Source organism: Ictalurus furcatus, chromosome 22 (assembly GCF_023375685.1).
Source record: "Ictalurus furcatus strain D&B chromosome 22, Billie_1.0, whole genome shotgun sequence".
NCBI classification, from domain to species: Eukaryota; Metazoa; Chordata; class Actinopteri; order Siluriformes; family Ictaluridae; genus Ictalurus; species Ictalurus furcatus.
In genome coordinates this window covers 5,899,979-6,022,478 of record NC_071276.1, presented here as the reverse complement: position 1 = coordinate 6,022,478, position 122,500 = coordinate 5,899,979, and the positions used below count along the sequence as shown (strand labels likewise).

Here is a 122,500-nt window from a genome sequence, read left to right as displayed (position 1 = left end):
GGAGTAACGGAATACATGTAACAGCGTTACGTAATCAGGATACAAAAATAACTGGTAACTGTAATCCATTACAGTTTCGTCTAAAAACAAAGTAAGATGAAGCACGCGAAGATGAAGCGTTGTTGTGTACGGAGTCAAACAATTACATGACAACGGCAGCCAATGACAGCTGTCCTGAGTCGAAACAACACCCATGGCCATATAAGATCACTTCTAATTTCATGTTATCACATCGCTTCGTTTTACATGGTCATTCAAATGTGTAAATGATGGTAGCAGGTTCACTCACAGCATCTGATTTTTTCTTTTATTCCATGGACATTTCAAAAGATTGTAGGAATTCATATGATAATAGTGTGTCTCTTTTCAGTGTGTTCATATTAACACTGTTTTGAACGCTATTAAAAAGGCGGGGGGGAAAGTGCTCTCTTTTTGGAAAGCCAGAATATGGTCACCCTAGCTTTTGTGATGTAATGCTCCCCGCATCAGGGATACAGTGATCTTTTATTTATTCATTTATTTATGTATTTTCTTAAAACAAATCCAAAATTGAACACGTTTTTAAGCTCTAAATAAAAGTATTTTCGATTCCTATTGCTTTTCTCTTGACTTTATTTACACATGTGACCTTAAAATAATCCAAAAGTAGTCAGATTACTTTCATATTGTGATACTCTGATTACGTTACTGTTTACATTTTTTTTTTTTTTTTTTTTTTTTTTATGAAGTAATTTGTAATTGTAACGGAATATATTTTTAAAGTAACCCTCCCAACCCTGGCTGCCATATAACTACAGGGTGCCCATGCGCCTACGCGCCTTCAGTGCTAATTAGTTCCAGCATCTCTCTCCTTCAGAAGAAACAGATTGTAGTGTGTTTAGTTTTCTTCGGTGTCTAAGATGAGTCACTGCGGTGGTTTCAGCTGGAAGCCTCACTCTAGACACGGCCGTCACTGTTTATAACTAATGTTTATTTTGCTTGTAGTATTCCTTTAACTACTAAGATTGTTTCAGTTTGCTGGGTTGCTAGCGCGTGGATGTATTGGCGCTAACGTGTGACCCGTGCATTGAGGTTTCCGATTGGTTGTTAAGGTCTTCTACACAGAAACGAACCTGTCTCTGACCCTCGGTCACACATTTCTTCACTCCATCAACGTAATCTTCCTCTCTCGTCTCTCTCCTCCGTCTCTCCTCAGACCAAAGGGAGAAGGAGCGCGATCTGCGTCTGCAGGAACTGCGGCAGCAGAGAGACGACCGGGCTCAGAAGAATCGGCCAGGCGCGGGAGAGATGGTGGTGAAGAAAATGGAGAAGTCAGCTGATGGCTCTACTCTCAGTGAGATCACCAAGACCAACCGCTTCGCAGGTGCGTGATTTCATCAGTGCAGTTCTAGCTGTCTTTAAGTTTCCTAAAATATATTTGAGGGTGTTTTCACGTACAAGTACTCCCGTAGTCCTGAAGTGTGTGTGTGTGTGTGTGTGTGTGTGTGTGTGTGTGTGTGTGTAGATGATGGCAGCAGGATGACCCGCAGCACCATCATGGAAACCTCTTACACACAGAAGTTTGACAGTGAGTCGTTTGTTTCTGTCTCTACTGTGAATTTGAAGAATTTTCAGCTGTCGGTCAGTCTCATCCTCAACATTTCCTCTTTCACATTTCTGCATTTTTTTTGTTTGTTTGTTTCGTTTCAGGGGGGACCATGCAGACCAAGTCCTTCAGCTACTCCTCATCTTCCTCCAGCACAAGCAAGAAGATCGGAAGGTCAGCTAAGACCTCATGCAGATCCGTCTGCACATTTCACTCTGACGTTGCAGTCAGATTTGACTGATGGGGAATGTCATTTTTGTCTCTCAGCGTGTTTGATCGTGAGGACGACGCGGCGCTGGAGCGCAGACAAGCGGATCGTAAAAAGGAACTCATGAGGGCTCAGACGATGCCCAAAACCTCCGCCTCACAGGCCCGGAAAGCCATGATTGAGAAGCTCGAGAAGGAAGGCGGCAGGTGAGCTGCATTTTTCTCTCTCTCTCTCTCTCTCTCTCTCTCTCTCTCTCTCTCTCTCTCTCCCCCCGCCCCCCCCAGAAGTATCTTAAACATGTATAAATAACACGGATGTGTAAATGAATTGATGTCACGGTAAAGATGTGAATTTTGTGTAGCTCACAGTCACTTGTGTACTGAAAATTTGCCATTGACATTTCTACCTACAGTTATTAGTAATTAATTATATATGTATATAAATATTTTTAATTTTGTCACTCTCGGCAGCAACTCGCCAGTCGCGCAGGTGAAGGTCCAGCGCTCCACTAGCTTCGGCGTTCCCAATGCTAACTCCATTAAGCAGATGCTGCTGGACTGGTGCAGAGCAAAGACTCGCGACTATGATGTGAGGAAACGCCATAAACGTTCTCAAACGTTTGTAGTACTTCGGAAAAGCTGTTTTTATATCACAGCGCTGTTGAATAGTATTTTGTACGGTAACTGGTTAGAACCGGCGCAGTTGACTAATATCGTATTGCAGTATATATGTAAAAATCAATACTGAAATACGCTCTCGTTTCTATAGTAACATTAAGATGGTGTCATATCAAGCTGCGTTTCAGAACCAAGAGCTGCTAGAACACAAGTGATGACAGAATAACTGATAACCCCCCTTCCCCTCCCCCCATTTCTTGTCTCAGAACGTAGATATTCAGAACTTCTCCTCCAGCTGGAGTGATGGGATGGCCTTCTGCGCTCTGGTGCACAACTTCTTCCCGGAGGCCTTTGACTACTCCACCCTCAGCCCTAGCAATCGCAGGCAGAACTTTGAGGTGGCCTTTAAAACAGCAGAGTGAGTATAGACATGAACACACACACACACACACACACACACACACACACACACCCTGGCAAACACATTTTTTTGCCTGATAAGCATTCTCACCACTAATGCATAAGGTTGGGAAATCAAAGTAAATATTGATTAATGAATAAGCTGGGAATACAAATACTTTACACGTGTGTGTATGTGTGTGTGTGTGTGTGTGTGTATGGAGGCCTGGGAAAACCCTTCACGTGGTGACATTTTCTAGAATATATAGTTCTGAAATTTATTGACTGCTTGATCTGAGGCTGACATTCCAGGGCTGGACAAATCATACAATTAGTATTAAGTGTGCTGCCCAAAACCTGTCTGACGAGTCGAAAAACGTGGCCATCATAGTGTAATAACATGCAGTGAGCTAGTTAAGCACACACTAGATCTCTCCTCAGCTGACGTGCGTGGTGCAGCAGGTGGTGGGGCTCAGAATGAACAACACGCATAATCAAAAGAACATTGGCTTAGTGGTTAGTGGCTTACCTCACACCTCCAGGGTCGGGGGTTTGATTCCCGCCTCGGCCCTGTGCGCGCGGGGTTTGCGTGTTCTCCCCGTGCTTTGGGGTTTCCGCCTCCAGTCCAAACACATGCATTGTAGGCTGATTGGCAATTTCAGATTGTCCACTGTGTGTGTGTGTGTGTGTGATTGTTCCCCAAGTCCCTTGGGATAGGCCCCCTGCTGCGACCCTATGTAGGATAAAGCAGTACAGAAGATGGACGGTTGTTAAAACCTGCTCGTTCAACTACGAATAAAAGACTAATAGCTCGGACAAGCCTCAGCAGGATAGTCTAGGCGAGGTTGAACAGCAAGTAAAACATTTTCAAGTTGTTTCAGCAAAATATATTTATGGTTTCTTAAAAGTGTAAAGTATGCTAACGGCCGAAAGGTTTTTGCCAGAATTCAGCCACAGCAACCTCTGACGGGTTTTCCCAGACTACCACGCGTAAGTGATGATCAATAAAACGATAGCTAGATTTCCCCTGATCACTCGTAGTCTGCATCCCCATGATCAGAGCGTGGACCAGTGTGCTTCTCGGTGTCTGCGAAGGTTCTAAATGGCACTAACATATATAATATTCCAATGCTATCGAAGCTATCCAGCCCTTGCAGCGATCTAATGGTGATACGTTTTACATACTGTATAAGGACCGAACGAATACTTCCCTCTCCACCATCATAACTCCTCACGCCAGTTCCTCCTGCCGCAGGGACTTGGCCCTCGGTGTTCTCCGAAATAAATGGCAGATTAATCCATTCATTTCTGCTGATTTTTGTTTCCGTTTCTCGCCGCCCCTCCTCTACGCAGAGCGGTAACCAGTTCTACAGCTCGACTCTTTACTAAACCAGACACCTCCAGCTGGACTCTAATGAATAACACAAGATAAGCGTTACTCTGCATTGTTTAGGGAATCTCTTGTGTTGTCGGTTCCCCCTCAAGCTTTCTGCTCTTTTAATTGAACCGGTGTTAATTCTGCTTACAGTCTTCCCTTGCTTCTGTTTTCCGTTGCTCGACTTTTTCTTGCGCCCCAGCAGCTGCAGTTTACGTTCACCAGCCTTTTCTGTTCGTGTCCTAGTGTTGCATGTGTCTGTGCTGTGCTTTCAACCCCAGTTCAAGGATCCGATTTCACCGCCTGTAGATGTGAGCGCGAGTCGAGTTGCTGGTTAGGTGCCTTTCTTCTCACTCTGCATTTTGCTTCCTGAACACGTTGTGATCCACATTTTCTGTGTTGGTAAAACAAAGGCGTGAAAGTCACTGTGTGTACTGAACGATCCACGGCTCAAATAACCAACAAAGTTAAATGGACGTAAACTGATGCGCCATTTGACTTTTTTTGGTGTGTGTGTGTGTGTGTGTGTGTGTGTGAATGATCATGAAGCATGAAAGCACATCAAAATGTAAGTCAACACAGATGTAATGTTTGTTCTATTTTTGTGTTTGTTTTGTTTTGTCTTGTATCTCCTGACTGTCTCCTGTCTCACCCTGAATGTTGGCTGCTCACGATTCCTGTATACCTCTTTTCTGTCTTTCTGTCTTTCTTTTTCCCAAATATGCTTCATGTGCCGTGTCCGGCGACGGGATTTGCGAGCAGGAAGCTTGCCGACTGTCCCCAGCTTTTGGATGTGGACGACATGGTGCGGCTGCGGGAGCCTGACTGGAAGTGTGTGTATACGTACCTGCAGGAGTTCTACAGAGGCCTGGTGCAGAAAGGCTTGGTCAAAACCAAAAACTCCCTCTAAGGTCCAAACTGATTCAAAACGGTGAGAGCGGCAATAAAACCTTTCAGGAACGACCTGACCAGTGGTGACGGAAGGGATTTATTTATTTATATATTTTTGGCTATTCAGCAAGGTTAGATTCTGACCCTAGAACATGTCAGTTCTTAGTGTTTGAGTTCACCAGCCAGTCAGTGAATGAATGTTAGAGTGCAATGTTTTGGGAATAAAGATCTGGAGAGAAAGTTGAGGGTGAGAACGTATTTGGGGAAGACGAGTTTTGATAAGCCAGTCCAAAACCTTGTGAAGGTACACGTGCTTACATGCCGTGCGTCAGTCATCACTCAGTACCCGGAAACCACGTGACGACGACGTGTCGTAACTCTTCTTCTGTGGGTTTTATTACGTGTTTCTGAGTAAGTATGTGTTTGCCCCCAAATAAGTAGAACCAGTGACGCTTGAGATAAGATGAAATATCTTAAAAGTGTAAAGAATAAGATTTTCCCTTTTCGTCTCTCAAGGTGATACCTGCAGTTACAATCAAAATGATTCATGCCCCAGTGCAAATCAGGTTTATTGTCAAAATTTACACACTTTCAGCTGTTTGCCATGAACAAATAAAAAAAAAAAAAAAAAAAAAAAAAAGAAAGCAATTGAAATAGTTCAACACAACGATGCTTCAAGTGGGTTCCCCAAATTCAACTGAAAATGCAACTTATAATGACTTCTCCAGTCTCAAAATTAATCAAACCCCTGAATAGAATCCCTCATTGAAGTATCAGGAAATCCTAGGAGAAAACGTCATGCCATCTGTGAGGAAGCCGTACCTCAAATTCCACCAAGGCTTGGTTGCAGAAGAAGTTCTGGAAGATTCTACAGGGCCATCACAGTCACCTGACTTGAACCCCATAGAAAATCTCTGGTGGGATTTGAAGGCGGCGGTTGCAGCACACAAACCCAAGAATATTACTGAACTGGAGGCCGTTGCTCATGAGGAACGGGATAATATTCCTCAGGAACACTGACAGAAGCCATGCATCTCGTTTGCAGCAGGTCAGAACAGCAGACGGTGCTCTGGAGAAATCATTATAAGTTGCATTTTCAGTTGAATTTGGGGAAAATACTTGAAGCATTCATCGTGTCTAACTATTTCAGTTGCTTTTGTCTGATTTGTTCATCGCAAACAGCTGAAAGTCTGTACATTCCGACAATAAACCCTGATTTGCACTGGGGGTTGAATCATTTTGATTGCATCTGTATAGTAAAATGTCTCCTTGATGATAAAACCCATCATAGAGGGGTTTTTTTGGTCAGGTTTATTTTCCTATGATATGATATAATTGCATTTTGTGTCATATATATATATATAATATAATTTATATATATATATATATATATATATATATATATATATATATATATATATATATATATATATATATATATATATTAATATTATTTATATATATATATATATATATATATTAATATTATATATATATATATAAATATTATTTATATATATTAATCTTATTTATATATATATAAATATATATTAATATTATTTATATATATATATATATTAATATTATTTATATATATATTAATATTATTTTTATATATATATTTTAATATTATTTTTATATATATATATTTTAATATTATTTATATATATATATTAATATTATTTTTATATATTAATATTATTTATATATATATAAATAATATTAATATATATATATATATATTTATATATTAATTATATTTATATATATTAATATTATTTATATATATTAATATTATATATATATATATATATATATATATATATATATATATATATATATATATATATATATATATTAATATATTAATATATATATAAATATTAATATTATGGATATTATGGCTTATGTCAGTCCCTCCAGGATGTCACGGTTTTGCGATCGCAGAAATGAACGCAGAATCAAACAAACTCCGTAGTATTCTGAGGAGCTTGCGATTTTTCAAAATTACCGCCGATTTTCCGCAGATTCGGGCCGAGACGCGTCATGTGACGTCATCACAACTGTCATTCAACCTCTTCGATTCACACATGTCGAACATGAGTACAGCTAAAAGGTCTCGTTTACCAACAAACATCACTGTGAAAGAGCGTGCAAAACAATTTCATCAGCTGAAGTAGTTTTCCACAAAAAAAAACAACCCCCGGTGAAATCCTGTACAGCCTGATGTATGTGAATATGAAGTGCGAGGTTTTTTACCAGCTGTAGCAGTAATGGCTGGTTCAGGAATCAACCAGCCTTTTCTTCTGATGTACTGCCAGTAAACACACACAGTGTAACTGTAGCAACTGAATAAAAAATCTAAAGCGTTGATCAGATTTAGACACTAGTTAAATAGTGCGTCAACGAATAACCCTAGTTTTAATCCTGAGGGTCTGTTACTGTTTCCCTAAAAACACAGTGCCCCATGAGCTTCAAGTCCAAAAACACGTTCCTGATTTGGTTGTGTTTGGAAGCGTTGATGAAACGGGACCTGAAAGGTTTCCCATTAAACCAGGACTAGGGGAACTTAAAAGGCATTGCTGAGCTAATCAGGGCTGTATTGTGTATGCGTTCAGCTTGTACAGACTACTCCGATGATCTTTATCAGAGCTTTTGTTTGTCAGTTTTGGTGCACAACATACACAGCGTCATATCGAGGGGTCTGGCCACGTTCACCCTTCGCATGGTGTTTGTGAAAGCGAGCGCCGCTCCAAGATCCGACGCCCAAACATGGTCTTGGTTTGGGTCGTGTGACACAAAGAGCGAGCGTCTCCCGAGTCAGTGATCCCTGTCCGGCTTTATCTGCCTCAGCTACTGTTTTAGAAACCAAACAAAACAAAAAAATCTAAACATATCTTCACTCGTCAGCTGCAGAAAATGTCAAAGGCAACCATTTTTTAGCGTGGCTTGGCATGGTTTCTCTGAAAAGCTCGTTCATTTCACTTTGTAGTGCTCATTAAAGGATGAAACCACAAGTCTTCACCTGCTTCCTGCCAAGTGTTAACAAATCACTGTACAGTGCAATTAATATGTCTGCTGATTTACAGTTAGTTACAGACTTTGTCATAAATCCAGTAATGTCGCTTTGTATGGAGGAGACGCAGCGCTGTGTATCCTGATGCTCTAGTACACTAAAGTGTACGGAAGCCCTAAGCGGCCATGCGTTATTATTATTATTATTATTATTATTATTATTATTATTATTATTATTATTATTTTTCTGTTGTTTTCTCGTGATCTTGACTTAATTGTCCTGTGTACTGGACATGCATCATCCCGAAGTCATTGGGGTTTTGAATGGGTTTCTTGGTTAAACGCCTGAAATAAGGTCCGTGGTTAACACAAGCTCAAGATATTGTTCATGTTTTATACTACGCCATAAAATACATCAGTAATACCCCACTCAGGACTTTTTAAAAAGACGGTTGCTAACAGGTGGATAAACAGGACAACAGAGGTTGTCAGGGACATTAAACGTCATCACGCCGACCAGGAAGACTCGTCTACTACGGCCTCATTGTGTTTATACTTGCACTCTTGCAACTCAAACTTCCTAACTTGTAGATTCATCAATTTATAGTATTTTCCAATTGTATTGTTTTTTTTTTTTAAATAAAGATTGAAAGAGTTGTCAGAAGTGTAGCGGTGGTGATGTTGAAGTCATGTGACTGTGGTGAAGTTTGTTTATAGCCTAATATTAGCTTTTTATTTCTTTATTTTAGTCTTTATTGGTCACATATACATTAGAGCACAGTGAAATTCTTTTCCTCACATGCCCCAGCCTGTCAGAGTGCAGGGTCAGAGTGTATAGGCTTCAAAATCTTATGAATCTTATCTTTATAATATATTTATAATTCGTTTTATCATCTGATTATTCCTTCTTCCAATCTCTGTCCATCAGGGCGTTTGCTAATTGTATGCCCCTGTTGGAAGTGGAGGACATGATGATAATGGGTAAGAAGCCTGACTCCAAGTGCGTCTTCACCTACGTGCAGTCGCTGGTCAATCACCTGCGCAGATACGAGATGACGTGTCGAGCACGCTCGGATCACTGAGCGCTTACTTCCACCCCGAAGACCGACGCCACCATCTTGTTGTTTTTTTTTGTTGTTTTTTTTTGTTGTTTTTTTTGGTAGAACATTGAACAGTTTTTTTTTTTCTCATCGTATCCCACGTTTCAATTGCAACGAACCAAAGAACAAGATCACCGCATGGCGAGTATCGCTATAGTGCTTTAGAGCATTCAAATGTGTTTAAAAAGAAATGGTTTAAAACTTTTTTTTACATTTTTTATTTAAAAATCAGCTAAAAAAAGGAAAAGACAACGTTTCATTTAGAATCCCAGAAAAGATGCTTATTTTATTTCTATGCCAGTGGCATTTAGCTAACATTTTAACGGCTCGTAACGTTTATTCCGTGGTACTGTAGCCGATCGAGGAACCTGATGTGCATGCTTCACCCTTTTGTTTACTTGAATTTTCTTTAGAGCTGCTTTCGCTGATAGGGCACGAGTGACCTGAAGTCTGCTGTAAGCCGCGCCGATACGATATGATACGATACGACACGATCTCTCACCGCTTTGTATCTGAACAGCGCCTCCCCGTGCCCAAACAGCGACGCTGCTCGGCCCTGATTTAAAGCAGACTCTCCTGTTTAAAAAACAAAATGCTGATCGATCCGAGGACAGGCTTCCACTCCATAGTAGGAGAGGAGGAACTGTTTCAGCACGGGGGGATTACGCAACATACCACACCATTACCACAGCCTCACAGACGCCCGAAACACTCACTCACTCACATGTACAGACGAGCACCGTGTTCCTGTCATTTCTGCTTCACTTCTTACGCTCGTGAATTTTATCGTCTTTACTCTATTAATATTCATAAACTCTGCTCTGATGGAGATTTGAATTTGACAGACGGGCTCATCAATCACACACGTTTCCACCCTGGATACAGAGAGAGATGTTTCAGCCGTGCATATCCTGGCTCTAGCACTTTTTTATTTTATTATTATTTTTAATCCAAGATGAATTATGCTTACCAGGAGAATGCAAAACTGTTTTTTATATATATATTTATATATATTTGAGCAAGTTTGTAACTATGGGCTTGATTACTGATCTGCAAAAAAAAAGATATTTAAAAAAAGAAATGATGGATTTACAGGGCAGAGTTCATTTGATGTAGCTGAGAATTCAGTTAATGTGCCAATAAGCTGTCGTTTTGTTAACTAGCATTTAAAAACAAACAAAAAAACACTATACAAAAATGTTGTAATACCGTAACGTTTTTTTTTTTGTCCGTCTTAGCCGGGTCTTTTGTTTTGGAGTCATTTTCTCAAGTTATTCTACACTAACTCTTCTTCTCAAATAGAAACATTGTGCTGTAAATTCATGCTTGCATGAAGGAGAGCGAGTCTGAGAAGGTGCCCAAGCTCTGCTTTTCCTCTCGTACAGTAGCCGGTGCACTGTTCTACTTAGGGTTAGGGAGGTTAGGGAGGGTTATGGAGCAGAGAGGAGAGAAATCAGGCCGTTTCCCCATTCTCCCCCCTCTGCCCCCCCCCCCCCGCCCTTCAGAAAACAGGACTTCAATTGAAATCTGAAGCCTTGGCATGAGCAGCATCTTTTTACTAAACAGTGTTATTACTGATAAGCTTCTTGAGGAGAATAAGAGCAGGGGATTGTTCTAAGCTAGCGTTTTATTCCACACTATAGATTAACTCAATAACACGGTGTAGATTGGCTACAATCATTTTGTTTTACGTGTTTGCGCCTAGGAATATTGTTCACAGCATTTCTGTACACTGCCAATGAATATGAAGAATGATATTAAAATCTTTTAAGAAACCACTGGTTTGATTATTGACTTGAAATATTCACACACACACACACACACACACATATGCTGTATTCTGGTGAAAAATATTTATTCATGTCTCTCTCTGTGCACTCATTATGCAGCACTCCATGGAGACCAGTTTACACCAGTAAGAACGTAGATCATCAGCCCTAAACCAATCAACAGAATGATTTTTACAGTTTGGGGCATCATTCAGTTCTCATCTGGGCAGAAACGGGACTCCATGACAACTCACTGCGATCAGCTGTGTGTGTATACATATATAATATACTTATATATACACATACACACCAGTACTGTAAAAGCAGAGCACAAATATTCCATTACTGATCCTACTTATTTTTCATATACATGTTTATATATATAAAAAAAAGGCTATAAATCTTTGTGTGGAGACTCGTTCTCAGGCTGGGGCTCCTGTGCTAGGTCGCTGTTTGCGGGTGCTCTTCTAGTGTGGTGCTCTTTGAAGGGGCTGTCTTTAGCTGGCGAGAAGCGAAACTCCTCCGGCACGTCATCTTCGGCTCGTGCTTTTTTATAGAAGCCCAACTCCTCCAGAAGACCGTTGATGTCGGTACGGGTCATGTGGGACAGCGGGATGCGCTACGATGGAAAAGCAAGAGCGTGAAGAAGATCGTCAGGTCAGAATAAAGAACATACCTCCTGCAAATCTTCCCAGTGTATAGATTGGGGGTTTTTTTTGTAAAAAACTGGAAAATAAAAAAAATACATCCGGGTTGTACTAGGGAATTCCTGGAGTAATGGAAAGCCGCATGGTTCAGGATATTTTTTAATCCCGAGCGAGCTGATGTCAGAATAGAAGAGCAAGCGCTACAACACGGTCTAGCTAAAGACTTTACATTTATTTTAGGGAGAATCCTGTAGAACGACTGTTGAAATGGAGATCTGGTAAGGGTGTAAAGATAGACTCCGGTCACGATTCGATTCAGTTCCGTTCTCAGAAAACTGATGACTGAAAAGACTACTTATTAAATCCCTGTACAATAAACACCACTAAAACTGCATGAACTATAATAATAATAATAATAATAATAATAATAATACTATGAAGAAAAGGTTTATTGTTGTAAACCAGCTGTACTGCGAGTTCACCGGATCTTAAAAAAATAAATAAATTGAAACATTCACACACATTTTTTTGACCCCGGGGACTGAAAACAAAATCAACATAAACAATGAGCTGTGTAGCAGAAACAGAGCTCCAACGTCGGCTAAAACGCGCGGTCTCCGCAGCCTCTCTCAGGCACTATGGATCACACAGGCATGGGGATGGCGTTGTTTGAAAGCTGCTGAAGACCTTTATTTTTTACAACATTATACCATGGTCATGCAACCATACAGCATACTATGCACGTTGCTTTGCACTCCGAAGCTATTGGGCTTTCGGTCTTTTCACAAGTGCAGATGATTCCCGCTTCGGTAATGAGAGAATGCAAAAAAAAAAAACAAAAACACACAAGCCAGGTGCTCTCTATGTATTTGAACTCTGTGGTTTGCACAGTTTGGGACATGTGATGTTCTGCATTACATGCATAAACAGATTTCCAATGGGCATCTTCGCATTTTTGCGTCACGATGTATCGATCATTACACCCCTAAGATCTGGCATTCAGGTTTAAAAATCCTGATTTTGGGATTTAAATTATTATTATTTTTTTTTAAATGATGGGCTGGGATGTTAAACCGTTCCCATACGCATTTGATAAAATCCTTTAAAATCAGAACACTGGACACATTGTATTCTGTTACTTCAAACACTACCGTGCAGTAGGGGTTGTACTGGAAGCACCAGCTGTCATATACAAGTCTTGGGAAACGATTCCCTAAAATGAGAAGGGAACTGAAGTACTTTGGCAGGAAGACCCACACAGTGTTCCAGCGTCACTGGAAAAGAACTGAAGATTTTTGGTGTCTGTTGAACGGTGTCCAGCAGGTGGTGCCAATAAAGACCTGCGGTCAAGAAAATGTGTCTCTGCATTCAAATTTTCAACATGACCTTGTCCTCTTCTCACCATTTTCCCTTGATGGGATATCGGTTAACATTTTAAAGAGGGCTCCATTACTTAAATGAGCCACAGTCAAGATAGTTCGTTCAGCCTGGGCGTAGACTCCAGGAAATTGTCTCGAAGACATCTGATCTGGTGCAATTTCCTTTTTAAAAACAGCTGAAAAAGCAATAGAAACCCGATTACTGGCACGCTGAAACTGCTGCAAGTTCAGACCCAACCCCCACCCCTCAAGTGAGACCACGTGTGTCGAGGGTACAGATAATTATTAATGCAAATAATAACCGCTGCACTTGTTGGTCAAATACGAAGGTAAAGCTGAATAAAGACTAACTTACAGACAGACCTTCAGACGGCGTAATTAACGGCTTCACGACCTAAAGGAAGTTTCGAATTCTGCCTAGGACGAAGAAAACATTTCTGCTCATAGCATTCTTTAACACTGCTGTGGTTTGTTAGCTCCTGAGGGACCTTTACACTAAGATTATAGATAAACTTTACACTACAGACTATAGTACATACTTTTCTGCGTTTATAGTTACGGAACTTCTGCGAAACAAGTCATCACTTGTGGACGCTGGAGACTCCTCCCATAAATGTTAAATAGACGTCTCGGAGCTTGATTAGAGCAAGGATCATACATTATTCTTTGGTTATCTGGTTGTTATTATTAGCCTTCGTTCATGTGAATCGTCCGTCGTATACATCCCTGTGAGTTAGATATTACTATAAAAACAATTATGTTTGTACTTACATCCAGCTCCTCATAGTAATGGTTCAGGAGGACGAGCTCAGGGTCTGCACCAGGGATGTGTTTCATCACCAAGTTATGACTGAGAAAAATGTGAAATCAAGGACAATACACCCTGAACAACATGAGCAGGAAATGAATTCAGGAATGGTGGTGGGGGCAGGGGGGGGGGGTGTACTACTGTGTACTGCTACCACCACCACCACCACTTCTACTACTGTTGCTGCTGCTACTGCACTATTGATCTTAAATGATTATGATTCAATCATGGAAAATAAGAAAAATATTTCACACGTCCATGTGGTTTTCCTCTGGATTCCCCAGTTTCCTCCACCTCCCAAAAAAAAAACATGCCAGTAGGCAGACCGGCTACACTGAATAGCCGGCTCTGAATCCACCACTGAAAATGGCTGAATGAATAATAATAATAATAATAATAATAATAATAATAATATAAAACAATAATTCTGAACATAATCAGGATTAAACTTCAATCAATTAATCTCATTATAAACTGGATGAAGGATACTAGAGAGGGATGTCTTGGGTCACGAAGGCCTTGACCTGAGAACAAAGAGGGGGGGGAAAACCCCACAAAACTAATTACAATTATTCACAGTAATCTTCAGTCAATTATTTTTTTTTTGTTGAAGAAATACAAAAATATAATCCTAAACTCTACAGCAACAGATTATTTGTACATCTACAAAGCAACCTAGATGAGAGGCTTTACATCGGCCAATGAGTGTACGTACCAAGTAGGTACGTGTACAGCTCAATTACTGGGGGATCCATCCTTATATTTTAGAATGCAGTAATAAATGTTGAAATGTGAGCTTACCTCCCTCAGTCTATTCAGCTGTCATCCTCCACAGCTCTGGGAAGAAATACAGTACGGAATATGGCCATTAAGATAGAAACATACGTCTTATGATTTCTCTATGAGAGGAGTTGTTCTTAAAACCGTACAAAGCTGCCACCACTGGGCCCTTGAGCAAGGCCCTTAACTCTCAACTGTGCAATTTGTATTTAAAAAAAAAAAAGAAAAAGAAATAGAAATGTAAATCCTTCAGGAAAAGGGCATCCGTCATAAATGCCATAAATGTAAATGAGTGGACGGATGGGTGGACAATGGATGCATGGACACGATCAGCTTTTACACACCCAAATCGATGTGTAATGCTGATTATTATTAATAATAATAATAATAATAATAATAATAATAATAATTAATGTTAAAACAGGGTCCAACACTGTACTGTACAGCGTCTGTTATAAAATCCTAAAGTAATGCGAAACCTAAACATTACACAAAGACTTTTTCAGACTGAACCAGGTCACACATGCAAAGTCAGTTCCTGCAGGTGACACAGATAATGTGACCAACAGTTTTGGCTTTCAAAAAAAAAAAAAAAAAAAGGTTTTGTGTTTCAGAACTAGTGTTGCCAGATTTGCGGAATTTAAGCAATTAGGGTTAATAATACTGGTCTGGAAATATGTTACGTGTATTTGGTTTCCATGAAGGAAACACGATTATAGTTTTTGAGATGAATAATGGCTGGGGTTCTTTTTTGATTATTATTTGTATCCAAGTACCAATTTAATTGTCAAATTAATTCCACCGACACACAGTAAAGATTTAATTAAGGAACATTACAATAATACTTTTAAAGTGATCAGAGTCACGGTGCTTTCATTAACGACCTTCCCACTGACAGAAATCCAAGCTGACATTATTTATAGACTTTTGACTTTATTGTTTTTTTAAAAAGTTATTATGCTTTGTATTAATCCCATTTCATTCAAGTGACCAGTCAAACAGGCTCATAATTACAGTACAAGAACTCAATAATAAATATGATGACTTTCATAACAGTGGGTTGTGATTTCCACCACTGGAGCAATAACAAAAACAACACACAAAAAACAAACAAACAAAAATACTTTGAGACCCTGTAAAATGAGGTGAAATAGGAGGAAAATTCTGACAGTAAAAGAGGGGGGGGAAAAATATCAATCTGGCAACCCTTGACATCAGTTGTTCATCATCTTTAAACACTCTCCAAATGAAAACACCTGCTTATACTTAATTCAGCTTCATCAGATGGGTTATATCTGAATGGAGGACTTGCATATCTGTAAAGATCTGTAACACACTGTGGTTTGGAGGAAAACTATAAACTACATTTTCAGGGGAGGAAAAAACAAAAACAAACACATTTATCTTCCATCAACCCTAACCCCACTCATCCTCATCATGCAGTGTATATGATTAGATAACTAACCTAGTCTCTGTCTCGTATTGTAGTCTTGTTGCCCTGACTGTAGAAAAGACAGACTTCCTCACCTCCACTTTTGCTCTGGCGAGACCATCCAGCTTCTTCCAGTCCACTTCATAAGCCAAGCTGATGCATGGGAGAAACGCAGCCCATAACAGCGGCCACGTGCTGAACATGTCACCTGGGAGCCTCACCTGCTGATTCCGCCGCACACTTTACCAAAAGAGGGAGAGAAGAGTTCAGGTCCTCAGCGGAAGATGTCACGTCCGGACTCGTTGCCACGTAAAGCGTCTTCTCTCCGAGCAAACCCGCGTACTAGCGCACTAAACAGTGTGTCCAGCAGTGCGGTGTGTACTATTCTAATAGGACGCTAGTATGCAGCGCTTTACCCAGGCGAGCGTCATTTCAGCGCTGAAAGCTCATTGGCTGGTTCCACGCATGCGCAGTCTGTCTCTGCGGCAGGCTAGTGATGAGAATTGTTTGCAGCTGTACCGACTCTTTAAACACACTACATATTATCATGAACAAATACAGCAAACATTTATTATTATTATTATTATTATTATTATTATTATTATTATTATTGTTGTTGTTGTTGTTTGGGGACATCAGGTAATCTGGGGCAGGAACTCATTCCAGTTTGAGTCAAAGTCAGAACTTGTGTTATAAAGCCCTGACAGTGGGACTGCTTGACAAGAGTAACTTGTCAATTCAATTCATGTAAGGTTGATGTGTCACTATTTATTTAACATGCTAGCTAGTTTTTACACATTTAATCCCACTCATCAAATAATTCCCTGTTCAACTAACTTGTGGGCAGAATTTGGTGTGTTAGAAGAGGGTAAACATAAATGTCTGTAGGGTTGTGTGGCTCTTGAGGCCTTGATTTAGACACCCCCGGGTTATTCAGAGACTGTATGGAGTGTTAAAGTATAAGAACTGTGGCTAATCCGTCTAATTGCAGTTTAATTTAATGATGAAAACACACCAGGGTCTCAGGGATGCTCTCTAGTTATTAGATTGCCAGCAAGGTAATGTTAGCTAAAGGTTATGGTAATATTACCTAAATAAATATTGCTTTATTAATGCCAAGTATGCTTAAACAAGTTGGTTTATTTTTTTAATTTTTTTTTTACGTCCAGTACACATAATTCAGTCTATGTAAAAATGATTTTTAAAAAGTTCTTCAGATATGCGAGTCGGACTCTTATTCACCTCAGAGAATCGGCTCAAAAACTCGACTCGCTTGCGACGCAACACTTTCTCATTTCTACTAAAAAGCTGCTAAAATTATACGATCTTCGTCAACTTGAAAATATATTCTTGAAGTTTAAACAGCTTTATTGACATACATATTCTTATGACTTACAGTGGCAAGAAAAAGTATGTGAACCTTTTGGAATTTCATGGTTTTCTGAATAAATTTGTCATAAAATGTGAACTGATCTTCATCTAAGTCATCTAATAAATTCTGATTCCTCATGTCTTTATTGAACACACTCATTCAACATTCAAAATGGCAGTGGAAAAAGTAAGTGAACCCTTAGAATTAATAACTGGGTGACCCCACCTTGGCAGCAATAGCCTCAACCAGGCGCTTCCTGTAGCTGTGGATCAGACCTGCACATGGTTCAGGAGGAATTTTAGCCCATTCTTCCTGGCAGAACTGCTTTAGCTCGGTCGTATTCTTTGGATGTCTCATGTGTCTGGCTCTCTTCAAGTCATTCCAGAGCATCTCTATTGGGTTGAGGTCTGGGCTCTGACTTGGCCACTCCAAAAGGTGGATTTTGTTTTTCTGAAGCCGTTCTGTTGTGGACTTGCTCCGGTGTTTCGGGTCGTTGTCCTGTCACATCACCTAACTTCTACACAGTTTCAGCTGACGTACAGACATTCTCACATTATCCTGAAGAATTGTCTGATATACTTGGGAATTCATCTTCAGCTCAATGATTGCAAGCTGGCCAGGCCCTGATGCAGCAAAGCAGGCCCAAATCATGATGTTTCCTCCACCATACTTTACGGTTGGGATGATGTTTTCATGATATGCCGTGCCCTTTCCACGCCAGATGTAGTGCTGTGTGCTTTTTCCACACAGCACTTTTGCTCCTTTGCAAACTTCAGGTGTGCAGCAATGTTCTTTTCAGTAAGCAGTGGCTTCCTTCGTGGTGTCCTGCCGTAGATACCCTGCTCGTTCAGTGTTTTATGTATTGTAGACTCATGAACAGAGATGTTAGCCAGTTCCAATGATACCGTCAAATCTTTGGCTGTCATTCGGGGTTGTTTCTTTACCTCACTGATGAGTCTTCGTTGTACTCTTGGTGTCATTTTGACTGGGCGCCCACTTCTTGGTAGAGTAGCAACAGTCCCAAAGTGTCTCCATTTGTAGAATGTTTGCCTGACTGTAGACTGGTGAATTTCTAAAGTCTTTGAAATCACTTTGTAACCCTTGCCAGCTTTATGTAAATCAACAATTCTTGATCGTAGATCCTCTGAAGACTCTTTTTGGCGAGGCATGGCTCACATAAGCGTGTGCTTCTTGTGCAGAACAAACTCCAAAAATTTGAGGGGTTTTTATCAGTCAAAGTAGCTGTAGTCCACACCTCCAAACTCATTTTCTTAACGAGACTCCAATTAGCGTTTTTGAGGTCATTAACTCAAGGGTTCACATACTTTTTCCACGAGCACTATGAGGTTTTTTTTCGTGGTTCTCAATAAAGACATGAGGGAGCAGAATTTTTTTTTGTGTTATTATTTTAGACACATTATATTTGTCAATACCCTTGACTTAGATGAAGATCAGATCACATTTGATGATCAATTTATTCAGAAAACCATGAAATTACAAAAGGTTAACATACTTTTTCTTGCCACTGCGTATATATAGACGTATATATAAACTGCGTCACAATATTGTCCTCTAGAGGGAGACAGAGTGCTTGAGGAGTGTTGTTAAAGCCCATCTATGGTGGCTTAGTGGTTAAGGCTCTGGGTTAGTGGCCGGAAGGTTGGGGGTTCAAGCTGCCACTGTTGGGCCCTTGAGCAAAGCCCTTAACCCTCTCTGCTCTAGGGGTGCTGTATAATGACTGACCCTGTGCTCTACTGTATATGTGACCAATAAAGACTTGTTATAGTAAAATCATATACTGGATATGTCTAGTGCTGGGGTGTTTATTTATTTTGCTGGTGTGGTTTGAGCACACTTATCCCCTTAGAGTGAAGGGTCACTGTAAATCAATACTGCCGTTCTTCTGACTCATCAGCTTTACCATTGCTATCCTGAAGCTAGTGGTCTCTTCCGCCCCCCTCCACAGGGCACAAAGGCTCGCTGAACGATCTGATGAGGATCTGATGAGGATGAAAATGATGTAAATTGTATGCTTTACGCTTCACACTCACCACATTTCCATAGCTATGTTATTTTATTTAACCACCACCATCATCAGTTGAGGGAATATCTTTTGGAAGACTGGTGTTCATCGAGAATTTGTAAAAAAGTAGTGCTGAAGCTGTTCTGGCAGTGCGTGGTGGCCTAATACCTTAAGAGATTTTCACATTGTCACATAGGACATTTGTGGGGCAAATTCCAGGTAAAGGTTTAAAGGTTTCTTCCTTTAAACTTAAAATTATTTTATTATCCTTTGTGTTTTGTTCTGAACATTTTGGTCAATTTCAGACTACTCGCTGACATGTCTTTTTCAATACAGAAACAGGCAAAAAACAACAACAAACAAACTGGAATATAAACAAACCAAATAGTCTTATCCATATATGCTGACTGAACTTAAAAGAATTCATTTTTCTCTATTTTTGTGTATACGGCTTTACCCGCTGAATCATTTCATAATATTTTTATACACTCTTAGGCTTTCATTTATGGAACTAACCTGAAATTTAAGTCTTTCCTCTTAAATGTCAAATGTTGAAGCTATAACATTTACATTCATATAAAGATAAAATTACGTGCGCATTCTACACATAAATTAAAGTTTTCATAATCTTATGTTAAATTTTTGTAAAAAAAAAAAAAAGAAAAAAAAAGGATGTGTTGAGCTTTAGTTTTTCAGTTGTGACCTAAATTAAATGTCTCTTCTCACCTTCCTACCTTTAAAAAAATAAAATAAATAAAATAATATATATATATTTGTGTGTGTGTGTGGGTGTGTGTTTGTGTGTAAAAGTCTATCTAGACGTGTTATTTTGTTCGGTGAAAGCAACTTGATGATTTGTTCATAGTTAATATAGTTTGTGCAGCAGGGCTTATCCCGGTGCTGTGCCTACAGGTGAGTGAAATTCCTAATATCATTCTGTATCAGCAGTAATTAAGGAAACACAGGGAACACCACTTCCGAGGCACTGCATGACACTTCCTGAATGGCAAAAAGTCTATCAGCCATCCATGGAAAATTAATGAGGTGCACACTGTGATGGTAAGAAGGACGACATTTCTGAACTCCTCCATGAATCAGAATGAATTTCTTGGATCGGACTTGTTTGTCCAGCACGTCCCACAGATGCCTGATCGGATTGAGATCTGGGGAATTTGGAGGCCGAGTCAACACCTTGAACTCTTTGTCATGTTCCTCAAACCGTTCTTGCAGTGTGGCAGGGAGAATGAAGAGGTGTACTTGGTCTGCAACAATGTTTATATAGGTGGTACGTGTCAAAGTAACAACCACATGAATGCCAGGACCCGAGGTTTCCCAGCAGAACATTGCCTAGACTATCACACTGCCTCTGCCGGCTTGCCTTCTTCCCCTAGTGCACCCCAGGTAAGCGACACACACACACACACACACACACACACGCACACAGCCGTCCACATGATGTAAAAGAAAACATGATTCATCAGACCAGGCCATCTTCTCTTTTGCTCCATGGTCTTCTTCACCTTCCCTTTAGTTCCATCTTCCAGTTCTGATGCTCACGTGCCCATTGTAGGTGCATTGGGCAGTGGACTGAGGTCAGCATGTGCACTCTGACCAGTCTGCAGCTACGCAGCCTCATACGCAGCAAGCTAGGATGCATTGTGTCCTGACACCTTTCTATCAGAGCCAGCATTAACTTTTTCAGCAATTTGCGCTACAGTAGCTCTTCTGTGGGATCGGACCAGATTAGCTAGCCTTCGCTCCCCACGTGCACCAGTGAGCCTTGGGAGCCCATGACTCTGTTGTTGGTTCACTGGTTGTTCTTTCTTGGACTTGGTACTAACCACTGCATACCGGGAACACCCCACAAGACCTGCTGTTTTGGAGATGCTCTGACCCAGTCGTCCAGCCATCACAATCTGGCTTTTGTCAAAGTCACTCAGATCATTACGCTTGCCCATTTTTCCTGCTTCCAACACGCCATCTTTGAAAACTGACTGTTCAATTGCTGCCTATGAGATGAGATAATGAGATAATCACTGTTATTCACTTCACCTGTCAGCGGTTTTAAAGTTATGATTGATCTGTGTATATTATGAAAGGAATAATAGGCACAGAACATCAGACACAACTAATAGATGTATGGGTTTCTATCAGATAGGCATGGTGATATTCAACATAACCAGAGCAATAACCAGAGGGGAGTAGAGTAGCCAAAAATGTAAAAGTAAAACTACTTATAAAAAGATTTACTCGAGTAACAGTAAAAGTAATAATGTTAATAGAGTAATAAAGTATCCAGCGAGAAATCTTCTCAAGTAGCAAGTTACCTGGGATCTGATTAAAATGAAGGGAAATTCCTGAATCTCAGACAACATGGAGAACTGTAAGCCACGCCTCTCCTTGGACGTTTCTGTCTGTTCTGTTCCTATGATGTCAAACCTGGGTTCAAGATGAAGCAGCGTATCCCAGTCCTGTGATGCGTACAATAACACACTCGGAACCTGTCCTTTTCAACACAAAATCTCACACACACCAGAAAACAAACATTTTCCCAACATGTTAACAACACAAACTTGTCAGCATCTGCATTTAATAACAAAAGAACAGACTACAGAACAGAAAGTGTGTGTAGAAAGAGAGTGTGTGTTTGTTAGTAGGTGTGTGCGTGTGAGTGTGTGCGTCTATGTCTGTCTCCCTCCTAGATCGACAGGCTTGCTTCCTCCCCCTCTTTTTTTATCTCCTAGCCACACTCTTTCAAAATTTGAGCACGACGAATCTCGGCATTGCCATCCTGGAATATGCCTGTGCTGTCGGAGAAGAAAAAAAAACCCCATCGATGGGATAACCAGGTCATTCGGTACATTCAGGTACTCAGCTGACTTCGTTTTATTGCCGCATAATGTTGCTGAGCCTCGATCTGACCAGTTGAAACAACCATGCATGATGGGTGCATCGTTTCATGTGCTTCCCTTCTAACTCTGACGCACCATCGCTTTGGAATAGGGCAAATCTGGACTCTTCAGATCACATGACCTTTTTCCATTGCTCCACAGTCCAATCTTTATGCTCCCTAGCAAATTGAAGTCATTTTTATCTCTCACACTCACACTGTCAGCTCTCACACTCACACAGTCTCACACTGATTAGGCCACACAGCTGTTTAGTCCCAATCCTGTAAGTTCTCGTCACATTGTGCGTATGGAAACGCGCTTAGTTTCACTATTAAACATAGCCGTGAGTTCTAGCGTTTTAAAGATCTCCGATCACGATCGTTCAAGATTTTGAGCATTTTATTTTTCCGACCACATTTCTTCCTCAAAGTTGATCCATCCAGGATTTATTAACACGCTGGACAGTTCTTAACTCTATTCCAGGGATTTCAGCCTTAATCTCCTTAGTTGTTTTCTTTGCTTGATGCAGGCCAATAATTTGTCCCTTCTGAAACACGGTAACATCTGTTCCACAACCGTCCCACGTCTTCTGACATGGTTGTTTAAGAAATGAGAAGCGTAAAAGAATTGTTGCCAGCTGAAAACATATTAATCACTGCAATAACGATCCAATCATAGGCTCGAAAGTATTTGCTTATTTAAATCCAAACAATCCAAACTTTTTTTTTGGCCAGGAAGTGTATAAGATGTAATGGAATTTAAAAGCATATTTTAACATGACAAGGTTGCATGTTTTAATACCAACGATTCCACGGCCATCCTTGGCTGGGATGTCCAAGATAGATTTTTGCTCCATGAATGGAAACAGATCCTGTAGAAGCCACGCTCACCGATAACCCGTCTGCTAGTTGACTAGCTAGCTAACAATGATTTGTACATTACCATTAATGGTGCTTCCGGTGAAACTGTCTGGCCTTCTGCCTTTTCATCTTCATCGGATGAGCTTTCATATTGCATGTAAGAACTTATATTCATGAAAACATTTATTATTTGCCATGTCTGCTGAGATGTCGCTCGCTATCGCTACTGTAATAACGGTTTCAGTGGGACGGTTTCTAGAATTGGAATTTTACGTGACGAGCAGAGACTAACTGTTATAATAAGGTCTATGGAGTTTCCATTTGCTAGCATATTCAAGCTCTGGATGGCAAGCCAGTTGGTGAGTGGATTACAGCTGATCAAGCCATACACATCAATACCAGTAGCATGCACCCTGAAGTGTCAAGAGCTGAAAGGGAAAACGTATGCATACAGCGTACATACAGCATTAGCAAAGGATTGCTTGTCGGAGCAGGGGAGCTGTGGTGACTGAGGATTGATTGAGGACAGGTGGTTTTTTTCTGTGAATAGTTTTTGAAACACTCCAAATCAATGAGAGCATCCAAGTTACAGGTCACCGTCTCTACAGGTCGGTTCAGTGTCTACATACCTGACGTGCTGATGTTTGGCTCATTCCAGCCATTACCCACAGAGTTCAAAATTCCAGAGTGATTTCCACTGCCATGTGATGTCCCTGTTTGAGGGTCAGTAGGCATTCCCCTGTCACTTTTGACTCAGGAGGGTGGTTAAAAATGTTAAAAACCAGGTCAATGAGGTGATCATGTGACTGCACAATCTTCACCCATATTTAGCCAATGTACCTCCTTGCATGTTATCAACGAAACAAGTCAGATCTGAAATTCTGAGAAAAGAAACACAACCCCAAGTCCTAGAAAGTTGGGACAGTATGGAAAATGCAAAAAAACAAACAAAAGTTTAGCAAGCATAAATTACCCCCAATTCATCCATTATGCATTATGCATCAGCTGCGCGACTGTACGAGGCCTTCGTTGCCTTATTTTGTGCTTCATAATGCACCACACATTCTCAATGGGAGACAGGTCAGGACTGCAGCAGGCCATGCTCGCACCCGCACTCTCTGCTCACACAACCATGCACTTGTAGTTGTAGTGGCAGAATGTGGTTTGGCGTTGTTCTGCTCTGGATGGCAGCATGTGTTGCTCCAAAATGTATACATATCTTTCTGCATTAATGCTGCCCTCTCAGATGTGCAAGTTACCCATGCCATGGGCACTGACACACCCCTGTACCATGACAGACGCTGGCTTTTGGACCTGACGCTGATAACAGCTTGGATGGTCCTTTTCCTCTTTGGCTCGGAGAACACGATGGCTGTTTTATCCAAAAACGATTAGAAATGTTGACTCGTGGGACCACAAAACACGATTCCACTGTGCCACTGTTCATCTCAGATGAGACCGAGACCAGTGAAGTCGGCGGCACTTCAGGACAGTGTTGATGTACGGCTTCTGCTTTGCATAGTAACGCCTTAACTTGCATCTGTGGATGCAGCGGCGAATGGTGCTGAGTGACAAAGGTTAACTAAAGTATTCCCGAGCCCATGTCAGGATCTCCATTACAGACTCGTGACGGATTTTAGTACAGTGATGTCTGAGGGATCTGAGATCACGCGCATTCAGAAGTGGTTTTCAGCCTCGCTCTTTACGCACCGAGATTTAACCGGATTCCTTGAATCTTTTAATGATATTGTGCACTGTAGAAGGTGAAATGCCCAAAATCCTACCGATTTTATCTTTGGGGAATGTTGTTCTCAAAGTGTTGGATTATTCACTGACGCACCTGTTGGCAGATTGCCGAGCCTCAACCCATCCTTGCTCTTGAAGGACTAAGCCTTTTTTGGAGGCTCCTTATATACTATGATTAGACGATTTCCTCACCTGTTTCACATCACCTTCTTATTTTAACTTCTCACATCGCTATTAGTCCTAAATTGCCCCTGTCCCAACTTTTTTGGAATGTGTTGCATGCATCAATTTCAAAATAAACGTTTACCTTAAAAAAAAACTATGCATTTGATTAGATAAAACATCAACGACCTTGTCTGTGCAGTGGTGGCTTGGTGGTTAAGGCTCTGTGTTACCAATCAGGAGGTTGGGGGTTCAAGCCTCAGCCTTGCCAAGCTGCTGCTGCTGGGCCCTCGAGCAAGGCCCTTAACCCTCTCTGCTCCAGGTGCATTGTATCTGTATCATGGCTGGCCCTGTGCTCTGACCCCAGCTTCCTGTATGTGAAGAACAGAATTTCGCTGTAATGTATATGTGACCTATAAATTATTTCTATCATTTATACGTTTTTTGTTTAAAGTCAAAGTACATGTACAAATCACTCCTCTTTGTTTTCATTAGCATTTTCCATACTGTCCCAACTTTTTCAGAATTGGCGCTGTACACCGAACACTGGAATGAACAACCTTGGCACTTGGACATATCTCTGTCATACTTATCAGTTTGAGAGATGAGAAGATGACTGTGTGGAGCGGGAGTGAGTGTTATAGGCCTGGAATCAGTTGGAGCTGTTTAATAAGACATCCTGGCATGGAGAAGATGGCAGTGTTTCTGAGCTGTTATTGCTTGTTGACTTGCAGAGCATAAACTGGGCAAGATGCAATGGGAAACAAACAAAGTAAGTGTCGAACCAGAGAACCAGGGAGGCAAATACAGCTGCAGTCAGGCTCCATGACGGAAGCAATACGCTGCACTGAATCTAAGGATCAACGTGTTATTAAAAGGCCTAGAATTGTCATCTTGAGCATTAAAATGTGGTATTAACAATAAAAATAAACAAGTTAATATGGTCTGAGACTTTTTAAATGATTTTATTGGTGGTCATGTTTTTGATGAAGTTCTCACTACAGTGTGGGTGGGGGTCGGGGTGGCAGTTGGTATCCACCCAAGGCTAATTAAATGCCTGGGCACAGTTGACATTTCAGTGGAGGATAGTGGAACAACAGTAAGAGTCAGTGAGCGAACAGGCCTTCAGAGGCTTTTCACAGATTGAAATAATTTCTGTAATCTTCTTTTTATCTGTACCTCAGAACATTTGTTCTTGTCTGACTAGCTTCTTGAATCCACTTGAACAAGGACAGTGTTTTTTTCATTCATTCATTCATTCATTCATTCATCTTCAGCAGCCACTTGGTGGATCAAACACTGGATGTGAAGCAGGAATATATCCTGGGTGGGCTACACACACATTCACACACTCATTCACACTTAAAGGCCTTTTAGAGTCACTAATCCATTCTTCCAGCATGTTTTTGGAGGTTGAAGGAAACCAGAGGAATGAAGGAGAAACCCAAGCAAGAACAAGCACAGGATTGAACCAGGAAGCCTGGAGCTGTGCAGCAGCAACACTACCTGCTGTGCCATAGTGCCAGTATTGGACTGCTTTGGACTCAACTTTGTCCCATCCTTTTCCTAAAACCAGTGGTTTTGTGAAGTTCATAATATCTTAGAATTAACCAAGAAGCAAGTCATTTTGTCGAAATAATTCTGTATATTTAGTTTTTTTTCCCCCATTAAGACTCATTCTCTATCTTGACATTAAGTTATCGTTATTTATAACTGATCATTTTCATATTTAAGCTCCATTCCAAAGAATAACTGCTTTGTCTGTACGACGTGCTCATGCACTGCAAGCGTCCATGTCGAGATTTCTCTGCAGCTGCAGCTGGAGATGTGCACCAGAGTGTGAAATGCTGCCTGGAGAAATAGTCTTTTCTGACCAGTGTCTGAGTTAGCTTACGTAACAACAACAACAACAAAACAAAGTGTCTCAAATGTGATAATACACAGAGACTATCATGAATAGCCTGCTCACGAACACACACAGCAAGCTTTAGCTGGGCATTCAGATAAATGAACGAATGTAGTAATAAAATTTGTTAATAAATATGTGTAGATTAGGAGTGGAATTGTGTCTATCTGCTTCATATTTATAACGTGGACATTAAATGATGAGCAGAAGTGCAAGTATGGGAAATATTTGATTAGGAATCGTCGAGTTTGTCAAAACAATGTAGAAGTAATGTTGTGGTGGTGGTGTATTGCTTTTCGTTTGTGACATGAGGACGTTTCACTTTCATCAGTGCTTTGCTGTAGTGCCGTCGAGAAATGCAATCACAGTCCACAGAACTAACCAGCACTGAGGAGTGTATACTGGGAGACTGTAAGTAAATGGTAAATGGTCTGCACTTCTATAGCACTTTTTTAACCTTAGCAGTTCTACAAAGCATTCTCATTCACACACTCACACACCAACGGTAGCAGAGCTGCCATGCAAGGCGCTAGCTTTCCATCGGGAGCAACGTGGGCTTCAGCGTCTTGCCCAAGGTCACCCAAGGACACTGGAGTCATGTGGGCTGGGAATCCACCCGGGACAACCCGCTCTACCACCTGAGCCACAGCCGCCCGAAGTGCACCTATATGGAAGGTTGATTAAATAGCCAATGAGTGTACACTCACAGTGCACTTTATTAGGAACACCTCTACCCCGCTTATTCCTGCAGCCGTATCCAGTCAGCCAATCATGTTTCAGCAGCACAATGCATAGCGCAGATACAGATCGAGAGCTTCAGTTAACACCATGTTCACATCAAACATCAGAATCAGAATGTTGAGGGTGGGGGGGGACCCTACAATCTCAATGACTTTGACAGTGGCAATGGCACCAGACTGGCTGGTTTGAATAGTTCAGAAACTGGAAAATCTCCTGGGATTTTCACGCACAACAATCTCTAGAGAAACGCATCCAGTGGGCTGGAGTTCTGTGGGTGGGAACGCCTCGCTGATGAGAGAGGTCAGAGAAGAATGGCCAGTCTGGTTCAGACGGGAGCTAAAATAATCACTCTTTACACCTGCGGTGAGCTGAAAAGCATCTCAGAACACACCACACCTGGAACCTTGAAGGGGATGACCACATGCATGACAGGTTCCACTACTGTTCATTAAAAACTGTCGAGTCTGACACCTCAGTGGGCACAGGTGCATCGAAACTGCACAGCAGAAAACTGCAAAAAACAAAACATTATTTCCCCGCATTTCCCCCATTCTGATGTTTGATGTGAACATTAAATGTAACTGCATCTGATCAACTGAGTGTTGTGTGAGTACACGGATATACACTCCTCTAATAATCTGCCTCGCTGTATTGTACCTTCATTTCTCATTCAGATTAGATCCATCCCAATCAATCCCAAGGCTTGCAACGAATAAGAACAGATGTCTTTTGCTGTATTAACTGTCCCTTTGGGTTTCAGGGAATAAACTGTACAAGGCACCTGCTTTTCATGCCACATCCTTCGGAATGCGCGGTTTGATTATCTGCACCACGTGACCAGACGGTGCGCGTGACGTGGTGCAGCTGATAACATCTCGGAGCGGAAAGCCGAGGCTCGGTGTCTGTAATATGGAAAGACTCCGGTATCTAAACGTGTAGCCGAGTTGTAGCCTCTGTTTGCGTGCTCTCGAGCGTTTCGGGCCCATAGTGAGTGAGTGTGTGTGTGTGTGTGGGTTGGGGGGGGGGAAAGCGGCATCGCGGATGCGCGCGCTGTAAACCGCAGCAGTGAGATGTTCCGCGCGCGCTGCTGAAGGTCTCAGCTTTCACGCGCCTTTTCACACTGCGGACCCTCATGTCTGCATGTGATTGCAGTCGGTTTCGCCCGGGTTTCTTCTTCTGATGATCCGAACACTCGGGTGCATTCATGTATCATAGAAACGGAAGTGGCAGTTTGACCGGAAAGTCTCTTTAATTTCCTTCACAGCGCGCGCGGTCGATCATTTGCAGACTCAATCAGACGGTTTTAATGAGGACTCGTTATTAAAGAGGATTGTCCCCCTGCACCTAGTCTACAAGGAGGAGACATCTTGCACTGTGGACCTGGACGGAAACCGGTAAGAAAACAGGCACTTGTGTCTTCTCGATTACTGTCTTCTCAGCTGCTCGAAAGAAGTGAGCTTTATAAACACACACACACACACCCACCCACACACACACACACACACACGCAAAAAAATGCGAGATGTTAATCTGTTTTGCATTATTATTAGTAGTAATTATTGCACAATTACACCTGCAGCCACAGATCTCTTACCACCATGACTCAATGCTTAAAGCTCTGGGCCCTTGGGCAAGGCCCTTAACCCTCTCTGCTCCAGGAGCTCATTATCACAGCTGACCCTGCACTCTGATATGCGATATTTCACTGTGCTGTAATGTGTAATCCATGTGACACATTCATCTTCTTCACTTTGAATTCTCACTGCATGTGCTGTTTTTTATTTATAATCATTAAAAAAAAAAATGTAGCGAACAGCGAAGGTGCACTGCACTGTGTCTGTACGTCTTTTGCATTTAGGCTGACTAGACATACGGATTTGTAGCCAGTCAACATTTCGTATACAGACAATACGCTTTGAAGGAAAATTCCCTCGATAACTCTATATGTAGAGATATTTGGCAGACGCCCTTATGCAGAGCGGCTTACGTTTATCTCATTCATACCACCGAGCGGTTGAGGGTTAAGGGCCTTGCTCAAGGGCCCAACAGTAGCAGCTCGGCGGTGCTGGGATTTAAAATCACGACCTTCTAGTCAGAAGTCTTAAACAATGTCTTAAACACTGAGCTACCAGCACCATGCTTCGCTCTGTATCGAGGTATCGAGGTTTCTGCTTACAAGTTTGCATTTGTATAGCTGATGACATTAAAAGGCACAGCAAGAGAAATGCAAGTCCGTTTGGATTGTCCTCTAGGAAGATTGTTTATCGTAAACAATATACAAACATGTATATGTTTTTCCATTCTCCATGTTTTTTTGTTATTTTTTAAAAAACTTGATATGTATTCCAAGAACATGATATATATCACATTTGGGAATCATGTTTTTATGCGACATCATTATTACTGCATCACGTAATGATAACTATATGGAAATATTTCAGTTTTTCGCATCGCATTACTTCATCACGTCACCTCTTGTAAGCGCACGGTCGTCTCCTGTCACTGACCTCAGACCTTCACATCAGGGTTTATAATCCAGTCAGTACGTACAGAAGTACAAACCCAACAAAATGAAGTGATTCACTTCCCAGAATTTATCGTATCGCACGTCGTCGCAGTCTGGGGAAAGGCAGCTCGTGTGTCCAGGCAACAAAAGAATGTGACAGTCTGTGCCTTTGAGTCCTGCTCTAAAAATAAGAGACGTGAAAAAGTCCTGAAGGTCATTTTGCTGCTGCTGTGTGTGTGTGTGTGTGTGTGTGGCACAGCATAGCATGAAGACTGTATTCACACCGATTGTCTGGAGGGTTTAAATATACCCGAACCCACACCTCTGATCTAACCATGCCGACCGATCTCATTAAGCATGTCTCATTTTCCAGCCTTGCAATCTCAGCATGTCTGAGATTCAACCAAATAGGCAGTGCACGGCTCAGGACGTAATCAGCATTAGCAATTTTCATTAGCTTTCAAGCTTAGTGCGTACCGGTCCATGAGATTCAATCCACATCTTGCTAGTCGCTCCAGTCTGCGGCTTGCCTTGTCGTCTAATATCCTATATCCTGTATAATGTCATTAAAATCACATTTGCAGTTCATTTTATTTTAACACTGCCTGTCATTACTTAATTCTTAATTAACTAACCCTAACCCTAACCCTTACAAGCTCTCAGGAAAGATGCTCATGGTGAGACGGCCACTTAAAAACATTAGACGGTTATCTAAGCCAAGGCCTGTTTCTAAGCTATGATTTCATTATGATCAGAATACGGGTGAGGAGACATGCGTGCGTTTTTTAAAATCGGTACGTATTTTCCTTTCCCTTGCCCGTTTATGTCATTTAGTGTAATGTTGCCTGTGGTATTTAGAAAGATTAAGAGATGCACTTGAGATGCAAGCAGCTGTGTGCCCGACAGTGACCACCATGTAAGAGACAGCTTAATGTCACCGGCAGCTAGTTGAAGGACCTGTCAGAGACACATTGGACAGCGCACGCCATCAGATAAACAGTGAACCCTAGAAGAAGAAAAAATCTGATAGATTTTGCATTTTGCTGTAGACTTTTTTTTATTTTTTTTATTTTTTAGAATTGTTGTGTTTTACACTCGGGTAATACTGACAGTATGTGAAATTTTTGAAGCGGAATGGGTGTGTGTGTATGGAGTGGAGGGGGGCGATGTTTCTCGCAAAGCTTTAATGATGCGTGACTGTGTCAAAACAATCAAGAGCGGTTATCAGATTCCTGACGACACCAATGACATCCATGGCCGGGAGTGTGCGAGCACATAATAAGCACTGCTCTCTGGGTAAATAGGATGGTACGGGTGTGGTCCCTTGTGGATTAGAGAGAGAGAGAGAGAGAGAGACTAGACATCATGACCAGCTGTGAGATCGTGTATGCAGACGCCGGCAGTTAATACTCTCCTTTAAGCGAGTTCAGCTGTCCTCTGATGTATGTTGGCTGACAGGGGAGACTCAGCTACATGGGAATTGGCTAGACATAATGTACGATTTGTGACGAACGATTCTGAGCAAAGGTCGCTGCTGTGGGTTCTGGCACACTGTAAGTAGAGATCAAAAGTGACCTAGACCACCTCTGATATGTTTTACAAAAGGATTTATTTGAGTAGCTCATAGTGCAGGCTCTCAAGATGACAATTGCTTATATGTTGTTAAGCTTGAAGGACCCCTATGATGAGATGTTTGGTGGATTGGGTGTGGTGATGGAATTTATTGTTTTGTATTGAACCTTCCCGGTGTTCTGAGTGCACGATGCAGCCCTCGTGGTTCATCGGGGATTGCTAACGTATCAACATTTTGCGGTCGGCCACAAACTCGCTAAAAATGGCATAATGAGAAGGCAACTGTAATTTGACTAGTAAGAATGATTAGCACGAGGACGTCGATATCACAAGCGGTTTTTGTCGGTGAGATCCTTAGGAACTCTGCTGCGTTGGTGGTCTGTTTGTTTTGGGTTCAGTATCAGACCCGTTGTAGCAGTCGACTGTTAAGGGCCATGCTCAAGGACAGTTTCTGATCCCCTGGGAACAATAAATGGCTGAAGGCTGAGGATACGGAGGAAAAAGTGTCAGTCCACGCCAGTGGATGAACAGCGGAGGGCATTTTGTGCATGCTTATTCCCTGATCGGTACAGAGATCATTTAATTTGTCTGCACCTGCTGTCACTAAGAAACCCTGGTTAATTCTTTCCACTTCACCTTAAGTTCATTGATGATAACTGGAGGTTAGACTCTGTTCCAGGCTTTAAAAAAATGGGCTGGTTCTACCTAATCCCATTTCATTATATGACAAAATGCGTTGTATGAGCGAATGATAAGGCGCAACAGTAGCAAGGGAAAGCTCTCTTAAATGACACGAGGAAGAATCCAAGATCCAAGACTCCCTCCCCTCTGGTTTCAACCTCATGGCCTCCAGGATTCTCTCTTGGGTGGCGAAAAAATCTGCTGCATCCATTTTACGGTCTTGCGTTCTGTCAGGGTTCGGAGGCGGACACGGATGCAAATGCAGATTGGATTAAATGAAACAAACAAAACACCAAACAGTAACTATGGACCTGGTGGCAGAACTCTAAGGCAAAGAATAACCATAAAACAAAGACCATAATCACAAATGTACTCTTCGGAGAAGCTTGGTCAACGTATCTACTCTTTGGAAAGTTCATACGGAAGGCAGTTTTAGAAAATTGTGTTTGTTCAGCTGCATTAAACACATCCTACTGAAAAACTGTCCTCAGGGGCCGACGGTGACGTGTGTAGCATTTATTAACAGCTATTTGCTTCCAATAGCTTAATAACAAACTGGGCTAACAGAGGACAAAAAGAGGAAAGACACCGTACAAGGCTACCCTACCCTACCCATAATGCAGTTTCAACAAATCTTAACCCTTTCCCCTCTTACATCCGCTACACGTTACACTCGTACCTCTGCTGAGACACTCCTAACATGTTCGTAACTATATTATACACGATGGCTATCAAATGCTAGAAGAACTCGACTTTGTTTGGCCATAACTAAATAAAAATAACATCTCCGATATCTCTGTTTCAGCTCAGAACAACAACATGATAAATACTGACATCATTTCTCAAGCTGTATACGAATAGATTTATGCTTAAATAGATCGCACGAGCCTTTACACAAGAAATTTGGTAGTCATGAAAATCCACGTCAGAAGACTAACTAATGTAAACCTCGACTCGATCGACTTCTGATCACATCATCTGTACGGTTTACTGCACTTATATGGAAAACACTGTCGAGTTGAAATGACTCATTTTTTTTTTACGCTTACCTTATCCAGAGTCTCTACCAAAAACACATCCTATGAAAATGCTAGTTCACCAGGTCAGGGATTAAGAGAACATTTTCTAAAAACCAGCGGCTTTATATTATTGTCTTTAATTAAAGAATATAAATAAACCCAAACAAAGTAAGCCAACACAAACCCATAACTAACATAACAAATAAAAGCTCAATTATAACAAAAGAAATGGCACTGTATATTTAGCGCTCTCTTATTATTATTATTATTATTATTATTATTAATACTATATTAATATATTATTCAATATAGTTTTTTTATTGGCATAGAAGTGAGTCAAAATAACTTCCACTTCTGTCCTGCAGCCTTTACCCTGATGGTTCATTTCGTGCTCACAGCTGTCTGTGCACTTATGGAGTTTTGTAGGCGTCACTAAATGCAAATGAGCTGTGTCAGCTTTGCATTTCATAGATGATCAACATACACGTGTGAGTATGAAAAAAAATAAGTGAAAGTTTCCGAAACCTGTCAATCCAGCGGAAAATTTGAGTTCGGTTTGGCTTAGGCAGACATTTACACACAACTTTACTAAAAACGAAAAGATTGATTGATTTAATGAAAGATTGAGGCCCGACGTTCCAAGAGATTTTATGAAAAAGTCGTTTTGAAAAATATCTTTCTAAGGAAAAGAACAATCGGGGGATTTGAACTTTTTTGTTTCCTTTTGTTTTTGCTATAAATACACACAAGGATGTCCAAAGAGTCTTTATGCAAGGATTTTGTAAGAAATTTTTAACCACTGGCTCGTGTGTTTTTTAAATCATCGATGAAATACTGTGAAATCATGATCTTTTTCTATCAGTAGGAAAATTTCAGACTCAGTAGTTTCCAGGTTAGAGCTGGATTGAAAGCTTGGCTTTTTTGACTGTTCGGTTTGCTGCTAGGTTGGGGAACGTGATATCGTGCTGAGTAAAGTGACTCTCTGGTGTCTCGGTGTCGGAGGTGTTAGAACTTGTTCCATAGTGGCCACTTCGGTTTAATATGTTCCCTTGAACAGCCAACGCTGACAGATGTGTTACATTAATGGTTGGCTCGCCATCTTCAGTGTGGATTTACAGTGTGAGTGTAAAGGTTACAGAGTATTTATTAGCACAGTCAGGCATAAAGACAAGGTCAGTCGGGCGTTGGCCTAAACGCAGCAAGTAATAGCCCTGGTAAGCAGAATCTAGGTTCAAGCATAGCCTAGTTTACCAACAAACAGTAATCAGAGAAGGCTCAGACTGGTATGGTAAGACTTCGAGTATAAATAAGCCCACATTTGCTGATGTTTGTGTGCTGGTGGTTAGCAGGGAGTCGGCTGAGTGCTGATTGTAAGGTGTGGGTGAGGGAATGGCTGGAGGTATGACATCTTATCTCACTAACTCTGAAGTTACAAACTGTTCAGCAAATGGTTTTCTCAGTGGTGCTTTTGTACCTTGGTGTCTGTTCTGTTTCTGTATGTGGAAGTTGGTGTACTGAATTAGTATTCATCCGCTTCATGGTTGTGTTGTGTCATAAAGCAGCTTTAAGCCGTTAGCATCGAGCATGTGTAGCATCCATAAATAACCGCGAGCTTCATTTAGCCCTATGTGGGCTTGATGTGGAGTATTGTTGAGGGTCATTCACTTCCACCATTATCTGTGTGGACAGCAGCTCCTGGCCTGTCAGAATTGCGGCGTAATTGAATGCCACAGAGGAGATGGATGTTTTGGATTTAAAATTTTTTTTTTCATGGCAATCACTGTTATATAGTAAATGTTAGCTTGGGCTTGAGAGATTGTGAACAGTGGCATTGTATTCTAGCCTTTATTTGTGTTACTGAATGAGGAAAATGGTAATCTCTGTAATATCTCCGTTAGTCATTCGGTTTCCATTATTTTTTCATCTAATGTCCCGTTAGATCACACAGTTCTGAATAGTCTCTCGGTTGAGGTCAGTGAAGAGAAGAGAAATGCCCCAATAGTACTACTTAAGTGTAGAACCTTTTAAACTACATCTTTTAAATCTTTTTTATTAACTTTCCCACACAGGATTAGTGAGATTCATGCTGTTTATGAAAAATTTTCCGTTACAAAATTCTGTATTTAGTCTGGCGTTATCCTAAGCAGTAATATTGATCGAATGCTTCTTTTATGGAACAGAAACATATTGGAACGCATTGGAAAACACTGTGAAGTAATATTTCCCTATAAGGGAGTTAACGATACACAAAATTTGAATTCGATATAATATAGTATGGTGGTGTCTCGATACGATCCATTTTCACCTCTATGGAAGTTCAGTAATTGAAACTCGATGACGATGCTGGGTTCGAGTGATCCGTTCAGATTCATAGCAGTATATAACAAAACAAAAGCTGCACAGTAGAATGTAACAAAGCGTCGGCTAAACGTGGCCAGCTTTCACTGGTGTGACTCACAATGGGGGGCGGGTCTGAAGCGCAGACTTGTTTCTTGTTTTTGTTGTTGTTCTTTCTTTCCATCTTCGTCTGAGAAAATTACAGGCCAAATTACCTACAGTTTTTCTCCAAACTCAGATCATTTTACTCTCGTCTGGATGCACATGTCTGTGATTTTCTGTGCAGATAGCCAATACTTGCATTGGGGAGATAAAAGACTAGACTAATATGCTACTAGCCATATTTAATGTGTCTCGTAGTGCGTGTATCAGTGATCCTTCCCCAAATATTAAACGATTCCCGGGGTTGCGAAATGAAAAATGGATGCTTCTTGCATACATTTTGATTGTTGTTTTATTGTATTTCCAAATTCGTCCGATTAGACGCCATGCTGTGAATGGAGCTTGATCATATTACAAATGTGACGCAAATATCAGAGTTTGTAGGAAACAACCTGCTAGAAACTTAGTCCTCCTTTGGTCATTCTCTTGCCGTCTGGATGCGAGAGTTTCCTGACTAAAGAGGTGTGTAAAAAATGATTACAGATGTCCCTATGATGAACTAATCCAATCCAAATACAGCTATAGTCACATAGCCCTCTGCAGCCGTAGAGGTGTTTTTGCGTGCTGTATTAGCTGTATGTTTGTAGTACTAGCACCAGTCTACGTATAGTATATATATATATATATATATATATATATATATATATATATATATATATATATATATTATGTGACGGCCACTGACTGGCTGTCAGTGTTCTAATTTATCAGTAATCTGAAGTGCTCCCAAACAGCAGACCTTAAAGATTTGGCGGGAATCTTCCAGCTCCTGCAGAACGTCGGCCCTAGTACACAAGAAGTGTCTGCTTGCATGTTGCTTGGTGAAAAATTGTGTACTTAGGAGAAGTGTTTTTTTTTTTGGTTGTTTTGTTTTTTAACCCTCGGAGCCTCTCAAAGAGGAAGATCTCCATGTAGAGATATTTAATATCAAATGCTTGGCTATATGAAATGTGCACAAAGCACAGAATTTTATTTTATTAGTGTCAGTTTATTTTCACATGCAAAATGAATGCTAAATGTAATTAGTTCATGCAGTTTATGAAGTATATTGTATGTGAAAATGCCCCAATGTTGATCTGTCACTTAATATGAAAAAATGTCACTTAATGTATTGATAAAATAAAAACAGAAACGTTTTTTCAAAGCCACACAATCTAATTTCCATGGAAACATAACGTAATTTAGCAAAAATTTACTGTTACAAATGAGTGAGAAACCTAATCTAAGAGACTCTGATTTCACATGCACAAAAAAAAACAAAGTAAACATCATATTATCATATTTAATATTCTCTGAATGTCCTTACTGTAGAGTTTATGTCTAATGTGTCTTGAAGAAGACCTTTAAAAAATTTAAAATTCATGTTAAATTCAAATATTAGAAGTTCTGTGTTAAAGCTAATGTAGCAGACCAAGCCATTTGTTATTTATAAAAAAAACCCCAAAACAACAGTGAATATTTTTTTACTGCACAATGTCCTTACTGTAACCGCTCAGAGAGTAGATTCCTAATGTTTCACTGGCCAATGAAAGACGATATCGAATAGTAAACACAAGCTAAAATCATAGGTCTTGATTTGTCAAGATTTCCTACTACTGATAATCATTATTCATTTTCTTTCCATAACCAGGGTTGAGAAATGTTTGACTTGCAATACCTGAGATAAAGCAGAGAAATAGTCATTTCTAGACAAATCAGGTATGTTTTTTTGCGCTGCTGCCACATGACTGGATAATTGCACACAACGAAATTAGGCGTTCCTAATAAAGTGGTCAGTGAGTGTATATGCGTGTGTTTTTGCATCCTGTTTTGCCTAGCGCTTCACAACGCAGGTGTGCAGCCTACATTTATCGTTAGCAGAGTGTTAAAATGGAGAACTTTGCCAGATACGTACGACATTAAGACAAGATTAAAACAGAGCAGACAGTCAAGAGGCATTAATGGAGCATTAATGGACCCTAATAAACAGCACAGATGAGGCCTGCAGTTGTTCCTTCTCTAAGACTTCTTCAGCCACAGGGGATGTGATTAGATTTATGTAGTCAGTTAGTCTGGACCAGTAATTAGATTGGACAAGAGTGCTGATATTTAGTATAACGGCACTGGTGCATTTCACTTTTGAGTTTGTATCACTCCACCTGGCCGTGTTCACTAGAGTGAATTTCAATTCCAGCAATAGTTTGTTGAAAATGAAAATGTTACTACTCTGCTAGGGGCTTCAGTCATTCACACTGTGCGTTGGCATGGCAACACGCTAAGCTCTATCCAGCTGTAGCTTCTTTGGGAACTATTTTTGTTGACGGAGCAAAACTAAACAAAATTTGGCCATATTAGTCATATTTGGTCTGAAATGCCAGTTTTTATTTTTTATTTTTATTACAGCCGTGCTGATGTTCAGTGCGGTACTCTTGCTTGGGCAATATTGCTTAAATAGATATTAGGCAAAAGTAGCTCCTCTGGAGGTACGATTCAGAGGATACAGATAGACCTTGTTGTGATGATCTTCTTCATTCACTCCTTGTCATGTTCAGATTTGTAGGGTTTCCTATCAAGATACTGAGCTAATCCTAAGCATTGCATCTATGTATTACAGACAGTAATGGAGCAGCACAGCCAGAGGAATCCTGATGTCCAGTCATCTTCAGGAGAACTGAAAGCATCTACAAAGGACTCTACTCTTGTTCCAGTCTCAGAGAGCTGTTCCGCTTCACCAAGCACACCAGCTGTAGCTCTGACTAGGCCAAAGAGGCCCCAGAGAACCCCCCGGATAGAAGGATCCACTGACATATCAAATCCTGAGGTCCCAGACTGTCCTGAATTGAACCAGGACAAAGACGACCCTTCTGCTTCCAACAAGGCCAGCCAACGGTCAGGTCCAGCCCAGCAGCTCCATGATGACAAACCCTGTAGACCATCCACTCTGGCTGGACATACTGCTTCAGCGAGGAGCCACATCTCCATGAGAGCAGCCTCGCTTCCTCAGGCACCATCCTACAACCCGTCACTCACAGATCCCTCCGTTCACCCTCAGAGGGCGCTCTCTGTAGCCGGAACAGCGGATACAAAACCTCAGTCTGACGAGGATTTCAGGTAAGCCACATTCAGCTGTAATCAACACATTAATGGTATCCCGTTCTCGCCATGTCCACATGGTTTTCCTCTCGCAAACATGCCACGAATGAGTGTGTGAATGTGTGTTAAAATGGTGCCCTGTCATGGACTGGCATCCCAAGCAGCACAGGGGGAATCGACGCACTATTAGGCAGGTGGTTTTAATGTTATGGCTGATCAGTGCATATTGTCCTGATTAATCTGTATCAGTACCATTAATGACTCATTTTACTTTGACCTCCATTAATAGACTTTATATCAGATACACCGTGCCAACTATGCGTTACGACCTGTTTCATTACTATCTTGCAATTTTGCACTATTTCTAGAACACTGTATCTGTTGTAGTTTCATGTTCATGAGCTCACACAGATTGTTCAGAATATAATATCAGTGTTTCTGGTTCGACCTTTATTTCTCGACGTCCATTAAGTCACAGCATCCCACTATTAGCTGTAGAGTCAACCTCCTGTAAACCAGAATGTGTCTCGGAGGAGCCCTGCAGATAATAGGAGATATTTATGGATCCTTCCATTTCTCTGTGCCTCTCCTCCGTCTGCACACGACTCACCTCCTCCCCTCCTTTCTTTCCTGCTCTCCGCCTGAGTGTTTGAGGACGAGAGGACTTCTCTAGCCGCTGATGAATGATTATGGTTAATGGACTGAGAGCATGCAGCGGGAAATAATGGAACAAAATGATAGACTATCAAAAGGGAAACTTGATCACCTCTGGAGCATTAACTGAAGGCAGGGATCTAGTGATGGAATTCGGAAATAGAGGAAACGTATAAAGTTCACACACTCAGACACACACACCTCCAATTATCTATCATGTAGATGCCCTTTATTGTTGAACAGCTTGCTGTGATGTACTCTGATCTCTCACTTTGCCCACAGAGTGCACATAATCACATGGAACGTGGGCTCAGCCATGCCCCCAGATGACATCACTTCCTTGTTGGGGCTGAACGTAGGCGATGGAAATACAGACATGTATATTGTAGGGTAAGAGCTGCTCTGCCGGCTATTTTGAACATGCATTGGCGTTGGCTTGGGCATTGGCGTGGTAAAGGTGAATAAGCAAATAACGCGAGACACGATGCAAATAAAGAGGATGAACTGTTTTGTTTATGACATGATTCATTGTCTTGTATAAGGTTTCCTGTTGTGTGTCATAACTTGCAGTATGGTTAATATATTTCATACACTCTTTATGCTTTAGTTAACTCTCTCTCATCCCTCCCTCTGTTCCTTATACCAGATTACAGGAAGTGAACTCCATGATCAATAAACGCCTGAAGGATGCCCTTTTCACCGACCAGTGGAGCGAAGTCTGCATGGACACACTCAGCCGCTTTGGCTACGTGTTGGTCAGCAACACACACACACACACACACACACGCGCAGGCTACACTGTATAGCTATGGCTCTTACTGCTGTTTGCACGTCGATATAATTTGCTAAGTTTATACGTTAATGGACGACTTTTTGACCAAAACATAAAAGCAAAGCAAGGCAAGGGTTCGGGTTAGGGGTCGAGTCATCGCTGGGAAGGAAATTTGAGAGAATACAGTTGATCGGTGTAAATTGTTAGTATTTTGTCTCCTGGGAGACGTGTAACTATCTTATTTAGCGTCTGAAGGGCGGTACTAAATGAAAAAAATCACATCTTTAAACAAAATAATAACATTTTACACTGATCATCCTGTTCAAAAGTTTACACCCCCCTGGCTCTTAATGTACCGTGTTGCCTTCTTGGGCATCAGTGAATGTTTACACCTTTTGTAATAGTCGTGTACGAGTCCCTCAGTCGTCCTCAGTGTGAAAAGACGGATCTCGACATCATATAGCCGCTGTTGGAAAGGGGTCAAATATGCAGAAGATGCTGGAAAAGCAGAGAGTGTGCAGGAGCTGGAGGATTTTTCTAAAGAACAGTGGGCAGTTTAACTGCTCAGGACAAACAAGGGACCCGTAAACATCTCTCACAAAACATGAGGTAATTACCTCATGTCCTGAATCGGACCAGGAGAAAGACGACCCTTCTGCTCCCAACAAGGCCAGCCAACGGTCAGGTCCAGCCCAGCAGCTCCATGATGACAAACCCTGTAGACCATCCACCCTGGCTGGACATTAATTCAGTATTAATAATGAAGCGTATGTAAACTTTTGAACGGGGACATTTTTATAAATTCAGCTATTATCTTGTCTTGTGGACTATATGTAAACATCTGTTATGTGAAATAGCTTATTCAGGGCGGTACTAAATAAACAACGACATAGGATTTTTATGATCCGTCTTATTTTGTTAACAATCTTAAAATTTAGCAGATTCTGCAAGGGGTATGCAAACTTTTGGACACAACTGTATATGTTTCTAACATTAGGTTTTGGATTAATCCTACACTTAAAACAGGGTTCAGTAATGTTTTCTTAATGCTTTTTTTTGGACAAATTTCCGTATTAATCCCAGTCTTTAGTTCAGTGGCTTTGTGTGTGCTCACACATACGCATATTCTTTGAGGATATGGTAATGTCGGAATGGACTTTGATCTATTCCCCCGGATGGTCGCGCTTCAAAAGAAATTCAGTTTATTGCGCCACAGAGATGAATACGCAACCTGATAATGCACAGTTATTGATTCATTTTTCTCTTTCATTTGCCTTCAGCGAAAGCATTTCTTCGTCTTAGTGTATGTGTGTACGTGTGTGCGTGCTTTTATTTCAAACGTTGTAGTTTCACACACCGTAGTTCTCGTGTACCATCAAGCCTTTAGACAAGATGCCGATTTGAGATGGTTTGATGGGACTCTTATTCTAAAACAGGGTCTGTCTCTGGCATGTTTATGAATAGGCTAGAAATAGGCAACATTTGCATTTGCAGGCTTTAGGCTGCATATTTACTTATGGAAATCAGCCTGGAAGGAAAGTAAGTCACGGCTGGGAAATGCGTGGAGCTTTTTAGGTTCTGTACAACAATAGTAGGAGGAAAGGAAAGGAGGAAATCTATTGTATGAGAACTTTATTAGGCACATTTCAAAACCATAATTTAACGCTTTAAAGGCAGGTGCGCTTGGAAGGTGAAGCAGTTAATCCCTATATCTAAAAGCTATTGAGGCAGTGCGAGTATAATTTGTATGAAACATTTGTTGTGTGGTAGAAGTGCCTAATAATTAGAAGTAATTAGTGTGATCGAGTGGCAGGAATCAGAGTGTGAGGATTTCTTTTCTTTCCAAGTGACAGCAAAGAGAGCATGGGGAATGTACCAAGGTGGAAGTAAACAAGGCCGATAGAATTAAAGCAAGGATCTAGTTCACACGAGACGAGGTTTACCTGAACTGGATAAGATCTGGAAACAACAAGGCCGAACAGAAACAGAACATTAGTGCTAGATTCATTAGAATCGAGTACTAATGCTATCTGATACACATTTAGAGCATTTTGGTTCTGATGCAAAACTACTTACAGAGGTGATTTGTGATCTCCATTGAAAAGAAAAAATATATATTTTCACACTAGTGCAAATAAGGGCAAGAACCAGGCAAGACTCATATGCTGCGTCCCAATTCGCCTACTATTCGGATGTCCTGAATAGCATCCGAGAAGAGAATTAGTGTGTCTCAAATCGTAGTACCCAAAGGTACCCGTATGATCTCACTATTTCCGGTAGGTTTTTGAAGCGTGGATGCTTTTTCAGCTAAAATTGCCCACAATGAGGGAGGAGGAGTTTTGTGACGGTTTGCTTCACCGAATTCAACCTGCAAACATGGGCTGCGTCCGAAATCGCGCACTACCCTACTACACGCGGTGGTAATATCCGAGTTCTCAGTAGAAATACTGAGAAATACCCGGCTGTATACATATAATTTCCTTCGTAGAATTGACTTCAGTACAACGAATCAGCATGTAAAGCAGTGTTCCAGTCAAGCAAGCCGTTCATTTCGAGCAGAGTTATTGCATCGCAAGAGAAATACGGCAGATCTCATGATGCACAGCAAACCTGAATATTTATTCTTTCCGATCAGTGAATGAAAATTGGCTTCCTGTCTAAACACGGTACATTTTCCTTCATTTTCTCTGTTCACAGGTGACATCACAGAGAATGCAGGGTGTATTGCTGCTGGTGTTTGCGAAGTACTACCACCTGCCTTTTATCAGAGGCATACAGACTGAAAACACACGCACTGGGCTGGGGGGAATCTGGGTAAGTCATGAATAAGTTCTAATATTATTAATAATATTGCCGTGATAAATGGAAATGTACCTTGCCCTATGGATTGCACTTGAATTCCTCATGATCAGATACAGCACAAGGCATGCCACGTGTGCTGTAGCTAATAACTGTATGCCATTCCTTAATGGCTTAAAACCTTCTGTTCTTATGTAGACTCCATCTATCATGTGATTGGATGTTAGATAGCAGTAATGAATGTCGTTTTAGTTTAAGGTCATATGTTTGTTTTTTTTCCCTGTCTTTGCCACAGCTTTTATGTTCTTTACTCTGTCCTGTTCAAAACGTTTCATGTTCTTCCTTCCAGGGAAACAAGGGCGGAGTGAGCGCTCGGATGTGTGTGTTCGGCCACGCGATATGCTTCCTGAACTGCCACCTGCCGGCACACATGGAGAACACGGAGAAGCGCATGGAGGATTTTGAGAGCATTCTGCAGCAGCAACAGTTTGAAGGTCAAGCCGCCATGGGAGTCCTGGATCATGAGTGAGACACACACACACACACACACACACACACACACACACAAACCCACTCACATACACACACGCATAGTCCAAAAGGTTAAACGATTCAATCTTAATTGTGCTCTACATTGTACATTTGACAAAAATAAATCCAACAGCGTCAGTATGAACGTATAAACATTATTTGGATTTATCTTTAAGGTTCTTTAAACTTTTTTTAAGAAGTGAATTTTTCTGAGGATGAAAATTTATATAATTAAAAAAAAAATTCCCTTATTTTCAGTGTTGTTTTCTGGTTTGGGGATCTGAACTTCCGTATTGAAGACTTGGAGATGCATGCGGTTAAGGCAGCTATTGATAATAACAAACTTTCCATGCTGTGGGAAAAAGACCAGGTAAGAGACGTTCAAGTAAAATTGCTTGCTTTTCTCCTTTCTTCATAGTCTTGTGTCCCACAGCATGATGGAGCTGACCCAACTGTTTTAAAGTGAAATTACGGTTGTAACACAATTCATTCATTCGTTCATCAGTAAGCACTTTATCCCGGTCAAGGTCTTTTTCTCCTAGGAGCACCAGGTATGTGAGCACTGCGTATCAGAAAACAGGCCTACAGAAGGCTTCACAACGACCTGAGCTCATGTATTAGTGTAAGAGCTGCCAACATCACCTCGTCACAAGATATAGCCTAAATATGACTCAAGCATTTTTTAAAATTGATATGTACCACTCAACAACTAGTAGCCTAATCCAAGCAAAACTTTCTGATGGAAAAAAAAGTCTACTTTAACCTGCTTTTTTTTTTTTTTTTGGTTCCCAAAAATAGACTAATATTGTCATGTTACAGAAAAAAATGCAAAGCACAAAAGCCATCCGCCATTCCTCCATGTCAGAAAGTGTCAATTACAGATCTGACTGTAAAAAAAAACCCCCACCTTGGTAACACTTTATTTGAAGGGTACTGACATATGAACTTCATAACACATTCATGACCGTTACATTAAGCTTTTAGAGGCTTTATGAAAGGCTTATGTCAAAACTCATCAGGTGACATTACAGGTTTTATGCAATATGTCACATTGGAGTGGAGAGAAAAGGGCTCCAGTTCATAAAAACCTTCGCAAACATTACACAAATCTATTACTAATCAGCAGCATTAGACAATTTATTTAAAAAAAATATCTTTGCCAAATCTTTACAGGTGACATTAAAGTTTTATGCAATATCTCAGACTAGGAGTGGAGAAAAAAGGCCTCTCATGACTGGATGTGTTCAAATAAGTATACGTCAGCTTACCTGTTTGGAACGGTTGACTTAATTTCTGTATAATTTTCTGTTATGAACTTAAGAAGCATATATGCCAATGCTACGAATGATTTTGATGCCCTTGAACTACAACCTCAATTCCGAAAAAAGTTGGGACAGTATGGGAAATGCTAATAAAAACAAAGAGGAGTGATTTGTAAATGTGCTTTGACTCGTATTTAAACGTATAAAGACAAGGTATTTGATGTTTTATCTAATCCACTGCAAAGTTTTTTTAGAGGTAAATGTTTATTTTGAAATTGATGCATGCAACACGTTCCTAAAAAGTTGGGCAATTTAGGACTAAGAGCGATGTGACAAGTTGAAATAAGAAGGTGATGTGAAACAAGATTAGAAATTTCTCCCTCCGAAAGTTTGTTCGTCATATGGTAGGCCTAAACACATAGAACTAGACAGGCTAGTCTGCTTTCAGGAGATCTTTGTCCTTTGTCCTAAAGCCATTGAAGCCACTTTACCAATCAGTCATTTTGTTTATCAAAGCTTGAACATCTGTCCTGGAAAACGTTCACTGCTGATACATACAATTAATACATTTGAAAATTGTTTATGAATGTTTTTATGAATGTTTTTATGAACTGGAGCCCTTTTCTCTCCACTCCAATGTGACATATTGCATAAAACCTGTAATGTCACCTGACGGGTTTTGACTTAAGCATTTCATAAAACATCTGACCCCGGTTTTTAAAAAAAAATTTTTTTTTATAAAAGCTTAATGTAACGGTTATGAGTGTGTTATGAAGTTCATATGTAAGAGCCCTTCAAATAAAGTGTTATAAAAAAAACTTCAACACACCATTACACACTTTTTTTTTTAATGTGGAATGTTGTTACTATAGAAACTGCTGCGGTATAAAGATGCTTTTGAAATTTGCCTAATAGTATAATCTTTAGCAGCGCACAGCTTGAAAGGCAGTGCATTACTTAATACGAAATAGTCTGTAATGACAGAGAACATAAAAGAAAAGTCACTTCTTGATTTAGGTAAATGTTTTATGGCAATTTATTCCCATTACTGCTACTATACAATGGATATAAAAAGTCTGCACACCCCTGTAAAATGACAGGTTTATATGAAGTAAAAAAAAAAAAGAAGAAGAAGAAGAAAGAAATCAAGATAAATCATGTCAGGTCTTTTTTCTGTCCTCAAAGTGAAATCACATCATAAAAAAATAAAGTAAAAAATAAATCAAACATTTTAGGCAAAAAATAAAAAAATAAAAAAGTTCGAATAACCTAGTTGCGTAAGTGTGCACACCCCTAAACTAATACATTGTTAAAGCACCTTTTGATTTTATTATACCACTCAGTCTTTTTGGGTAAGAGTCTGTCAGTCTGTCTTGACTTGGCAATATTTTCTTACAAAAACATTCTATACCCATCAGATTGTGAGGGTATGTCCTGTGCACAGCCCACTTCAGGTCACCCCATAGATTTTTAGTTGGATTCAGGTCTGGCCTCTAGCTACGTCATTTAAAAACACCGATCGTCTTTTGGTTAAGTCATTCCTTTGTTGATTTGGATTTATGCTTTGGGTCTTTGTCGTGCTGAAAGGTGAAATTCCTTTTCTTCTTCAGTTTAATAGAAGACAGTTGAAGGTTTTGCACTAAAATCGACTGGTATTTGTAGCTATTCATGATTCCCTCCACCTTCATAAAAGCCCCAGTTCTGACTGAAAAGAAGCAGCCCCTAAAGCACGGTGCTGCCACCACCATGCTTCACCGTGAGTGTGGTGTTCTTTTGGTGATGCGCTTTTCTTTTTGCGCCAAACATACCTTCTGGAATTTTGTAATTATTATACCTTTTGGAATTGGTCTTATCAGACCACAGCACATTTTGCCACATGGTTTAGGGTGGTTTAGTTGGGCTTGGATGTTTTTTGTGAGAAAGGGCTTCAGTCTAGTCACCCTACCCCATAGCCCAGACATGTAAAGAATACGAGAGACTGTTGTCACATGCAGAGAGTAATCAGTACTTGTCAGATATTCCTGCAGCTCCTTTAGTGTTGCTGTAGGTCTCCTGGTAATCTCCCTGGTAAGATTTTGTCTTGTCCTTTTGTAAATTTTGGAGGGACGTCCTGTTCTTGGTGATGTCACTGTGGTGCCCCATTTTCTGTGCTTGTTGATGACCTTCACTGTGTTCCATGGTACATTTAAAGTTTTGGAAAATTCTTCTCTACCTCTCTCCTGATCAATAAATTTTGACAAGTGAGATACCGTACATGCTTTGTCAGCTCTTTGTGGACCACGGCTTCAGCAGTCAGATGAAACCAAGAAGATGTCGAGATAAGAAAATCCTACAGAAACAGCTGGTCTTTATTTGGAGTTAATCAGAATAATCTAATTGATGACAACTACGATAATTACTTTTGAACTTGAGATTAAATGTGATTGGTTTATTCTGAACACAGCCACATCACCAGTTATAAAAGGGTGTGCTTAAATGATTCTCATTGTTTTTCATACACATTGTAAATGCTTAATATCACCGTAGCGGCATGTGCATATCGATGTTTCTATTTTTATCTTGTTTAAATTTTTTGCGTCTTATAGTTGAACATGGCCAAAGACACTGAGACTGTACTGGAAGGCTTCCAGGAAGGACCTCTGAAATTCCCTCCTACATACAAGTTCGATGTGGGAACTAACACCTATGATACCAGGTACAGATGAACAAATCTGAGCAGGTGTAACTCGGTTGTCTAAATTAGGACAAATTATGAGCGAGCTAAACAAATTAACACCTATAGAGTTGAAGCAACATTGAACTTTTCAGGGAATTATGTGTTGAACTGACTAACCTCAGTGTTGTACAGTATTCCCATCTGCACGGAAATGTACCTCAGGCTTAGTTTTTTAAAAGTTAGTTTTACTTTAAAAAAGTACAACGTCTATGTACATCTTATGCGTCACTAGCCCTGGTTAGTTTATCCTGGTTTGGAAATGAAACAATGGAACAATCAGAAAATTTGTCCTTCCCAAAATAAGTTTAAGCCCAGATCGCACCTGCAAGCTCTTGACTCATCCCAGGACTTTTATTCACAATATGTTCACGCTGAACAGCCTATCAAACGCAATAAATATAGTATAGTATTGAGCTGTAGAAGAGAAATGATTTGTCTGGTGTCACCCAGAATAGGATGCTGGCTTTCCTTTTGAATCTGGTCCCCCTCAAGGTTTCTTCCTCATGTCGTCTCGGGGAATTTGTCACTGTCACTTCTGACTTGCGCATAAGAGATCAGAATCCACCTCCAGTCTATTCTTAACCGTCTCATTCACCGTCTATTCTTAAAAGCGCTACACAAACAAAATTGATTTGAACAGAACAGAAATGTGTGCTACTATTTTAGATTATTTCGTTTTGCAGTTCTACAGTAGGCGTTTTTTTTTTTTTTTAAATAATAAGTTACTCTCCTAAACAAAAAAAAAACTGTCCAAACCTGCTTTTTATCTACACATCCTTTGTTTGATGGACAGGCTTCAAATATCTAAGAACCGTCCATCTGACTGCCATCACCGCACAGACCAACGGTGACAGACACGTTTGTCGGGTTTCGTCGGATCAGTGCGTTAACCCTGTCGCTGTCTGTTTTCACCGACTGGACATGTTCGTTCAGCGTCTGTCAGGTCGTTTAAAGTCTGAACAGTGCGTATGATTTTCCAACAAACTCTGACGTGATCTGACCTGGTCACGAACTGTTGCCATGACGATGAGGCAAGTGTCCCTGCAAACTCCATAGAAACGAAAGCCTGTGCACTAGGTGCTAGGCTCACATACTTCTAAATAGACTGTTTCCGTGCATTTTTCTCTTGCGTGTGAGGGCTAATTACTTATTAGAGAAAAAAGTTGGATTTATCATAAAACTTGCCTCGGGTGTTATCACTGTGTGCAGGACTGGAAGACCAATGAAATATCAAACTTTTTGGCTATCTAACATGAGACTAGGCTAGTTTTTATGTTGCTAGCCAAGGGGAGGCACAACTAAGCTATCACTGTATGGGTTTAGCTGCTACAGTGCCATGCAAAGTACGTTATTTATGTTCACATAAACTGGAACTCATATAGACATTTACACACCTTGGTTTCCTATAAGAGGATGTTAGTGTCTCGGTTTCAACCCAGTATGTCCATTTTTCTCTCACACTGACAGTGTGAGCTAGTGTTTGATACAATTGAGACCTGTCAGCCAGTAAGACAAGAGTATTTCCACGTATTTTCTTGTAAACGCTGTCTGATTGGTCTTGGGTGCCCAGGCCAGGTTACGCCCCTGGACAAACCGAGCAAAATTTTGAAAAAGCACATCCTCAGTCTGCAGTTCTGTGTATAAATGTAAGTAAGCAGCCTGTCTCTCACGTCACAACAACCAAAGGCTTCACCCACAATCGCTTACGTGTCACTCTTTGTCTCTTACATGTCACTAGCAATAGTAACATTTTGATGTAGGGCAGTGGTTGCTAGATGGTTAAGGCTCTGGGTTACTGATCAGAAGGTCGGGAGTTCAAGCCCCAGCACTGTCAAGCTGCCACTGTTGTGCCCTTGAGCAAGACCTTTAACCCTCTCTGCTCCAGGGGCGCTGTATCATGGCTGACCCTGTGCTCTGACCCCAACTTCCTGGTATGCTGGGGTATGTGAAAAGAATTTCACTGTGCTGTAATGTATAGACCAATAAAGACTCATCATTATTAAAGGGATCATCCATTTTTAAACCAGCCCGACTGTCCGTAAACGAAGTTTGTTGTTGTGCAGTGTGAACACTTAAGGAAACGTTTTTAGAAGTTTGCTTTGGGCTTGACTCTGAAGAAGCACGTCAGACACAAACAATAAACACATACCAGTGTGCGGAATAGCAAATGAACCATCTTTTTTTTTTTTTACGCATTTGCTTACATATCTTAGTCATTTCTCCTGAAATCATCTTCTCATGAGTCCATCGTTCATATTCACTTCCCAGTGGGAAAAAGCGTAAGCCAGCATGGACCGATCGCATTCTGTGGCGGATGAGGCCAATGGCTCTAGCTAGCAATGTGTCCAAGCGCAGCTCGGTGTCAGGCCTCACCACCGGCACTCGAGTTACACAGCACTTCTACCGCAGTCACATGGAGTACACTGTCAGTGACCACAAGCCCGTCTCCTCCATCTTCACCCTGCAGGTAAAGCCATGGCTGAGGTCGATAGGGAAAGCTGGGGTTGTTTCTATCAGAACTGTGTATCACTGTAATATACACTGGTCTCCACAGTTCCCATATAAGGTGGACATCCCTTTGGTAACACTCATTGTAGAGGATGAATGGAGGGACGTGACTGATGCCATGGCCAAATTTAAGGTGGTGCACGGTTACTCCAGAAGTTCCTGGGACTGGATTGGACTTTACAAGGTACTTTGTCTCAGTAGGAAATTATTTCACTATGTTTATATTAGCTTACGAATAAAAATGAGTTTTTCCATGTTTTTATACCTTTTTTGAAGCTGCCTGAAGACAAATGCATCTGGGAAATGTGCTATATAAATTGAGCTGAATTGGAAGGTTGAGTATGTGACTAGCAAAGACACATGGATCCACTATGTGATACTATTATCTTGAGAATGTTTTCTTAGCTTCAAACAAGATCTTTTCTATTTAGATATCAGAGACAACACATGGGAAGGCAAAATGAAGAACATGAACAGTTAACATTAACAGTTGAATTATGGTAAACTGGGAATGTGGCAAACTGGCCAAATGCCTTTGTATTGTAATGTGCACTTCTCATACGATGAACAACGAATGAAACGTGCAATATAAGCAGAGCAAAATGAATTCATCGGCATTTTATAAATGCGTTGCTTTTTACGCAATCCATTTCTTCCAGGTTGGATTTAAACATCATAAAGACTATGTGAGTTACACTTGGGCTAAACAGGAGGAATCAGATTACCTGAGACAGGAGCACCATGTAAGACAAGAAACAATAAACACATACCAGTGTGGAGTACATCTTCCTTTCAGTGGAAAGATTATTTCGGAATAAAGATGCGGCAATAACCGATCGGGCGTTTTTAAATTCTCGCCTGTGCAGGTCACCTTTGCAGAGGAGGAGTTACCAAAGGAGTCTGGTGACTACATTTTGGGTTACTTTAGCAACAATATGAACTCTATTGTGGGTGTTACTGAGCCATTCCAGGTAAGTTATAGCATTTTATAGCATTTTAAATCTGGTTACCCTTAAAAATTAAAATGGAAAAGAAATTTGCATGTAAAGGTTGTATTCTGACTCCAGTGCAGGAGCATTGTGGGCATTCTGACAGCCAGTACAGGTCGTTACTGACCTAATTGATTAGGCTTATGTCTGTTGTGCTATGGCATGCAGGCAGCTATCTCAAAAAAAATATTTTGGTCGAAATCAATTTTTTTTTCCTTTTTTGGCTGTTTGCTAGATTGAGCCAGGTTTTTCCAGACTGCTCACACACATAAACAAAAAAATAAACGTTTACGGACACCTGACCATCACACGCACGCGCACACACGTGCTTGTTGAACATGCCATTCCAGTGGCTGTTCTAATAAGCTCCACACTTCTGAGAAGGTTTTCCACTAGATTATGGAGCGTAGCTGTGGGGATTTGTGATCATTCATGATGTTGAGTGAGGAGCTCTGGGGTGCAGTCGGTGTTCCAGTTCATCCCAAAGGGGTTCAGTGGGATTGAGGTGCAGGACACTCAACCTTGAGGTTCTTCCAGTCCAACCTTGGCACACCATGTCTTCATGGAGCTCACTTTGTCATGCTGGAACAGGTCTGGGCGTCTGAGTTCCACTGAAGAGAAATTGTAATGTTACAGCAGACAAAGACGTTCTATACAGTTGTGTGCTTCAGACTTTGTGGGGAAGAACCACATATATGGGTGTGATGATCAGGTGTCTACACACTTTCGGTCAAATTTGATAATTAAATGTTGACTCGTTTAGTTTCTCTTCAATTAGTGACTTTGTTTCATAATCTCACATGACAATTGTATACATTTAATTTATACTATTCATACCACTATTCATTTAAGAACTGAACATTAACAAGTGATGGAGTCATGCTGGTAAATGAAAATGGTTCTAGCACCTTGAGTTGTTTGACTAGACATTTAAAGTAACCTGGATGACTGAAAACCCTCACAGACAAACCTTACAGTGGCGTTTATAATTTGCCCTTTTAATGCTTCTGCAGATCCAGTTGCCCTCGTCCAGCGCGGCTGGTCTCAGTCCCTCCGACAGCTCAGATTTTACCTCTGAGGATGAGGTCAAGAAGGGCAGCAGCAGCAGTAGCCGCAGCGCCACGCCCACCGAGCAAGAGGGAACCACCCACAGACCCCTTTCAGGACACGACTCATCCCATTCCGCTTCCAGCTCAAAGGCTGGCAGCCCCGTTAAAACGACTGACTCCACAGATGATCGAGACTCAAACTCAGGGAAAAACCGCGGAAAGCCACAGGTGCCCTAAACGAGCACAATGAGACGCTGGAGCGGGCATGAGGATGTAGCGCAGGAGCTTAAGGATTCTCACTTGTGCTTTTGCTGTATCGTGACGTTGTTTGTTACTTGGAGTCTTACATGTGGAAGGACAGAGTTACGGCGGTGGACTGAATTAAAGTCTTTGTCTTTTTTTCCGCAGTTCATGTCATACGTCATTCTCCAACCTTCCTTTCCCCCTATTTTAATCAGCTACAAACAGAATGGTTCAATTCTGGGATTTTAAGAAAGAGCAAAGCACAATAGTTCAATTAAAATATTTTTTAAATAATACATAATGAGGATTTAGCCTTTGGTGTTTTCCAATGTATATAATGCCTTTTAAACTCAATCAGGACACTCTGCAGTGGTGTTTGTTGAGGGCATCGCAGGTCTTTCCTAAATCTCTGTGAAACTGCCAGGTTTTCAGGTTTCTTTTGCTGATTAAAATGCCTTTGCTGACCGCCGCACTAACGATAAGAGTGATTTGGTGGTAGCACACGTCAGCCGGTTCTATTTTCTCTCATTAATCTGCCAGGACTCATCCGGGGCATTCGTTTCTTGTCTTGACGAGAAGTTAGACGTTTACTATCAGTGTAGGGACCTGCGCTTTCATCCGCTAAGCTCCATACGCTGTATGTCAGGAGAGGCCGATCCATTGTAGCAGCCGTGTATTGCTAGCAGAACATGATTAAATGTTAAGTGTTACACAGGTCCGTCTGCACACCCGTCGACTCTCCCACGTGAATTTCACATCGCCGGAATCATATCGTTCGTTCCTTGCTTTGCTGTGGTAGTGTTCTTGTTACAGTTGAGGTCTTGAAAGGCAAACCTTGACAGAAATCTCCGAGGTCATGTTCTTCCACGTCTTTTAAGAATCCAATGCTAAACGAAATGTGCACGCACTGCGTAAGCCTAGTATAGACTGTGCAAAAGGGAATCATGTTGAGAAAGAAAAGAAAAAACTTTTTTCTTTAACTGTGACCGTGACTGGGGAAAAAAACAAACGCGTTAGCAAGAACTTATTCATACTTTGTGAATAAATCATACAACAATATTCAAGTTAATCTAGTTAGATGTGTGGAAGAACGTCACATAAACGTTTTTTGTGCCTGGTTAGATTTGATCTTAAGTGTCACGCAGTACTACATCACTGCTGTAACTGTAACTGTGGAGATTCTGTGATTGTGTCACCTGGTATTTTCTAGGATTTGTCCTGTGTGGTGAAGATCTCTCTCTAAATCTCTCTCAAGCTCTCTCTCTCTTTCTTTCTCTCTCGCTAGTTCCACTGATTAGCAGTTCCGGTAGCTGTAGTCCAGTATCTGGTGAATCTCAGTGCACCGTTTAGGACCAGGAGTACTATTTTACACAGCGTGCTATGTAAGTGTAAGACCGTGTATATGTACTTACGCGTTTGTATGTGTGTGACTGTACTGTATGTCATGCAAACATATTGTGCTGTGAAAAAGCAGAATTCAAAGCTGCGTGAAATTCTAAACGACCCTTAAACTTTAAGGTTAGATAAAAGGACGAGGTTCGACGTGTTTTATGTAGTTTCGCGCTTTTTATATTTTTCCATGTAGAACTACTATAAAAATAAAAAAAAATTTGAAAAAGCATGTTAATCAGAGCCATCCTCACAGAACAGTGACATGTTGTAGTTAGATGTATCAGACCTATTTGAGGTAATGATCCATATTACACCTAAGTGTAATATCTCCCACTATCAAGTGGGCTGGACCAACAAAAAACAAAACAAAACACTTTAATAGATCAATAACAAACGAGCAGAGAAACCCCTGAATGAATTCTTCTGGAAAGAGACATGGTGACGGCGTCAAATTTTTTAGCTTGCTAAGAATGATATCGTTTAGCAAATTTTGCCGGTCGCTGATTTTATGGCCCTGATCTTATTCCTGTGTGGTAACGGTGCTCGTCAGATTTACTCAGATTAACATCATATTTGTAGTTTTATAAAACTCTTACAATCATCCTCCTGGGAGCAGCGAAACATTACGGGCTGGAAATATTTTTTTACTGAAGGGCGTAAAAGAAACAGTGCTGTCTCCTAAACAACGCGGTTGTAATGTTTCTGCTATTGAACGCTTGACCACAGCTTATGAAAACAGGATATATTTTTTACAGCCTGTATTTATTGAATTATTACTGAGCTGAGAGTTATTTATATGCACTTATGCTTCTCAGTTCTTTCTTTCATTCATTCATTCTTTCTTTCTTACATGACAAAATAAATCTCTTAGGGTCTATTTCACCTACAGTCCTCAGTATTGTGGTTAGAGAGCTTTGGGTCAGGATTATGAATTAAGGGTCAGGTTTAGATCTTGTTTGTGTCTGTAGAATAGCTGGGACTCCTCCCTGAGATGGAAATTGTTTATGTATATGGGTAGAACTGACAATCATTGCCAAAAAAAAGAAAAAGAAACTAATGTGTTTATATAACGTGATATTGTATGTATATGTGTATTAATTGATATTTTTACGGCATTATATATACTATATGCAGAATGCCATTCTGCTGGCCAGGGTCTTGAAGGCATTATAAATAGGCAGGTTTTCATTTAAATTAAAAATTCACAAATGCTTTATTTGAATGAGGGTGAGTCAAAGGAAAGTGAATAAATAAATAAATAAATAAATAAGCAGATTCAATTCTAATTTCTGTTGTACTTTTAAGAGTTTCATATGACTCACCCTTGCATTTCGTTTTTTTGCATATCTAATTGTATATCTGACCTGATGTATTTTGTTAAATCAGATCCGATTTATTCTGTAATGTATTATATAATTGATTATTTTATTTCAGATTTTATTGAAAGTGTTTCATTTAACAGATAGTACTTTATAGATTAGCGTATTTCATTGATGAAGGTTCATCTGTGATGGAAGCCACGTGGCCGATGTTGTCGAACACTAGTGTCCATAAGAAAATAAATCCTTGTCAATGTGAAACCATCGTAGTCCTTGTATTTTCAAATGTTCACAAAATGTAATGTCATGTAAGGAAGCGATAGCTGATCTCCAATGCTCTCATCTTGATACAGTGCAATTTCACATTGTAAACGTGCGCCGGTGAATTTGCTGATGGACACAGGGGTTGCGTCTTGGGGTCAGAAAGTCTCCGAAACTACAATCCGAAGTCACCTACATCACCACAAGTAGTTTGCAAGGGGTTTCAAGAAAAAAGCTTCTACTTTCATTCAAAAACAAACTCAAACGTCTTCAGTTTGTCAGACACTACTGGAACTTCAAATGGCATCGGGTTCTATGGTCAGATGAAACCAAAATAGAGAATTTGCCGTGGCTGGATCTTCCAGCAGGACAATGATCCAAAACATACATCAAAATCAACACAGAAATGGTTTACTGACCACAAAATCAAGGTCCTGTCATGGCCATCCCAGTCCCCTGACTTGAAACCCATAGAAAACCTGTGGGGTGAACTGAAGAGGAGAGTCCACCAGCATGGACCTCGAAATGTGAAGGATCTGGAGAGATTCTGTATGGAGGAACGGTCTCAGATCCCTCTCCATGTATTCTCCAACCTCATCAGGCATTATAGGAGAAGACTCAGAGCTGTTATCCTGGCAAAGGGAGCTAGCACAAATTATTGACTAAAAGGGTGCCAATAATTGTTGCACACCTATATTTAACAAAGATATTTCTTTTTAGATAATCCTGTGTTGTGTTTGCAATTGTTTGATATCCATGAGAGCAGAGTATTTTTGTGATTTTTTTCACAAAAGATCAAAAGGTTAAACAATAAAGACACTTGTTCACAACCTTCTTTGCTCATATTTACCAAAGGTGCTGATATTAGTGGAGGGCACTGTATGTCACTGAGCATTTAACACATTGTAAAAAAACAAACAAAAAAAACAAGTGATGTCGGAAAATATATGTACAATGTAAAGAAGAAGGCTAATCAGCATCAGTACTTTTTGCCAACTTTCTCCAGTTAATTCATTTCAAGTTTGTCTGCATACCTGGAGCCATGTTTTTTGTGTGCTGAGCGTGTGTGCGAGCTAAACAAACAAATGCAGAGCAACACAGGCATTGATGAGCTGGAAATTTGTTTTTAATATTTATTGAGAACATACAGTCATAATCCAGTGTATGGTGTTGGGTCTCCTGGCAGCTGCCGGCCCTCTGCAGGTTTATGTCACTTATTAGGTAAAGCCAGCTGTACAATAGGTGGGCATCATCGTGTCACAGCATCACAGCTTTAGAGACCCTGGTTCAATTCTGAGCTGTCTGTGCAGAGTTTCTGTGCATGTTCTGATGGACCCTGGATTAGACACTCGTCCATCGTCACCACTAGTGGGACACATCACACCACCACTAGTGGGACAATCACACCACCAATAGAGGGCCACATCACATCACCACTAGAGGGACACATCATACCACCACTAGAGAGACACATCACCACTAGAGGAAAACATCACACCACCACTAGAGGGACACATCACACCACCACTAGAGAGACACATCACCACTAGAGGGACACATCACATCACCACTAGTGGGACACATCACACCACCACTAGAGGGACACATCACACCACCACTAGAGGGACAGATCACACCACCACTAGAGGGACAGATCACACCACCACTAGAGGGACACATCACCACTAGTGGGAAACATCACATCACCACTAGAGGGACACATCACACCACCACTAGAGGGACAGATCACACCACCACTAGAGGGACAGATCACACCACCACTAGAGGGACACATCACCACTAGTGGGAAACATCACATCACCACTAGAGGGACACATCACACCACCACTAGAGAGACACATCACCACTAGTGGGAAACATCACATCACCACTAGAGGGACACATCACACCACCACTAGAGGGACACATCACATCACCACTAGAGGGACACATCACATCACCACTAGAGGGACACATCACACCACCACTAGAGGGACAGATCACACTACAGAAAGCATAAAAAACCTCTGATTGTTCAAATCTTTGGTTCCGCCTGCTCTAAATCAACAGACTTACCATATATGATATCAAGAGTGGTTTGATAGTTATCTACAGAACAGAGTTTGTTAATTTTCTGCAACACCAAAGATCTCAAAGCAGAACTCCCAATAAGAGAAAGATTATGTACTTGAATTGACAAGATGGTGTACTAAAAAAATACATAATGGACATCTCATGTAACCTTTCCTAATCCTGCTTAATTTGTCCCAATCAGACTCGAGTACTAACCACTGCAATAGCAAACTCTCACTAAAGCTTCAAAAGTTCTTTTGTTTTTCTTTTCCTAACATATGAGAAATATTACAGGGTTTTTTGGGTAAAATTCTACAAATTTTAAAGGACATTTTCCACTAATTTACCTACCTGAAAAAAGTCTGCATTAGTGCAGTGACCCTCAGAATGGGCTGTGTGAAGCACAGCCAGTGATTGTTCTTATGTTGTTACAACTCACAAAACACTATTATCAAAGATGTATTTAGGTTTGGGCCTGAGTGGCGAACGTAACGTAACGTGGAGCGTAAAAGAAAACTTTGAAAGTGTGAACGAAAACTCTGGCAGCGCGTCCATAAACCATGATTAGTGAATTACAAAACTGTTAACAAAGAACGCTGTTTATTTGAAGACCACGGTACATTTTTACCACCGTTAGTTCACTGTTTTTCTTCTTTCTCACTGTATATTTATTGTAAATGGTCTGCATTTATATAGCGCTTTTATCCAAAGTGCTTGACACTGGTTCTCATTCAACCATTCACACACACACACCCCAACGAGCTGCCATGCAAGGCACTAGCTTGCCATCGGGAGCAACTGGGGGTTCAGTGAATTGCCCAAGGTCACTTCGGCATGTGGAGTCACGTAGGCCGGGAATCGAACCGCCAACCCTATGATTAGTGGACAACCCGCTGTACCACCTGAGCCACAGCCAGCCATATTATTATTATTATTATTATTATTATTATTATTATTATTACTACTACTACTACTACTGCTACTATATTATTGTAGTTTCTTGAAAATTTTCATTCAATACACACTTTTGGCACAAATTTAACACTATGCAGTAAAAACAGTAACAGGACTTTGTTTATTTGATATGTTAGCCATTTAGCACAGTCAATGTTACACAGAGATATACTGTATATATATATATATATATATATATATATATATATATATATATATATATATATATATATATATATATATATATATATATATATATATATATATATATATAACGCTTTGGCTTGTCTGCTATGCGTTTAGCACGGTAGTATATTATTAATTATTATTAAACTGTGTACATTGTAAATTTGCAGTCCTAACTTTGTGTTAAAAGTGTTGTTTTTTCAGCGCCACAAGATGGCGGATCTCCCTGAGCCGATGAGGCGTTAAACAGGGAATGGAACGCGGTACAGTATCTGGGTGTTACACGCTACACAGGATTATTATTATTCTTCTTTCGACCACTAGGGGCCACTAATGAGCATCCTGGAAACACGAAATACACGTGGAAGGAATATGGACAGCATGACGTCAGGAGAGAACGGGGTAGAAGCTTTGTGGTGTGAGCACGCGGGGCTGCACGAGGCGGTGATCATCTGAAAGCACGAGCCGTTCGCACAGCAGAAACTCTGAAGCCCAGACATGAACGGAGAAATGAACGGTTTCCACAACGGCTTCATTGATGAAGACTGCTTTTTATTCACCTCCGAGTCGGTGGGAGAGGGACATCCGGGTAATCTGATCACACCACTGTAGAGCTCAGCTGAACCACGCTGCTTCATTGTCAAGCCGGCGCGTGAGAGCTGGAAAGCTAGCATGCAGCTGTGCTGCTCCTTTTCCGGGTTTAGCTTTAATCACAGAGGTCATAAAGGCGATGTGTAGGGGTTTTCACACTTATGCATGTCTTGATACTGTAAGTGCATGTTTATGTGTTGAGGTCAAACTCGAGGAAATCACTATCATCAAGTCGTATTTGCACTCTATCTATCTCTGTGTGTGTGTATAACAGCTGTGTGGACGCTTCAGATGCTGTTAACATTCATTAGTCACTGTTGGGCCCCTGAGCAAAGCCCTTAACCCTCTCTGCTCCAGGGGTTCTGTATCATTGCTGACCCTGCACTCTGACCCCAGTTTCTCACATGCTGGGGTATCCGCAGAAAAGAATTTCACTGTGTGTATGTGAGTAATAAAGACTCCGTTATCATTACTCTTAACATTGATTTGGAAACAATCACAGAGAAGTGCAAATGTTAGGACTGATTGAACGTATATTTTCTTCCTATATGGTGTATAATGAGCACTAGGTGTGAATACACTTCCAACTAGATGATGTCCAGGTTTAAATAACTCTCTATTAACTCTTAATAACAACTGATCCTTGCACTTGTTTGCACTATCGTGTTGTTTTATGTTTTGTTCAATTGTATGTTTTAACAGACAAGATCTGTGACCAGATTAGTGACGCTGTTCTTGATGCCCATCTTAAGCAAGACCCATGTGCCAAAGTGGCTTGTGGTAAATAAATGATTTGACACTCTTGATACGCGTCTCCTAAATGTCTACGTGCACCCTTTTTAATGTACTTTATATATATATATATATATATATATATATATATATATATATATATATATATATATATATATATTTTTTTTTTTTCCTCTTTCAGAGACGGTAGCCAAGACTGGAATGGTCCTGCTGGCTGGAGAGGTGACGTCTCGTGCCACCGTGGACTACCAGAAGATTGTCCGCGACACTGTCAAACACATCGGCTATGACGACTCCTCAAAAGGTTCGTGTGTATCAGCACTGGGAATGGACTGGTATGAAAAAAAAAATCGGCATGTAGTGCTATTCAGTTAATACCTGTATCCTCTTTACACTTAGGCTTTGATTATAAGACCTGCAACGTGTTAGTGGCTTTGGAGCAGCAGTCTCCGGACATCGCCCAGGGAGTTCACTTGGACCGTAACGAGGAGGACGTTGGCGCAGGGGATCAGGTCAGTTATTGAATATGGACGGATCCCAAGCACTCTCTTATATTTTCATGAGTTCAGCATGGTAGAAGATCCTGTAAGTTAAACATTGAAGGGCTTAAACGGGGAGACATGTCTCGCTTTATTATTACAGATTTGCGCGTATTTATAAGTTTAAAGGTTTCCGTGCTTGTGTGAGAGCTTAAGATAAGTTTTTATATCTTGATGGGGACAAAACGTGCGTTCGTGTGTGTGTGTAGACGTGCATCGTGATCTTTCATGCGCTCGTGTACTGTGCTGTTTTTCAGGGTCTGATGTTTGGCTATGCCACGGATGAAACGGAAGAGTGCATGCCCCTCACCATCATCCTGGCCCATAAGCTCAACGCCAAAATGGCTGAACTGCGTCGCAGCGGAGTCCTGCCCTGGCTTCGACCGGACTCCAAGACCCAGGTGAGCTCAACTCGAACCTTTGGTGCCACACATCTTATCGTTTATTTGCTGCTGCTGAACTGGCGGCCTTAGTAGCTGTGATTTCTATCATTTAGTAACACTCCTAACATTTCATTATCATTAATTATTCTTTACAATCACATAAACGTAAACAATCTTTGGGTTTTTGGAAACATCTCTGGACGCGACCTACAGATGAGTAACTAATTAAAGGGGGAAAAAAACTAGAAAGCGTGTTAGTAATGTGTTGGGCCATGATGAGCTACCAGAACAGTTTCAGTGTAAAACCGGATCAGATCGTAAACGTCACCGGAACCGTACTGGAGCGATGAACACTGTTCTTCCAAAAGATTTCCCCTCATCTGATGTTTTTATGGTTTCACACGTCACTCCAAAATCTCCCCTTAGGTGTTCAGTTGGAGTTGAGACCTGGTCAGTGTGAAGAACATAGCATAGGCTTTACCTCATCATAGATGATCCTCGTCAAACTATACAATGAGGCGTCGTGACCTGTGCGTGGGGGCAGGGTCATCCTGGAAGAGACCACGCCCATCAGGATATGATGGTGTAAGGGTGATCAATCCGAACTTTATATTGATTTGCGGTGATGCTTCCATCTAATGGGACAAGTGGAGTCAAACCCTGTCAGATAAATGCCTCAGCATAACGGATCCACCATATTTACTCTTTAATTGGTAAAAAAAATTTTTTTTGTAATTTTTTTTGAGCATCACTGACCGCCATCAGTCAAAAATAAACGTTCAAGCACTTGCAAAATCAACCACACGGCCACAGCAGCATCCGCGGACACTACGTTTCGCTGAGGATGTCATGCTAGAGGAAGAAGAGCGTCAAGATCTCAAGCTAGAAGAAAACTGGATGCGACTTAACATCAGAAAGACCAACTATATGGAATGTGGACCGCAGGAGGACAGAGCAATCCGAGTTGACCTCTAGGACCAGAACAAGGTCTCTCAGTTCATGTATCTGGGCTCGCTCGTCTGCGCCGATGGTGACCTGCTTCCAAACACCCAGGCAGGAGTCACCGGTACGTGGCTAAAATGGCACCAAGTTACGTTAGTGCTTTGCGATCGCACGATGCTCATCTATCTCAAGGCGAACGTGTACAAGACCAGAGCAGAGTGCTGGCCAGCCACCATGAAGCACGAACAAACGCTCCATGCCATGGAAATGCACCTGGTCTCGCCCGCGTCAGCGACGGAGATGTCCGCGGTCAAAGGTCACGCATTATGAACGATGTCTGAAATGGTCACATTGGGTTCTTGTTGTTCTCAGGTGACTGTGCAGTATAGGCAGGACCACGGTGCCATGCTGCCAGTGCGTGTGCACACGATCGTCATCTCTGTGCAGCACGACGATGACATCTGCCTGGACGAAATGCGTGACGCCCTGAAGGAGAAGGTGGTGAAAGCGGTAGTGCCATGCAGTTACCTGGACGACGACACCGTTTACCACCTGCAGCCGAGCGGACGCTTCGTCATCGGGGGACCTCAGGTGATGTTTGTGTACCGTCTTTAAGCCTTTACATTTCGGTCAGGATTCTACTATTACTAGCTTTCTTTATAGCTGGTATATATGCTCACCCTTCATGTCCGGTCTGACTGTGTTGACAGGGCGATGCTGGATTAACCGGTCGTAAGATTATTGTAGACACATACGGAGGTTGGGGTGCCCACGGTGGCGGTGCTTTCTCTGGGAAAGATTACACTAAAGTCGACCGCTCCGCTGCCTACGCGGCCCGCTGGGTGGCCAAGTCTCTGGTCAAAGCTGAACTCTGCAGACGTGTACTTGTACAGGTGAGGAAAATCATTCGTGCTTACGTATACAGCGACAAGCAAGAGGATACAGTGTGGTACGTACTCAGAACCCAGTAGTTTCATGTGCATCACATGATGTAAACGCAAGATGAATGCGATAAGCAGGAATGTCAGTCGAATGACTGTTTCAGCACAGTGTAAAAATACGTGTGACGATATTCATAATAAATGAGCGCTACGGATTGATTCAGTGTTTTATCATTATTTTATTTAATCGTGATTTAAAAAGCCTGCACTACATTTCGGTGTTTGTTGTAAACGTTGCTGGCGATGTCTTCCAGGTTTCCTATGCAATCGGAGTGGCTCATCCTCTGTCTATCTCTATTTTCCACTATGGCACGTCGAAGAAGAGCGAGCGGGAACTGCTAGAGATTGTCAAGAAGAACTTTGACCTTCGTCCAGGAGTCATTGTGAGGTAAAAAAAAAAAACCCCACTGTGCATTGCATTGCAGTTCGTTCTCCGCTCACTCGGAAGGTACAGCAGCGGTTCAATGGCTTTTACTTCCTATCTACTATATATTTATTTACAAACTATGTTTCCATCCACGTATTTTCATACGATTTTTTGGAATGTCGCATGTAAAATAAATAAATAAATAAACCCAAAAGAAATGGGTTTTCCAAAATGCGCATCTAATAAAGGTGTGCTCTCAATTGAGGCGGATCATTTTTTACATTTGATAACAAGACGCGCGTGTGAAACTTTCCATCCTCGTCGTGATTGTCATGAGTGCCATCTAAACGTTGAAAACTCGAACCTTTTCTATTAAATTAAAAAAACAAAAAAAACCAAACAAGTAATCTAAAAGGCCGGTGTGCAAAACAGGCCGTTCGGTAGGTTTAAAGGTGTGTAAGAGGTTAGTATTAGTGCCCAAGAATGGTTTAGAATAGTACTCGAGTATGCAGTTTGAGACACGGGGTTAGTTTGTATAGAGGACGTAGGTGGACGGGGAAAATTGTCCGTTTTTATCGCTGAGCTACGCCAGTGCTGCGTGTCAGGATCGTGATAAATATTAAATTAACATGCGCCTTGTTCAGTTCAATTCAGTTTATAATGAACTCCTGATTTTTCACACATCACGCAGAATCCATCTTCGATATTTAGTGGGTTCTTCTGCTGAGAGTTCTGCATCACGATTGGTTATGAATGTCTGAAGTAACACGAACTAGTGCTAGTTAGTAATAGTGATATTTCCTCTGCTCTGTAGCTGAAGCGAATGACTTGTGTGGGAAATCTGCTTCTTAGCTGGCTGTGAGCCTGTAATACTTCAGGTTTAGTCTGTCATGCGTGTTGATCTGGTCTCTGACGGCTGCTAAACCCGCAGGTGTCTGTGTTCCAGGGAACTGCAGCTGAAGAAGCCCATTTATCAGAAGACGGCTGCGTACGGCCACTTCGGCCGCGACTCGTTCCCGTGGGAGATTCCTAAAAAGCTGCAGTACTAATCTGCTATCAAACTCGCCTCCCTCCTCAAGGTCCGCTGACGTAAGCTACAGAGAAGTCTGCATGGCCATAAAGGAGGAGGTGGGGGGAGGTGGGGGGGGGGCATGCTCCATACTCCACACTCCACACATGCTCCATACTACAGATTTTATTCACACATCCATTTAGATTGTATTTAATAACCAATGAAGTGTTCAACGGTTTCAACTACGTGCAAAGCAACAGAAACGATAAAAGATTAATCTTTATAAAGATAACGTTTGTTTTGAGTCATGAACTATTCAAGACCATATATTTGATCAGATTGTGCTCTGATTTCATGCATTATTTGGTTATTCCTCTCCATTACATGCAGATATGGTCGCTTAGTTTACAAGCTATTTCTGGTTGGTTAAACGTGTACTACACAAAAAAACAACACTAAAAACCAATGGTGCTGTAAGATGGAAGATAAAACCTCCAGTACCAGCTTTTTTTAAAGGCCTTTTCTCGATCGTGTTCACCGTCACCTTACTTCGCCTGGTTGAGATTAGTGTTTTTAAATGGCGCTAGTGTTTTACAGAGAAACTAGCTTTGCTTACATTCAATCTCTCCTGTCCCCGAGACTTTTTACTCCATACTGTTATTTTAGCATTTCCGTTTATTTATAGCAATTAACAATAAAATATTTTGCATCCTCCCAGGTGTTGTCGGTGTTAATATGATTAACAACATTGTTGCTATGGCATTAATTAGCTGTGGTTTAGTAGCAATAAACCAGGTTCAACTAAAACGGAAAGTTTATCTGGTGTGCAAGTCTAAGAAGAAAAAAAAGTGAGCTTTTAGAAAAAGTGCAGTTGCTGTGGACGGTCTCATTTGGATACCCTACAGGTTTGCACTTTTGATCACAACCGTTTATGCCCAAATCTTCCCTTGCTTCAGTGGATGTATATACTTTTAGATTTGTAACTTGTAAGAACCGCTGCTGTAATCATAAAGACGGTCCTGTGCTCATGCCAGGACGTGTATGCACGATCTTACTCATCCTGAACATCCTTTCTACTGGGTACTGGGGTTAGTTTACAGTATACAGGTGTAGAAGAGTAATGATTTAAATTCCCACGGTCAGGTGTCACCCAGAAGAGGACTGGTCCCAGTTTATGTTTTCTGAAAACCTGAACTGAAATAACTGATGTATGCAGAGAGTGTCTTTTACATTCATTCAAATTGGTATAAAAAGGTTAGAATCAGTGGGTTGTGTGTAGGTGTGTGTGTGTGTACAGTAGGTACCTTTCAAAGAGCCATCAAGAGCTATTTCTGGTTTCTCATGTGACTTTTCCTTCAAGCCTTACAGTTCAAATGTCTGGCTTGGACATATAACCACCAGTGTTTCGTACATCCTTTTAAACCAGTCTGTTAATCATGATAATGGTGCTCTGTTCATAATTCTGTACAGTGCTTCTTGGTTAGGATCAGAGTGTGTGCTGTGATTAATTGCAGACCGGATGGTAGGCAACATGCATGAAATAAGAGGGAGTCATACTGAGACGCTGTCCAAACCTGTTGCTTTATATATACCGTGGGCTCAAGTAACTCTGAGAATAGCGTCATGGCTATCAGTCTCTGAACTGAAAACTGACCCTCTGCATGGCCATCAGCTGGTTATACAGCGCCCTCCACTAATATCGGCACCCTTGGTAAATATGAGCAAAGAAGGCTGTGAAAAATTGTCTTTATTGTTTGATCTTTTGTTCAAAAAATTCGCAAACATACTCTGCTCTCATGGATATCGAACAATTGCAAACACAACGCAGGCCTATCAAAAAAATATCTTTGTTAAATGTGTGCAACAATTATTGGCACCCCTATGAATTCATATGGGAAAAATATATTTGATGTATATTCCCATTAATATTTGGCATTTATTTAGTACACCTGGGTGACTAGGAACATGAAATTGTTCAACCATGACTTCCTGTTTCACAGGGGTATATATATATATATAGCTGTGATGTGCAGCAAAAAGTTGTTGAGCTTCACAAAATGGGGCGTGTCTATAAGAAAATAGCAGAAGCATTGAAAATGCCCATTTCCACCATCAGGGCAATAATTAAGAAGTTACAGTCGACTGGAAATGTTATGAATCAACCTGGAATTGGACGTGTGTCTATATCGTCTCAACGCACTGTGAAGAGGACGGTTTGAGCTGCCAAAAATCTCCGAGGATCACAGCTGGAGAATTGCAGAAGTTAGTTGAGTCTTGGGGTCAGAAAGTCTCCAAAACTACAATCCGAATCACCTACATCACCACAAGTAGTTTGGAAGGGTTTCAAGAAAAAGGCCTCTACTCTCATCCAAAAACAAACTCAAGCGTCTTCAGTTTTGCTACTGGAACTTCAAATGGGATCGGGTTCTATGGTCAGATGAAACCAAAATTTTTTTGGCGATAAACACCAGAGGTGGTTTTGGAGCACACAGAGAGGTAGCCATATGGAAAAGTACCTCGTGTCCACGGTTAAATATGGTGGTGGCTCTTTAATGTTTTGGGGCTGTTTTTCTGCCAGAGGACCTGGACGTTTTGTTAGGATACATGGCATCATGGACTCGATCAAATATCAACAGATATTAAATGAAACCTGACTGCATCTGTGAGAAAGCTTCAAATGGGCCGTGGTTGGATCTTCCAGCAGGACAATGATCCAAAACATACATCAAAATCAACACAAAAATGGTTTACTGACCACAAAATCAAGGTGCTGTCATGGCCATCCCAGTCCCCTGACCTGAACCCCATAGAAAACCTGCGGGGTGAGATCCCTTGCCATGTATTCTCCAACCTCATCAGGCATTCTAGAAGAAGACTCAGAATTGTTATCTTCAAATCAAAGGGAGGTAGTACAAAGTATTGCCTAAAAGAGTGCCAATAACTGTTGCACACCTATATTTAACAAATTGTTTTTATTATAAGCCTGTGTTTTGTTTGCAACTGTTTGATATCCATGAGAGCAGAGTATTTTTTTGTGAATTTTTTGAACAAAAGATTAAACAATAAAGACCATTTTTCACAGCCTTCTTTGCTCATCTTTACCAAGGGTGCCAAGACTAATGGATAGCAGTGTATTTTAATGTATTTCTTTATTATTAGTTTTAGCTTACATGGAGTTAGCACGTTCGCCTCACACCTCCAGGGTCAGGGTTCGATTCCCGTGGCCCTGTGTGTGTGGAGTTTGCGTGTTCTCCCCGTGCTGCGGGGGTTTCCTCCGGGTACTCTGGTTTCCTCCCCCAGTCCAAAGACATGCATGGCAGGCTGATCGGCGTGCCTAACGTGTCCGTAGTGTACGAATGGGTGTGTGAGTGTGTATGTGATTGTGCCCTGTGATAGATTGGCACCCTGTCCAGGGTGCACCCCACCTTGTGCCCGATGCTCCCCGGGATAGGCTCCAGGTTCCCCGTGACCCTGAAGGAAGGATAAGCGGTATAGAAGATGGATGGATAACATGGAGCAACAGCACTATAATTTGATAACACCAAATGCTGTGTGAAATCAGATAATGTGATAAGATTAGGGGTTTTTTTTATATATAAAAATGTAATAATTACCCCCAAAACCTAAGGTCATAGCATTTGTTGATTGCAACAGAGGGACAGTGATAATATTTTAAAAGGTCCAGGATATTGCGTGTGATGAATATCCGCACTCGCGTAATACAGAGCGGGAATCTCTCGTCTGGCCCTGCCACCACCACCATCATCATCATCACCACCACACAACCTGGATTACACAGTATATTTAATAGGTACAGGCCCTTTTTTCCTGTTAATGCAGAGTGATTTGCAAATCCAGCTCACTGTATAAGCACTGTATGACGTTGCAGGCTGATTTCATGACTTCTTACCATACTTTAAACTCTAAAGTGAGTAGAGGAACCACTGGGAGGGAAAAATCTTCAGCTTCTTCATACACACAGGATCAAAACCACAACTTGATTCTTCAGCATGCTTTAATATATATATATATTTTTTTAGCACAGAGAACACAGTTACAAAAATAAAAATCTCTCCCTACAACCAAAAGAAGTCAATGTCATTAAAAAAAGTCGTACAGTTCATAAATCGCTTCTGGTAAAAAAGAAATCAATAAGACAGAAGCTCTCCTCGACCCCAACGTGACCATTATAAATAAACATTAATAAGATGTCTGTGTGTGAAATGTGCGGGGAACGACCTCTTTAACGTCTCGCGTTCAGGTGCCGGAACCATCGTGTGATTTCTCTGATGTGTGTGGGGTTTTTTTTTTTTAAATGTCAAAAAAAGAGTCAGGGTCACGTGGCTGGTTTGTGTTGTTTTCTCCGCATCACTACGTACAGTTGGAAAAACTATTACCGTTTAGTTTCAGAAATCTTTTGCATCTGATCCTGAGCTGAACATTACAACACTGCGCACTACTCTATACAATAAATCCTCAAACAGCGCGGAAAGATGCGCGGTTAGCACGCAAGATAGGACCCCGTTTGCAAATGGAGGAGCGTCAAAGGTGAGCGTTAAAGGTGTCCTCCTTCTTGATTTTGAGTTGCGCTTACATCCATCTCCCGCACTGTCCTAACGACAGGATATAAATATCACCACGTGTGACGTGAGATTATTTCCATGTTGTAGAAACGTCCCCGTTTTTCTTCCTGTCTGTGTACAGAGACGAAGAACATCTGCGTGAACATCTGTACTGTTGCGTTCCCGGTGCTCCTGTAAGTTCCTATCAGTTTACGTCAGACTCAGCGGTGTGTGTGTGTGTGTGTGTGTGTGTGTGTGTGGGGATCTCACACATTACAACAGTCTGTATTGTTGTAGAAAGCCATCCATCGTTGCTTTCCTTTCGAACCTCAGCGTTTGTCTCGCCGCTTATCCATTTCTCTGCAGATTCGTCCCAACAGCGCCGCCCTCATCGCCGTGTCCAGAGTGTTCTTCTGCTCCACCCGTTCTACGACACGTTCTGGCTCGTCCTCCTGTAAAAAATAAGCAAACAAAACCAAAAACAGATGTGAAATTATTACATGGAAAACGATTTCCCTTCACTGGAACTAAGCGGCCCAAAGCTGCTCCAGCATGGCGACGGCCCTGTGCACAAAGTGAGCTCCGTGAAGACACGGTTCGACAAGGTTGGAGTGGAAGAACTAGAGTGTCCTGCACAAAACCGCGACCTTGACCCCGCTGCACTCCTTTGGGATGAACTGGAACGCCGACCGCACCTCACTAGCGCTCTTGCGCCTGAACGAACGCAAAGTCTTCTCAGAAGCGGGGAGGGTTACACAGGTTAACACAGCAAATCTCTCATCGTGCACTCTACAGGACTACGAGTACCTGCCTTATAGACGAGGAAGGACGTTACGTGTCCACTGTCAGCCTGGTAGTCGAGCCAGAAGAGTTCAGTGCCTGTGTTCTCCTGCTCTGTGCTCGAGCCGCCGCTCTCGTTCCACTCCTCCACCTCGCCGCCAGCGCCGGCCTCTGAGCCGCCTGCAGTCCAGCGTTCACACAGACAGCCATGAAAATATAGCAGTGATACATCTCCCTACAACACCTTTATATTAATAAATGTAAGGTTTATCATATGGTTCTTGTGTTACTGTTGGAGCAGGACGCTGGGGCTGGACATGAAGCAGTTAATACACAAATCTGCCACAGTAACAGTGTCTTAATGTCATAGATACAGATAACGTGGTACTAAATTACAATTGCCCTGGACTTAATACTTGAACACAGTCCAAACCAACCACTTTTATATATATATATATATATATACACACACACACACACACATACATACATATACACAGTTGTGCCCAAAAGTTTGCATACCCCTTGCAGAATCTGCTAAATCTTAATACTGTTAACAAAATAAGACAGATCATACAAATCCCATGTTGTTGTTTATTTAGTTCTGTCCTCAATAAACTATTTCACATAGCAGATGTTTACATATAGTCCACAAGACAAGATAATAACTGAATTTATAAAAATGTCCCCGTTCAAAAGTTTACACACGCTTGATTATTAATGCTGTGTTGTTAAATGGATGATCCACGACTGTGTTTATGTTTTGTGAGAGTTGCTCACGAGTCCCTTGTTTGTCCTGAGCACTTAAACTCCCCACTGTTCTTCAGAAAAATCCTCCAGGTCCTGCACACTCTTTGCTTTTCCAGCATATTTGACCCCTTTCCAACAATGACTACATGATGTTGAGATCCATCTTTTCACACTGAGGACGACTGAGGGACTCGTACACGACTATTACAAAAGGTGCAAACATTCACTGATGCTCAAGAAGGCAACACGATACATTAAGAGCTAGGGGGGTGTAAACTTTTGAACACAATGACCGGTGTAAATTGTTAGTAGTTTGTCTTCTGGGAGACATGTAAATATCTTATTTAGCATCTGAAGGGCAGTACTAAATAAAAAAAGATCTTTAAACAAAATAACTGTGTGTATACACACACACACACACACACACACATATATATATATATACACACATATATATATATATACACACATTATATATATATATATATATATATATATATATATATATATATATATATATATATATATTTATATTTATTAAGAGATGAGATTTCTTTTATCCAGTTTGTTTGCACTGGTCAACTGTTCCATCTTGATTGCGTTTAGATGATCTAGATGGACTTTTGTAGGTGGATCATTCTCAGCACAGCAGCGACAGCGAGTCTATTAAGCACCAGCACGACGGGGATTTCTCAAAACTATTCACCGACCCAAAATCTCCAGCCCGTAGCGACGCAGCGGTCAGACACTGACGCCGCTGAAGGTCTACAGCAGGGTCGTGACGGCCAGCTGAGATAAAACGCCTCGCTGAATTCCGCCGGAAAGGTGGCATCGGTTACCTTTCAGTGCTTAACTATAAATTGCGATCAGATGAGAGAAACGAAAGTGCTCCGGCGGGTGTGGTACGAATAGTAAGTCAAGTGTCTCGCTGCGATAGCTACACAGATTGAAAGGTAATCACGGGTTGAAAGTGTCAACCCGTTTTTAGCGTCCGTAAAAACCCTTTTCGACGAGCCGCCTTCAGCTAAAACTGCTCGCGCTGTGTGTGACCAACAAGAAAGCTGTGAAGGTTAACGTTCGGAAAAACTGAAGTCGCTTAAATACTCAGTTTTGAACAATCCGGCCAAAAGTTTGTGGACACCGGACCATCACACCAATAGGTGGCCCTTCTTCAAGCTGTGGCCACAAACAATCGTGTATGCTTTACATTTATTCATTTAATGATAATTAAATTATCGCGTGATATATCACGCAGAGAACAATACAAGTAGTGCTACCATACAAGATCTATTAATTGAGTTCTAGAAGAAGCCAAGTGCGCAGAGTAGAGGTGTAAGAGCCAGAGTAAGGTGTTTTTTTTATTATTATTATTTTTTTTAGGGGTTAGTTACATGTTCACGGAAGAGGTGGGTCTTCAGCCATTTTTTGAAGATAATGACAGATTCTGCAGTCCAGATTGAGGTCGGAAGTTCATTCCACCACTGAGGGACAGACAGTGTGAAGGTTCTGGAAAGGGAATGCTTATGCTGTTGCTTTAAGATGAAACCTTAAACTTGTAATAACTGGGTAATAAAGTGACAGCGCTGCTGTGCCTGATGGATGTGTACGGGATACACGTACAGGTGTCTCTCACTCACACTCACTCACTCACACTCACTCACACTCACACACACTCACTCCCGCGCGCTGTATCAGTGCTGAGGACCACAGATCATCACACAGATAAAAGCAGGTCAGTGGTTACACACTGGTCCAGTTCCCCTGATGGATGGGGTAAGGGAGTGCTGCACATACACACTGTAACTGGACATCTACAAAGTGACCAACATTTCAGTGTGGTCTAATAACGTGGCAGCTGAATGTGTGTTTAAAATTATGGACAGGAAGTAAGTGAGGATGTTACTGCGATGGCGGGGATGATAAACCTCCCGGTCTGGTCTGCGGGGTCGCCGCGGGGCCGCCGTGTGTCTGCGCTTCTGCTGCTCTTTGGCCTGTTTAACCTCCCGGTCATAATCATCCCTTCAAAACAACACACTGATTAGAGGCTGGTGAAAAACACCAACCCCAACACTTCTCATTAAAGTCATTAATGATGAATTAGAATGAATGACTTGTGTCCACACTTATTATTATTATTAATAATAATAATAATAAACCCACACACTGCACTAAGAAGGTTCTAGATCAGAGAGAAGGACTGATGATGAACGAGGCTATTAAGGCGATTAAGCAGGCTAATGTAACCCGGCTAGCTAACTAACTACATTTGTTTACGTTACTAGCTCCGAAGTTACCTGGCAATCTGATTTCTTCGGATGTGGTGCAGGAAACCGTGACTCATATCCAGTCGCCCCCCCGGCTTATATTTATTTGTTTCTCCCTCGGCATTTTGCAAAACTTCCATATCCCAGAGCGTAAAACGAACAGAAACTAACTGGCTTAAACACTCCGGTGCATCTTCAGTGACTGGGGCTAATGTGTTGGCCAGGAAAAAACACACTCGGAGTTTTACAAATAAATAATAATAACAATTAAAAAAAACAACAACAAAGCAAAAGAATATATATCCCACTATTTAAAGATGACATTTTCCCCCTCACTATATCTATCTGAAGTGATTCGGAAGTTTAAGCAAGATTATAGAAGCCTAACCGTCAAATAAACAAAGTCATATATTAGTAAATAGATTAACATCCCGGGTAAGTGAACTATCGTCCATCTTCTTCTTCGTCTAACTGGTGTAGCCGGGAAATCCTAGCGCGTTCGAAATGAACGCAGTACTGACGTCTTATTCCTCACTCGTATTCAAACAAATCCCGCCCCATGCGCTAGGATTGGCCAGACCATCCCGACAGCGAGTGCATCAATTGGACAGTGAACTTGGTATAAATCTCGGAGCCAATCTTAGAAAGGAACATCGGATACTACTAGCCAATGCCAGCGCGGGAGGCAGATTGAGCGGAATATGGGTGGGAAATATCCGGCGGTGCTAATTCAGTGCCCGCAGAGTGTGTAGTGTTTATTTGGACGTGAAAAAGGGAATACAATGGCAAACTTGAAACGGGAAAGGGATATCGATAATGACGAAGAAGAAGGTAATATTTATATATATATGTATATATATGTGTCTGTTTTTATATATAGCCCAATTTCAGGTTTCCAATCAAGTAAATGTAGCTAATATGCTAACAAACAGGCATGCAAGCTGTTTGAGGTTGTAGCAAGGGTTAGTTTCAATACAACAGTTTTATAGAATAATTTTATAAAACATAGTGCTGCGTAATATTATTTATATATATATATATATATATATATATATATATATATATATATATATGTGTGTATATATTATACACACATTTGTATGTGTGTATGTATGTACATATGTATGTTTATATATAATACACACACAGATTTGATCAATTTGAGTATTTACTATATATAAATTCTGACAGTGTAATACCAGTCAGATGTGCAGAAACAATAACATATTGAAATTCTGTGACTACACAAATCGTCCATATTATGTACACATTATATTAGCTAGTCATTGCTATTAATTAAATAAATGAAATCAGCTTGCAGATGTATGTACATGAACTCTCGTTAGACCTGCACTCCTGCGTTTCCTGTCAATTCAGAAATCGTTGTCTTTCAGTGGAAGACAAGATCTTCACTTTTACTCGTCCTCACTGGAGCCCAACTTTTATTCTCTCTCCCACGACTATGCTGGATTCCTCTATAGTATAACGTGGAATAATATAGGATCGTTATCCTGTCTATTAAACGTCGTTTATAACTGCATTAGAAGTGAGCTCAGGGCAGCACGCAGTCAGTAACTTCACTCTGAAGGAATGAGAGCACGATCTCAGCGAACGCACTGACACCAGCTTCACTAAGCACATCACAGATATCTATAGTGCGCCAGACTGTGCTTCTCCTTTACACTGTTTGTGTTTGTGTTTGTGATGGTCAGAGGTGCGAGTGAAAGTGTCCCGTTCTCACGACGCTGAAGATAAAAGAAGCCGGCACTGTCCCTACCTCGACACGATCAACAGGTTAGAATGTAAAACCTTCGATCGCTACTTTCCAGTATGAACGTAAAAGGCTCGACTGACGCACAAAGACTTCTCTCTCTCTCTCTCTGTTCATAGGAGTGTTTTGGACTTTGACTTTGAGAAGCTGTGCTCAATCTCTCTCTCGCACATTAACGTCTACGCCTGTCTCATCTGTGGAAAATATTTCCAAGGTAAGGGCTTATGCACAATTAGGGGGGAAAAACGCAGTGTTAAGGATTATACCATGCGGTCATTCTGTCGTTATGACAATAGATGGCGTTGATAAAACTCCAGTCGAGAGTGCAGAAGTCCAAAAGCGTCTCCGGTCTTTCCGCACAAGTGTCCATGCATTAAGTAATCAGCTGTAACGGATCTGGAGCACACGTCCAGAGTGAGAACCCAAGTTGGGGAGCTTGTGAGCTTCAGGAGGGGGAAATGACTAATGTTAATACAAACTATGCTGCTTTTATAAAACTTTTCACTCCATTTTGGTTTTATTTATATAGCTAAACGTTGTCACAAAGCAGCTTTACAGAAATCTGGAGGAGATCCTTTATGAGCAACTCATCGGCAAAGGAAATACTCCTGTGTTTGTTCTGCTGCTTCTGTCCTCTCGTCTACTACAGGGCCGTCGAGTTAAAATTCCAACCTCGAATATACGTCGAACTGAAGGTGAAAACGCACAGTTGAGTGCAAAAACTGTGCGCGTTCACAGAGTTTTAAGATGCACAGTGAGCGCTAGCAGCGTGTTTAATTAAAACATACCGTAGGGGGAAAAAAATGACACGCAAGATTCACTAAGCATGTTTTTTGAAGAAGGCAAAATCTAGAAAGAACCGTTCTAATGTTTTCAAATAATCCCGTCGTAGCCCGTAATGTCGGGGATTGACTTGCTGAAGCTGAACAGTGACTGAACATCACAACTGACTACAATGCATAAATATAACGACGAAATATTGCCTGAAGGATATTTTCATCGGAAGACACCACTTTGAGTAAAATGATCTTAAAATCACAATATTGTCTATCCGGGATAATATATAGCCCAACAAACAAACCATGAAAGGGAACCGGTCCTCATCTGGGTGACAGCCAGAGTTAATCAATAACAGTGAACAGGTGTAGAAGCGTAAAGACAGACAGGACTAAGTGTGTTTGAAAGGATGTTTAGTGCGAGTATGACAGTTTTTCGAAGTCGGAAGTTTGAAGGTACTACCTTTTAGTATCCAGCTGAGCATATCTACTGAAGAAAGGATTGTCTGTGCTAATTGTGTTTCAGGGAGAGGTCTGAAGTCCCATGCCTACACCCACAGCGTTCAGTTCACACATCATGTCTTCTTAAATCTTCACACCCTCAAATTCTACTGCCTACCGGATAACTACGAGATCATCGATTCATCTCTTGAGGACATCACCGTGAGTAATAAGCTGCATTAAGCAGCGGTCATGTGAATATGAATATGAAGACTAAGTTTCAGTGCATATTTGTGTTAAACCCCTTTTCTCATGCCAGTACGTGCTGAAGCCAACGTTCACCAAACAGCACATCGCTAATTTGGATAAGCAGGGGAAGCTGTACAGGGCCTACGATGGAACGACGTACCTGCCTGGTATTGTGGGCCTCAATAATATCAAGGCCAACGACTACGCCAATGTAGTTCTACAGGTATGGATGATCCGTCTTCATCAGCCCCATCTGGAGAGGATTAGTGTTGCTGATGTCATGTAGGATGGATGAGTTTCTGCAGCCTGTTTGGAGTACAGACTATTTCCAAAAGAACGGGTTGTGTCACACATGGTCATATGTTTATACACTGCCCTCCACTAACATTGGCACTTTTGGTAAATATGAGCAAAAAGAAGATCGTGAAAAATTATCGTTATTGTTTAACCTTTTGATCTTTTAAAAAAAATTTCACAAACATACTCTGCTGCCATGGATATCAAACGATCACAAACACAACACGGGTTTCTAAAAAAAAAAAGAAAAAGTTTTGTTAAATATAGGTGTGCAACAATTATTGGCACCCCTATGAATTCATATGGGAAAAATATATTTGAAGTATATTCCCACCTGGGTGACTAGGAATAGGAGATTGTTCAACCATGACTTCCTGTTTCACAGGGGTATAAATATGAGGTACACATTTCCATGAGGCCAAATTTTCTTAGTCGTTCGTAACAATGGGTAAGACCAAGGAATATAGCTGTGATGTGCAGCAAAAGGTTGTTGAGCTTCACAAAATGGGAAGTGGCTATAAGAAAATAGCAGAAGCATTGAAAATGCCCATTTATACCATCAGGGCAATAATTAAGAAGTTCCAGTCGACTGGAAATGTTATGAATCAACCTGGAATTGGACGTGTGTCTATATCATCTCAACGCACTGTGAGGAGGACGGTTCGAGCTGCCAAAAAATCTCCAAGGATCACAGCTGGAGAAATGCAGAAGTTAGTTGCGTCTTGGGGTCAGAAAGTCTCCAAAACTATAATCTGAAGTCACCTACATCACCACAAGTTGTTTGGAAGGGTTTCAAGAAAAAAGCCTCTACTCTCATCCAAAAACAAACTCAAGCGTCTTCAGTTTGTCAGACACTACTGGAACTTCAAATGGGATCGGGTTCTATGGTCAGATGAAACCAAAAGAGAGCTTTTTGGTAATAAACACCAGAGGTGGTTTTGGCGCACACAGAGAGGTAGCCATATGGAAAAGTACCTCATGCCCACGGTTAAATATGGTGGTGGCTCTTTAATATTTTGAGGCTGTTTTTCTGCCAGAGGACCTGGACATTTTGTTAGGATACATGGCATCATGGACTCGATCAAATATCAACAGATATTAAATGAAACCTGACTGCCTCTGCCAGAAAGATTCAAATGGGCCGTGGTTGGATCTTCCAGCAGGACAATGATCCAAAGCACACATCAAAATCAACACAAAAATGGTTTACTGACCACAAAATCAAGGTGCTGTCATGGCAATCCCAGTCCCCTGACCTGAACCCCATAGAAAACCTGTGGGGTGAACTGAAGAGGAGAGTCCACCAGCCTTTGAAGGATCTGGAGAGATTCTGTATGGAGGAATGATCTCAGATCCCTCACCATGCATTCTCCAACCTCATCAGGCATTATAGGAGAAGACTCAGAACTGTTATCTTGGCAAGGTATTGACTAAACGGGTGCCAATAATTGTTGCACACCTATATTTAACAAAGATATTTCTTTTTAGATAAATCTGTGTTGTTTGATTTGTTTGATATAGATGAGAGCAGGGTATTTTTGTGAATTTTTTTGAACAAAAGATCAAAAGGTTAAACAATAAAGAACATTTTTCATAGACTTCTTTGCTCATCTTTACCAAAATATGGCAATGTTAGTGGAGGGCACTGCATTTTTGGCAGCATCAAAATGTAGAAGATTAAAGAACTTACAGCTTTAATATATTGACTTTATCTGACTTTACAACAGCCACTTTAATCAGCAAGAGATTTCTCCTCCTAATGGGATCTCAGTGTGGAAACAAAGTTTTTAGACACCTACCTTGTAAGGTTTTGAAAGAGTCCTCTAAAGCCTTCATCCCCCCCGAATTCGGAAGGGGATACACACCTGCTTGCAAAATCAGACGTGTCTGTCCAGACAAAACATTGGTTAAAGTAGGTGATTTGGTCTGTAATTTTCTCACCAACATCCAGACTAAACAGAAATATACACAATAAACACCTTCAAATAATTGAATTGGAAATATGGAGGTTACCATGTACCTTTAATCCTATTCAGATAGGGCTATAGTTTATGATTTGTTGCTGAAAATGATTCCACCATTTTCTAAACCAAAGAAGCATGAGAACATGGTTCCCAAGGTGAAAATGAAAATCTGGCAGTATTGAATGGACCCAAATGCAGTACCATACATTTGCAGGTGATAGTCGATATAGTATGCGAGGTCTTAATTCTCGTACACATGGAGGTTTATTTAACGTACTGGCCTTACCTGGTCATGGCAGGAGTCATGTAGTGTTTGTCTTGTTCATGGAGTGAAGAAATCTTCCTTTGCCTCTTCATTTTTAAAGGCTCTTTGCAACGTGCCTCCTCTCCGCAATTACTTCCTAGAGGAGGAGAACTACCGTGGGATCCGGCGGCCTCCCGGCGACATCATGTTCCTGCTGGTGCACCGCTTCGGCGAGCTCATGCGCAAGCTCTGGAACCCGCGCAACTTTAAGGCCCACGTGTCGCCACACGAAATGCTGCAGGCTGTGGTGCTTTGCAGTAAGAAGACCTTCCAGATCACCAAGCAAGGTACTACACTGCAGACTGATGTGCCACGCTGGGAGTGTAATACAGCCTTGCACCAGTACTGCCTGTTCACATGGAAATGGAGATTCAGAAGGGAAGGAGATGATAAACTAGCTGTTATGCTCTGTCTGTCCTGTAGGGGATGCTGTGGACTTTCTTTCTTGGTTCCTAAATGCCCTGCATGGAGCTCTGGGTGGAACCAAGAAGAAACCATGTGAGTTTCAGCATGGCTGTTTTATTCAAAGGAATTATTAGTTATATGTTTATTTTAATAATAGGGAAAAATGTGTCTTATTTTTGCTTAATTCTGCTCAATATAACGCATTCCTACTTTTCCATACTTTCCAGCTATTCTCACAAAAGTCTTCCAGGGGTCCATGCGTATCTTCTCGAAGAAACTTCCTCACCCTGATTTGGTGGGTAACCTTCTAAACATAACGACACCAACAACGGTGTTTCATTAAAAAAAAAAAAAAAAAAACCCCAGCATGGCAGTTGTAGCGTGTAGAAATCTGGAATCAAGGAAAAGATACAAGTTTTAGGCTGTGAGGTTGGTATATCGAGTGTTTGTGTCCGTCTCGTCCCTCCCTACACTGAGAGTCTGAACGTATACATGTTCACTACACATACTTGCATACTGCAAGATTAGACTCCATTCGAGATCTAATGAAATGCTGATAAGGTTTTATTCTAAGCCAGGTTGAGTTTGCATTGACATCTTTCCAGATGTTCAGTATCTAAATGGGTGTGTTTCATTTCAAATGTATTTACAGAAATTTGGTGATTCACAATAACACTGTTTTTATTGTAATGTTCTAAAGAGGAAGCAACACTATGATGAAAACTGTTATTGGCTCTATGCAAAGCCACACAGCAATATATAAATAGCTCAATTTAATCCGATATACTGCCATGTCGAAACACTGCTTGCGCACTATTGAGGGTTGCTTGCTTGGCTATTTTGACAAGAATAAAATGTGTAGTTGTTATTTTGATGTCAGCCAGACACTTTTTCTTTTTTTTTTTGGTATTATTCAGGTTTCACTGCTGACTTTACTATAATATTGAGGTTCAGATCTATCCAGGAACCTAGAGTCCTGGCATACAAGGTTAAATTGAGACTTTTTTAAAAAAAAAAAAAAGAGTTTAATAAAAGACTACTGCACACCGTTTGTCTCCACTACAGCCTGCAGAGGAGAAAGAGGCGCTGCTGCAGAAGGACGAGTATCAGGAGGAGATGCTGGAGTCCACGTTTCTGTACCTCACCCTTGACCTACCTACTGCACCGCTCTACAAAGATGAGAAAGAGCAGCTGATCATCCCTCAGGTTCCTCTCTTCAACATTCTGGCAAAATTCAACGGCAACACTGAAAAGGTACCGGCTTTAAGAGCGTAATGAGAGCGTGCTTTCTTATAAGTAGTTGTACGTTCCAATCAGTGTATATACTATAATACGTTAAAAATGAAATGGAAAACCGCTACTGATATTGTAATGTGGTTTTGTTATTAAAAATATGACCATGACGACGATCCTTTTATTATGTGTTAATTTTTAAAAGGAATAATGGAGATTTCTGTGTTTTGGGTCATTGTCTTGCTGCGTGATGAAGTTCCTCCCAATTAGATTGGATGCATTTCTCTGTAAATTAGAAGACACAAACTTCTGAATTCATTCTGCTGCCACTAGTGTTACATCATCAATGTAGATGAATTTATCCTGTTCCAGAAGCAGCCATGCAAGCCCAAGCCATGACACTACCTCCACCATGCTACACTGATGAGCTTGTATGTTTCGGATCATGAGCAGATCCTTCGGTCTTTCCGTCACTTTGGTAGCGGTTCATTTTGGTTCCAGAACTTTTGTGGCTCATCTTCTTATTACTTTGTGAATTCCAGTCTGGCTTTCTGATTCTTACTGCTGATGAGTGGTTTGCATCTTGTTGTATGGCCTCTATATATTTCTGCTCTCAAAGTCTTCTTCGAACGGTGGGTTGTGATACCCTCACTCCTGCCCTGTGGAGGTTGTTGGTGATGTCACTGACTGTTGTTGTTGGGGTTTTCTTCACAGCTCTCAGTGTTTGGCCGACGTGTTCAATGTCTGGTTGTTAATACACCAGTGGTTTCTTTCTTTTTTCAGGACATTCCAAATTGTTCTGTTGGCTTAACATTTGAACATTTGTATTTTTTTTTATGAAGACAGTCCGTCCTTGATATTTAACAAAATCGTCTAAATCATTTGGTTGAATTCTCAAATCTGATTGGTCAGAAGGTGTTGATTGATCTGTAACAGCAGCTCTTCTAGCTGTAAGGCAGATCGAAGATTGTGCGCATTAATATGAACCTGTGGTGTTATTATTTCCATATGTATAGTGGTATGGAAGATGCTCCACAAAAAGGATTAAAACACCATGACAACACACTAACAATACTACTGTTTATTTAATGCACTCCGTCTGCTTGTGTTCTTCCTGTTTATCACAGGAGTACAAAACCTACAAAGAAAACTTCCTCAAAAAGTTCCAGTTAACCCGACTTCCTCCGTACCTTATCTTCTACATCAAGCGATTCACCAAGAATAACTTTTTCATCGAAAAAAATCCCACCATCGTCAATTTCCCCATCACGTAAGTTCTCCCTTTTTGATATTTGTACATACAAACAAAACTTGAACATGACCCCATTTCCTAGGATTAATCCATACGTTTTTAAGTGTTTAAACACTTAATTTGTGAGGTTGGGGTTGGAAATGGTTTTGCCTTTCAGTTGCCTATTATTTGCTTTCTTACTGTGTTTTCTTGTAAATGTTCGTCAGTAATGTTGACCTGCGTGAGTACCTAACAGAAGAGGCCCAGGTTACTGAGAAGAACACAACCTATGACTTGGTAGCCAATGTAGTGCATGATGGGAAGCCAACAGAGGGATCATACAGAATTCATGTCCTACATCATGTGAGTGCTTTTAAACCATCCGATCAAGTTTGGCTCATGTTGAAGTACTGTATGTCGTTTTTTAAATGTAGAGGCGGGGGTTTGTCTGAAATCTGTACACTGATCACAGGGCACAGGGAAGTGGTACGAGCTCCAAGACCTGCAGGTAACAGATATCCTGCCTCAGATGATCACACTGTCAGAAGCGTACATACAGGTCAGTGTCATCAGAAGTACATTGGAAACATAGCTAGTTCAAGTATTGACAGTGAAACGTATTTTACCGTAAATGTTGCTGCATTTCAGATCTGGAAGAGGCGTGAAATGGACGATGATGGAAACAGCCACACAGGAGCATGACGGAGACCCTCAAAGACTTCGCTCTTCAAATAATATAGATATGAATGCTTGTCCCAATTAATTTGTATTTCTGTGTGAGTGCTGCACAGGTTTGTTACATCTGTTGATTAAACATTTTAATAATACATGTGAAGCGTATCGCGGTGTTTCCATTCCAGTGATGGTTGTAAGGAGAAAACAGTTTGTGTAGGGTGCAGTGTAAATGTGTGCAGGTAGTCCCATCCAACAGCACACCAGGATACACACATAAATACCAACACAAATTGTTTTTGTCAAACAAACTGCAGAAAAGGAATTTCACCACCTCCTGCACTCGTTAGTTAGTTTAATATTTAATAGGGTTTCAGTTCCTCAAAACAGACTTTATTTAAACATTACACAACTACTGATGGTGATTCACATTCTGAAGGAGAACAAAGTGTTCCCACCCTCCCCTACCGCTATTTGAGCGAATCAAAGGTGTGTAAGGTTATGTAGGTTTATAGTATAGAAGATTTGAGGACATATGGAAATGGAAAAGACTATGTACATTCGATACCTAGCTTAACTAATGTAACAGCATAATTATATAGTTCCAGTCATTGTTTATGCTTTTTGTTCCTTTTTGAAGAAATCCCACATCTTTTGGAGCTTTTATATCTACAATGTTTGCTTTTTCTGATCTGCTGCAGTTTACACTGTTCAAAAACTGCACCCCGATCTAGCAACCCTGAACTCTACATCATTCTGCATCCGTGTTTCCACCTTGCTTTACACACATTGTAAAAACTTTATTTATTTTTTTAAAACACAAAGAAATTTTGATTCCTCAATAGCAGCATGGTGTGCAAGTCCATCCATCCATCCATCTTCAACCGCTTACTCCTTTTCAGGGTCACGGGGAACCTGGAGTTTATCCCAGGGAGCATCGGGCACAAGGCGGGGTACACCCTGGACAGGGTGCCAATCCATCGCAGGGCACAATCACATACACACTCACACACCCATTCATACACTACGGACACTTTAGACACGCCAGTCAGCCTACCATGGATGTCTTTGGACTAGGGGAGGAAACCGGAGTACCCGGGGGAAACCCCCGCAGCACGGGGAGAACATGCAAACTCCGCACACACACAGAGCCGCGGGAATCGAACCCGACCCTGGTGGTGTGAGGCGAACGTGCTAACCACTAAGGGTGTGCAAGTCTCAATCTCAAAATCTTGAGTTTGAATATTGCAAATGGCTATATCGCATAATGATGATGATCCACAGGCTAGTGAGTGCTGCTACAAGAAAGGTTAGGCAGTAAGGTAACAACTCAGTACACGTGCTGTATGTGTAAACATACATATAAACAAACTGTAGGTCTCAAAGCAGTAGGAGTTTTCTGAATAGAGCAAAATATCGCCATGGTGATTGTAAAATCAAGATTTTATTTAAAAAAAAAAAAAAAAAAAGTATGGTCTTCTGTATACATTACCATGACAGAAAAAGATCATTTTTTACAATCGGATGTTTTGTTACATGATTGTTCTCATTATTGTATAAGAAAAGGAAGTCTTCTCGATTGACTTAAGCCTAATCAAGATTAATATTGTAAAACACGAGAGCAAATTGAGGAGCAAATAAAAATTCACTGCTTCCTTGCTTGACGGTCCATCATGTTATTCTTGTCCCACACAGAAGAACGTCTAATAAAGTAGAGAAGAAAATACGATTAAGAATAAATGAAGCCTCAACAAAAACGTTCTCAATTACAACCTGTCTACAGTTCTGGTTTATAGCTGGAGTGTAAAAGCATGCAATTTATATTATTAAAAAGTTACTTCTTAGCTACGAGTGTGAAAAAAAAAGAAAAAAAAGGTTTATTCAGTGGCTCTTCAGCATGTTCCTCTCTGGGAACCACTAAAAACGTTTCAATGTTTGTGTATCAGAGAGTTCCCAGTGAACCCCATGAGGAAGCGGAGAACCTTTTGAAGACTAGCGTACAGTCTACGTACATTGCCACTGCTGTGATCAGAGACTATGCTAAACTAAAGGAATTTATCTGAGAACAGAGATTAATGGAGTAAATTACCTGGCATGCGTTTACAGCTTCTTCTTGTTTGCTCAGGATGTTCACTAGTGCCGTGACATGACTCTGGATGAACACATCGCACTAAGAGGACACAGAGAGAGAGAGAGAGAGAGAGAGAGAGAGAGAGAACATCAGTCTGAAACAAATCAGCAGCTGCAAAGATCGTGTTGCAAAGAAGAAATGCCGCTATTAGGACTGTTACCCCTGGAAGAGCATTGGGGTGAAGGTGGCATGTCTTCCAGAGCGAAGAGGTCATCTGAGTCTCGCTAGTATTCTGGCCCAGGTGAATCTGAGTCAGGATCATCAGGATTTTACAGGTTTTACAGTCTGATGGCAGAGACGGCACTGTGGGGGGAAAAAAACTAATGTGAGAGTGTGAGCTTACAAGCGATGAATGAGATTTCACAGTTGTTATTAGTGGGGTAGTACAGTTAAGTGCTCACTCTTACGAGGAACACAAAGATATGAATTTAACTAATAAATAAATCAATTAACAAAATTAACTATTGTATTTTGTTGTATTTCAAATTATCCAAATTTAGTACATCCCTTTCTGTGTAAGGAATTGCCTAAGGAGTTGATTATATACTATTAGAGGTCGACCGATTGATCGGTTTCGCCGTTCAGTTATCGGAAAATCCACACCGTTAGTGTTTTGAGAAGGGTTCGCACGAGAGCGACCTCTAGAGGCGAAATAAAAACTATCGCTGACAAATTTTGTTGTGTTATTTGAAGTTTTTTTTAAAAAACAACAACTTTTGAATCATTTTGGACGTCTCTATTTTTATTTGTTATTTGGAGCGCTACTTTTTGGTTCATTTTGGATGCATATCTTCTATTTACTTTAATATTCATTAATAGTTAATATATATTAATATTTAGATATTTATTTAATTTTTTTTTTAAAGCACAGTACATAATTTAATGGTACAGTCAGTGGTGTTTATTTTTGTAATCAAGTTCAGGAATGTTTTACTTTGAGTGTTTTCTTTTCATTCAGTATCGATTTTAAGAACTATCGGTCGATTACTCGGTGATCGGCAGGTTCTGCCCAACTTATTTATTGGTAACGGTTGACCCCTATTTTCTAAAGTGTTTTATTCCTTTTCTACCACAGCAAGTTGCTAAACAATATCTTCTTTTTTTTTTATTAAAGAATGCCAAAACATATTTTTATTTATTTATAGTTACATTTAGTGTTGTGGAACGTCTACGAAACAAGTTTCTGTTATCACAGATGTTAAAGTTAATAAGACATGAAGCAAAAAATGTGAATGTGCCTCGTAGCTGTTGGTGAAAGTATTGATGTATGTGATGTCCCAAATACTTGGCAATGTTATATCTAGAGTTCTGGCAGGCTGTAAACAAATCCTGAGGCACCACTGATATATTTTATTCAGGATCTGTACGGGTCTCGAGAACGTAAGGCTACTTCAGTATTTTCGGTGATTACCCAGAGCAGGTGCGTCCTGGACGAGACACAAGTGCAGCAGCATGCATATCGTGTGCGGCGTGGCAGACGTGAGCAGGAAGTCGATGAGCTGCTTGCCGTAGTTGTCCAGGAAATTGTTGCACTCCTCTTTGTAGTGAGCAGGTAAGTGGTCGCAGATTTTCTCCAGAAGCTTCACCACACTCTCCTAAAACAGGTGTTACTATTACTGCATTCTTTCAGCAGCCTACTGTACACGAGTACTAATCGAATTGCTTTTTTCAAAAAGTCTTACTTCGGTTCTCTCTTTTGGCAGCATGTCTTCCAGTTTTTTGATGAGGAAGAGGCAGAAGGTGCACTGCGGGCTGACTTGTAACTGTCGGGGCAGAAAGTTACACGGACAGATGTTAAAACACGACGATCAAAGCACGGGTATAAAATAAAAAAAGATTTTATAAGCGTTCGGTCATCTACAGTAAGCACTTCATTCTGGATACGGAGTGTATCCCAGGAACGCTGCGTGTGAGGGAATACTCCCTGAATGGGATGCCAGTGTATTGCATAGCACCATGCACACACTCACTCACACTTAGAGGTAATTTAACGTAATCAATCTGCATGCTTTTGGACTGGACTGACCGTTTCACTCTTAAATCCAGCTGCGTACCTCGTGACTGGTTCCTGTCGAAGGCTGTGCTTGGATGATTCCAGCTTCCTGCAAAGCAGCGTTGAGCAACTCTGGAGCTTTGTGTTGAACTGGCCGAACAGCACACAGTCCGAGCACCATGCATATCTCTCCCTCCTTATGTGCCTGCGCAACAAATAATACACGTCTTATCTTCTTGCTTAATATTAACAATGGACGTTCGTTTGGGCCAAACGTTTTGATTTTCTAACAAAACTATTGCAACATTTATTTATTTAAACCCAATATACAGTACGTATTGGCTTGTGGACTTACAGTATATGCGATGAATTGCTGTATGACGATTGGCAGATACTTTTCCACGAAATCCAAGCAGCTATGAGTAAACTGAGCACCTTGGAAATGACGGCAGATATCATTGAGAGACTCTTCGATCAGGGTCTGTACATGAGAGTGTGAGGCGGGGTTTAATATTATTGCTGTAAGTTACATGGCCTTAAAAAATAGGCACACCACGACTTGCACTTCCTTAAAGCCTAGAAGAAACGCAATGACATTTTCACTTCTGCAAAAACACGACACTCGTTGTTCTGAATGGTTAATCATGCACAATTATCAGAAACACACACATACACAAACGTACATATGTCCTCACCTGTGTATCTGGATGAGAGATCATATCTGAAAAAAGCTCTATGATCCTGGTACAGTCAGAGCACATGTTTTTGGTCTAGAATGAGACATCAGACATCCACATCAGATTATTTGCTGTTAAGAAATGTCTGGTATGAAGAAGTGAGGCTGATTTCTTTCTAGCCCAGGCTTCTAGATTCACGCAGCCTATCAGACGACTACAAGGTTTGAGCTCCATTGAGGCTTTCTGTAACACTTCAGTGGCATTGGTTTAACACGGTCAAGTGTATAACAAACGTCAATGATTTATTTGATCATTATCATTGTAATAGACAGCATCTGCAAACTGTATACTATTGTAGTCATCAACACGCACCGTACAGTGATATTTATAATAAGATGGCACAAGTTTCACAACCTTTTTTCAGATCCAGAAATAATGTAGAAGTGTCACAGCAGTATAGCGCAAACAAGGTTTCAGGTCTTCATTACACTAATTTATCCCCAACCCCCACCCCCCATTCTTACACACCATTAAAGACGCCATTAAGTGGGTCTACTTATGCAAAAGAAGTGAAACTCTTCATATCTCGCCTTATACCTTACACATATTATATTTATTTGTCTGAAATACCAAATCCTCATTATTTCTGAGATATTAAGCACCACAATGGCGCGTGTAATAAAATATCTTCCCTCCTTGCATACCATATTAAAACATACTCTGCAATAGGCGATATATTTATTAAAGTCATATTCATGTTGTCGTCTTGAGAGAGTCGAAACCACAGAGAAAAAAAAATCACTTACCATTGAAAGGTTGGAGGTGTTCAGGGGTGGAGAGTAAGGCCCGATGACGCTTGCATGTCCTGTAATGAAGCAAAAGTTCCTCAGTGGTTCGTTAAAGCATTCTTCAATGGATTTTAACACGTTATTCAGTCAGGAAATAACTATACTGCATGATTTAACCAAAAGAAGGAATAATAGGTAGAAAGATGTGGAATGCAAAAAACGCAAGATATTCAAATTAGTCTATAAAAACATTTTTACATCAACGTATTTAAAGTAAGGCCAGAATTTCTACCAAGTCAAATATTTAAACAGGTAAATAACGACGGGTTTATGTTAAACTCGTGAACTAGAAACTTTTACGAACTTAAATTGTTATAGTAACGTGGACGTTGGGTATCAATACGTAAACATAAAGCCAGAATCCCTTGAACGTGTAGCCACACTGGTCTCGATAGACAGTATTAGTTCACACGGTTTTGCCTCTCATTCCATGCAGCTACTTTATTTTAGCTGACTATTGCTGTTTGTTGTTGTTTACTTTTTATTGTTCCCCTTAGGGGAAACTAGTTTTGCAGCAAAAGATAACAGACACACAGACAATACATAATACACTCTCACACACACTATATATATATATATATATATATATATATATATATATATATATATATATATATATATATAAATATAAAATATACTGTACATCACACAAATGATAGTTCATAGAAATCGACCTATAAAGAGTTCATTAAACCAAGAGCCACCGAAACAAAACAAAACAAAACCTTAGATCGTTTTATTCTTCCACCCAGCACTCTAAATCAACGCCCGAAAGGCAACAATTGAAGTTCTCATTATACAGGATGACCTAAATTTCTTAAAATCAAGTGTGCCTTATTCCAAACCTCTCTATAATAAACATCAATAGACTGGTTTTGACATAAAAAAAACACTGATTATGCATGACTAACGTAAAATGTTTACTGAAATCATATTCAGGAGGAAAACCTGCCTTTAACATTGTAAACATTTTAAAGACTGTATATAAGAACAATCATTTTAAATATATATTTAAAATGGAGGAGTCCAGTGAGGAATCAAATAACAAGAGAGTAAAGAGAAAAGCAAAAACAGAAGGTTATCAGTTTAAGATTTTTGTTTGTTTGTGTGTGTGTGTGTGTGTGTGTGTGTGTGTGTGTGTAATAATTGCTATGATTTGATTTTAATGAACACTAATAGCTGTCAGTGCGTTTCCTTAACTAGTTGTTTATTATTATTATTATTATTATTATTATCATTATTATTATTATTATTATTATTGCCCGTTGTTCTGTTTTCACGCGTTAGTGGTCATCCTAACAATAACAAGTCCGTGTAGAAATGCTCTCACCGGTGGTCAGGACGCAGGCGAGGATGAAGAGGCAGAGCGCAGGTGCCGCAGCCATCATGGAGCTCGCGGCTGTGGGGATGAGAGCGTGTCTGAGCGCTGATGTGGAGCACTGCGGGGTTTTAATAAGAGCCGCACCTCATCAGTTGACAGGGAACAGGCCGGAAGAGGAAACAACTTCTCATGTCTCATGGTTTCATTCTAGCCAATCAGATGCAGCCTAGCAAGCCCTCTGGATTAAATAAATATCAATAAACGGGAACTGTAGACTATATAGGAACTGTCCTCTACAAACCCAAGACCAGGTTATACATGCAGTGAAAGGACTGCAAACGCAATTTGAACCAATTTATTTTAGTCTGCTATTCTTTACCCTGCTATTACAGCTATATAACCCCCCCCCCCTTCCCCCCAACACGACCACCACCGCCACCAATCAAACCATTCAATTCTGGTGACAGGGGACTTTTATTTATTTATCTATTTACTTATTTATTTATTTAATTTTCTTTAATCATATTATGTAACGAACATTAACATTCCATTCGTTCATTTTTAAATTTTAATGTACTGCTAACATTGCCTGCATAAACTTTTTTTTTAATTTTATGTATTTTTATTTATTTTGTTTATTTTAGGTAGCCTATCAAATCTGCTCACTGTTTGCTTGTAGACAAACGTCATATTGTTTATACCCTGGAGCTCTGTTTTACCATGGCCATGTTTTAAGCAATTATTGACAACATTAACTTCATCAATGTAAGTCTATTTGATTTGATTTGATACTTTATTACTTTATAACATACCTAATTTCTGTTAAAATTCCTGAAATAAATACACACAGGTATACACTCTGTTCAAAAATATGAGAGAATAAATTATTATTATTATTATTATTATTATTATTATTATATACAAAGCTGGCAACTGAAATCCCATCACAATAATACAGAAGTAGACCAACATCAATATATTCTATTAAGATAAGTTAATACTTTATTAATCCCCAGATGGAGATATATGGCAATGATTATTGTCTGAACACAGTAGACTGAGTAAAATCGACTATATTATTAGATTTTTTCACCTAAGGATCATTTCTTTACAGCAGTAATAACAAATACCATCATAGCCATCCATCCATTTTCTATACGGCTTATCCTTCAGGGTCGTGGGGAACCTGCAGCCTATCCCAGGGAGCATGGGGCACAAGGCGGGGTGCCAGTCCATCGCAGGGCACAATCACATACACACTCACACTCCCATTCACACACTACAGACACTTTAGACATGTCAATCAGCCTACCATGCATGTCTTTGGACTGGGGGAGGAAACCGGAGTACCCGGAGGAAACCCCCACAGCACGGGGAGAACATGCAAACTCCACACACACATGGCCCTGGTGGGAACCGAACCCCCAAAACCACCTCTAAAAGGTCAGTAACCTTTTCTAATTTGCAGTAGCAGCAAAGCACAAAAAATCCCTATACATCAATCTGTACAATTATATGAACACAGTGCACTAACTAAAAATCTGTACATGCTAAGGTAGTAGGTCTAAGCAAAGTCCTATTTCAATGCACATAACATCCACCACTTCATCATTTATCCTGTGTGGTGTTTCACGCATCCATTCATGTGTTCATTAGATCTCCGCATGCAGTTTTGCACAAACAGACTTCATATAAAAACCATAATGAACTTTCATTTACTTTCACACTATCCGGTGTTACCCAGATGAGGACGGGTTCCCTTCTGAGTCTGCTTCCTCTCAAGGTTTCTTCCTCTTAACATCTTAGGGAGGTTTTCCTCACCACCATCGCCACCGGTTTGCACGACAGGGATAAATTCACACACTTAAAATCTGTATCCTGTGTTTCTATGTTTCTGTGAAGCTGCTTTGAGACAATGTCCATTGTTAAAAGTGCTATACAAATACAGTTGAATTGAAATGAATCTCTTCTGCCCCAAGTGACCCGAACCACACTGTCCCAAATGACCAAAACATCTATCAGTTGTTAAATTATAAGCATATGTACACGACTGTAGAATATATTCATCATGACAATTTTATAACCTTATAAAGAACAAGAAGAAGAAAAAAAAGAAAAACATAACCGAAGCACGTCATTTTTCGTACCTCAAGAGCTTTGGGGTCAACTTCCTGTTTGATGCTGATCACATCCGTTATAGAAAATATCACATGAATTAATATCACATTATTTCCATCAGACAGTTTCAAGGGTTTAGGAACAAGTTTTGACTTTCATGCATCAGGTTGTTAAACTGCCCCAGTTGACCTGAATTCACACCTGTTTTCTTTCTTTCATATGTAGATTGTTAGAAATGTATCATGGATGATTTAATAATAATAATAATAATAATAATAATAATAATAATAATAATAATAATAATTTGGGGGTGGGGGGCTCCCAGAATATCTAAATATCTACACCCTGGCTTTGAACTGTTTTTTTTTTTTTTTTTTTTTTTTGGAATGACACTTGGGGATAATTTGATGCAGAATTGCTCTGCTTTGTCTCTGGGTGGCCGCGTATCAAAGGAAGTCCACAGCATATACCCAGCAGCATCCGTGGAGCTTCGCGCCTCGCGCATATTAAAGCCGGCACGGTTTCGAGAGACAGTGAACTTGACAGCTCGTCTCTTGTTCCTCCTCAGATCTGCTTCGAGGATCAGAGGGATTCTTCAGAGGCTGCAGGATGACAGGGGTCATCAAAGGCCACCTGGACCCTTTAAAAGCTCCGCGTAAGGCCTGGACTCCGCACAAATCGGAGCGCGCAGTGCTGGAGAGAGAGCTCGTCGCGCGCCTGCTCAGACCACAGCGAAACGATCGCGCTGCAAAAATATCGACCTCTAGAAACGCATTTCAACGATGGGACTTGCACGTGCACTCGCTTTGGTGCTTGCTCTAGCGAGCCTGGACTGCCTGGGGATCAAGCAGCAAAGCGCGAGGCATCGCGCGGAGCATCCCAGTGCACACGGGTACAGTGCTGGAGAGGACCGTCCTCACAGATACCCAGTGTACATGATGCAGCTGTATCGAGACTACAGGAACACCGCTGCCAGTGTGAGCAGCCATGCCTTGCACCAGACTGACTCCGTACTGAGTTTGGTGGCCAAAGGTAGGAACCTCTTTATTGATTGAGTGATTTTCAGTAAGATATTTTATTGCAAATGATGTGACGTCACTCTGGATGCAGAGTCGGAATTCAGTGCTGGATAAACTCTCCCTAAGCTGTATAAACACCTGGAACGTTGATTTCATTCCTGTAGTGTTGTTGCATTAAAACTCTCGGTTTTTCTTTTCTTTTTTTTTTTTTTGCACTGTTTATATTAGCAAGATTTTGCTTGATTAAATGATCAGAACTGAGAGAATGTCATACCGATGTGCACCTTTCAGGCTGTTTTAAACCCGCGGCCTAAAGCCCATAGCAGAAACTTCTGGCGCGTATCATTAGGCTCCTCACTCACATGTTATCGGCTGCTGTCTGATCCTCCCCTTTTAACGACTCACTAGTGTCAGTGCTTATTCGACTTTAAAGAGTTGCTCCGTTTTATGTGCACGGGGTGTGTGTATTAGCCCATCAGACGTTCAATACACATCCCTCCAGGTCTCGCCCTCCACCTTCCTTTGGTCACATTTGGCTGGCTCGCTTTGCTCCTGTTCAAGCTGTAGGCCATCAGCTGCATGCATTTATGTTTATTGCACTTGCATCTTGGTTTCTCTGAGCTAATGGTTTGATTGCTTTTCTGCATGATCCCCCCCCCTCCAGATTGTCATCAGGACGGTGAGAGGTGGAAGGTCACTTTCGACATGTCTTCGCTTTCCGGCAGCCAAGAAATCCGGCTTTCCGAGCTCCGCTTCCGCGTGCCTGCCTTTTCCGCGTCCGTGGTGGAGCTCTATCACATGCATAACAGTGCACCGGAAGAGCGCATCTTCCTCGGCAGCATCAAGGTTACTCCTGGACGCACCCCCTCCTCGTCGTCCTCCTCGTCCTGGAAAGCCTTCAACGTAACTGATCTCCTCACATACTGGCTGCGTCAAGAAGGCGAGGGACAGTGGCCTGCAAACGAGTTCGTGCCCGAAAATGACATGCCGAGTGAAGTGGAAGAGGGCAGCGGTAAGGATGACACTGAATCATCTTCACGCCGCACAATCCAACACCTCACCACAGACCGAGTGATGATTGTGGTGTTCTTGAAGAGCGCGTCGACGCAGGGTCACCAGAGCAGCCCTACTTTAATGCAAACGGTACAGCACTCCAAATACGTGGCCCTGGACCGTCCTGGTAACGCAAGGCGACACAAGAGGAACCGAATGGAGCCGGGACATGTTCGGGAGGTGGCGAGTGAAAACGTTACTGGGCCAGTCACAGAGTCCAGGCAAAGACCTCTGTGCAGGAGAGTGGACATGTGGGTGGATTTTGACCAGATTGGATGGAATGAGTGGATTGTGCATCCAAAGCGCTATAATGCGTATAGATGTGAAGGAGACTGTCCAGTGCCACTGGACGAATCTTTCAAGTCTACAAATCACGCCTACATGCAGGTAAGACAGAGAGTCGGCTGTTTATAGTGTGCATTTGCACGAGAATTGGCACGAGTCAGCATGTGTTAAGTGCACCACAAAGGGAGACATGGCGACTTCATTAGTACGAAATTGTTCTTAGGTTTATACATATTTTTTGGAATGGGTCACTGAATGTTCAAATGTGACTTTTGTTTTCTTTTTTTTGCATAACAGAGTCTGTTGAAGCTTTACCATCCAGAGCGCGTCACCTGTGCGTTGTGCGCGCCCACGCGCCTCAGCTCACTCTCCATGCTGTATTACGAGGGCGATGACGTAGTTCTGCGTCACCACGAGGACATGATCGTAGAAGAGTGCGGCTGCCAGTGAAACCTCCTGAGTCTGATGTTCTGAAGACACTTTTTCACTTACTCTTGCACACTTGTGACGAGCAACCCGGTGATTCAGTGGATCCGATGACAAAAGCCACTAGTCTACTGAGGGAATTTAAATATTTAATATTTAAATAGAAGGTTTTTAATATGTTCGTATGTAGTTTAGGAAAAGTGGAATCATTTCTGTGTACAAAATGTATATACGAGTCATTCTTATGCTGAAAAAATGTCTATATATTTTTAATTAACATATTTGCTTTGTAAATAGTTCTAATCTTTTTATATTTTTGTTAGCAAAATCTATTATATATACTGTCTGTACAATGCAAGATTACATATTTGTGTTGTGAATAAATGAAAAGTTATTTCAATGAAAAAAGAGAGAGCTGTCAATCCAAAAATCAATAAACACATGCAGATAATGATAATGAGTCTTTATTTATCACATATACATTACAGCAGAGTGAAATTCTTTTCTTCACATACCCCAGCATACCAGGAAGTTGGGGTGAGAGTGCAGGGTCAGCCATGATACAGCGCCCCTGGAGCAGAGAGGGTTAAGGGCCTTGCTCAAGGGCCCAACAGTGGCAGCTTGGCAGTTCTGGGGCTTGAACCCCCGACCTTCCGATCAGTTCTCAAGATACACAAAACACTGAGATACTGAAACGTAATATGAACCAAAACATTTATAAATTTGTATCAACTAAACCAGAGTCACATGACTTTATCTTCGGCCGTGTAGCTCTAACTAAGTGGTTATTTGCATTTGACATTATTTTCTTTTCATGCTCTGGCACATTCTAGTACGTGTGTGAGTCACTCAGCAGCGGGTCATGACCGCACATTTGGCACGACAGCCTCATACGAAATTAAACCGAGAGGCTATCACAATCGACCCATGCTATCTCGTCAATGTTTAGCGTAACCCAGTAAAAACATACAGGTTATCCAGCATTCAGTCCAGCAGCTTGTTCTGAGTGGTTTAATCGTACCTTTGTGAACTGTGTTCAAGATAATATCATTAGCACTGGGGTTGCTAGGTTTCAGCAAAGTTTCCAGCGCCACTACATTTCACAACCCACACAAAAGACCTGAAACTCGCCCAAACGATTGGTAATCAGAAAGGGATCTTTTTCTCAGAACATTATGCATTTCACAATCCCCCTTTCCCTCTCCCAATGTCGCAAGATATCTTACACTGTCTGACACGTTGTCATTTTGGGAAATTAAATGAATATTATTTGTATAATTAATAGAACCCTCTGTATATCAAGATCTTGGCCGGGTGTTGTTAAACTAGCCCAAGCTAGCAACCCTGCAATTAACTGTCCTGTCTGCAGCTTCTCCACAGAGCATTGGGCAAGAATTCTACGAGTGCTTGTTGTTCCCATTTTTGGCCACAGGTGCATTGATATCTCTAAAAAAGCTACGCATGCTGCCCTATAATTGCACAACAAACAACACATCTAGAAAGGTGAGCAAATCAGCAGAACATCTGCCTCATATCTGTCAAATAGCCAATTGAAAAACAAAATTCTTTGAATAATTGTCACTCTAAAGAGTTAATTAGTATTTCAACCTGGATTTAAAATATATGGAACTATGAATAAGGACTTTTTATTTGTTGAATGACTGATACAAATAGTGGGACTTTTCCCCACTTAACCCTATGGATGAGCTGCCACTTATATTACTGATATAAATGAAGGAAATGGCTTTATTGGCACTGACCTGTGAGTGGCCTTTAGAAATCACATTGCAGAGAGGAGAGCTTCCTACACTGACAAGGTGGAAAAACCTGCCCACAGCAAGTCCCAAACTGGAGCAGATACACAAAGCACCGGAGTCCACAGCCCCTCCCTCACAGCAGTTACAGCCGCTTTATCAGACATCCATCAGACAAGTCTGGCCCAAAAACCTCTGTCTCAGACAGCATTCGGTTATGAGAGCATGCAGATCAATCAACATCCCAAATACACAAATGATTTATCTTACGTCTCAGGTATCTCTCTTTAATATACATCTAACAGGTTTGAAGAATTTTAGAATCTCTATTAAACACTTCATTCACAGCAACGTTGTCCTTTCATTCATCTTCAGTAAGTGCTTTAGGTTGCGAAGTAAGTGAAGAGGATGGGTTTCCTATTGAGCATGGTTCCCCTCAAACTTTCTTCCCCATGTCATCTCAGGGAGTTTTTCTTTGCCGCCGTCACCGTATCTGGAAATATGAAACCCTGTTTTGGTCAGGGTCAAGGTGGATCCGGTCTTTCTTGTTAACGCTGGGTGCAAGGCGGCAGAAATCGTCTACACAGGCAGTAACCTGAGCGCAAACAGTCTCCTTATGTACAAATACTTATTTATGTAAAATTTCCTACATTTTACTCAAATATAATGAGAATCACTGCAAATTAGCCTGTGTTGCCCTCATCTCAGGTTAACATTTCTCAATGTTGAATGTTGAATTACCGGAACCTGCTTATACTAGATAACGGCTATAAAACTGTAAGAATGCCTGATTAACACATGTCATTTGGCCCTTCTGACTCAGTCAGTTGTAGCCCTCCAGTTAAACTCCAGTCGACCTTGTACTCTGAAAGAAATTAGGAACCTGGAACCTGGAACTGAGCTCCAGTTCAGTAGAGAAACAGGAACTGAAAGCCTTGTGAACAACTCCCACAAACTGATGTGGCAATTAAATGTGACAAAGAAATAAGAAACTCTTGTAAATTATACGGACTTCATGGCGGCTTTCTTACAGCACACAAAAACTCTCAACTCAGTACTTTCAATTTCTACGGCACAACATTTGTTTGTATTTGTCTTGTTGTTGGCAGTGTCCAGTCAGAAAGCTTTGTGAAAGTTATACGCCTTTAAAAAAGAAAAAAAAAAAGTAGTCCCATTTGCACAGCTTCAGTGTTTAGGATTGCCGAGCCAAGTGCAAATCCTGACGAAATGACTCAGAGACTCGAGACAATAGAGGTGGGGACGTTTGCTAATTTGGGGGTGGGATTGGGGGATGGGTGTTAGCAGCATTTGAAGAATGGGTGGTATCTGGAGGTGTGTGAATCATCACATCGTAGAAAGTGGTTATTATTTCAGCTGGGTGGTCTGAGGGAAGGTTGTTACAGAAAGTGACAAACAGGAGCTACTTTGTGCAGTAACTGACCATGTGTGAGACTGGTGGGCAGTCTCACAATAGACCAGTTTAACTTGTTGAAGTTGTGAAAACTGGTATCTGACGTCATTCCTTTTGGACTTCAGAAATGACCCTGATGCTCGTATCGAAGTTCCTTTCAACACACTTAGCCGTGATTGATTCTACAGTGTACAGTTGTGGGAGAGTAATGAATCATAACCGTACTATCTGGTGCCACCCAGAAGAGGATGGGTTTCCTATTGAAATGATGGGTTCCTCTCAAAGTTTCTTTCAAAGTTTCTTCCTCATGTCATCTCAGGGAGTTTTTCACATCACCGTATCTGGAAATATTGGCATCTCTAAATGAAAACGAAACCCTGTTTTTTGGACTTGAATGGAATTCATTGTAAGTAAACAATAAAGAACTCCAAATGCTTTTGGTTTTATTTGTATCCTTCATATTCAAAAGTACTTATTCCTTTACAGCACTACAGAGCATCTGTATATTGTGACATTGTGATTATTTTTTAATAATATGCGCCTGCAAAATAACATCTTGAGGCCACGAACTAATCATCTTGTTACCCAGAATTATGTTGTGAGAATGAAATTGTGTTTACTTAATACCTTGCCTCCAAATATTTACTAAGTGACCACCTCCAGGGTCCTATGTGTGCAAGTTCTTGCCGTGTCTGTGTGGGTTTCCTCCTGGTTTGTGGTTTTCTTCACACCACAAAAACATGCCAGTATGTGCATGTGTGTGCATGGGGCCAAGTGATGGACTGGTATCCCAAAAGGCTTCAGCTCCTAATGACTGACCATGTTATCTGAGTTTGTGCTTTGGGTTTCTTTTGGAACAGAGAGATGGTATGGTATTAGATACTATTTACCCTTGGTAAATATGAAGGCTGTGAAAAATGTATCTTTTGTTTAAAAAATTCAGAAAAATACTCTGCTCATATGGATATCAAACAATGGCAAACAAAACACAGGTTTATAATAAATATTTGTTAAATAAAGGTGTGCAACAATTATTGTCAATACTTTGTGCTACCTCCCTTTGCCAAGATAACAGTTCTGAGTCTTCTCCTATAATGACTGATGAGGTTGGAGAATACATGGTGAGGGATCTGAGACCGTTCCTCCGTACAGAATCTCTCCAGATCCTTCAAAGGCTGGTGGACTCTCCTCTTCAGTTCACCCTGAAGGTTGCGGCCCGTTTTAAGCTTTCTGGCAGAGGCAGTCAGGTTTTCATTTAATATCTGTTGATATTTGATCGAGTCCATGATGCCATGTATCCTAACAAAATGTCCAGATCCTCTGGCAGAAAAACAGCCCCAAAACATTAAAGAGCCACCACCATATTTAACCGTGGGCATGAGGTACTTTTCCATATGGCTACCTCTCTGTGTGCTCCAAAACCACCTCTGGTGTTTATTACCAAAAAATTTTGGTTTCATCTGACCATAGAACCCGATCCCATTTGAAGTTCCAGTAGTGTCTGGCAAACTGAAGAAACCCTTCCAGACAACTTGTGGTGATGTAGGTGTCTTCGTATTGTAGTTTTGGAGACTTTCTGACCCCAAGACGCAACTAACTTCTGCAATTCTCCAGCTGTGATCCTTGGAGTTTTTTGGCCGCTCGAGCCGTCCTCTTCACAGTGTGTTGAGACGATATAGACACACGTCCAATTCCAGGTCGATTCATAACATTTCCAGTTGACTGGAACATCTTAATTATTGCCCTGATGGAGGAAATGGGCATTTTTCAATGCTTCTGCTATTCTCTTGTAGCTACAACCTTTTGACGCACATTCAACTGCTTTAATTTCCAGTGAATTTCTTAAGGTGTAAATATTAGTATTAATATAAAAACATTCAATAATTGAGACATAAACTGAACAAGTTTCACAGACATTTGATGAACAGAAATGGAATAATGAGTCCCTGAACAAAGCGGGGGGGGTCAATATTAAAAGTAACAGTCAGTATCTGGTGGACTCCAGCTGCTTTAAGTACTACAGAGCATCTCATCCTCATGGACTGCACCAGAATGGTCAGTTCTTGCTGTGAGATGTTCCTCCACTCTTCCACTCTTTGCAAGTTCTCGATCACATCTGAGGGGACACACGGTTACATGTAATTTTCCACTGCGAGGACGATCAGATGTCTTTCCTGTCTCCCTGTGGCATTGTCTTAGTCGTCTTACATTACAGACATTGTAGTTTATTGCTCTGGACACATCTGCAGTCCTCATGTCTCCCTGCAGCAGGAATATGGCATGTTCACGCAGGTGAGCAGGAACCCTAGACATCTTTCTTCTGGTGTTTTTCAGAGTCAGTAGAAAGGTCTCTTTAGTGTCCTAACTTATTGTAATTGTGACCTTAATCACCTACCGCCTGTAAACTGTTCATGTCTTAAGGATTGTAGCACCACAGGTGCATGTGCAATAATTGACTATGGTTCATTGAACATGCGTGAAAAACATTGATTAAACCCTTTCCGATAAAGATCTGTAAAGCTTATTTGGATTGTACAAGATTGCTTTAAAAATACAGTCTCCCTTAAAAAGGTACACCCTTTTTTGCTGAGTTTATATATATATATATATATATATATATATATATATATATATATATATATATATATATATATATATATATATATAAATATATATTCTGTACCAGTTATCCTACACAGGGTCACGGGGAGCCTGGAGCCTAAGGTAAGCGACAACCTGGATGGGGTGCCAACCCATCACAGGGCACATTCACACAGCCATTCATACACTAGAGACAATTTGGAGATGCCAATTAACCTACAGTGCATGTCTTTGGACTGGGGGAGCAAACCGGAATACCCAGAGGAAACCCCGAAGCACAGGGAGAACATACACAAGACAGAGATGGGAATTGAACCCTCAACCCTGGAAGTGTGAGGTAAACGTGCTAACCACTAAGTCACCGTTCACCCCATATATAAGAGATAGAGAAGTCTGGACTGAGTTTCTTGGCCTGTTGCCACCATGACCCCCACCAGGAAAAACAGAAGGGAAATGAATGAATGAATGAATGAATGAATGGCCTGTTAAACAACAAGGCATCATACTGAGACGAGACAAAATTGACAATACAAAGCCATTTGTGAGTAATCATTTCTTTATTAATCCTGTAAATATTCATTTTTTCAGCTGGTGTACAGGGTGTGTCGTCTATACATATATCTCAGGTCAGATCGGTTCTGTACCATAGACCTGTGTATAGGTACCATATTTATTGTTTTTCCATTTCAACAGCAATAAAAATAAGATAAAATAAATCAAAAGACCCACAAGGCCTCTTTATTTCCCCGGTTGCAGGCATACATCTGAAGTCTCAGTTGCTATAAGTGCATCCATAATAGAACTGTAATCCCCAATAGTAGGTTATAAATCCCCATTAGCAATTGCAAAGCATTCTAATTAAATATATATATGGATATATTATATATATATATATATATATATTATATATATATATATTTCTTTGTATATATCAAAAACATTTTCTGTGCACGTGTGCAGTTCGCATTCCTTTCAAGGTTAATATGCTATTGAGTGACTAATTTTAATCCGTTCTCTAGAAGTTAAGATTATAAGTGTTTCTAGTTTTTCTGCGAAAGTTGACATTTTTTGTATTTAGTTGGATTTTATTACTGCGGTGACATCGACCAACTGTGTAGTTTGTTTGGAATCCACCTCTCTTACACGGGAGTGGACTTTCCTAAAAGTCCTACTTTTCCACATGCAGCTCTGTTTTTTTTCTTCTTCTTTCGATTCTTTTTTTAATTACAGAGAAATGAACTTGAGGAGAAGTCTTGTATGAACCCAAGGAGTAAATATTTCAAATCCTACACTGCCACTTGTTTCAAACCCCAGGTCACCGTTCTGACAACCTCCTGGAATCCATCAAGAAAACAAAAGCAAGCTTTTAATGTTGCTTCTGGTGATGTATAATTCTTTAGTTTCTAATCTAGAGAATTGAGCAGTACTACACAGTAAAATCCCTAGTGTTGAATTAACACCCGGAGTGTTCATTTGTGTCCAGTGGATTTATATATACACTGCAGGGTGTAAATTCAACACTCTGGGTGTTAGATCAACACTGGGGATTTTGCTGTGTACCGAATTGCCATTCAAACTGCATCTCATCCAATCCGGAGGCCAACGGGCTGATGCGATGAGAATAAATACCATGTTACCACATTACAAAACGACAATGCAAGTAATCTCAAAAGTGGCTCATATATTTGCACGTTGCTGGTTCATGGCCTTTTCATCTGAGACATCAATTCATCTTTTAAAATGAAAAACAAAACGAAACATTTCGAAAAGTAAACAGCGTGAACATGCCTTGCTGTATGTGATCGTAACGATGATTCAACAAGAATTCTGAGCACCGTTTCTCTTACATTTCGGAACGAACCACTTGCAAATGACGTCAATGAAATGCGTTGGAAAATACGTGGACGTCGTAAATGTACAGCGTTCGGATCTAGTTCAAGTGATTACGTATTAAAATTGTATGAAATAATGCTCGTTATAAGTTCATATATGGATTTCACGACTGTTTTAATGAATCATTCCAACATATCTGCAAGACCATTTTTTTTTTGTATTATCTGTTTGGTACTGTCTTTCCTAATGTAAAATAAATCAAATAAACGGCGCTGATAAACTTGTATCTGTATGAATATTATTCAACCGTATTATTATTATTATTATTATTATTTTTGGCATAGCTGTTAGTGGTAAGTATCATAGAAAGTGTACATTTTGTGCATTTTTTAAGATATTTAACAGGAAACTTTGGTGTATTTTGGTTTACTGTACTGCATCTGGATATCATGTTTGTTTTCTGTAACGCGTTTCTGTTCCCAAAACTCTTTTGGGATCACGCACTACTCCCTAAAATGCTGTGAATCGAACTGTTAGACAATCACACAAACAAGCTTGCAGTCATTTAACTAAAGGAAATATATTAATACTATTGTACGCTCTGTGATTTAAGGTATGGTGCTAAAAACAAGCGACAGTCGGTGTATTCTGACATCATTTCTGTTTCTGGGTGATGCTACATTACCACACAATACTGGATGGTTTGCATAATATTCAGACGACTGACTAATTTCAGATTTACACCATGATATGTTTATACCACATTTCTTTCTATCAGCTCCCTACACTATTTACACACTATCGTTTGAACTGTAATGAAGATCTTGTCTTATTTCATGTCATGAGCTTGGTCCATTTTACAAAGAGTGTTCTTTAGCATAATTCACTGACTCCATATGTTTCAGTTCATTAGATTCCTTCACATGTCCATTGTCTCTGATTCAGCTCACTCATGATTAATGCCTGGAATTAACACAAAAACATCAATACAGGTAGCTGAGAAACTTTGAGGATTGCGTGTGACCATTGGATTGAATCTGATTTTGTGTCTTTGGGGCTTGGAAATGGTTAAAACAGTGTTTTGTTTACATCAGAAGATCCTGGCATTGTTTTTTGAAATCGATGAACATTTTCAGTGAATTTTACAACAGCAAGGCAAGTGTTTAGCTACATTTTGTTTTGTTTTTTTTTAGGAAGGGCAGAGTAAACATTAACACGATGGCATATGGAAACAGATGGAACCCTATAGCTACACATTCATAACGACACCTTAAAAGTTTAGACAGTTAGAACTACGTCATTGTGGAGGAAGTTAGAAATTAATAATAATAAAAAAAATAACCTCATGATAATATTCTACGCTTAAAACCTACGGTCCTACACGTTTCCAGTACTAACTGGGCACAGTTAGTGAACAGTAACGTGTGTTAGCGTGTACTTGGGGAAGTTGCTCGGACAGTGCTACAGTCTAATCACAGTGTTTCAAAGTGTCTTTGTTGAGCTCTAAAGACGATTACACAAAAACCCGCCGGTATTCTGTAGCAAATTCACACGTCAGCCTCTAAACTCATCGTCCTTCGTAACGGCTGGTCAAACTATGTGGCAAAAGCTAAGGAAAGAAAAAGCTAGAAAAAAATGACAGAAGAGAAATGCCCGTATGTGACAATGCGCTTTGTCATGCGTCTATTGCTTTCCAAGTGTGAGTAAAGTAAATGGATCTTTACCTTAATGTTATTTGTCTTTCTCTAATTTCAGTTGAATCTAAAAAGGTGCATCTAAAAACATACACCTGCGAACGGATATCTATTGCTTTCGTAGAGCTGCTTATTGCGGTGTTTATGTGGGATCTTGTTTCCAGACTAGACTATGCATGATTACATGTAATGTCAATGTCTCTCTCTCTCTCTCTCTCTCTCTCTCTCTTCAGACCAACACTGTACTTCTTATGTCCTGGTGTTGATATGGAATATTTCCACGCTTCAGATTCGAGGTGATAGAATCTTTAAAGAGATTCAAGTCTAAAAATAAAAATGTTGCCACATTAAATAATGAAGTATGAACGATGAATAAGGAGAATAAGCAGAAACTAACCCCAGCCTGGTGTCTAGTTTTTCAGGTTTCCGTTCATATCGCCATCCCTCATAACAGGCCACAGCATCTTTTACAGCAAAAACTAAACCTGAGCTACTGATATCATTTGAAATGGAAGACTTGGTTGCTACATTTGCACTTTTTTTTTTTTTTTTACAAGTGTAAAAGTCAAAAGTGTGTGTGTGTGTGTGTGTGTGTGTGTGTGTGTGTACGCTCAATGGTAATGGCTGGCATTCTGTCACATTCACTATGCCATGAGCAGTTAATAGTGCCTCAGTAAGTCTTAAGTCATAAATTTCCTTGAAAAAAACAAACAAAAAAAACCACCACAATTTATGATGACAGTTACAAGAAGCAATACAGTGTCCAAAAATAAATATCTATTGAAGGCCAAAAGCCCTAATGTTTCTCCATGAGTGGCGAGACAGCAATGGTGGACGAAAAAAGAAAGAAAGAAAAAGAAAGAAATGAAATCATGCCTGCATTACAGGTAAAAAACAACATACCCATCCAGATATAACACTGATGTTTAGACACCGGATTATACACAGGATTATACACAGGATTATTAATCCTGTCTGTTATATCAAACTAAATAAAAGCACGGGCAAAGAAGTATATCAGCAGCAGTATCTTTGCATACATTTAGTTGTTGTTTTTTTTCTCTTCCAGTTTTGGGCTGTAACATAAACCGCACATACAGACATAACACACACACACGCACACACACACACACACACACACACGTGTAATATTTCAGTGCGTATACAGCAGTATGCACAAAACCAGTGCTGGAAGAAAAACTGGTGTGTCGTGAGATCATGATTGAAAGTAGATTAAACTATAACACGTAATATATTGGAAGACTCAAAAATCTGTGAGAGTTCTAGGGGGAACCGTTGCGTCATTTGACTACACATGTGTGTCGGCTTTTGCATATATGTTATTAACCACAACTTATCTGAAATACAGCGTTCAGAGCTGAGCTCTGGGTTCGGTTATACTGTTCCATATCCACAAACGCTTCCCTCATTTCACGCCCCTTGTATCACCAGGAGCCCCATAATCCTTTGCTTTCTGTGGTGTATGTAAAGGCAGGCCATGCGACAGCACTCTCGCATGCTGATACAGGGATTACAGGAAGCACTTTTTGGATGCTTTTTTTTTTTTTTTTTTGTTCTCCTAGGTTTCAATATTTTTTTTATTTTTTTTATATGAAATCATGCTTTTAGCCTAGTTCTCATTGTACGTTTGCTTTAAAAAGAAGCCTAAAAGCCATTTATTGGCACTGATGTCCGTTGCCTGGTTTTTCCAACTTTCTTGCAGTTCTTGTTGCTCATCATGTGTCTATGAGAGAAGGTTTGGGTGCGGCAGACAAGTCCTAGAAGGAAGAGAGAAAGAATTTCAGATAAAGGCATAAACTTAAGCATTATTCCTCATGATTCACACACACACACACACACACACACACACACACACACACACAATGGGGTCCAAAAGTATGAGACCACATTGAAATCTGGATTTTTTTTTCACTTAAAATTTGTAAAACAAAGAAAGTAAACGTTCAATATCTTGAACATTTAATATTTGAAATTCAGGATTCTGCACAATTGCTAGGTCCCTATTGAAATGTAGGCAAATGTAGGCTTATGATACTGACCACGTTAATTAATTTAAACAAAAACTCAGATTTTCCTCATATTTTCCTAATCTCTCTATTGAAGCGCGTGTTCAGACAACACTCCGATGGATTTGATCTCAAATGCACTGTAAGGTTTTACACAAACTTCTGGGGTCCGTGCCGGCTCGAGTGCACACTTGTCATTAAAGCAAAATGGGGACGTGGCAAATACTAAGAATCTCAGAAATTCATGTTAATATTTCAAAGATTCTACTTTTTGTTACACTCCAGTTGTTGCCACTAATAGAATTTGTAATGAAAATTGTTGTATTAAATGAGAAAAGAATGCAAATTCAAAGCATTTTCACTAGCGCTCTCGGACTTTCGGATTGTATTTGAGGAGGTGTGGTGTTTGCCGTCGTTTAAAATTCACCGAACACAAGAACACGGAAAATGAAAGTACAGATTAAACAAAAATTAGTTTGTGTATCGGGCGCACGGTGGCTTAGTGGTTAGCACGTTTGCCTCACACCGCCAGGGTCGGGGGTTTGATTCCCGCGGCTCTGTGTGTGCGGAGTTTGCATGTTCTCCCCGTGCTGCGGGGGTTTCCTCCGGGTACGCCGGTTTCCTCCCCCAGTCCAAAGACGTGCATGGTAGGTTAATTGGCATGTCCAAAGTATCCATAGTGTATGAATGGGTGTGTGAGTGTGTATGTGATTGTGCACTGCGATGGACTGGCACCCTGTCCAGGGTGTACCCCGCCTTGTGCCCGATGCTCCCTGGGATAGGCTCCAGGTTCCCCGTGACCCTGAAAAGGATAAGCGGTAGAAGATGGATGGATGGATGGATAATTTGTGTATCATCGGTTGTGCGTTTTGCAATAATTCTCCCAGCATCGTCCCGATGATAAGAATATAGGTGCTTGCTTGCTAACGCTGTATTTCTGGCTCATTTTAAAAGTAAAAGTGTTCTTTATTCTTGTAGTTAATCAGGTTAAAACCTTTAAAGACCCGTGTATTAACAGTGGACAATAGTGCACTCTTATCTCCTTTAAATCATGCAGCCACAATGCTACTAAAACACTTATTCTTCTTCTTATTAAGCATTTGAACTTTTCCTCTTTTTACATTTCCTCTGTTATATTTACGTTCACATTTTACGGCATTTGGCAGAAGCCCAGAGCGACTTACATTTATCTCATTTATACATCTGAGCAGTTGAGGGTTAAGGGCCTTACTCAAGGGCCCAACAGTAGCAGCTTAGTGGTTCTGAGGGTTGATCTTCTGAACAGTAACCCAATATCTTAACCACTGAGCTACCACTGACCATTCCTTCCTATATTCCTTTATATTCCAAAGATGAAGACTTGTTCAAGAAATACAAAAAAACAAAAAAAAAACCCTATTAGTTTAGTATTAGCATTAGTTTCTGTAGTTTTCACTAAAAGTCACATAAGCTCAAGTGTTATGCCTTTAGCTTTGTGGTCAGGTGCACACTACACGATTTCAGCTCCAGTCACGGACTACTTCTTTGGAGCTCGGCAACTATCCTACCCACACGGTTGTGGGTCGGAACGGCAAGTGTGCTGTTAGGAACGGCAAAAATAAAAACAAACAAACAAATGATCTATGTTGTCTGCTCTATACACCTGGTTCTCTCTGCAGAACCGACACTCTTCCCTGCCCACAACCGCTATTTCTTTCACGTTTCTCTCTTTTTTTTTTTTTTTTTAAATCTTTTGTTTTCATGCAAAATAGTGACAGTATCACATGATCGAAGCTTTTGGGTTGATTTGAACGAGATTTGAACAGGATTTTTGGATCCCAAGCTGCACAACAGAAACGCGTTCACCTTACTGTTGGGAGACTGCGAGTTTGAGTCCTGATGATGCAAGCTGTCCGGAGACAGCTGGTGGAAATGACGATCCACAAAACGAACAAACAAACCAAAAAAGTTTCTGAAAGATTGTGTAATATGTGTGCCTCCTCTGCGAGCGATCGTGTAGCGTGCACTCACCTCGATCCACCAAAAGTCCAGACAACACAAGCATTTAAAATCATAGTGTGAAAGGGTCAGCAATTCTGATATTTGCAAAGTCATGTAGGCTTAGGTCGTTTCTCAGCCACTTTAATAATGCAAATGTATAAAACACATTCATCATAGACTGTTGAACTCAAATGCCAATTAATCCCCATGGTTAGCAGGATTAAGTGAGCCGGTGGCATGCCGTAAGCCTGTACCTGGACGGCCGAACGAGCGCCGCTCACTGCTTTACTCTCCGCAAAGTGGCACATTTCACTATCTGAGACCCTCCCTTCTTCACATCCACAACATCCGGCTATCAAGTGCGAGGAAGAGGAGAAGGTGGGGTGACGAGCAGCGGAGTACAGCACAGCAACAGCAGCAGATGGGACAGTCCAGAAAGTGCGAGGGTCAAGGAAAAGTGGCATAAATAGCAGAATGGAGAGTTGATGGAGAATTGGAAAGAGAAAGAGGGAGAGGAGTGAGGGAAACAGCGGTGAAGCCAAAAGAGTTAAGGTCAGTTAAGGTGAAAGGAGGGATATGTGAGAGATGTAGAGATGGTGCGGTCCATAGTGAGATGGACAGTGTGGGGGAGAGAGACATGGGAATAGGAGAGACAGAAAGGAGAAGCATCAGAAATGTGTACAGGTGCTGTACGCAGAAGGACAAACACATTTATAGTTTACAGAAAGAAGAGTTTTAATGAAGCATACATGAAAACAGTGAAAATAAAACCCACAAAGAGGAACCAGAACAGATTAACCAGCTAAAACCGTTATAATTTCCCAGGAAGCAAGAATCAAACGCCATTGATAAACAGCAGGTATGATGTATGATGTACAGACTTCAAAAACAGGTCACTGCTTGTCATTACCTCAGATTCACTGTCTTTTTTGGAGGCAGATTTCTTTATTATTATTATTATTATTATTATTAAGTAACAGTCTTGCCTGTAGATTTACTCGTAATGTACGTGAATCCACGTTCTGACTAGATAACTGATATTGTGCCACTGGAAAATGTTCTTGTTAAGAACCTTCACTGTGATTGGTTCCTCCTTTTGGGACAGAACGAAAATGAGGTGATGAAAAAAAATAATAAATGGCACGTTGCATGCTGGGGAAGACATAACCGTGATGCGTTTGGGACGTTTGGGGAAACTGAAACCGTCATATTAACAAAACTATTTTAATGCTTTTGTTAAAGGCCTCAGAATTGAGAGAAGCCTTCATACAATCTAGATACAATCTAGTTGCTAGAGTTTAAATATTGTCTGTTAATGAGGGATATTAATGACTTCAAGACCGTTAAATAACTCCACCTGGCCGTAGTCCTTTCAGTGTTAAGCCACAAACCTAATGTTTGTAACATAATCATAAGGACCCTCAATGGAACGTGTTGATTATCACGTGCTTTGTTAATAAATTATCAGGAAAGACATGATGTTTCCTTCAAATTAGCTTTAATTTGATAGTTCTACTGTAAAACCAAGGAACACAAAACCCACACAGTGTAACATAACAGGCAATGTATTTCTTTCATGTCAGATCAGCCTTTTATTACAAATACACTCACTGTACACTTTAATAGGAACACCTGCACATTCACACAACTAAATGATCAGCCAATCATGTGGCAGCAGCACAATGCATCACATCATGCAGATACAGGTCAAGAGCTTCAGGAACTTGAAGGAACAGTGGGCATGGGGTCACCATAACTGAAGAACTGGATATTGGAAGAACATTTTTTGCTTCAGTCTTCGGTGAGTTTGTACCCACAGTAGCCTCAGATCCTGGTTCTTGGCCAACGGGAGTGGAGCCTGATGTGGTCTTCTGTTGTTGTAGCCTGTCCACATCAAGGTTTTACATGTTGTGCATTCTGAGATGCTTTTCTGCTCACCACAGACGTAAAGAATTCCACAGCCTTCCTGTGAACTCAAACCAGTCTGGCCATTCTAATCTGACCTATCTCATCAACAAGATGTTTCTGCCTGCAGTCCAACAGGAGTATTGCAGGAGTTTCATTTCTCTGCACGATGTTTGCTAATATCCTGCAGGATACAAACACTCGCCATGTCCTGCAGAATTTTAGATCTATCCTGCACAAAGTGCGTGTTTTAAATAGACTCGCAGGACGTAATTCCCGGAGGATGTAATTCCTGCATATAATTTTTTTTTCTTCACAGAATTCCTGCAGGTGTTTCTACAGGACAATGAGCTGAAACTCCTGTAGGATATCTGCATAATATTCCTTCAGGGTTCCTGTATTGTTTTTTTTATTTACTATATAAAATATATATACACTCCTGTATTATTTTGTAAGAGAAGTGACAGAGATCACAGTTTCATTGAACATAAACTGCAGCTCTTGTAACTGCATGCTGCCACATGATTGGCTGATTGGCAAACTGCATGTGCATGTGCAGATGTTCCTTATAAAGTGGACAGCGAGTGTATATCTGTCTTAATAAAAGTAATAATGAGGGGTTTTCTATGTGTATGTTTTATAACACAGCGCCTCAGATAGCTCGCCACTGTAATTAAAAACAAACAAACAAACAAACAAACAAACAAACAACAACACAGCACTGACTTACATTTACTTGGGCATTTAGTATTTACTTGGACATTCTTTACTTATAAACTGACCTAAACATTGAAAGCGTAAAATGTTAAGCTCCCTTTCAAATCAAATAAAGACTAAATTTGGTGCGCTAATTTTCACCATGCCCAGCTAATCTACAGCACCCGCTGTACTACACAGGGCAGTAAAGCTTAGTCCATAATAGGAAGCCTAGATCCAGGCCTGCTCAGGAGCCCACCTTGCTTTCCCGGCCAAGGACGGCGTAGCCCATGAACTGCTCTGCGTCAGCATCCAACTCATCAGCTTCCTGCTGCCCATCTATAATGTACTCCTGACCCTCACCCTCACCTTTTCCTCTCCGAACCACCTTCCTCACGACCTACACCACCCGACGAGAGCCATGGCGTCAAAGTGGAAAAAAGGGAGCAAACAAGAAAAATAGATGAGATGAATATTAAACAATGAAAAACAAACATAACAAAAGTTTTAAAAAAAGAACAAAAAAGTGTGAGAGAAGACGTGTTGGGTGCAAGCTTTCACTGAAGAAAATAAGGGAATGGAAATAGGAATGAGTTTTGTGGTGATCAAGAGGATGTGAGGACTTTAGCCAGTTCCTTTCTTGCTAACTTTCAAATCATTTAAAAAGAATCGTTTCTCCAATGCCTCAAGAGTACTCCCGTTCTCTACTTTACCACTCTCTCTTTCTCATTACACCTGCACTATGAAAAGTGGAAGTGAAAATGAACCCGAGTGCTGCGTTGCGATAGTGCTCTCAGCATATGCTCTCTTCATCGTTCTCGATTGTTGCAATATTTGATCGGACAAACAGTTGCAACGTGAACGAGGCAAATGCAAGACAATGTTCTACACAGTGCCAGCCCTACTTTGCGAGGCTGTCTAATGCCTGTGCCACACTACAGAATAACTGAGATGACAGGTCACGATTTTAGGCTGGTCTTAAAAGAGCTTCCCAGATGATCATGTGGTGTGTGGTGTGGAAAATCCAATCTTAACCGTTCTAATCTGCTGAGAATCCAGTCATGGCCACCCTGATTTAAAATAGTGAATATTCCACTCGCTCAGTGCACGACTCAGCATCCTGTAATGTGGGTTACGCAGACTGTCTGATCTAAAAAAAAAACAACAACACAACCTTTATATTGCTCATGAAAAAAACACTTGTGTACTTGCTTTGATCCGAAGCCATGTTTGTTCTTGAGAAATTCTGCTGGATCGAATCAGGACCATGGATCAGAACTCATGAGCGTAATATGAAAGTGCGTGGAGTTTTTACTGTAGGGTTTGATGAGTGATACATGCTCCAGAGCCAAAAATCTCTCACTGTAACTGGGATCGCTCAGATTTGAAGCGTCTATAAATATTTTAGCGTGGACCAGGCATTAGATGTGCAATTATAGCCACTCAGAAGACACATCAACATTTGGACATAATGAAATTGTCACTCAATCACTGATGAACAGAATAGAGTAACAGTGAACAGAATGATTATAACTGCACTAATCATTTTGTCACAGCTGTTCAGGATGATTATTTCATTTGAATTGAATGAATGTTGAAGTGACTTTGCTGCAAGCAAGAGGCAGTAGGATGGGAAAGCTGACCTTTTTGGTGACGATGTTGCCATGCTCATCTGTAAACTGCTCCTCACTCACTTGCTCTCCAGGAAGATCCACAGCTTCATCACCCTATGTAATATATGACAGCATAAAAGCAGTGAGAAAAGCCTAAAGAAATCATAAAAAAAAAGCAAAAGCCTTGGGAAGTAGATCAGAACAGAGAGAAAAGCTACTGAATGTTTCGATTTCCAAGCAAGTGTATCGGCCAAATGCAACGCTGTCTTGCTCAAGGTAGCTCAGCTGATGAGTCATGTCATTTCAAGATGAATAGAATATAATGAACATGCAAAAGCCATTACACATCAAAGACTACAAACACACTACAGTGAGTGTCTCACTGTATACACCATTTTTTGGTCATTTGTAACTGTGTATCGTGCTTGTTTGATAAAATCGCCGAGTCATAGTCACATCATTGGAACAGTAAACATTTGCCATGAAAGAAAAAAATGGCTTAAAAACAAAACAAAAACACGACACCTGACACAACACTCCTGGAGAGAATGGGGCTTGAGTTGACACTTTTGCTCAACATTATTTTATGAAGATGTTGGTCTGTTTTCACTTTGGGAAGCGGTTTCCTACAGTGCATGAAGTCCTACAATGCACTCTCCTCGATCAAGAGTGATGCAGCAGCACTTTAGTCTTTCAGTATGTCCAGCTCTCTCATCTCCTCATCCGTACACTCTGCTCAAACATTCCGCTTCTAATGCTTCATAAAGCATGCCATAACTCTGAGTAGTCCAGTGTTTATTGTCTCCTCTAATTCTACGCTGGACTTCTCATTAATATGACATCGAACATCGCTGGGAAATGGTGAGTGAGAAAAGAAGCTCTTGCTCATTTGTTTTTACGAGCTAATAGAAAAACCGGATCTTTATCACTTATTTTTGACAGCGTTTATCTTGTTTCTATTAAACGTCATTGTAACTGCACTAGCGACTAGAAATGTTGCTAATGTTACTGTATGAGATGTTTACAACTTTTCCACATTTACTGTTCCAATTAAGCTCTGTATTTCCTTTAGAATAGAAAACAAGCTCCCCCCTTCACATCCCCCCCTGCACACATTCTGGGATACCTTCAGAATAACTCTGCGGCGCACCACTCGAGTGGTGACATTCTGCTCTTGGTCTGACATGCTCTCATCCTCCCCCAACTCCCGGTCGAGCTGCGTGTGAATGTAAGTGAGCACGGATCTCACGGTGCCACTCGCAATGTGCAACACACTCTGGCAGCTGAGCACCAGGAACGCCAGCACCACAAAGCTGAAGAACAGCTCTGTAACTAAAGTCCACATCACGTCTCGCACAAGCGCGGCCAGATACACGTGTAGCTGCTGAAGTCACACTGCTTCCGACCCCAGAGATGCCACAGGATTTGATTAACTTTTCCGTTTCCTCATTACCGTTCTTATCTGAAGAGCTACGGTGGTCATTTGTCAGAGTCCATTCCCTCTCTCCCTCCCAGTGGTCTAATGCCCCCCTCTCTTCCTCTGAATTCCCTCAGCTGGGTGGTGGGAAGTGTCTAACCTATAATGAACAAATGCTCTCTCTCTCTCTCTCTCTCTCTCTCTCTCTCTCTCTACCAAAAACACCCAACTCCCTGTCTCCTGTTGCACATGTGATCTACAGCAGTCACACTTTTAATACCATGTCTGAATGGCCCAGTTAAACTGTTAGCATGTATAGGACATACACAGGAATAACATGTATATATCAAATTTACTGACTCTTGACTAATGACAAACATCAAATTCAGTCTTTAGACATGGTTGAAGCAAAGCCAGTTATGACAAGGTCAATGCAGTGCATTATAACACGTTTGACTTTGCTCTGACTATTCGCAGTGTTAACCTCATGCTGAATTACCATAATCGATGAGAAAAGATTTATCCACTCTTTGGATGCAACTGTAGTCAATGACCTTATTGTCCATTTATTCAAATCCAAATATATCTTATGTAATCCCTCCCCCAACAGCAAAAGTAGCAGCAGTGGCCATAGTGAGGGTGAGAGAGGGGAAAAACGACAGGTGCTATATCTGGCACCAACTGCTTGTGTCCTTCTTGGGTTGTCTCTCTCTCTCTCTCTGTGTGTGTGTGTGTGTGTGTGTGTGTGTGTGTGTGTGTGTACATGCATGAGTGGTTGGGTGAACAATCAGCTATAAATGTTTATGTTTTTAAGAAAAGAGCAAAAAAAAACAAAACGTTCTCAAATGTTTTGCAGTCATGGATCTCTTTAACTGTAAAATATTTTCCGCTGACTCCCTTAGTACAGGTTTATTTTACGAAAAAAATCCAACAATTGAAACGTTAGGCTCATTATTCAAACGAGGCTGGCTTATTGATAACGCTACTCGCCATTACCCAGTGTTGTCGCTGTACTGCAATTTCAGTCCAAAATGTTACACGACTGTTTGAAGTTCACTACAGTAGAACAGTACCAATAGCCACTCAGGTCTGGAACTGTAAAAGTGCGGTTAAAATAGCTGTTTATGAGGTTTACATGCTTTGACGGAGCAAAAAAAAAAAAAAAAACATGCTTTTGTGGGTTTTTCTATGGGTTTTTTCCCCCCAGGTTGCATGTCGAACATGCCGAGGTGGGAACGACGTTATTACAACTTGCAAAGGACCAATTACAAAGCACCACAAACGCAGCATTACACTAGCTACACCTCAACTTCAAACCGGTACCGAACAAAAGCATCAATCCCAACAATTCAAAACAGGTCTCCAGGTGCTATATGCTCTACTGTCCAGTGGAGTGCAATATCACTTACCGCCTCAAGTAATGTAGCACAACATAATATTCTCTTCATCCTTGGAAAGACTTTCTGATCTATCTAAACCCAAAAACTTCAAATGAGCTACCAAATCTCTTCATGGATGTGTCACTTTTGAATTTGAGTGCCTGCATCACAACATACTGGTAAGCTCTGCAAAACCCTATTATCTCATGTGAGTGTCCCTTCCCAACAAATCCCCAGCTCTTACTTGTCCTCTGAGGCGCATATCTTCCCATCCTCGAAGGTCAGGTACTCTGTGGGGGAAGCCTAGGCCCTTCTCAAAAGGCTGGGTTCCCCAAAAATGCCCGCGTAGGATCTCTGAGTGCCCCATGTCTCGTACCGGTTGGAGCAAAGCTTCCTGGGACAGTTGGGACTGGCTCAAATCTCCATCCACCGCTGCCTTCACTGATGACATCATGGACTCCTTGGCCTGTCTGAAATTGGCTGGCTGTGAGGTTCCTGCCCAGCTCTGAGTGGGATCTGGGATGGGATGCCATCCAGGGCCAGTCTGGTCTTGGAGGTAGGACAGGAAAGAACCAGCACTTGACCTGAGAGGGAAAAGAAATAATTAATAGAAGAAATGATAAAAGATCTTTTGTTTGGGTGAATATCTAGATAATCTAATTTGAAGTTTAAAATTGTTCTAATCATTATTCAGTTATTTTTTTCTAGTCATTTTCCTTTTTCTCTTTTGCTAAGCAAAGGAATTGTTGAAAGGACAATGTCAGCTTGGAAGTGTCCCAACATGTAAGCTGTTTCAATAATAACAGAAAGTAAACAAAAAAAAGATATCAAAAATCTATACCGGTGCCAACTCACCTGTCACCGTTGCGATCAGCCACTCGGCTAAGCCCAGGAGACTCACACATTCGAGCGTAAACCCTCTGTTGTCCTGCAATGACAGACAAGCCTTCCACTAAGCCTGTGTCATCTCTTACTCCCAAACCTCCAATGTCTCCTTCTGAAACATTCCTGCCTGCACCAACCGCAACCTCCACTGCCTTCTCATCCGTCTCCAACCCTTGACCTACGTCCAGTCCATTGATGTTGACCCCTGTTCCAGGAGTGGTGGTGCTGTGTTCCGAGTCTGCCCCAATGGACTGGTCCTCCAGCAGCTCGATGGACCCGCTCAACCCAATGTGGCCGTGTCCTGTACCTGGTGTGGCACTGCCTGGTCTGCCCATACTCCCGTAGGATAGCCCCTCTGAGTCCTCAGCGTTGCTACACTCAAGTGAGGAGTCCTCCACGGCCACCAGACATGGGCTTTTGCCTGATGGCCACACTTGTACCTCGGACATCTCCATAAGTGTATCTTCTTCAGTGGTGGCTATGGGAGCACCATCCATGCTAGACACTTCCTGCCAGTAGGGCTCAAGCCCCATTGGTGAGGCCAGGCTGTGCTGCCCGGAGGCTGGCGAGACCAACACGTCCTGAACCACCAGTCCATAACCTGGAGTGACAAAGAGAGAGGCACACTGACATGCGCCTCCCCACCCTATCCCCTCCTTAGGACCCTAGGAGGGGTGTGCTCTGAACCAGGGAAGGGTGGGGTAGGAAGGGTCACAAGGGGAAAAAGGTAAGGATAATCTGGAGTCGTGGGAGGGAAGGATGGGATGGGAAATTTCTTGCAAGCCATACCAGCCCAACAGCAGGAGTACAGGCAGCGGAGGGGACAGCGTCCAATACACAAGTTATTATCTAATAAATACTGAGGCTGTTCCGCTGTCTGACACTTTACAGGTTACTGCCACCAGAGAAAAGGGCAGAGGATTCATTTTTGTCTGTTAGCAACCAGGAAGCAAAGACACCCCTACAGACCTTTAAGATCTGGGACACACCACCTGCTCATAGACATACGTGCATAATGCTGTCATGCGCTTAAGTCATATTATTCGTAATTAATGTCAAGCTGCAGAGCATGCATGCAAGCAATCATATACTCAGGTTTACATGTTCCCTCACAACATGTTAAAACTGTATATAACTTATAGATATGTATATAAGGTGACAATTTTAGGAAAATAACAATTTTTATTTTGGTAACCATTTTTTTTTTTAACAAAGGATGCTCCAATGCTCCAACTCTGATGGCAAAGAGCAACTAATGGTTAAAAGAAAAAAAGCCCCCGACCATCAACAAACCGAAAAAATGCAAAAAAGGAAAATCAAAACCGATATAGCTATTTGCTAGACTTTATCATTGAAGTCATCCTCATTTGACATTTGATAATACATTAAATAAGCAACATGAAACACATGGATATGATATTTACATTGAAATACATATGATAGATAAACATCTATTATGGCATCCATATTTTTTGACTTTACCTGCACTGAATTGAGCTGCACTATAGCAGATAATGAAGTCGTAAAACTCTGCTCAAGTCTTCACAATACAAAGAGACACATCCTAAAATAGTTAAACAAGCACATAGGGCATTTTGTATATTGGGCGACACAATGTTATTATCCTGAAAAAAGCTGTTTGACCAGTCCGTAACCCCCGACCTGTTTTACAGCCTTGCACTGATAAAAAAACTTTGTCCAATACACAACACAAGGTTTCATTTACCACATGGCCCTGGAATGTGAATTCAGTGGAAGAATACACTTCCTCACGTGGCCTAAATGTCTAAGCACAGTTACTTTTATTCTGTGTTATGATAAACGGTGAAAGAGAATAAAACATTAACCCAAAAAGTGGCCTTTTATTTATGATTAAGCCATAAAAGGCAGCATGATTGGTGTGATATTGGCATTAAAAACTGTCATGGATTATTTACCACGTAAAAACCCTAATGTTGAAATAGAATTGCACAAGGTTCATAGTGTATTTCCGTTCAGAAGTATTAAATGCTAAATAAACTGTAGAATACTTAATATGTCTATGTTTTTACTGTTTTATCCAAAGTCCAAATACTTTCTGTTTATTGTTTTCAAATTCAGTGTGATCCCTACAATGGTAATATTTCTAATAACAAATAGAAGGCATTGAGAGCTGGTATAGTAGGCTTGAAAAAAATAGACAACAAGAAGGTAGCAAATAGTGAAGGGGATGGAAGGAATTTTATTTGTAAAAGCGAATGTGTGTTTGTTTGTATGTCTGTGCATGTGGAGGGGTTTGGGGTGGGAGGGGGTTGGTACGTTGTGAGGTGGACGACTGTATTTTTGTCCCTTAGTATCTGAAAGCAGTACACGAGTGTAATGCAGTTGGTAGTTAGGAATATGCTGAGTCTGCAGGGGATATCAGTGACACCAGCTGACTACATTCTCACTCCAGAGACACTACCATACTGTATGGGATGTGTTTGTGTGCTGTATGCGCCTGTTAGTCAGCTAGATTGTACCCCAAATAACAATTGTTTTTAGGAAATTTAGATTTTTTTTTTAATTTTATAAATATTCCTACAACACTGATGTAGCGTATAGTGGTTGTAGAAAAGTAATGTTGAGGCAATCGAACAAACATGAGCATGAGCAGCAATATAATAACGTGTAATAAATGTTGTGTAACGTCATATGTAGGGCTGTAGTGACAGTGAGGACACTTGGGCTTCTTGTGCATGAACAGAGATATACACACAGACAGATAAAGACACAAACACAAAGCAACATAAATCGTTTGGAATCCGTTAAAACATAGCCACAGAACCACAAACACTCAGGAAGGTTCATTGCTGAGCGCAGACATACACACATATATGTATCTCGAACAGACACTTACTAATGCAAACAAAAACAAACGGCTAATGGAGTAGCCATGGTTTTAAAATAACAGAGATTTATTACTGACACGGAAACAGAAAAGGATATAATTAAGGCTTAGGTGATGCACAAGTCACAGATAAAGGACAAACAAGAAACAGTACAGTACAGTACAGTGACTAAAAAGCGTTTAACTTTCTCATCTAAATGCAGTAACAGGAGAAGTGGAAAGGCGCTGAGCCTCTATGCTGCATGCCATGCTGGGCGAACTCAACTCAGCCCTACATGCAAAACATACAGCATGCCAAAGTGCAGATTATTTGAAGGGCATTCTCATGTGCATTTAGGAACAAACACATACAGAGGACACAAAGAGCAGTTTTGATGAGGATACAACACTGTGTACATGTCTCCATAGACTACACAGCAATCACTGCTCCACTGAAAACCAGTCAGACAGGTGACAAATTAAAGGGAAAAAAACAAAACAACAGAAAGTGTCTGATGGGTTTTTACTGAGTCTGATCGTCTTCCGCATTTACATTCTCAGAAACCTGAAGAAAAGATGTTCTGTTCTGAACTCAAAACAAAGTTGCTATGACGTCATGGTATTAGTGTAAATGTAACTACATATTACACTAATACCATGGCGTCATGGCAACTGAATGCACAAATTTTGATTTCCAGCTCTATTTACTGATATCTTTCTCATAGATCTAAATGAACATATCACTCTAGTCGCTGTTCCTATTGAAACACAGACAGCTGTGACTCTTTCAATGTCTCGTGCCATGTTGATCCAAATTCACGGTCAGCTGGGCTTTTAGAGCACTTGATACATGCCACTAAGCACGGTATTACATTAATGGATTAATTGTATCGTAACGCACAGTTGTCTTGAAGCATTCATTATGCATTCATTATGTTTCTGCACTCGGAATTCAGGTCTTCCCTTTAATTTGCCATCTGTCTGAGGGCCTACATACAGGATTTAAATATGCCTTATGAGTGTCAGTCAGTCATGTTGGAGTACGAGTATGCTAAATGTGTCGTTAAGTCCCCAGGCAAAGCCCTTCAAAAATAATACAAAAACTCCATAGATCGGCATTCAACCTCTACATGCACAAGTAGTGATGAAGTCAAAACAGCAATGGGCCTCAAGTGCATGCATACAGGCATCAGGGAAAGAAGAGAGGAGAGCAGGGGGTGTGTAGGTGGAAAGGAACAGAACAGGAAAATAGAAAGAGGGAGGACAGGAGAAGACGACAGAGAGAAAGAGAGAGAGAGAGAGAGAGAGAGAACAGGAGACAGACACAGAAGGTGACAGGGTCAGAAACACCTCCCTCCTGCAGGGGACACTGAGTGTACAGCTAATGAGAAGGGAATTTTGATCACAGGAAAAAAAAAACCAAGTAAGATTGGTGGTGTGTTTTTGTGGGAAAGGAATAGGCAAAAATGCAGGCCTTAAGGATAAAGAGGTGAGGGCCAGAGGTCAACATGATGTCTGTATGAGGTCAAAGGTCAGAGAGTTGTGGAGGAGGAGGAGGAGGAGGAGGAGGTGGAGGAGGAAGAGGCTAGGCTGCAGATGATATGTCCAGTGATCACAAAGAGAGGGGTCAAAGGGAAGAGGGATGACACATTGTTTGGACTTGTGGTATGCCTTTAACTGGTGTGCCAGGTTGTATTGTTATTGATTACCGATTGTGTTTAATTTCTCCAAAGCAAAATCTTGTCTTTCAGTGTGCGATTTTTCCAACACAAGCTATTTGTATGCAACTGCAATACTGTACCGAGAGTTTTGGAACCAAATAGCTTGCTTTGCTATTTCTCTTACAAGGGCAGCTTATTGCAAACGAAGAAACCAGAAGTAACTAAGAGTTGTAATAAAGTAAAGAGCTACTACTGTGACAAAACAAGGAGATTATACTGTATATACATGCACGCAAAAATCTACTCATTGGTGTTTCGAAACTAGGTAACATGAAGATCCAACCCTTACACGATATCTTATTTTTTTTCTTTGCACCATACTTTATATTAGCATTTGTATTAGCATGAAAAGCATTAAGTGGTCTAATTGACATTTCTAACACGTGGCCTTAAACCACTTGTTCCAACGCTTTAACAGATCTGAGATCTTGGTTGTCTGACTTACGTAACTTCTGCATTTTAAATCATGGTCATGCCATAATAATGAGCAAACAAACATGTGGCAGGCTAAATCATGACAGCCAGCATTATGCAACTCTGAACGCACATGAAGAGACAGTGAAGAAAACAGTATGCGTAACTGCTGGTCATGATTTATATGGTCATTTCTGTTTACTAGAAAAGAGTGGGCATAGCAACAAGTAATTTACTAATCCCTGGGACAGTCGTCTCTGACGCAAAACACCTCTTATACTCTAATTCACCAGGTGTGAAGCATAGTTATTATGTCCTTAATTATTTGAGAGAACATACTGTATATAGCCATACACACTTAATAATGGCCATGAAATTTGATTAGCATCAGACAGATTAAGAAAGCTGTAAGCAGGTTTGTAGGGATGTCCTTAGCCCTGGTCCTGGTGACAGCAGAATTAATGATGTAAATGTTCTAAGCTGCATTATCAAGGATAAAGTGGTTAGAACACAGGGAATGGCTGTAGCTGTTAGCTGGAGGTGAGGAGAAGCCTGGCTTTGGGGTAAAAGGACTCACATGGGGCAGGGGAAGGGGAATTATGGAGGGTCAAGGCACTGAAGAATCTCTTACCATTTGATATGCCAAGAGAGAGGTGGTCTCGGTCATTGTGTCTGCGCCTTTCTTGTTCCTGGTTACCCTGGTGACCTTCCAGCATGTTCACAATGTCCATTCGGTCAATGTTCTTCAGTGCCATGAACAGGCTCTCCACTGTAGCAGGGCAGAGTACCAGGGCAGAAAGAACTGCAGATCTTATCCATAATTCACATCCAGAGTAAAAAGGCTAAATATGAGCAAATATCATCTTTTTTTTCAATATCACAAGACCCGGGATATTATATTTATATAAGGGATAAATGGGCTATTTAATCTCATTGTACAGTGCAGCACTGTAATTGCAATATGGTTGGCGAATATACCACGGGCCAGAGAACAGCGAGCCAGTTTAGCAGTAAGACATTTCGCCAGTCATTACAGGAAAGTCCTACTGCAACTGGGAAATTCATTCATTCATTCATTCATTCTGCTTTTGTTCTTTGATATACTCAAAAGACTGTTCCTTGTCTACTAGATATACTGTAGAGTGCAGCTGAGAAATTACACCATGACGTTGTAGTTGGACTCAATTTTCAACGGAATTTCAGGGAATGTTCACCATTAATACACCTGATGAAGCAGCTCAGATGACTGTAATAGTTGGAATCATTTCCAAGTCACCTGGATGACGAAAGGACTTCAGGCGTTAAGCCTGCTATTCACAGCTGATGAAGCACTTACTTTGGGCCCTCTTGCCTTCACGGCTAATCCACAAATTGAGCAGTGTTGAACTCTGTTCCAGGAGTGAATTGGGGTTCTCCACGCGAATCCTATTAATTTCATCCACATTGAATTGGAGTTCTCGGGCCAGCTCTACATGGAGATTAGAGATGGTATTGTAAAACATTTACGAGCTTGTACACATCAATTAATGATTTGTGTCATATTCCTTAATAAGCACAGTTCTTGATCCTGTCTGACAAACAGCGTTAGTCTTTCTAAAGCACAAGAACATGCTATTATTTTCCTGTTAAATCATCTCAAAGGGAAAAGTTTATGGCTAAAACATTTCCTCAATTTTAAAGAAACAACGAGGCTCCAGATAAGTCTTGAAAACACATAACCTTAATAATCATTTAAAAAAACCTCACAAATAAATGCACTCTCTCACTCCCTCCCTCCCTCCCTCACTCACTCACTCACTCCCTCACTCCCTAACTCACTCCCTCCCTCACTCCCTCACTCCCTCCCTCCCTCACTCACTCACTCACTCACTCCCTCACTCCCTAACTCACTCCCTCCCTCACTCCCTCCCTCACTCACTCACTCCCTCACTCCCTAACTCACTCCCTCCCTCACTCCCTCACTCCCTCCCTCCCTCACTCACTCACTCCCTCCCTCCCTCACTCCCTAACTCACTCCCTAACTCACTCCCTAACTCACTCCCTCCCTCACTCCCTCCCTCACTCACTCCCTCCCTCACTCCCTCACTCCCTCCCTCGCTCACTCACTCACTCCCTAACTCACTCCCTCCCTCACTCCCTCACTCCCTCCCTCACTCACTCACTCCCTCACTCCCTAACTCACTCCCTCCCTCACTCCCTCACTCCCTCCCTCCCTCACTCACTCACTCCCTCCCTCACTCACTCACTCACTCACTCCCTAACTCACTCCCTAACTCACTCCCTCCCTCACTCCCTCCCTCCCTCCCTCACTCACTCCCTCCCTCACTCCCTCACTCCCTCCCTCGCTCACTCACTCACTCCCTCACTCACTCCCTCCCTCACTCCCTCACTCCCTCCCTCCCTCACTCACTCACTCCCTCCCTCACTCCCTCACTCACTCACTCCCTCCCTCGCTCCCTCA

At 41.0% G+C, this 122,500-nt stretch overlaps 9 protein-coding genes across 20 annotated transcripts in view; 5 read left to right on the top strand and 4 right to left on the bottom strand.

Annotated features, from left to right (window-relative positions):
• Positions 1–10,968, top strand: part of smtnb (smoothelin b) — a 53,896-nt gene extending 42,928 nt beyond the window's left edge. For 2 of the 5 annotated variants that reach the window (XM_053610522.1, XM_053610519.1), the window contains 7 exons: positions 1,196–1,363; positions 1,505–1,567; positions 1,690–1,759; positions 1,853–1,999; positions 2,264–2,381; positions 2,677–2,828; positions 9,019–10,968. In XM_053610522.1, the coding sequence (XP_053466497.1) occupies positions 1,196–1,363; positions 1,505–1,567; positions 1,690–1,759; positions 1,853–1,999; positions 2,264–2,381; positions 2,677–2,828; positions 9,019–9,172 (872 nt within the window). In that variant the 3' untranslated portion in view covers positions 9,173–10,968. Of the gene's footprint in view, positions 1–1,195; positions 1,364–1,504; positions 1,568–1,689; positions 1,760–1,852; positions 2,000–2,263; positions 2,382–2,676; positions 2,829–4,946; positions 5,720–9,018 lie in introns of those variants that run through there. The other 3 variants (XM_053610520.1, XM_053610523.1, XM_053610521.1) reach the window with 2 other exon arrangements.
• A 56-nt stretch (positions 10,969–11,024) lies between these two features.
• selenom (selenoprotein M) lies at positions 11,025–16,352 on the bottom strand. Its single transcript, XM_053610543.1, has 5 exons — positions 16,101–16,352; positions 14,595–14,630; positions 14,283–14,317; positions 13,757–13,835; positions 11,025–11,578 (listed from the first exon to the last, which is right to left on the bottom strand). Exons 1-5 carry the CDS (start codon positions 16,206–16,208, stop codon positions 11,354–11,356), a joined length of 483 nt encoding a protein of 160 aa, XP_053466518.1. The 5' UTR covers positions 16,209–16,352; the 3' UTR covers positions 11,025–11,353.
• A 12,234-nt stretch (positions 16,353–28,586) lies between these two features.
• inpp5jb (inositol polyphosphate-5-phosphatase Jb) lies at positions 28,587–53,350 on the top strand. 5 transcript variants are annotated; one of them, XM_053610531.1, is made up of 13 exons: positions 34,785–34,883; positions 38,577–39,073; positions 39,992–40,099; positions 40,356–40,464; positions 43,179–43,295; positions 43,630–43,805; positions 44,070–44,181; positions 47,659–47,768; positions 50,058–50,256; positions 50,344–50,481; positions 50,957–51,040; positions 51,164–51,268; positions 52,300–53,350. In XM_053610531.1, exons 1-13 carry the CDS (start codon positions 34,809–34,811, stop codon positions 52,570–52,572), a joined length of 2,103 nt encoding a protein of 700 aa, XP_053466506.1. In that variant the 5' UTR covers positions 34,785–34,808; the 3' UTR covers positions 52,573–53,350. The 5 variants fall into 5 exon arrangements, with proteins under 5 accessions (XP_053466504.1, XP_053466505.1, XP_053466502.1 ...); XM_053610529.1 differs by lacking the exon at positions 34,785–34,883 and adding an exon at positions 28,587–29,100 and having other exon boundaries at positions 50,058–50,481; XM_053610530.1 differs by lacking the exon at positions 34,785–34,883 and adding an exon at positions 30,810–31,765 and having other exon boundaries at positions 50,058–50,481.
• A 5,687-nt stretch (positions 53,351–59,037) lies between these two features.
• On the top strand, positions 59,038–65,821 carry mat2ab (methionine adenosyltransferase II, alpha b). Of its 2 annotated transcripts, none has more exons than XM_053610533.1 (9): positions 59,038–59,352; positions 60,057–60,134; positions 60,289–60,411; positions 60,507–60,619; positions 60,904–61,047; positions 62,344–62,562; positions 62,682–62,864; positions 63,167–63,300; positions 64,226–65,821. In XM_053610533.1, exons 1-9 carry the CDS (start codon positions 59,262–59,264, stop codon positions 64,326–64,328), a joined length of 1,188 nt encoding a protein of 395 aa, XP_053466508.1. In that variant the 5' UTR covers positions 59,038–59,261; the 3' UTR covers positions 64,329–65,821. The 2 variants fall into 2 exon arrangements, with proteins under 2 accessions (XP_053466508.1, XP_053466509.1); XM_053610534.1 differs by lacking the exon at positions 59,038–59,352 and adding an exon at positions 59,367–59,798.
• Positions 65,822–68,292: 2,471 nt separating this feature from the next.
• c22h2orf68 (chromosome 22 C2orf68 homolog) lies at positions 68,293–73,155 on the bottom strand. 2 transcript variants are annotated; one of them, XR_008384364.1, is made up of 5 exons: positions 72,678–73,155; positions 72,287–72,402; positions 69,665–69,813; positions 69,124–69,305; positions 68,293–68,985 (listed from the first exon to the last, which is right to left on the bottom strand). XR_008384364.1 is itself a non-coding variant. In XM_053610542.1 (4 exons), exons 1-4 carry the CDS (start codon positions 72,785–72,787, stop codon positions 69,183–69,185), a joined length of 498 nt encoding a protein of 165 aa, XP_053466517.1. In that variant the 5' UTR covers positions 72,788–73,154; the 3' UTR covers positions 68,293–69,182. The 2 variants fall into 2 exon arrangements, 1 of the variants encoding a protein (XP_053466517.1); XM_053610542.1 differs by having other exon boundaries at positions 68,293–69,305; positions 72,678–73,154.
• Positions 73,156–73,318: 163 nt separating this feature from the next.
• usp39 (ubiquitin specific peptidase 39) lies at positions 73,319–82,147 on the top strand. The gene is made up of 13 exons (XM_053610532.1): positions 73,319–73,478; positions 74,360–74,441; positions 74,538–74,632; positions 75,721–75,857; positions 75,955–76,107; positions 78,511–78,736; positions 78,873–78,947; positions 79,082–79,149; positions 79,920–80,108; positions 81,215–81,357; positions 81,546–81,681; positions 81,791–81,877; positions 81,967–82,147. The coding sequence occupies exons 1-13, from the start codon at positions 73,430–73,432 to the stop codon at positions 82,018–82,020; spliced, it is 1,494 nt and encodes a 497-aa protein (XP_053466507.1). The 5' UTR covers positions 73,319–73,429; the 3' UTR covers positions 82,021–82,147.
• Positions 82,148–83,393: 1,246 nt separating this feature from the next.
• sftpbb (surfactant protein Bb) lies at positions 83,394–89,074 on the bottom strand. Its single transcript, XM_053610538.1, has 10 exons — positions 88,970–89,074; positions 87,598–87,656; positions 86,810–86,884; positions 86,470–86,595; positions 86,176–86,319; positions 85,804–85,884; positions 85,533–85,716; positions 84,282–84,424; positions 84,080–84,160; positions 83,394–83,693 (listed from the first exon to the last, which is right to left on the bottom strand). The coding sequence occupies exons 1-10, from the start codon at positions 89,025–89,027 to the stop codon at positions 83,667–83,669; spliced, it is 978 nt and encodes a 325-aa protein (XP_053466513.1). The 5' UTR covers positions 89,028–89,074; the 3' UTR covers positions 83,394–83,666.
• A 2,372-nt stretch (positions 89,075–91,446) lies between these two features.
• spaw (southpaw) lies at positions 91,447–94,133 on the top strand. The gene is made up of 3 exons (XM_053610535.1): positions 91,447–92,110; positions 92,762–93,537; positions 93,733–94,133. Exons 1-3 carry the CDS (start codon positions 91,861–91,863, stop codon positions 93,883–93,885), a joined length of 1,179 nt encoding a protein of 392 aa, XP_053466510.1. The 5' UTR covers positions 91,447–91,860; the 3' UTR covers positions 93,886–94,133.
• A 9,736-nt stretch (positions 94,134–103,869) lies between these two features.
• Positions 103,870–122,500, bottom strand: part of ank1a (ankyrin 1, erythrocytic a) — a 110,964-nt gene continuing 92,333 nt past the window's right edge. Inside the window, exons 38-45 of one of the 2 annotated variants that reach the window (XM_053610541.1) lie at positions 121,376–121,507; positions 120,671–120,808; positions 115,027–115,657; positions 114,416–114,755; positions 111,406–111,489; positions 110,022–110,162; positions 107,416–107,513; positions 103,870–104,932 (exon numbers count right to left, since the gene is read on the bottom strand). In XM_053610541.1, the coding sequence (XP_053466516.1) occupies positions 107,439–107,513; positions 110,022–110,162; positions 111,406–111,489; positions 114,416–114,755; positions 115,027–115,657; positions 120,671–120,808; positions 121,376–121,507 (1,541 nt within the window). In that variant the 3' untranslated portion in view covers positions 103,870–104,932; positions 107,416–107,438. Of the gene's footprint in view, positions 104,933–107,415; positions 107,514–110,021; positions 110,163–111,405; positions 111,490–112,501; positions 113,034–114,415; positions 114,756–115,026; positions 115,658–120,670; positions 120,809–121,375; positions 121,508–122,500 lie in introns of those variants that run through there. The other variant, XM_053610540.1, reaches the window with a different exon arrangement.

Bases quoted from the DNA above. Each gene is read 5' to 3' on its own strand.
- inpp5jb (XM_053610526.1), top strand. From the start codon at position 34,809: ATGTTTGTGTGCTGGTGGTTAGCAGGGAGTCGGCTGAGTGCTGATTGT. The intron at 40,100-40,355 runs GTAAGAGCTGCT...TCCTTATACCAG, and splicing joins ACAGACATGTATATTGTAGG to ATTACAGGAAGTGAACTCCA. The intron at 44,182-47,658 runs GTAAGAGACGTT...TGCGTCTTATAG, and splicing joins TGCTGTGGGAAAAAGACCAG to TTGAACATGGCCAAAGACAC.
- mat2ab (XM_053610533.1), top strand. From the start codon at position 59,262: ATGAACGGAGAAATGAACGGTTTCCACAACGGCTTCATTGATGAAGAC. The intron at 59,353-60,056 runs GTAATCTGATCA...ATGTTTTAACAG, and splicing joins GGTGGGAGAGGGACATCCGG to ACAAGATCTGTGACCAGATT. The intron at 60,620-60,903 runs GTCAGTTATTGA...GCTGTTTTTCAG, and splicing joins ACGTTGGCGCAGGGGATCAG to GGTCTGATGTTTGGCTATGC.
- c22h2orf68 (XM_053610542.1), bottom strand. From the start codon at position 72,787: ATGGAAGTTTTGCAAAATGCCGAGGGAGAAACAAATAAATATAAGCCG. The intron at 72,403-72,677 runs GTAACTTCGGAG...GTTGTTTTGAAG, and splicing joins CGAAGAAATCAGATTGCCAG to GGATGATTATGACCGGGAGG. The intron at 69,306-69,664 runs GCAGGTACTCGT...TATTTTTTACAG, and splicing joins CGTCCTTCCTCGTCTATAAG to GAGGACGAGCCAGAACGTGT.
- usp39 (XM_053610532.1), top strand. From the start codon at position 73,430: ATGGCAAACTTGAAACGGGAAAGGGATATCGATAATGACGAAGAAGAA. The intron at 73,479-74,359 runs GTAATATTTATA...TGTGATGGTCAG, and splicing joins CGATAATGACGAAGAAGAAG to AGGTGCGAGTGAAAGTGTCC. The intron at 78,737-78,872 runs GTACTACACTGC...TCTGTCCTGTAG, and splicing joins CTTCCAGATCACCAAGCAAG to GGGATGCTGTGGACTTTCTT.
- sftpbb (XM_053610538.1), bottom strand. From the start codon at position 89,027: ATGATGGCTGCGGCACCTGCGCTCTGCCTCTTCATCCTCGCCTGCGTC. The intron at 85,885-86,175 runs GTACGCAGCTGG...CTGCCCCGACAG, and splicing joins CGACAGGAACCAGTCACGAG to TTACAAGTCAGCCCGCAGTG. The intron at 85,717-85,803 runs GTAAGACTTTTT...CACCTGTTTTAG, and splicing joins TGCCAAAAGAGAGAACCGAA to GAGAGTGTGGTGAAGCTTCT.
- spaw (XM_053610535.1), top strand. From the start codon at position 91,861: ATGGGACTTGCACGTGCACTCGCTTTGGTGCTTGCTCTAGCGAGCCTG. The intron at 92,111-92,761 runs GTAGGAACCTCT...CCCCCCCTCCAG, and splicing joins ACTGAGTTTGGTGGCCAAAG to ATTGTCATCAGGACGGTGAG. The intron at 93,538-93,732 runs GTAAGACAGAGA...TTTGCATAACAG, and splicing joins CAAATCACGCCTACATGCAG to AGTCTGTTGAAGCTTTACCA.